Below are 130711 nucleotides of genomic sequence, written 5' to 3' on the forward strand. Positions count from 1 at the left end.
TGATCTTAGGGAAATTAATTTTAAGAAACATAATTTTCAAAGGTGATAATTATTTTTCAAGAATATTGCTGACCATTGACATCTGAAATAGGCTTTTGGGTTTTTTTTTTTCGTGTTTTGTCTTTCACAAAGATTATTTTGACATTTTTGCTCCTGGGAATTTCTTTCTTGGCAACACATATAAAAGTATTAAACTGGATGAAGTTGACATTCTCAGCATTTGAAGTTTGTCTTTGATTCCTTCAAAAAAGAGAGCAAATGACATAAAAGGGAAGAGGAAGGCCATTGAACATCATTAAAACTTCTTTGAAAGTTTAATAGGCTTGTGCTATGGAAAACTAAAATGAAACAAAAGCATTTTTCAAAATGATGGAATTTGGGGATCTCCACTGAACTTTCCCTAATCTCTCCTTTGCAGAGATGTAGGGGCTGAGGACATGCAGGTTGCTCCCCCAGGACATGGGCTGGTTAGTAGCAAAGGGGGTTTTACAGGCAGGCTCCACCAGGTCACCGCATGTCTGGGCAAGTGGCCTCACCCAAGGCCTCACTCTCCCTAGCCCTCTCCCCAGCCTTTACGCAGACTGCTTCTTAATCCTAAATCAGCCACAGAAAACAAAGGAGCACCACCAACAGCCTTTTTTATCTTTCTCTTTTTTTTTTTTTTTTTTTTTTTTGAGATGGAGGCTCACTCTGTCACCCAGGCTGGAGTGCAGTGGTGAGATCTTCGCTCACTGCAACCTCCACCCCCCAGGTTCAAGTGATTCTCCTGCCTCAGCCTCCCCAGTAGCTGGGAAACGCCACCACACCAGGCTAATTTTTGTATTTTTAGTAGAGACAGGATTTCACCATGTTGACCAGGCTGGTCTCAAACTCTGACTTCATGTGATGTGCTGGCCTTGGCCTCCCAAAGTGTTGGGATTACAGGCATGAGCCACCGTGCCCGGCCCACCAACAGCCTTCTTTTTTTTTTTTAGACAGGGTCTCACTCTGCCGCCCAGGCTGGAATGCAGTGGAGCAATCCTGGCTCACTGCAACCTGCGCCTCCCGGGTTCAAGCGATTCTCCTGCCTTAGCCTCCCGAGTAGCTGGGATTATAGGTGCGCACCACCACGCCCAACTAATTTTTGTATTTTTAGCAGAGATGGGTTTCACCATGTTAGCCAGGCTGGTCTCCAATTCCTGGCCTCAAGTGATCCACCCGCCTGGGCCTCCCAAAGTGCTGGGATTACAGGCGTGAGCCACCGCGCCCAGCCGAGCCTTCTAATTGTAAAAGATAGGCAGCTTTCCTTTAAAAAAATCCAAGATGGCTCTGCATCTAGCGATGTGAAATGCTGTAGTCTATTAAGGGAAAAAGCAAGTCACAGAAAAATAACAGGATTCCATTTACAGTTTTTAAAAATTATATATCTGTGTGTATACATGGTTTAAAAAAAATAAATGAAATCATACCATCAACCTAAAGAGGAAACTCAGAGAGACAGACTCGAAAACAAATGAGCTCATTTGGGACTATGCAAGGGATTGCAATCCGTGGAAGCGTGTGCTCTGATGGCTCATAAGGTTTAAAAGACAAAGAGAAGTCCATGCACTCTGCTTTGAAACAAGGCTGGCAGGTCACAGAAGCTCACTGCAGGAGCTGGCGTCTGTTTGCTGGTGGAGGCGGCCGTTGCCAGGTCACTATCCCGTGCTGGTGGCGGATCTGGAATACCACAGCCTCGAGAAGTCCTTGCAACAAGTCCTGATGCGGGTCTACGTGCAGGAACGTCTAGAGATGGGTCCCGTGGCCAGCATGTGGGCGTGAGGGCCTCTTCATAGCCTCCCCCAACTCCATTTTGCTAGAGTTTAGAGTTTGACCTAGCTGACTCCGTTTCGGTACCAGCAACTTTCACAATACACCCCGCCCCATATACATGTAACCCTCCCACCTTTTTTTTTTTTTTTTTTTTTTTTTGACAGAGTCTCACTCCGTCGCCCAGGCTGGAGTCCAGTGGCGCAATCTCGGCTCCCTGCAACCTCCGCCTCTGGGGTTCAAGCGAGCCTCCTGCCTCAGCCTCCCGAGTAGCTGGGATTACAGGTTCCTGACACGACTCCTGGCTAATTTTTGTATTTTTCGTAGAGACGGGGGTTTCACCATGTTGGCCAGGCTGTTCTCGAACTCCTGACCTCAATGATCCGCCTGCCTCAGCCTCCCAAAGTGCTGTGATTACAGGTGTGGGCCACCGCGCCCGGCCTGTAACGCCTTTTTAAGGGCAGCTTCTTCCCATCCCAAAGGCAGGCCCAGGCCCATCTCACTGTGCTCTGCTGGGGAACGCTGCTCTGCGCTGGGCCCTCCCTGTTTCCGGAGAATGGGGCTGCCCCTCCGCCGTGCAGGCCTGGCTGAGGCTGGGCCCGCTTCCTCCTGAGGGCTGCAGCCCCCGGGGCTCCCCAGACAAAGGCAGTTACACAAAGAAACAAAGGAAGGCTTAGAAGAGTACACGTCCTTGCTAACTCAAAACCGCTCCTGAGCTGCAAAAGATGGGTCCTAAAGCTGGAGCTGTTCCCTGGGAGGGAGGCCTCTGTGTGCCCCTGCCTCTGTCTGAGCAACTCACAGCCTCCTCACTGTCCCCAAAGCTGACTGCCTGCAGCCTCTCTGCTTGCCCGCCGGCCGCCTGTCGCTAGGCTGCCCCCAGGCTGCCCCCTCCCCCTCTACAGACTCGTGCTTGGCTTTCCCTCTCTTCCTGAGGTATCTATGGGACCCCTTTAGTTTGTAAAACTGGGCCTCCTTTTCCACTCCAGAAATTCTCCAGCATAAAATCTGCGCTCTTGGGGAGTGAGGAGGAGAGGTCTTCCTAGGAGTGCAGGGGTGGGTTGGAGCCGGGGTGGGGTGGAGCCGAGCTGGGGCGGGAGGTCTTCCATCTGTTGAATCTATAAATAATCTGAGAGACGTCTGGGAGGGGAAGCAGATGGAAAGAAGGTGTGATGAAGGGGCTTTCACTTTTTGCTCCATGTATTTCTGCCTTGCTGCATTTTTTTTACAATCAGCATGAATTCATGCTTCACTTGTGTAATGATAAAAGAGAAAGAGATGCCTGGCTGGCTGAAATGAGTCGTGGGTTTACGTATACATTTTCATTTGCCTTCTGCTTTTCACGTACCAGGGGTAGTCTCTGAAGTGAGGCCACCGGAGGAAGTAATGCAAGACGATGTCAAGGGAGCTGCAGCAGGCCAAGGGCGTTCTCCAGCTTGCTGATGTTTGTGCCCCAGATAGTGAAGTTTAGAGGCAGTTCGTCTTCAGAAGCACTTCAAATAAATACATTGTATTAGTCCGTTCTTGCACTGTTACTGGAGACTGGGTAATTTATAGAGAAAAGAGGTTTAACTGGCTCATGGTTCTGCAGGCTGTACAGGAGGCATGGCTGGGGAGGCCTCAGGAAACTTACAATCATGGTGGAAGGTGAAGGGGAATCAAGCATGCATTACACGGCTGGAGCAAGAGGAAGAGAGAGAAGGGGGAGGTGCTACACACTTTCAACCAACCAGATCTCGAGAGAACTCGCTCTCTAGCAAAGGGGAAGTCCGCTCCCATGATCCAATCACTTCCCACCAGGCCCCTCCTCCAACATCGGGTATTAGAATTAGGCGGCAGTGACTCACGCCTGTAATCCCAGCGCTCTGGAGGGCCGAGGCAGGTGGATAACTTGAGGTCAGGAGTTCAAGACCAGCCTGGCCAACACGGTGAAACCCCGTCTCCAATAAAAATACAGAACTTAGCCAGGCATGGTGGCACGTGCCTGTAATCCCAGCTGCTTGGGAGGCTGAGGCAGGAGAATTGCTTGAACCAGGGAGGCAGAGGTTGCAGTGAGCTGAGATTGCCTCACTGCACTCCAGCTTGGGTGACAGAGCAAGACTCCATCTCAAAAAAAAAAAAAAAAAAAAAAAAGAATTAGACATGAGATTTAGGCGGGGACACAAATCCAAACCATATTGTACATATATAAGGAAAGAACCCAGATCAACTTAGTCTTACTGGCTGTGAAATTCTATAAAGCTCAACAGTGGTAAAAAGTATCTGCTCACAGTTGAAATCTGGCTAACAGAGGCAAAGGACTTTATAACTGATATGAGACCTACTAATATCACAAATGACAACATCTTTGTAGACCAAGTTTACTTTTCAGAATATGGAATTTTTTTTTTTTTTTTTGAGACGGAGTCTCGCACTGTCGCTGGGCTGGAGTGCAATGGCGTGATCTTGGCTCACTGCAACCTCTGCCTCCCGGGTTCAAGCAATTCTCCTGCCTCAGCCTCCCGAGTAGCTGGGATTACAGGTGCCCTCTCACCACACCTGGCTAATTTTTTGTATTTTTAGTAGAGAGGGGGTTTCGCTATGTTGGCCAGGCTGGTCTCAAACTCCTGACTGCCCTTGTGATCCACCCACCTCAGCCTCCCAAAGCGCTGGGATTACAGGTGTGAACCACCGCGCCCGGCTAGAATTTTGTTTTAATTTTTAAAAAAAGGCTCAGTGCAGTGGCTCATGCATGTAATCTCAGCACTTTGGGAGGCTGAGGCAGGATGATTGCTTAAGGCCAGGAATTCGAGATTAGCCTGGGCAACGCAGCAAGACCTAATCTCTTCAAGAAAATTGAGAATTAGCCAGGCATGGTAGCACATGCCTGTAGTCCCAGCTACTCAGGAGGCTGAGGCAGGAGGCTGACTTGAGCCCAGGAGTTTGAAGCTAAAGTGAGCTATGATGGTGCCACTGCACTCCAGCCCAGGTGACAGAATGAGACCCTATCTCAAAAAAAAAAAAAAAAAAAAAAAAAAGCCAGGCGCCATGGCTCACACTTGTAATCCTAGCACTTTGGGAGGCCAAGGCAGGCAGATCACTTGAGGTCAGGAGTTCAAAACCAGCCTGGCCAACATGATGAAACCTGGTCTCTACTAAAAATACAAAAAAATTAGCTGGGTGTGGTGGCCGGCACCTGTAATCCCAGCTACTTGGGAGGCTGAGGCACAAGAATCATTTGAACCCAGGAGGCAGAGGTTGCAGTGAGCTATTTTGCCCTTGCACTCCAGCCTGGGCGACAGAGAGAGACTCCATCTCAGAAAAAAAAAAAAAAAAAAGAAAAGAAAAGGAAAAAGAGCAAACAAAAATACTTTCACTATAAGACTGGAATGTTGAAAGAGAATCAGTTTTCTAAATAAATAATTCACTGGGAGGCCATTAGACTGAGGAGGCTTCAGCACCCTGGCTTCCTAGTAAGCAAACAAAACCCACCTCAGTGTCAACAATCATATTGTAGGCCAATCGGAACTAACTTCTAACTAGGGACTTTTGCTGGATGAATTTCTTTGCCTTGCTTCTGTATTCACGTTGTAAAAACCCCAGTGTCCCTTCAGTGGTGCCCCAAGCTACTTAAGGTCTGGTGCTGCCCAATTCATGAATCTGTCTACTCAAGAAACTCTTTAAAATTTTAATGTGCCTTAGTTTATATTGTAACAGGGTGATACGGGTTAAGGAAAAGAAACCTTATAAAATAGGTGATTAGTGAAATGTTGGATATGAAGCAGAGGTGATCACCCTTGCTGCTAAAACCATTAGCTATGTAAAAGTATTCTGCACAGCACATTTTAAAATTAATTACTGCTTGTTAATACAGGTTGAGTATCACTTATCCAAAATGCTAGAGACCAGAAGTGTATGGAATTTTGGAAATTTTTGGATTTTGAAATGTTTGCACGTACATAATGAGATATCTTGGGGATGGAATATCTAAACACAAACCTTATTTATGCTTCACATACAGCTTATACACATAGACTGAAGATAATTTTACACGATACGTTAAAATGATTTTGTGCATGAAATGAAATTTTATTTTATTATCCTTTGTGGACATGCTTGCCTGGGGGAATCTGGGAATGAGTGGAATATATCTATTGCAGCTAAGGGGCTGGGAAGGTCTTCTTTCCCTTGGGGCCACTGAATAAACCATGTGTTGTGTGCCTGTGTTTTCATTGACACCCTTTGCATGAGGTCAGGTGTGGAGTTTTCCATTTGTGGCGTTAGGTTGGCACTCTAAAAGTTTCAGATTTTGGAGCATTTCCAATTTCAGATTTTCAGATTAGGGAGGCTCAACCTGGAGAGCAGCATTTGAAAAAAATAATAAAAAGTGTTCCTTAAGGAGTATGAATCTAGAAAGTAAATATTGTACCTGCACTTGATAATTTAGTGAAATCAAATGAGAGAAAATAACTGACCTCCTTGTAAATAAAACCAGTTTAGTTTTTTAAAAAGTGCCTACTGGGAAATGGGGAGCGCCTCTGCCTGGCCGCCCCGTCTGGGAGGTGGGGGGCGCCTCTGCCCGGCCGCCCCATCTGGGAGGTGGGGAGCGCCTCTGCCCGGCCGCCCCATCTGGGAGGTGGGGGGCGCCTCTGCCCGGCCGCCCCATCTGGGAGGTGGGGAGCGCCTCTGCCCGTCCGCCCCATCTGGGAAGTGGGGAGCGCCTCTGCCCGTCCGCCCCGTCTGAGAAGTGAGGAGCGTCTCTGCCCACCCGCCCATCATCTGAGAAGTGAGGAGCGCCTCTGCCCGTCCGCCCCGTCTGGGAAGTGAGGAGTGTCTCTGCCCACCCGCCCATCATCTGGGAAGTGAGGAGCGCCTCTGTCCGGCCACCCCGTCTGGGAAGTGAGGAGTGTCTCTGCCCACCCGCCCATCATCTGGGAAGTGAGGAGCGCCTCTGTCCGGCCACCCCGTCTGAGAAGTGAGGAGCGCCTCTGCCCGTCCGCCCCATCTGGGAAGTGAGGAGCGTCTCTGCCCACCTGCCCATCATCTGGGAAGTGAGGAGCGCCTCTGCCTGTCCGCCCCGTCTGGGAAGTGAGGAGCGTCTCTGCCCACCCGCCCATCATCTGGGAAGTGAGGAGCGCCTCTGTCCGGCCACCCCATCTGAGAAGTGAGGAGCGCCTCTGTCCGGCCACCCCGTCTGAGAAGTGAGGAGCGCCTCTGCCCGTCCGCCCCATCTGGGAAGTGAGGAGCGTCTCTGCCCACCTGCCCATCATCTGGGAAGTGAGGAGCGCCTCTGCCCATCCGCCCCGTCTGGGAAGTGAGGAGTGTCTCTGCCCACCCGCCCATCATCTGGGAAGTGAGGAGCGCCTCTGTCCGGCCACCCCATCTGAGAAGTGAGGAGCGCCTCTGTCCGGCCACCCCGTCTGAGAAGTGAGGAGCGCCTCTGCCCGTCCGCCCCATCTGGGAAGTGAGGAGCGTCTCTGCCCACCTGCCCATCATCTGGGAAGTGAGGAGCGCCTCTGCCTGTCCGCCCCGTCTGGGAAGTGAGGAGTGCCTCTGCCCGGCCGCCCATCATCTGGGATGTGAGGAGCGCCTCTGCCTGGCCGCCCTTCATCTGGGAGGTGAGGAGCACCTCTGCCTGACCACCCCATCTGGAAAGTGTACCCAGTAGCTCCAAAGAGACAGAGACCTTCGAGAACGGGCCGTGATGACGATGGCGGTTTTGTCAAAAAGAAAAGGGGGAAATGTGGGAAAAAGAAAGAGAGATCAGATTGTTACTGTGTCTCTGTAGAAAGAAGTAGACATAGGAGACTCCATTTTGTTCTGTACTGAGAAAAATTCTTCTGCCTTGAAAAAAATAAAATAAAATAAAATAAAAAATAAAAAAGTCCCTAAAGTTGTGATTTGCAAATATGGACACTTTCACTATTGTATCAGACTTTGCCCAAGAAAGTGAGTATCTGTTTTATATGGTACTTACATGGACAGAGTTAAGACAACCGAGATCTGACTCAGTTTGCCTTTTTAAAAATGTCCTAGTCATTATAGCTTCATACCTTTATACAAGTGACCTTTCTAATAGTGGTTCATGAGCAACTACAATAGAAACAGTCAAATTCCCAAGGCTAGGAATGTAAAATGAATCCAACTGTTTAGAGGTGGAAGCTTCTAAAAAAGAGCAATCTGCTATCTTTGAGTTGTTTGCCATCATGCCATTTGTCCTCGTTTGCTCTAAGTACCCACATTGTTCTGCATTCCTGAGTTTTTGGATGTCCCAGGGACTGGTCCTTGTTTAGAGCAATGTTCTAGTGTTCGTCATGCAAATGTGGTTTTGCTTTAAACATGAATTCAATGTGTTTGCTGATTTGCAGATGCCTTGATTGTTCATCATACAAACCTAGCTCTGAGGACCTCATGAATTGTGAAATGGGTAATGCTTTAAAACAAAGGAGCTTGTTATTTTGTTCTCCTACTTTGAGCATTATTTTTTGGCATTTGCCAATGTCCAAGTAATTTCCCAGCTGTTGAATAGAGTTCTATTTCTTAACCCATAAATTTGCAACTTGAAAGGATGCTTGACTCAAGGGCTTCTGAAACTAACACAGTTTGAGATTGGCATTGCATAATAATAATTTGCCCTACATACTTGGTACCAGGTTTTGGATATTTTTGGCTACCTCTGACAACCAGAGTAATTGTTCTGTGTATGTTTTTCATTTGGCACATGAAAAGGTACAGATCCTGCCTGGAGACATGTGTGCTCTTTTTGAGAGAATGAAATATTCCCAGAGCACTAACAGTCAGAGGCTTACTGAATTCAAGCCATGGCATTTCAACCCATGCAACTGTGCATGGGCCAAGAGTGTGGCCCCGCACACTGAGCTTTGACTGCCCGCCTAGATGGAAACAGCTCTCCACTGCTCCATTCTCTGGTGCACGTAGTTCATCGCCTCAAACACAATTCTCTGGTGTTCACAACACACTGGTGCTAGTGATGTTAGATTCAAAAATAACTAGCAGACAATTAACGTGTCCAGGCAATCTTGCATCATGGGGAGTGGTAGGACTGGCTGAGATTTGTATCGATGTGATTCATGCTGTCATGGTACGATCGGTATTTTTGCATATTTCTCTTCAAAATAAAAAGTCCGACATACCCCATTCCAAAAAGAGACTCTTACTCCCCTGGCTGAGGATCACTGCTTTAGGAAGCAACAGGGAAAATCTAGAAGTATCTGAAGAGGAGAGAAGAAAGGAGGAGGAGGCCCCAAATGTGAGTTTCCTGCTTTCTCAAGTGAGTCAAATTCTGACGGACATGGTCTTCCAACAGAAAATATTATTAGGTTCAAACCCACTGTTTTACAATAAACATTACTAACTGCTTTGCCATATAAATGCCTGTAAACACATAAATATCTCATTAGAATCCTGCTAAACTTCCTTCAAGGGAAACAGAATCAATATTTAGCAGCTGGGCAAATTGCCAAAAATTCATATTCATTTCCGCTTGAGAGAACATGCCTTTCAGAGCCCTTATCCCACCATCAGAGAAGCCTCTGATACAGGCGGTGCCTAGGACACCACCAGATAGGCCGGTGACGCAGCCCTCTGTGAGGAAACACGTCAGTCAGTCCACCTGGTTTCTCTTTCCATCCCTCTCAAGCCTTCTGTCCTCTGTCTCAGCCACGTGAGCAGGGCGTTCTGGAGTAAACACACAGCAAACCACCACAAGCCGGGGAAGCCGCACACCCGCCCTCGTCTGCCTCTTTGTGATTTTAAGAGGTTGTTGTCTGTCGGGCTTCCGTCTCTCGTCTGTTAAGTGAGGAGTTGATGAGCAGTGCCTCTCAGTCTCATACACTGAGGAACTCCAGTGGCAGAAGTGAGTTTCACCCAACCCAAGGGTCTAGGGATGAGGCCCAAATAACCTTGCCAATAGTGGGAATGTTTCTTTCAAGACTTACATTTTTATTTTTAGAATTTATGAGAATCTAACATTCTATTCTGTAATATACCTGTGTTTATTTAAATATTAAAATAACGTCTTGCCAAGTGGGGTGGCTCACACCTGTAATCCCAACACTTTGGGAGGCTGAAGTGGGAGGATCGCTTGAGTCCAGGAGTTCAAGACCAGCTTGAGGCACATACTGAGATCTCAGCTCTGCAAAAAGTTTTAAAAAATTAGTAGAGTGTGGTGGCACACACAGTCTACTAATTTTTTAGTAGCCTTAGCTACTCGGGAGTCTAAGGTGGGAGGATCACTTGAACCCAGGAGTCTGAGGTTGCAATGAGCTCTGATTACATCACTGTACTCCAGCCTGGATGACAGAGTGAGACCCTGTCTCAAAAATATAAAATAAAATAAAATAGTCTTAAATCACTTCCCATGAAATAAAGGTAATACGCTACATTCTTCTTGTGCCTTTGAGAACTGCCTGGCTTCTCCCCATGAGCCTGGGTACATGTGCCTCAGTTTAAGTGGCATGACTTGGGTGTGGGCCATCAGCAAGGTGCTTCCCGTAGTGTCACGCTGTGACAGGTGTGCTGGGTTGAATGCTGGCCCCACAAAGTTGTCCAGATCCTAATCTCCTATGAATATGACTTTGTGTAGAAAAGGGACTTGGCAGATGTCATTACATTCAGTGTCTTGAGATGGGGAGATCAGCCTGGATTAGCTGCATGGACCCTATGTAATCACCAAGGCCCTTCTAAGAGGGACACAGAGGAGTCACGGTTGGAGGAGAAGGAAGCAGAGACTGGAGTGATGCCCTTTGAAGGCCAAGGAAGGGGCCATGGGCCAAGGAATGTGACAGCTGTTGGAAGCAGGAAAAGGCAGAAAACGGATTCTCCCTTCAGCACCTCCAGGAAGAACCTGCCCTACTGACACCTTGACCTTAGTCCAGTGAAACTGACTTCAGACTTCTGGGCCTCCAGGACTGTTAGATTATAAGCTTGTGTTTTTTTAAGCCATCAGGTTTGTGGTGCTGATTTGCTACAGCAGAAACAGGAAATGAATATAAAATGATATAAAAACCCAGCTTATTTCAGTAGTTTTTCTCAGTGCCAGAAATCCTTGTTCATAGATTCATTTTTTTTTTTACGCATTGCTAAGTAAATCAGAACAGTAGCTGCTTTTGTTCGGGCGTGCAGGTATACAAGACCATTTTCTCCTTCAGAGGACACATTGCTGGGTGCTCGTTTGAAGCCGACTCTCCTGTTAATGGCCTGACAGCTTACACTTTTTCTCTAAAGGAGGAGTCCATGAGACAAAAGAGTACATAAACAATTGTCCCTGCCCAGTCAATACACCCAGGCAGCCCTGGCCCGGAGGGCCTGTCTTAGCTCAGACTTGGTCAAGGAAGAGCAAGAAGATCCCCACGTGACATCTGCCAGAAGTCCCTCTCAGCCTTAACTGGCTTTGTCACTCTGCAGGAGTTAAGGGGCCAACTTCTGACTCCAGTCTCACCTCCAGTTTCTCACACTAATTTCTCTTGCAAAAATTTAACTGATTCATCCTAGGGAACTTTTCATTTTCATTATCGTGACACAATTTTCCCTCCTTCCTTCCTTCCTTCCTTTCTTTTTTCTTTCTTTCTTTCTTTCTTCTTTCTTTCTTTCTTCTTTCTTTCTTTCTTCTTTCTTTCTTTCTTTTTCTTTCTTTCTCTTTCTTTTTTGTTTTAAGATGGAGTCTCGCTCTGTCGCCCAGGCTGGAGTGCAGTGGCATGATCTCGGCTCACTTCAATCTCCATCTCCTGGGTTCAGTGATTCTCCTGCCTCAGCCTCCTGAGTAGCTGGGACTACAGGCGTCCACCACCATGCCCAGCTAATTTTTGTACTTTTAGAAGGGACAGGGCTTCATCGTGTTAGCCAGGATGGTCTCTACCTCCTGACCTTGTGATTCGCCTGCCTCAACCTCCCAAAGTGCTGGGATTACAGGCATGAGCCACTGTGCCTAGCCTATGGTGACACAATTTTCAAGCAAAAGGTGAAATCAAGCAAATGTTTGCAGTTTATGACTAATCATTTTAACTGTACTTTTAAACAAATTAAATGTTTATTATTTAAATTTTTCATTATGAAACATTTCAAACATATTCCATAGTCCTGGACTACAGCCACATCTCATTGCCACCCTTCTCCCCAACCCAAAGCCTCCTTTGCGTCTTCCTCTTGTATCCCCCGACTTTAACCAAAAAGTATGGGACACCTCTCCTCCCTCCCTGGCAACCAATCACACACCCATTACTATCCCATTAAAACCTAATCACCCTTACCCCACTTAATGCCAGTATCCCATCCCACAGCAGGCTTTAAGGGGAGTGAAACCTGTTATCAGTTGCCTGCTACAGCACGGGCTTCTAAAGCCTATAAACTCTCCTTACAATTCCCCCATTTTACCTGTCCCAAAACTGGACAAGTCTTACAGGTTAGTTCAGGATCTGCACCTTATCAACCAAATTGTTTTGCCTATCCACCCTGTGGTGCCCAACCCGTACACTATTTTGTCCTCAATACCTTCCTCCACAACTCACTATTCCATTCTTGATCTTAAAGATGCTTTTTTCACTATTCCCCTGCACCCCTCGTCCCAGCCTCTCTTTGCTTTTACCTGGACTGACCCTGATACCCATCAGTCCCAGCAGCTTACCTGGGTGGTACTGCCGCAAAGCTTCAGGGACAGCCCTCATTACTTCAGCCAAGCCATTTCTTATGATTTACTTTCTTTCCACCCCTCTGCTTCTCACCTTATTCAATATATTGATGGCCTTCTACTTTGTAGCCCCTCCCTTGAATCTTCTCAACAAGATACCCTTCTGCTCCTTCAACATTTATTCTCCAAGGAATATCAGGTATCCCTCTCCAAAGCTTAAATTTCTTCTCCATCCATTACCTACCTTGGCATAACTCTTCATGAAAACACACATACTCCCCCTGCCGATTGTGTCTGGCAGACCTCTCAAACCCCAACCCCTTCTACAAAGAAACAACTCCTTTCCTCCCTGGGCATGGTTGGATACTTTCGCCTTTGGATACCTAGTTTTGCCATCCTAACAAAACCATTATATAAACTCACAAACGAAAACCTATCTGACCCCATAGATCCTAAATCCTTTTTCACTCCTCTTTCCATTCCTTAAAAGCAGCTCTAGAGACTTCTCCCATATTAGCTCTCCATGACTCATCCCAACTTTTTCATTACACACAGCCAAAGTGCAGGGCTGGGCAGTCGGAATTCTTACACAAGGATCAGGACTGCGCCCTGTAGCCTTTTTGTCCAACTTGACCTTACCGTTTTAGGCTGGTCCTCATGTCTGCATGAGGTGGCTGCTGCTGCTCTAATACTTTTAGAGGCCCTCAAAATCACAAACTATGTTCAACTCACTCTCTACTGTTCTCATAACTTTCAGAAGCTATTTTCTTCCTCACGCCTGATGGATATACTTTCTGCTCCCCTCTCCCCACCCTCGGCTCCTTCAGCTATACTCACTCTTTGTTGAGTCTCTCACAATTACCATTGTTCCTGGCCCGGACTTCAATCTGGCCTCACACATTATTCCTGATACCACACCTGACCCCCATGACTGTATCTCTCTGATCCACCTGATATTTACTCCATTTCCCCATATTTCCTTCTTTCCTGTTCCTCACCCTGATCACACTTGGTTTATTGATGGCAGTTCCACCAGGCCTAATCGCCACTCACCAGCAAAGGCAGGCTATGCTATAGTATCTTCCACATCTATCATTGAGGCTACCACTCTGCCCCACTCCATCACCTCTCAGCAAGCCAAACTCATTGCCTTAACTCGAGCCTCACTCTTGCAAAAGGACTACGTGTCAATATTTTTACTGACTCTAAATATGCCTTCCATATCCTGCACCACCATGCTGTTATATGGGCTGAAAGAGGTTTCCTCACTATGCAAATGTCCTCCATCATTAATGCCTCTTTAATAAAAACTCTTCTCAAGGCCGCTTTACTTTCAAATGAAGCTGGAGTCATTCACTGCAAAGGCCATCAAAGGGCCTCAGACCCCACTGCTCAAGGCAACAATTATGCTGATAAGATAGCTAAAGAAGCAGCCATTATTCCTACTTCTGTCCTCACGGCCAGTTTTTCTCCTTCTCATCAGTCACTTCTACTTACTCTCCCGCTGAAGTTTCCACCTATCAATCCATCCCCACTTAAGGCAAATAGTTCTTGGACCAAGGAAAATTCCTCCTTCCAGCCTCACAGGCTCATTCCATTCTATTGTCCTTTCATAACCTGTTCCATGTGGGTTACAAGCCACTAGCCCACCTCTTAGAACCTCTCATTTCCTTTAAGACATTTGTCCTGCATTTCACTCCATCGTTGGCTACCTTCCCCTTGTTCTTCGGACTCTCCTCCCAGCCCCCCTTCTTGTTTACTTATACCCAACCCCTGAAAAACAATGGAAGGTTGCTTGTAGACACTATGTTCTCCTAACTTTCTCTATATACTATAAAAATTGAACCTTCTCCTCTGCCCGGCTGCCCCATCAATCCCCATTACAACCTCTAACTGCTGCTGCCCTCACTGGATCCCTAGGAGTCTGGGTGCAAGACACCTCTTTTGGTGCTCCCTCTCATCTTTTCACTTTACATTTCCAGTTTTGCCTTACACAAGGTCTCTTCCTCTGTGGATCCTCCACCTATGTGTGTCCACCTGCTAGCTGGACAGGCACATGCACATTAGTTTTCCTTACCCCCAAAAATCAATTTGCAAATGGGACTGAACAGCTTCCTGTTCCCCTCATGTCACCAACACTTCACTACTATTTTGTTTTGTTTTGTTTATTGTTAATATAAGAAGACAGGAATAGGCCTTGACTTACTGCTGAAAAAGGAGGACTCTGCATATTTCTAAATGAAGAGTGTTGTTTTTACCTAAATCAATCTGGCCTGGTATATGACAACATAAAAAACTCAAGGATAGAGCCCAAAAGCTCGCCAACCAAGCAAATAATTACACTGAACTCCCTTGGGCACTCTCTAATTGGATGTCCTGGGCCCTCCCAATTCTTAGTCCTTTATACCTGTTTTTCTCCTTCTTGTTAGATATGAGTTCTAAATTTCTTTTCAAAGAATTAATATGTCGGTAAGTTCAATTCTTTGCCTTCTACTTTTAAACTTAAATTCCTTGTAAAGCAACCTTTTTTGATTGCTTACTCCACCCTGACTCATTCCGATTCCCTATGCCACCCTGACTCATTCTGATCACCTGCTCCACCCTGACTCATTCAGATTACCTGCTACCTGCTCTGCCCTGACTCCCGCCAAAGCACTCACCCCATCACTGTCTTTAAATTAGCCAATCGGAATTAGTTTAGCCTGTGCAGTCTAACCCTAGCCAATAGGGGAACGACACAGCAGCAGGGGCCAGGTGCGTCAGGGATAAGAATCCCTTCCCCTCCCTTGTCCAAGTGTGTGCTCACCATTGCTTCATCTGTAAGGGCTCACCCTTCTATAGAAGTAACTTGTCTTGCTGAGAATTAAAAAGAAAATTTTATATTTGAGTGCTATTCCTTTTGCGGCACCAAAACTTTATATACAACATTCTCTTATTTGGACCTTGTGTCTTCCATTTAGTTTCTCAATTCATTCAAAACCACATCCAGGCCATCACCAATCATTCTGCATCACAAATCCTCCTTCTAATAACCCCACAATATCACCCCTTACCACAAAATCTTTCTTCAGTTTAATCTTTCCCACTCTAGGTTCCCACGCCGCCCCAATCCTGCTTGAAGTGGCCCTGAGAAACATCGCCCATTATCTCTCCATACCACCCCCCAAAATTTTCACTGCCCCAACACTTCACCACTATTTTGCTTTGTTTTTCTTATTAATATAAGAAGACAGGAATGTCAGGCCTCTGAACCCAAGATAAGCCATCATAACCCCTATGACCTGCATGTATACATCCAGATGGCCTGGAGCAACTGAGGAACCACAAAAGATGACATTCCACCATTGAGATTTGTTCCTGCCTGACCCCAACTAATCAATCGACCCTGTGACATTTCCCTCCCCACCCCCCACCCGCCCCAATGAGTCTCATGCTCTCCCCACTCTGTACCTTGTGACCTCCGCCCCTGCCAGCAAGAGATAACCACCTTTAACTGTAATTTTCCGTTACCTACCCAAATCCCATAAAACTGCTCCACACTTATCTCCCTTTGCTGACTCTCTTTTCGGACTCAGTCCATTTGCACCCAACTGAAATAAACAGCCTTGTTGCTCATACAAAGCCTCTTGGTGGACTCTCTTCACATGGATGCGTGTGACAGGACTCTGCTCTGAGCTGCTCACTGGGGGCAGGTTGCCTTCTGCTCAGGAGGCATTTGTGCAGCGCTGCAGTTTATAAGGCGCCTTCACATCCAACATTTCACGGTTCCTCCTCCTTTAGGGTGAATATTTATAACCCTCATTTTGCATAAAATAAATGAGATTCAGGCATCCCAAGTGACCAGCCCAAGGATCTGCAGTCATTAAGGAGCAGAGCTAGGACTAAATGATGGTCTGGCCCCAAGCCCAGAGCTCCTCCTCACAGAATAACTGGCCAAGTATAAACCAGGTAAATATCCCTATTTAATGTGAATATTTAAAATTGGACCACTCTTTTGGAAGCTCATAAGCACAGTATGTGTTTGTCCTGATACCAATTTTAATTTAGTAATTTTGGAAAGGGCATTTCAGGCAGAGGGGAAAAGCCGGGTGTGTGTGGAGTTACAAGCAGTTTACGTATCTGGAGCATGAAATGGGAGTCAGGCAGGGGTGGGAGAGGAAGCTCGAGGGTGGGCGGTAGCCAAGGGTTTACATATCCTGAGAAGAGCTTGGATTTTACACACTTGGGAGGAGATGAGAAGTGACTGAGTATTACTTTTAAGCAAGGAATAATATGACATAGCTGCATTTTACAAAGGTCACTGGGGTAGCTGTGAGGACAATGGATGGAAAGTGCCAAGCACAGAGGCAGAAGGACCCGCTAGGTGGCTGTGCATGGGTCAGGGAGCCATGGGGAGAAAGTGGGGTTCGAGGGAAGGGAGGGAAGGAACCCTGGCTCAAGGTCCCTGCCTACCAGAGAGACCACGGGAAAGACAGATTTATGTACATGTACATCTACACCTAATCTTACAGTGCTAATTAGCAGATGAAGCATTGCTTTCTAGTTCAATTTTTTTATTGAAAAAAATGTTGAGATAATGAACATACAACAAAATGCATAGGTATTAAGTGTGCAGCCCAATGGGTTTTGACAATTGTGTAACCTGTGTAGCCACCAGGACGTGATACATTAAAGTGCTTTTGGCTGACAGCTAACTCCAGGTAGGGACACTATGAGAAGGGAACAACTTTTTCTCTCTCTTTTTCTGCCATGTACCTAAGGCCCGTTGCTATGGAACAATGCCAGCATTACACCTTCTGATATCTTCATCTTCTCCAATCTCTGGCATGACCCTGGAGAAATTATGAAAGAAGAAAGGGCAGGAATAAAGATGGACTGAGCACCAGTGTGAACTGTACGCCAGTGATTATGAGTACCAAGGCCATAACCTCCCAGCCTCATAGCCAGACAATGACATGGGAACAAATGGCTTCATTTTGTGGGTGGAGAACTTGAGCCTCAGAGGTCATATGTGTTGTCAGGCAAAGCCAAAAAAGTGACTTACTGACCACCAAGAATGAACAGCTAGAGCTCAAACTACAATGGATGTTTCTTAGAAGCTCCTAATTCCAAATGTGTTCACTCCAGGCAAGGATCTTGGACATAGTGACAAAGTAGCATTGGCCACATCCAATGAGAACAGCCATCAGGACAGAGGCCAGCCTTGTGGCTGGAGCTTGGTGAGGTCAACATAGGTCAGAGGGAGAGGCTGGCACACAGCTCTCTCAGGAACACCACTGGGCTATGGGAGGGTCGAGAGACAGATGGTGCCTCCACAAGAGGCCTGGATCCAGGACTCTGGAGGGCCTGGGGCTCCCCAAGTGAGGGTCCTTGGGTGCAAGACTGGGGTAACACTGATGCACCTCTCGGCTGCAGCCGCCACTGAAACATGCTTTGGGAGCAGATGTTTGAAGCCACGGGAATGTGATCTGTGCCATTGTAGGCATGATGTGTCAAAAATGTGGTTTGAAAGGCCCATATTTCTTGAAAGCCCTGTGAGATGGTTCAGTAGAGATGCAGGGTCATCTTCACTTGAGTTATACCAAAGTACTCAGAGTTTCTGTTTGGTTTTTTTATTTTGATGACAAATTTGCTGTTTTAAAAATGCCACAGAATGGCCGGGCACAGTGGCTCATGCCTGTAATCCCAGCACTTTGGGAGGCCAAGGCAGGCAGATCACAAGGTCAGGAGTTCAAGACCAGCCTGGCCAACATGGCAAAACCCTGTCTCTACTAAAAATACAAAAATTAGGTGGGCATGGTGGCGGACATCTGTAGTCCCAGCTACTGGGGAGGCTGAGGCAGGAGTATTGCTTGAACCCGGGAGGCGGAGGTTGCAGTGAGCTGAGATTGCGCCACTGCATTCCAGCCTGAGCAACAGAGTGAGACTCCATATCAAAAAAAAAAAAAGCCACAGAACAGATAAAACTGTGTTATGCTTCATGCTTTTTGGTGGCTCACTTCATGTTCTTTTGACAGTTCCAGTATGTTTTTATTGAAAAATTGTGTTTGGCTCACTGATGGAACTCACCAAGGGCCTGCTGGACGGGCAAGAAAAACCCAGGGCAGGGGCCAGGTGGGCTCCTGGGAAGGCGGTGGACCTGAAGGTTTCATTTGACTCTGCAGCGGGTTTCTGTGCCGGATGACATTCTTTCAGTAAGGTTGGCAGCAAATTGGACTTCACTATGGTGATGATAGCTGTTCAGAGGTTTGGGTACCTTGCAAGGAAATCCTATAAAGTTCTAATAATATTATGAGAATGCTCACAATATATTGTCAAGTTAAAAAAAAAAGTAAGTTACAATACAGCGTTGCAGTTAGATCCACTATTGGAAGAAAGAGTATATAGTCACCTTTGTATACAGAAAAAAAAGGCTAAGGAAGGCCAGATGTGGTGGCTCACGCCTGTAATCCCAGCACTTTGGAAAGCCGAGGTGGGCAGATCACTTGAGTCCAGGAGCTCAAGACCAGCCTGGGCAACACAGCCAAATCCTGTCTCTACAAAAAATATAAAAAATCACCTGTAGTTGCAGCTGCTCGTGAGGCTGAGGTGGGAGGATCATTTGAGTTCAGGGGGTGGAGGTTACAATGAGTCAAGATTGTGCCACTGCATTTCAGCCTGGGTGACAGCAAGACCCTGTCTCAAAAAAAAAAGGCTAGAGAAACATGATATTACTTAGGTTTTAAGGCTGTCATGAACTAACAGAGACTCACTGAAATTCCTCAAGAGTGGAGAGTCATTGAGGGGAAACACCTGCACAATGACAAGGAAAAGCCACGAATAGTCAGGACTGAGGATTACTCTGGAATCAAGGCAGGTCTAGAGGCCTCAGAAGGAGCCTGTGTGATGGCTTTGCTCTGCTCTGTGGCTGACCAGCTTCCTCACCTTTCTGGATTGTTTCTCTTGCTCACAGCTTCTACTTAGATTTTCTTCCCTTCACAATTTTGGCCTGCACAGGACCTGGCAGGGCCACACTGGCCCTCCTAGTACAACTGGAATCTTTCAGCTGAGGTCCTGCTTCTGGTCTTGTCATTCTCCCAGGGGCTTCTGGTTCCAACACCCACAAGGGAATATCCATGGCCCACCTGTGTTTGTGCCCAGCCTCATGAACAGCCCAGGCTATGGGGCTGTCTTGGGATACCTGTGCTCCCAGCCCAATTAGCCAGGCAGTGTGGGTTACTTGGTGTTAGCCTGGCAGTGCCAGTGGCCTGGACATGGGGGGTGGGGCACCGTAAAAGAAAGAGCTGGCAGTGTCCCCACCATAAGTAATAAAGATAAGAAACACAACGAAAACCTGAATGGTAGAAGAGGATGCAGTTCCACACTGGTGAACAGGGGCGCCCCACCTTGTGCAGCCCGAGGCTGTCTGTGCCTTGCCCAGAGCAGAGCCTGCCCCGCCTACCAGGCCTGCCTGCTCACTGCTCCTGGTTCCCAGCAGAAATATCTGGATTTGCCAAATGATTAAATCATGGGTGGTTGTTTTTCAGTCCATCATACAGACCCTTATCATGGGGAGAATCAAGCATTAAATGAAAATAGTTTTTTCCTTTCCCCACCTTCAGTAGAAGTTTTTCTTTTTATTTGGAAATCAAAGAGAGGGCCGGGTACAGTGGCTCTTGCCTGTAATCCTAGCACTTTGGGAGGCCAAAGCGGGTGGATTGCCTGAGCTCAGGAGTTCAAGACCAGCCTAGGCAATAATGCAAACCCTGTCTCTAATAAAAATATTTAAAAATCAGCCAGGCATGGTGGCAGACGCCGGTAATCCCAGCTATTTGGGAGGTTGAGGCATTTGAATTGCTTGAACCTGGGAGGCGGAGGTTGCAGTGAGTCGAGATCAGGCCAGGGCAGTCCAGCTGCTTGGGCGACAGAGTGAGACTCTGTCTCTTAAAAAAAGAAAAAAAGAAAAAAAAAAAAAGAGCAATCAAAGAGAGGACGAGGAGAGTCTTGATAAAGGCACGGACATCAAGAGCTCCATGGGGTGCGAAGGGCCCTCCTTCACGGACACTCCTCCATCTGCCAGAGAAGGCAGCAGCTCTGCTGTCTGAATTTTGTCTTCAGAATTGCTGAACACCTGCACTGCTTGAATTTCATTCAAGATTCCTAGTCAGTAGGAATGTGTTCTTTCAAGAGGTCAGATTAATTTCTGGAGCCTCAGAGCGTGAACACGCCTGGCACCCTGCCACTGGCCCCAGGGGTGGCTGGCGTGGTGGTGCTCTGGGCGCTGTTGGAATGAGCTCTTTTGTCCTACAGTCTGTGCTTGTGTAGAATGGGTCCTCAGAGGCAATCTGGTATGTCTGTTCAGAATAGTCACAAAACGGAGAGTTGTAAACACTCTGATAGACAAGTTCGCTTTAATAAATTAACAGTCACCTTTAGATGATTACATGGCTAAGGTTCCCTCCTCCTCATCCGGGAGTGCTGGCCCTGCCAAACCTATCGGACTCTGTATAGCTGGCAACTGCAAGGAAATTCCAAGCCGGGAATGTAATGGAGGCCCTGTGATGGGGGCAGGAGGCACGGGGGACAGAGGAAAGCTGTGCAGAGAAGCCGTTTCACACATTAGAAACGTGGCAACAGATGAGAGCCTTTTGTTAGTGTGTTTTATGTGATTAAAATACACTCTTCAAAACTATTCTCATGTAATTTAAAAACCAAGGCTTGGAGTTCCTTGCTGATATTCTTATTGGTTCTGATTAGTTTAAGGGAGCTGGAATGCAGCTGTTTGAATGCTATGAACTGAATTTGCACTCTTGAACTCCTCTATAAGGAAAAAGAAGGAAATTCCATGGTAGGAGAAGGCACAAACTATAGGATTATCTGTCCTGAAATTTTCCTGCTCCAACCTAAGCCCCTCTGTGGAAACTATATGGTAGAGTTTGAGAACAGAATCTGTCGTTGTCCATCCAAAACGTGATAGATCGGCAGCAGTGGGAGTTTCCAGTTAGGGCAACAGCGTTTTGTTCCCACAGCGTGCTAACATTTTCATCAGAAACTGAGTATCTAGACCTTCATATGAACCCATTTTCTGGGCACTGATAACCAAAGTGCTGCAAAATTGTGAGGACCTTTCTTTCAGAAGTCTCCTCCTCTTTTTTTTTTTTTTCTTTTCTATTTTTTTTCTGAGACAGTCTCACTCTTTTGCCCAGGCTGGAGTGCAGTGACGTGATCTTGACTCACTGCAACCTCCACCTCCCAGGTTCAAGTGATTCTCAAGCCTCAGCCTCCCAAGTAGCTGGGACTACAGGTCCCAGAGCCACCACGCCCCGCTAATTTTTGTATTTTTAGTAAAGACGGGGTTTTGCCATGTTGGCCAGGCTGGGCTCAAACTCCTGGCCTCAAGTGATCCATCCGCCTCAGCCTCCCAAAGTGCTGGCATTACAGGTGTGAGCCACTGCGCCCGGCCAAGAAGTCTCTTCCTCTTTGAAGGGCCTCCCCAGCAGCATTAGGGGCCTCTCCTTCCAGCTCCCATGGAACCCCTATCCTGGCCCTTCACACAGCTGTCCAGGTTTTTAATGTCATTCTCTCCCATTTAACCTGATTTTTTTAGGAAAAAAGTTTTAAGATAAAAGTGTCTTTTTAGTTTAAATGTTTACTTTTTGAAAAGGTAGTACATTCTCATGGCTCAAAACTCAAAGCTACAGGCCTGGTGCAGTGGCTCACACCTGTAATCTCAGCACTTTGGGAGGCCGAGGCGGGAGGATCACTTTAGGTCAGGGGTTTGAGAACAGCTTGGCCCACATGGTGAAACCCCATCTCTACTAAAAATACAAAAATTAGCTGGGCGTGGTGGCATGTGCCTGTAATCCCAGCTACCGGGGAGGCTGAGGCAGGAGAATCACATGAATCCAGGAGGCGGAGGCTGCAGTGAGCCAAGATTGCGCCACTGCACTCCAGCCTAGGTGACAAAATGAGACTCCATCTCAAAAAAATAAAAATCAAAGCTACAAAAGGGTGCACTGTGCAAAGTCTCTTCCTACGCATGCCTGTTTCTCAGCTCCCATTTTCCCTCCCTGGAGGCAGCCAATGTTTTTATTTTCTTGTGAATTCTTCCAGGTATCTTATTTGCATACAAGCAAATATGTACACAATTTTTTCTCTTTTTCTTGTTTTAAACAAATGCCAGACTATATGTGTACATACTTCTGTACCTTGTTTTTTTCTGTTAACAATATTTCTTAAGAGATAATTTCTATCCATCCATCATATTCCATTATAAGAACGTATATAATTTTATTAGCTACCATGGTTGGACATTTAGGTCCAAAATTTTGCCATGGCCGGGCATGGTGCCTCATGCCTGTAATCCTAGTTCTTTGGGAGGCCAACGCAGGTGGATCACCTGAGATCAGGCATTTGAGACCAGTATGGCCAACATGGTGAAACCCCATCTCTGCTAAAAACACAAAAAAAATTTAGCCAGGCATGGTGGCACGTGCTTGTAATCCCAGCTACTCAGGAGGCTGAGGCAGGAGAATCGCTTGAACCCAGGAGGTGGAGGTTGCAGTGAGCCAAGATCACGCCACTGCACTCTAGCATGAGTGACAAGAGTGAAACTCTGTCTCAAAAATAAAGGAAGAAAGAAAAAAGAAACAACAACAACGAAATTTTGCCATGACGATGCCGCAATGGATCATTTCTCACAGTGTAAGATGATTCTACAGGATCAGCTCCTAGACTTGAAACCGCTGGGTCAACACGTATGTGCCAAGGCACCCCTCTCCCCACAGAGGCTGTGGAAAGTTACATTCCCATAAACAGTGGGACCGATTCCCACAACCCCCCCTAGGTTAGGCGTTATTTGATGATTGTCAATTTGACAGATGAGAAATGTTGATCACTGTCAATTTGATAGATGAAAAATGGCATCTCCATCTTTTTATTCTGTGTCCCTGTTCTAATTTGCAGTTCTCACATTTTGAGAAAGGTGGAGAATCTTATGTGTTTAATGGCCATTGGCATTTCCTGGTCTGTGACTAGTCTATCTATTTTTATAAATCAGGTTGTTCTTTATCTTATTGACTTATCAAGAATATATTGTACAATTTCTCATTTGTCATTTTCATTGTTTAGGGTGTGTTTTTCATTCCCAAATTGAAATTTTAGTGTTATAGTAAAATGTATCAATCCTCTCTAAAAGCCAATAAATGCTTTTAGATTTTTTAAAATTGTAATTCAAAAGGCCTTTCCCACATAGAGGCTAAAAAAGTTTTCTCTTTTTTGGGTATTTTGTGGTTTAGTTTTTTGCATTGAAATGTTTGATTGATATTGAGATTTATATTGGTACAAGGTGTGAGGTATGATTCCAGCTTTATTCTCTTTCAGATGGTTACCCAGTCATTCCCACACTTATTTAATTACAGTTCCCACTGGTGAGCAGGACCACTTTATCTTATACCTCATGCTTTATGCATTTGGAACTATTTCTATACTTATCTCTACCATAAAAATGTCTGTTCATATTAATTACTATAGCATTTATAACATGTTTTAATATCCCTCACCTGATTTTAAATGCATTTTGTAAGCAATTTATTATTGGTGTTCTTTTGGATGCAACAACAGAAATAGATTCTTAAGCAAGAAAGCACATTTAATTGGAAGATTTTTGTGGGAAGTCTAAGAATCAAATTGGGGAGGACAAAGAGAAGATCAGCTCCAGAGAATCTGTTGGTAGAACTCTTCTCCAGAACGGTGTCATTAAGTGACTGGCCTCCTGGGTAACTGTCTTCAAGTTACACATTCTCGAGACAGAGATGAGCTGTCTTGGCTTAGGTCAAGTGAATGTCTTGATCCCAGCTGTGCTGGGATGCAGGGTTGTTACAGCATAGAAGAGGCCACTGAGAGGTCATAGTGAGAAGGAAGTTGCTCCAGCTAATGTCTGCTACACACTTGGAATCTTGCCACCCTTCTTCTCTGAATTCCTGACATTGCTAATATATAATGTATTTATATTGAAAAGTAAATGTTCAGATGTCCCTAGTATTTCAGCAGACTAGATTGACTGGGAAAGTTCCAGATAAAAAAATAATAAGAAATGCCGACAAAATATAACCAAATATATATATTTTTTGAGATACAGTCTTGCTCTATTGCCCAGGATGGAGTGCAGTGGCATCATCATAGCTCACTACAGCCTCAAATACCTGGAATCAAGCAATCCTCCCACCTTAGCCTCCTGAGTAGCTAGGACTACAAGGCATGTGCAACCACACTTGGCTTATTTTATTTTTTCTAGAGATGATGTCTCACTATGTTGTCCAGACTGGTCTTAAACTCATGGACTCAAGTGATCCTCATGCCTCACTCTCCCAAAGGGCTGGGACTACAGGCATGGCATAAGCCATCTCACCCAGCCCCAAACCTTTTTTTTTTCTTTTAATATGCAGTTGGGCTTGTAAATAATTAAGGAAATTCCCCAGATTAAGAAAAGAAAGAAGTCTGATGCTGAAGCTGAAAGTCAGAATGACACTGTTACGAGGCGTTGGCCTGTGGAAGGTAGAGATAGCTGTTTAGAGGCCTTCTCTCACCTCCCATGGAGCTGAGATTCTTGATAAAAGGGTGGACTGGAAAAAATTCTCTTTCTGACAATAGTAGAACAAATGACAAACAGCTGTGTTGGTATGGCTCTGGATAGGGCAAATGTCTCCCTGAAAGTTCACGATCATGAAAGTTCATGCCTTCATGCTATTCTGGAGTTCAAAAATGTATCCTACCAATTTATACTGACTCCTGTAAACTGAGAAATTAACATCAAGGGTTTCTGGGCTGGTAACCCCCTGAAACAGCTGTAGAAGCAAATAAAAATCCTCCTAAAAACTATATATCCACAGCTCAAGTCTCCTAGAAATTACCCAGACAAAGCCCCACTGAGCACAAGCTTACACTCCAAAAGTATAAAACATGTGAAAAGAGGCCACCATACGTACACTGGAAATTAAAACTTTAGCCATTGGAGTCAAAGACATCAGAATGCTACTCTGCCAAAGTCTTTAGCTACTATAAAATCATCTCTGGGTATCATTACTGCCTTAGTGACTACCGATTTCATTTGACCAGCAACTCATAAACACACATTTATCATGCTGAGAGAGCCTCAGAATAAAATTGTCCCACTGATAAAACATTTAGAAATGCCCACAGTTTCCTGTCAGTAATTGTCTGTACCCCACAACCAGTTTAGGCACAGTCTACCAATTTATGCTTTACCCCTCAAATACCAATAGGCACGGATTTTAAAAGTTTAATTATCAACACCCTAATTGATTCTCTCAAAAACAACAACAACAACAACAACAACAAAAACCCAAACTGGAAGAATCTACTAGCAGTATCCAGAAGAAAATCTCTGCAAAAATCCAGTAGAAAAATCCACTTAAATAAGGGGCAAATTCAAAATAGTTAAGAAAACACAGAACATAATCTTGGACTCTATCCAAAGGCAGTGAATACATGATTAGACTCACATCAAATAGAAGGAATATTAAACACAATTTCTTGTATTCTATGCTGAGAACTTAAAAATCAGTAATCCTTTTTCATAGGTTCCCTGAATCTCAAGTATTGGACCTGATAGAGTTCTCACATTTTTTGGTTGCCCATTTTTAGTACCTAGTATGTATCTGGATAAAGGAAATAAAAAACTGGCCAGGTGCGGTGGCTCACGCCTGTAATTCCAGCACTTTGGGAGGCCAAGGCAGGCAGAGCACCTGAGGTCAGGAGTTCGAGACCAGCCTGGCCAACATGGCAAAACCCCATCTCTACTAAAAATACAAAATTAGCTGGGCATGGTGGCGCATGCCTATAATCCCAGCTACTCAGGAGGCTGAAGCTCGAGAATCACTTGAACCTGGGAGTCGGAGGTTGCGGTGAGCCGGGATCGCGCCTTTGTACTCCAGCCTGGGCAACAAGAGTGAAACTCCATCACAAACAAACAAACAAAACTATAGAAAATTATTATTGCATTACTCATTTATGAATTATGAATAGCTTGGAATAATAGTACAACATGTAGCAATTGAGGAATAAATCATTGTTTATGGATGATATTTATCATGCCCTTTATTAAAACCCAAAATACATTTTTTATCCTAAGAAAATATGTTACATACTTGAGATTCGAACCGGCCTTCATAGATGTTCTTTTCATATTTTAGCTAAAAGAATACTTCTTCTTTTTTTGTCTTTTTTTTTTTTGAGATATGGTCTAACTCTGTCCCCCAGGCTGGTGTGCAGTGACATGGTCACTGCTCACTGCAGCCTCAACTGCCCAGGCTCAAGTGATCCTCCTGCCTCAGCCTCCTAAGTAACTGGGACTACAGATGTGCACCACCACATCCAGTTAATCTTTTTACTTTTTGTAGAGGCGTAGTCCCACTATGTTGCCCAGGCCGGTCATAAACTCTTGGGCTCAAGTGATCCTCCTGCCTCGACCTCCCAAAGTGCTGGGATTATAAGCATGAGCCACTAAACCTGACCAGGACTACATCTTGACTGATTTACCAGATCACATTAGGAAGAATTTTTAACATGGCAGACCAGAAAAAAATTTTGAGGCCTCAAATAAAGAATATTTAAATATTTCTAACACATGGATTTCCAGTTGTTCTAGTTTGTGTAGAAGTGGGTTTCTAAAGAGAACACTTAATAAAGCTGAAACTTTTTCTGAAGCATATCTAGTGAAGACCTTTAGCTTTTACCTGTGCTTTATCCTAAGGCCTTTTTCTGCTAATCTCTGTATCTCTTTTGGGGATCCACTGCTCCCCCACTCTGTCCCCGTGACTTGGGAGGATTGACTTCCAGTCTGGGCCAGCGGGAGTCTTATCTGGGACTCCCAGCTATCTGAATAGTGATGATCTCTTCCTGCTGAGATTGACATGTGAGCCTGGTGTAGTGGAAGGCTCCCTGAGATTGTGGCCGTGCAGAGTACCAAAGAGCTGCAAGCAAGAGACCATTTCCTGCACTTAGACTTGCCTAAAGCCATGGTATCCCGAGGCTTTCAGGTATCTGAGCCTTCTCACCAGTATTTTCTTTTTTTTTTTCACCTGAGCTAGTTTAAATTTGATTTCTGTCATTTGTAACCAAACCTCCCCTATGAGAATACTAAAGGGAGTTCTTTAGGCTGAAATAAAAGGACACTAGATGGTAACCCGAATCCACATGAATAAGTAAAGAGCACTCATAAAGGTAGCTAACGAGATAAACGTAAAAGACAGTATCAATATATTTTTTGTTTGTAACTCTTTTTTCCCCACCTATCTGATTTGAAAGACAACTGCATAAAGCAGTAATTATAAGTCTATGTGATGGGCACACAAAGCATAAAGATGTAACTTGTAAGACAATAACATCCCAAAGGAGGAGAGAGGAAATGGAGATACATAGAAACAAAGTTCTTGCATACAACTGAAATTAAATGGTAGTAATCAAAACTAGATTGTTATAACTTAAGATGTTAATCGTAATCCCCAGGGCAACTGCTCAGAAAATAACTTATAAGAACACATAGTAAAAGAAATGACAAGAGAATTAAAATGGTACATGACAAAATGTCTTTAATGTAAAGAAGAAAGGGGCAGTAAAGGAGAAATAGAAAAAAAGACAAAAGACAAATAGCAAACACAAAGCAAAATAGCAGATATAAATCCTTCCTTATCAATAATTACATTAAAATGTAATTATTACATTACATTTTAATTACATTAATTAAAATGTAATTAATTACATTAATCTCTGTAATTAAAAGGCAGAGATTGGTAGCATGGATTAGAAAACATGTTCCAACCATATGGTGCCCACAAGAGATACACTTTAGAGTCAAAGATATAAATAGGTTAAAAGTAAGAAGATGTAAAAAGACATACCATGCAAAGAGTAAACAAAAGAGAGCTGAAGTGGCTATACTAACATCAAACAAAATAGTTTTTAAGGTACTAATTGCTACTAGAGACAAAGATATTTTATAATTATAAAAGGGTCATTCATCAAGAAGATTTAAGAATTATATACATATATGCACCTAACAAGAGCTCCAGAATATATTAAGCAAAAACTGACATAATTGAAGGGAGAAATAGACAATACAACAATAATAGTTGGAAACTGCAATACCCAATTGTCAATAATGTGTAGAACGACTAGACAGGAGATCAATAAGATAATAAGTGACCAAATGTGTTAACATGGTATAAGTCCTCTTATACCACATTACCAGATCTGTGCTGTCTACTAGCCACACGTGGCTACTGAGCACTTGAAATGTAGCTAGTCCACATTTGGATGTGCTGTTAAACATACACTAGATTTCAAATAATACCAAAACAAGAGAATGCAAAATGTGCCATTGGTAATTTTTATATAAGTTATATGTTAAACTGCTAATCTGGATATATTGGGTTAAAGAAAATATATTATTCAAATTAATTCTATATGTTTATTTTTACTTTTTTAATGTGGCTACCAGAAAATTTTAAATTACATGTATGATTCACATGTTTTGCTGTCCTGCGAGACTACTTCAGAAACCAGAGAGAAGAGTCTGTGGTCTATGATTTTAATATGGAAAAATCTCAAGGCTGAGCCTCTTGTTCAGGGATGAGAGTCACTGCAGACTAATCAACGAAGTTTCAACAAACTGGTCCAGTCATGGGTTGTATATGGTTTTTGGCTTAAAAGAAATAATTTATTCCACCTTCAAATAGCACAGAGAAACTAGAGAATATTGATCTTTTCTAGAGAAATTCAGCCAAAGAGAAAAATGTAACTGCATTAAATGAGAAATTCTATTACACAGATAAAAAGACCACTATTAACATGTGAAGTTATCCAACTCATATATACATCTTCAAAACCAAGAACCTCAGAAATTGCTATTAGCTAACTTCATCTAGATCATTTTAAGTCATGCCCCTTTTGATAATCACGAAACCTCATCCTTCTTTACCTGCCACTCTGTCTAGAATCAGTGCTTTTCTAGCTGTGCCAGGGACTGCCTCTGCACTTTCAAGCTGGATATACAATGTCATTCTGGTGTGGGTATATACAGCCAAGTAAACAGGCAATTACAACACAGAGTGATAAACACTATGAATGGCAAGTGTTTAGGATGCTATAGGCACCCATGCATAGTGGAGATGACTTGGGCCAATCATTCTCCCCTTCTTCATTCTCTCCCTACTTACTAACAATCTTGAATTTTATTCAGTTGCTAATTCCTTGTCACTCTTGCAAACAGTGGTAGCCAATTAGACTTCAACAATTGTTGGATGGGCTTCCTGAAGGCTGACTTGACTTGGAGGTATATAATTTTTACACTAATCTCCTATTTCCTTCTTGGAAAGCAAATATGATGGTTGGGGCTCCAGAAGGCATCTTGAGACTATGAGACAAATTTTAGGACAGCAGAGCAAAAGGAAAGCCTACTTCCTGGTGACAATGTAGAGCCCCCATTCCAGATCTGGTCTATGTATTTTCAGAATTCAAGTTATGTGAGAACAAACAATCTCTAGTTGTTCAAGCTACAATTACTTCAGGTCTCTATTATTAGCCATTAAAAAATGAAGGGACCAAATAGGGGTGGAAGGGGAGACTAGGAAAGCTGGGCCTGTGGTCTGCCATGACAAACTCCTGAGAATAAACGCCCCTGGAAATCCTCAATGGAAACAGCCTTCCATAGAAAGACCTCAAAGTTGTGGCCACTAGTTAGGCAAAGCCGTCTGAGATAACTCAAATTCTGCACGGTATTATTTTAGAACAGTTGTATGATTCTTAGAACATGAAAAAAATACAAGGGTCAATTCAATTAGATTCAAAGTTCTTGAACCTGATATTCAAAACAGACTTATTTCCATATTTGAGAATTTCACCAAAGGGTACTTAGAGAAAAAGACAAAAATATATCTTTTTTTTTTAGACGGAGTCTCACTCTATTGCCCAGGCTGGAGTGCAGTGGCACGTCTCGACTTAGTGCAACCTCTGCCTCCCGGGTTCAAGTGATTCTCTTGCCTCAGCCTCCTGAGTAGCTGGGATTACAGGCAACTGCCATCATGCCTGGCTAATTTTTGTATTTTTGTAGAGATGGGGTTTCACCATGTTGGCCAGGCTGGTCTTGAACTCCTGACCTCAAGTGATCTGCCCGCCTCGGCCTCCCAAAGTGCTGAGATTACAGGCATGAGCCACCGTGCCCGGCTGAAAAAGACAAAAACGTATCTTAAGAATCAAAGATATGCAAAATCCAATCCACTCATTGACCTGGGTGGAAAGGGCAGACTTCTCTGAAAAGTTGGGAAGACGTAGGTAATGTGTATCACTTGGAACGGAGAACAACGTCTCCCTAAACCTGATGCTCCTTCCTGGGTAGGAAATCATTTAGTGTACCATGGGTCTTTCTCTGCCTTTATATTCATTCTGCCTCTGAGAAGAGAAACAACATGACTGGCAAATTTGGGAAGAAAACTGGGCATACTCTTCGTCTTGGTAGTAAATTATCTGTAAAGAGCACGTATTTTGCCCTGCTTGTCCAGGGGCGGGCCCTTCTTGACTTATGTTTTGGGGTGTGTCTGGCTAAATGTTGGCTAAGTCTTGTCCTCTAATCTGGTCTTCCTCCGTTTCCAAGTTCTCTGGCACCTATTTTACTGAGGCCATAGAAACCTCTGTGACCTGTTTTGCTTAACCAGAACCTGTTTTTCAACCATGGAATGATTTGGAGGATCTGGGATAAAAGACTCAAAACTATATCATTAGTACTATTGTGTTAAGAATGGGCATATTTGAGTATTTTAGAGGATTTGGCTTATTAGAACACAACCTCACAACTCCAATTTAAAATTGGTAAGTGTGAAATTGAATGAGAGTTGATTCTGAGTTGAAATCTTCCTGTTTATGTGCAGTATTGGAAATTTCAACAGGCTCACCTCAATAGTGAGTTTATTAGCTGTTGAAGTACTCAGCAAATACTGAATGAGGGCACTGTAAAAACGATTATTAGATATATAGTTAGGCTGCTAGAAGAAATATTTGTAAACTGTTTTTAAAAACTTATGGAAGAACTAAGTTTGATTTTGTAAATTAAATACATTAAACATTAATTTTAAAAATGAACATTAGTTTCTGTGTAGTGTCTTCTGCAAATAAAATTTGCCCTCAAGGACACCAAAAAAATTCATATCATCATGCGCGGTCTTCTTGCTAGGTTGCTAAATAAGTCCCTTAGTCTCCCACAAAGCCTGCATGGGTCAGCAGTCTAAAAATGGCCTCAGCCACATGGCTAAAGGTGTATCTGCAATACTGCAAATAGCCCAGTAGAAACCTCAGGTTGAAGTGTGGGAAACGGAAGTGTAGGGTAATGATGAAGTTAGGATGCTGCTGAGGAATGTCCTGGGGTCAAAGGCTACACCATTGTGAGCTGCTCAGTGAAAGGCATGAGGAACGGACGCAGAGGGACAAGTGTCTCAGATTGATGAAACCATACTTACAGGGGGAGTGACAGAGGCTCCAGGGGATGTCCACCTGGCCTGCTGAGATGGGCCTAGTGGTGAGCAGGGACATGCTGCCTGGATCTGAGAGGTCTGCTGCACAGTTGACACTTACTTGTCTGAGGGCACTGAGGAGCCACTGTTTAAAGCATATGTAGGTTAAGACTCGCCATCACTCATCCACAGAAGAGCTGGTGCCCATTGAGTGTGAGACATTAGGTGCTGAGAAGCTGTGTTTAGGGCAGTGACAAACCAAAGAAACAAGGTCCCTGCCCTCAAGGGCCCCACAGTCTAAGAGGAGAATGCATGATAAACAAGTAACCGATGAATACTTTTGGAGAGGTGTCTGCTGTTAAAGAAAGCAGACAAATGGGATGGGGGAGTGGGGAGGGGCTGCTCCTTTAGAAGTGGTCAGAGGGCCAGGCACAGTGGCTCATGCCTGTAATCCCAGCATTTTGGGAGGTTGAGGCGGGTGGATCACTTGAACTCAGGAGTTTGAGACCAGCCTGGCCAACATGGCAAAACCCCGTCTCTGACAAAAGTAACAAAAAATTTGCCAGGCATTGTGGTGTGCACTTGTGATCCCAGCTACTTGTGAGGCTGAGGTGAGGAGGATCGCTGAGCCAGGGAGGCGAAGGCTGCAGTTAGCCAAAATGGTGCCACTGCACTCCAGCCTGGGTGACACAGGGAGACCCCATCTCAAAAAAAAAAAAAAAAAAAAAAAAAGGAAGGTCAGAGCAAGGAGCCACAATCTGCACAGAAAGCAGGTCCAGCAGGGGAAACGACTCCTGCGACAGCCTGAGGGTGAGAGAGACGGCAGCACGAGCTTGGCCTGCTGAGGCGGGAGTCAGCAGTGATGGGAGTGGGGATAAGACATGAGACAGGAAGAGGAGATGCCGGCCGAGGCTGTGAGACAAGGAGTCTTGGGACACAAATGCAGTCCACAAACCCAGGGCTGCAACGCATCTGTCTCATTGTTTTCTTGGAATCAAGTAAAATCCGACTCTGAGCCTCATCCCATCTAACACTGGCCAGGAGAGAGGCTCTGTCACCCATCTTGGGACTCACAGAACCCTGGTGGCAAGTCTGGGGGGCTTTGAACAATGAGGGCTGGGCTGCTAATATGTCTTAAGTAGAAACCCCTGGAAAGAAGCAACTGCAGGCTCGGGTTCCCCGTGAGCCACGGGCCGAGAGCGCTGGTCTCCACGGTCAAGAGACGTGGGCCTCTGGGATCTACCTTCCTGGCCCCTCTCTCAGGCCCTCAAAGGCCTCATTCTCTCCCTTCCCCTAGCAGAACGCCCCGGAGCCAGGGAGGCTTCAGGAAAACAAGAGATGGGTTCTCTGCCCTTGCTCGACTTCCTAGTGGGTAACTCATACCTTTCCGAGGCAGACGAGCGCAACGGCCTTGCTCTTTGCCTAGAACTGGGGGTGGAAGCAGTAATTACCGGTACACGTGTTTTAGAAAGATTACGCTGGCTGCAGAGGGAAGTACGTAAGTTAGACGGGCAGGAAACACATTTCGGCCATAAAGATATTTCGCCGGTGACTGTGCCTAACTTCAGGGGCTATCTTCAGCCCAGTGAGGGAAGTCCTGTCTCCCTGACTGGCGGGGCGCCTGCACTCTCCAGGCATCATTCGGTGAGTCACAGCGCGGACTCCAGGTTTCCCAGCACTACTGGGAGGGGGCAGAATTCTTTTCCTCTTTGCATCTGCACGGAGAATTCTCATCTCAAAAGCCAAACCTTGGAGTTGTTGCTGACCCCACACTTCAAGCAGACTTTAAAATAAAAGGAGGTAGAACATACTTACTTTTTTTTTTTTTAATTGATACGGAGTTTCACTCTTGTCGCCCAGGCTGGAGGGCAGTGGCGCATTCTCCGCTCACTGCAACCTCCGCTTCCCGGCTTCAAGCGAGTCTCCTGCCTCAGCCTCCTGAGTAGCTGGGATTACAGGCACGTGCCACCACACCTGGCTAATTTTTGTATTTTTTAGTAGAGACGGGGTTTCACCACGTTGGCCGGGCTGGTCTCGAACTTCTAACCTCAGGTGATCTGCCCGCCTCCGCCTCCCAAAGTGTTGGGATTACAGGCGTGAGCCACTGCGCCTAGCCCACATTTACTTTTTACTGGTTAGTTAAAGCTCAAAGGTCAAAGAGCTGTAATAGCTAACACCCACCCGCTAATGGCGCTAATGGCATGTCTGCCTGGCTTACTGAGCTCAGTGCCTGCCAGGTCTGGAGCAGCCCCATGGGGCCGGATGCGCCATGTTGTCTGCAATGTCTCCTGGAGCCTCGGGCTTGGATGCCTCCCCTTCCAGCTCAGCTTCACTCTCTCTGACTGTCCACATGACTAGCTGCTGTGTGGACACCTTCAGCAAAAGTACAGCTTTCCTGGTCAAACGTTGTATCTGTCCTTGAAACTCATCCTACCTTCCGAATGCCCCAGCTCCTTTCTTAAGTCACTCAGGCTGTCCTCTTGAGTTCTTCCCCTCTCTAGATCCCCCAGGCACGAGGCTGCCAAAACATGGACTTTGAAATAAGGTGGATTTGCCATGGCAGCACAGTTTATGGCTCTCAATTCTAACAGTATCCTGTGGGAGAGCTGAGAAAGGTTTTTCCCTACCTTGATCCTTCTGCAACTCCTTGCAACCTTTAGATCATTCTTGTAAAGCTGGTTGGCATCTGAAGGCCCACAGAGCAAGCAGAATAGTAAAGTATTCATTTAAAAGGTTCCCCCATATTGGAATAAAGCATATGAAAAAGCAGACAGCAAAATGTTCTAAGATCTGTTCTGAGAGAATCTGTAGAGACATCCTGAGAAAAGAACATTCTTTGCTGATTTTTTGTTTGTTTTTTAAGACAGGGTCTTACTCTGTCACCCAGGCAGAAGTGCAGTGGCACAATCAGGGCTCACTGCAGCTTCCGCCTCCCTGGGCTCAAGCGATCCTCCCACCTCAGCCTCTAGAGTAGGTGGGACTACAGGCACATAATCACTGTGTCTGGAGTTGGCTCCTGCTGGTGGGTTCGCGGTCTTGCTGACTTCAAGAATGGAGCCGCAGACCTTCTCGGTGAGTGTTACAGCTCTTAAAGATGGCACGGACCCAAAGAGTGAGCGGTAGCAGGGTTTATTGTGAAGAGCAAAAGGACAAAGCTTCCACAGCGTGGAAGGGGACCCGAGCTGGTTGCCGCTGTTGGCTGGGGTGGCCAGCTTTTATTCCCTTATTGGCCGCTCCCCACCATGTTCTGTTTCTGTCCTATCAGAGTGCCCTTTTTTCAATCCTCCCTGCTATTGGCTACTTTTAGGATCCTGCTGATTGGTGTGTTTTACAGAGCACTGATTGGTGCATTTTACAACTGTCTTGCTAGCTACAGAGCGCTGATTGGTGTGTTTTACAGAGCACTGATTGGTGCATTTTACAATCATCTTGCTAGCTTCAGAGCACTGATTGGTGCATTTTACAATCCTCTTGTAAGACAGAAAAGTTCTCCAAGTCCCCACTCGCACCAAGAAGTCCAGGTGGCTTCACCTCTCATCAACACGCCCGGATAATTTTTTTATTTTTGTAAAGACGAGGTTTCACCATGTTGCCCAGGCTGGTCTTGAACTCCTGAGATCAAGTGATTCGCCCACCTCAGCCTCCCAAAGTGCCACTGCACCCAGCCCGCTGATCACTTAAACACTATCTTCTTTAGACAGAAATGTCAAATTTATGTCTATGCTGAAGTTAACAAAAAATATGACTCACTCATTTCAATTTTTTATTAAAATACTTTTTTGTTAATAGGGACAACCAAAGAAAAATACACAATTTTATATGTTGTAGATCATATAAAATACAATAAACATAAACTCTTGGGAATGCAGAATAGATTTCAAAAATCTTAAAAGAAGCTTTCATAAAAATAAATTTTAGAAATGTGGCTTATATTTACTGCATTTTTTCAGAAAACTTTCTTTTCTCCATTTTAATGCTACCCTGATTATAAATAATGGTTCAAATTTCTAACATCAATTTTGCTTTCTGGAATTTTAGGAATCACATGTCTAAATGAAGACCTCTTTTTTATACCACCCTACATAAACACAGAATAGATTTTATTTAAATTACCATTTGATTTGGCACCACGATTGTAAATACAGTTTTAGTAATAATTAAATGTTATGGGGGAAAAACTAACAGAAAAACCTGCTAACAAGCACAAGTCTTACTATAAGAAAGGATCTTTTATATATGGCTTTTATGATACCCACTGATTTAAAACCTAGTGCTTTTAAAATCTGGTTATAAAAAAAAGTAATAACCTAATTTTTTATTAAAAAAAAGAATTTTTACCAAAACTTCAATATAGAAGTGAATGTGCTTAGAATGGTAATAGAGGATCTAACTTTTAACCAGGCTATCAAATTCTTGAATATTTACTTTCAATTTGGAAAAATATTGTTATTCAGAACCTGAAATACATTATAAAACTGGAAATGGAATCTTTTAGGTGAATTCTTTCTTTCAAACCCTCATAAATCAGCCAAATTTGAAGGCAAAAGATCTTTACATTTAGGGATAGTTTCTAATGAAAGAAATCAAGATAAGAAAAATCAATTAAAACAATGTGGTTTAAGAAATTATCCTCCTAATGTAGGGGGTGGGAAACAGATATTACATTTTAAAATTTAATGAAGACCTAAAAAAATGATAAATGCAGTTTTAAAATATTTGTTGTCATCATTAAGAAAACATTAGGCATGTTGCCAACACACACACAAACATCACTCCACTCACAGTAGGAAATGACTGAAAAACAGCAGAGTTGAACTGCAGCAGGAGACTGCAGATTCCTTTCAGCTTTCTGTCTAAAGCTCCAGAATACTTTCAGCTCTACAGGTGCTCATGAAGAAGGGGAGCTAAATGTTTTCAAGGCACTTTTAAATGAGGCATTCTAGGTAAAAGGAAGAAAAGGAGACCCTAATGTTTTCCTACCAAAAAATATATCCATGAGCTAAATCTCAACTTTTTAAAAGGCTAAAATATCTTGAATATTCATTAGAGTTATTTGAAAGAGCAGAAAAGGTATTAAGACCTTAATTTATAACAGTTGATAATAATATTACAAATGATCTTTTAACTAACTACTATTCAGATCATGAATGATACAAAATGTGTCCAAGAGCATTATCTATTTTTATATACTAAAATATGTAGACGTAAAAAGAGGTATTCCTAAAAAGTTGCTTGGAGTTCAAATATGCACTAGAGCAATTACTAATTTTGTAAAATTGAGTCTGTAATATAAATATTTATGTTTTAGATTCATGCTTAAAGATTGAGATTTTATTACTATGAAGGGCACATAGTATCTTTATTGAAAGAAACATTTATTGAAACATTATATAAAATGTTGACTAAATTCTGTAGTGTATTTGGAGCGAACATCATCTTGAATAGAGATTTTAAAATTTCATAATCTTAACCTCCGACGATATGATTATACTTGTTTAAAAAGAACATTATATCCAGATATAAACTTAACAAATGAAATATTACAAAATATGAACGTAGATAGTTTTAAGTTTGTTTCCCATTATGATTCCCAGCATTTTCACCCTGTCCTGTTCATACGAGTCAATTCTCTTCTTCAATTCCTGTCCTATCAGCCGTCTGCTGAAAAACACTGCTTTGTCTTGGCTAAGGCTGCACGAGTTCAGTCTCGCACTGGCTCAGCCTCCCCTTTCCGCGACACCATTTCCCTACCAGGGTACAAGCTGTTTCCTGGTGCTCTAGGTGGAGTCTGATTTGGCATTCGTTCCCCATCCCTAGTGCTCTTTAAGCTGGTACCTGAAGTCACAGAAACGCTTTTGCTTGCTAATTATTTACCCCAGCAGTGCGTTTAAAGCAATTTCATAGGTACACCCTGAAAATCTTGGTAAAGATTCTTCATCACTGCCTATGTCAGCACTTTGTGCAGGGGAAATGGAAGAGAATAGGAAACTTTCTCTAAAGCTTTGTCAACACATGTATTATAGAATGGATTGTACTATGTAAGAGTTCTCAATTATAAAATATGGTAAGCATTTACCTTTTAAAACCAACATAAAAGGGATGAAATTAAGCTTTTTATGATGATATTTTTATATGAGTTATCAGAGTGGTACATCAAATATCTACTCTATTTATAAAATGGACAAAACAAGGCACAATGAGGAATGATGTGCAACTATAAAAACTCAGTGTGCTAACAGTAGCACATGAAGAAATCATAATTCACATCAACATGCTTCTGCTAACACTTTCAAAGCAAAAACCTTTTGGAATGCTAGAGGAAAACTACATCAGACTTCATGTTAAAAACCTCAGATCTTTCAAGGAATTCTCTGCGCACCTGCTTCTCATATGACCAAAGTTGTACATGTATTCAAAGGAAAGGGCTTATTGCTAGGGGGCAACAAAATCAGTAAGAACAGTTATATAATTAAACACATCACTGGCTATGTCATATTTTTAAAAGAAACTTATTCCAAAGTCTTTACAACTTAACTTACTGGGATTCTGATACAAGATACAACCAACAGATTTACAGAATAACTTTTTATACCTATTATTTTACTAAGTTGCTTTGGTTTGCATTTGTCTTCTTTAAAACATGCAGTTCATACATTTGACAGTTTTACTACCATAGTCAATACATTCTGGACCAATGCACTCGCAGCAGGCATTATGAAACCAGCGATATTTGGATGCTCCCATGGACTCACAGGATATTTTACACTGATGTATGGACATGCAGTCATCAAAATAAACCACAGTACACATGTGTTCTGAAAAACAAAAATTTAAGATTTCAGGGCAAGAAAGAAAAACAAAAAAATGCTTTATTACCTAGTTGAATATTAACAGTTATTTATCTTAGTTCTCTTATTACTGGTCTGTACATGACAAAGATGAGGTACAGGAAAAAAGATCTTCATTTATTAATTATGTTGAGAAGGAAGTCAGATTCTCCCACTCCATCTGAAGAAGGCAAAGGGCTTCCTTAGCTTCTTTTATTAGATTTCAGGCTTTCATCGAAAAGTTGGATTATTGGGCTTAAGAACATTTGCTATGTTATACAGCTGTGCTTTTAAACTGGGCATTTCCTTTTTTTTGAGATGGAGTCTCACTCTGTCACCCAGACTGGAGTGCAGTGGTGCGATCTTGGCTCACTGCAGCCTCCGCCTCCCAGGTTCAAGTGATTCTCTGCCTCAGCCTCCCGAGTAGCTGGGATTACAAGCATGCACCACCACAGCCGGCTAATTTTTATATTTTTAGTACAGGAATCAGAGAATCCACAGAACTAAGTAGAAAATGATAGATCCATAAGTTAAAAACAGACAACAAATAGTACTGCAAATGCAGGCCAGGCATGGTAGCTCAAGCCTGTAATCCCAACACTTTGGGAGGCCGAGGCAGGTGGATCACCTGAGGCCAGGAGTTTGCAACCAGCCTGGCTAACATGGCGAAACTCTGTCTCTACTAAAAATTCAAAAAATTAACTGGGCATGGTGGCGGGTGCCTGTAACCCCAGCTACTCGGGAGGCTGAGGCAGGAGAATCACTTGAACCTGGGAGGCAGAGGTTGCAGTGAGCCGAGATTGCGCCATTGCACTCCAGCCTGGGCAACAAGAGTGAAACTCCATTTCAAAAAACAAACAAACAAACAAACAAACAAACAAAACCTGCAAATGCAGGAGGAGCAGTAGAAAAAGACTAACTCTATCTGGGGGAATAGGTGCCCAGGAAAGATGTCACAGAGAAAAAACTTTAGTTGTGTCCTGAAGACAGCTGGAGTTTCCAGGAATTAGCTTCTTGCTAATTGCTTCATAAATTTAAATAATCTTTGAGCAAAATTTATGAATTATTATTTAATATGTGTTACGTTGATTACTTACATTTTAATAATGGAGAAAATGATAGCAAAACATATTATTATTGCATTCCATATGTTTCTAATGTTTTCCAAAATCTAGCATTTGTTTTACAAAGTACTTTAACCTAAAAGGGAATAAGAAATCTTACACTGTCTTTTAACAGAAGCTGTTTTGCCTTTTACTATTAATGTTCGAAGCTCACACTGTTTTTTGTTTTCTTGGTTTTTTTTTTTTTTTTTTGAGATGGAGTTTTGCTCTAGTTGCCCAGGCTGGAGTGCAATGGCGCGATCTCGGCTCACCACAACCTCCACCTCCCAGGCTCAAGCGATTCTCCTGCTTCGGCCTCCCAAGTAGCTGGGATTACAGGCATGTGCTACCACGCCCAGCTAATTTTGTATTTCTAGTAGAGACGAGGTTTCTCATGTTGGTCAGGCTGGTCTCAAACTCCCGACCTCAGGTGATGTGCCCGCCTCAGTCTCTCAAAGTGCTGGGATTACAGGCGTGAGCCACCGCACCCAGCCCACACTGTTTTATATAGGTAGGAATGTAATGGAGGGCACAACTAATAGTCAAGTAAGAGTACAAATTATACTATTTATACATAATTCACCTCATGTTTTAAGAAATAATTGCAATTTTCATAAGTGCTTTATGCTTCCACAGTAAAATTATATGGTGCCTTTTGTCAAAAAATATCAAAGATTTTATAAAAGTCACATGCTCTTTACATTCCAAAATTATGATATGACCTATCTTCACTAATAAATGCTCTTAAATATGCTTCTGTAATTTGTATAAGTTATTTTCTCACTTAATTCCTTTTCTGACCAACAGCACCCATTTGCAGAGAACTGGCTGGGGTTAGTTTATGCCTGGAAATGATATGTCTGGAATACCAACTTGCTTATAAAGAAATTTAGCTAATGACTTTGGCATCATTTTGGTATGGGTGCTATTATAAAAATCTGACTTCATGGGATACTCTGAATGTTACCTGACAATGAGCAATATTTTATTAGAGAAGCAGCATTGTTGCTATCTTATGAACAGAATAAAGCCTAGCACAAATAAATACCAGAATTAGGAACAATTATCTATTTTCCAATACAGTACAGCCTCTGCTGCCAGGAGTATGGAGGAATTCTGACAATATGCTGACATGCCTCTTTATCTTTTTTTTTTTGGTGAGACGGAGTCTTGCTCTGCCACCCAGGCTGGAGTGCAGTGGTGCGATCTTGGTTCACAGCAACCTCCGACTCTCAGGTTCAAGCAATTCTCCTGCCTCGGCCTCCCTCGTAGCTAGACTACAGGTGCCTGCCACCACACCCGGCTAATTTTTGTATTCTTAGTAGAGACGGGGTTTCACCATGTTGGTCAGGCTGGTCTCGAACTCTTGACCTCGTGATCCACCTGCCTCGGCCTCCCAAAGTGCTGGGATTACAGGCATGAGCCACCACGCCCAGCCGACATGCCTCTTTATCTACTAAAGGATCGGAGATTTTTTTTTTCTCTTATCCTTCTGGCATGTGCCTCTAGATATGATGGGATCAGGGTTACTGAGTCTAGAATTTATGTGAGATGATACAAATTCAAAACCAAAAAGCTGCTCCAAAAGATGGTCTTATATAGGTTTTATAGATTACATGGACAGACCACATGAGGGGGCAGAATGGAAAAAGTCAACTGTTGGCAGTTACCTTTGTCACTGGAATAGGGCGCGTGAACATTATTGCTGGGGACAGACACATTCTGGTGGTGTGGCTGGTTCACAGTTTCTAAAAATGAAACCAGATTCTCATGATGTGAAAGTTCTTCTGCAACAGGGAAAGAAACGATGTTCCAATTCAACTGAGTATCTCCTTCTGTGAGTGCCCGGAAGAGAGAAGGGATCGGTTCATGCAGCTCCTCCACTGTGCTCTTTGAAGTTGGAGGTGTGTCACTATAATTTCGAGGATTACACATACCTGGGTTGGGGGTAATATCATAAGATTTTGTTAGTTACTGCCTTGCAATCAGAGCTATAACACATTAAAATTATGTAACTTCTAGGATTACACATGGATATTTTCCTAGCTTTTTTTTTTTTTTTTTGGCTGGGTGAGCCTAAATGATGATATTCTACCCCAGTAGCTTCAAGCATACTGAACGCTCAGATCTTGTTTTTTAAATACATAATAGGAACCAGAGCTCCTTGGAGGAAAGACTGATTTGAAGGCTGGGTCAGGAAAGTACAAAATGAGCCAGGAACACATTTGTGCCAGAAAGTAAGGAAGTGCACCATGAATGATGGGACATGCTGAAGAGACACAGGAGGACAACTGAAGGAGCTCCTACTGGCTAATAGACAATTTGAGCATTAAAATAATAATAAGCTGAGCGCAGTGGCTCACGCCTATAATCCCAGCACTTTGGGAGGCCAAGGTGGGAGGATCACTTCAGCCCAGGAGTTTGATACCAGCTTAGGCAACATAGCAAAACATCATCTCTACAAAAAATAAAAAATATTAGCTGGGTGTGGTGGTGCATGCCTGTAGCCCCAGCTACTTGGGAGGCTGAGGCGGGAGGATTTCTTGAGCCCAGGAGATAAGGCAGCAGTAAGCTATCACTGTACCACTGGACTCTAGCCTGGGCAACCCCATGTCAATCAATCAATCAATCAATCAATCAATCAATAAAAATGGATTACCATCTTGTAAACAAAACAAGAATCAATGAGTTCTTATATATAAATAAATACAAGAAAAGGGAATGATATTCCTTACCAACTGATAAATGTAGAAGAAAGGAAACAGAAAATCACCATTTGGCACTATCACAGGGGTTTGATTCGGATGGGAATGGTCAATGGATATTAAGTCTGATGGGTGACTGTTAGATAAGAACATACTGATGTATTCTTGGAAAGTTCTCCACAAAATACTAATCACTTACAAAAGGTCATTAATAATGACTTTAATGTGGAGAAGTCTGGCGGGCACCAATATGATCAGAAGATCAAAGTTAACATCACCAGTGATGGGAGGTGGTGATGTTGCCAAGAATGTGTGACATAAGTCTGGTCACAAGTAAACATCAGGTACATCAAGGCTGAGGGAAATCCTGTAAAATCAAGGTCTGTACTCTTTAACACTGTCAAGAGAAAGACTAAAGGACTGCTTCAGATTGAATGAGTCTGAAGAAACATAACTACTAAACGCATCACATGTTCGTGGATAGGACACTGGGCCAGAAAGAAAGAAGAGGTACCATTGGGACAGCTGGTGACACTGAATGGGGTTTGTGGATTGGGTAGCAATGTTATATTGATATTGGCTTCCTGATTTGGAGGGCTGTATGCCAGTTTTTAGGAGAATATCTTTGTTGTTTGAAAATATAGACTGGAGTGTTCAGTGGTAATGGGACATTGTAAAGCTTGCTTTGCAAAGATTCAAAAAAACATGAATGATCATGTGTGTGCATGCGTGTGTGTGCATGCATGCGTGTGTGTGTGTCTGTAGGGAGAGGAAGGGTATTGAGCAATGAAGCAAATGCAATGATAAAATGTTTTTGTAAATTGACATAATAATTATACTTATGAGTTACAGTGATGATTCAATGCAATCATGAATAATGATCAGATCTGGGTAATTAACACATCCATCATCTCAAACATTTTTGTGTTGGAACATTCAATATCCTTCTTCTAGCTATTTGAAATGTATAATACATTATTGTTAACTATAGTCATCCTATAGAACTACAGAACACTAGAGAACTCATTCCTCCTATCTAGCTGTAATCTTATATCCTTTAACAAATATCTCTCTATCCTCCTGTTCCCCCTACCCTCCTATCCTTCTCAACCTCTACCATCCTCCGTTCTACTTTTTACTTGCATGGAATGAACTCTTTTCTAACTTCCACATATGAGTGAGAACGAGAGCATGTGGTGTTTAACTTTCTGTTCCTGGCTTATTTCACTTAACATAATGTCCTCCAGTTCCATCTATGTTGGCATAAATGACAGAATTTCATGCTTTTTTGTGGATGAATAGCATTCCATTGAGTATAAATACCACATTTTCTTTATGCATTCATCTGTTGTTGGACACCTAGGTTGACTCCACATTTTGGCAATTGTGAATACTGCTGCAATAAACACAGAGGTGCAGATGTCTCTTCGATATACTGATTTCCTTTCCTTAGGATAAATGTATAGTAATGGGATTGCTGGATATGGTAGTTCTATTTGTGGTTTTTTGAGGATGCTCCATACTGTTTTCCATAGTGGCTGTATTAATAACTGGGGAATCTGGGTGAGGGAAAATATAAATCTTTTTATCCTTCTGGCAAATTTCTCTATATTTGAGATTATTTCAAAATGAATTATTAAAAAATAATTTTAGGTCAGACATCATGGCTCATGCCTTTAATCCAAGCACTTTGAGACGCAGAGGTGAGAGGACTGCTTCAAGCTAGGAGTTCAAGACCAGCCAGGACAATATAGTGAGACTCTGTCTTTATCAAAACAAACAAAAAAATTAGCTGAGCATGATGATGCGTGCTTGTAGTCCCAGCTACTCAGGAGGCTGAAGTGGGAGGATCACTTGAGCCCTGGAATTCAAGGTTGCAGTGAACAATGACTGTGCCACTGCACTCCAGCCTGGGTGACAGAGTGAGACCCAGTCTCTAAAAAAAATAAATAGATGGAAATAAAAATAATTTTAAAAGGAGAAAAATGGCAGGAGAGAATCAGAGACAGAGTATAGAAAACTTTTTCAGTGAGTTTTGCTATAAAGGGGCAAGTTGACACAGTGTTTAATCAGCCCCAGCCTTCAAGCTGTCCCAGCTGACACCAAGCGGATCAGAGAGGAGGTATCCCCATAAAACTCAGCCCCAAATGCAGATTTGGGAGCTAAGGAAATGATTCTTGTTCTTTTAAGCCACTATGTTTTGGTGTAGCTTGTTTAGTAGCAATAGTTACTGGAACAGAACCCTCTGTGTTTCTTTTTGTGAGCATTATATAAGCATACCTTATTTTATTGCGCTATATTTTACTGGACTTCATAGATGCTATGTGTTTTATAAATTGAAGGTTTGTGGCAACCCTGCTCTGAGCAAGTCTATCAGTGCCATTTTCCCAATAGCATGTGCTCACTTTGTGTCTCTGTGTCACATTTTGGTAATTCTTGCAATATTTCAAACATTTCATTATTATTATAACTGTTATGGCGATCTGTGATTACTAATCTTTGATGTTACTATTGTAATTGTCTTGCAGCAGCAGGAAGTGCCTCCATATGCAAGCTCAACTGATAACTGTTGTGGTTGTATTCTGACTGCTCCACCAACTGGTCATTCTCCTGTATCTCTCCCTCTCTTTTGGCCTCCTTTTCCCTGAGATACAGCAATATTGAAATAAGACCAATTAGTAACCGTACTATGGTCTCCAAGTGTTCACGTCTCTCACTTAAAATTAAAAAAGTTAGAAATGTCTGTCTGCTCTCTTTCACAGTAAACAAACAAACAAACAAATAACCCAGTATTTTTTAAGCCAAAAAAAAGAAAAAGAAGAAGAAAGCTTAGTGAAGATGGCATGTTGAAAGCTAACACAGGCCAAAAGCTAGGCCACTTGTGCCAAACAGCCTAGTTGGGAATGCAAGGGAAAAGTTCTTGAAGGAAATGAAAAGTGTTACTCTGAACACATGGATGCTAAAAAAGTGAAACAGCCTTATTGCTGATATGGAGAAAGTTTGAGTGGTCTGGATAGATCAAACCAGCCAAAATATTCCCTTAAAGTTCAATCCAGAGCAAGGCCCTCTCTTCAATTATGTGAAGGCTGAGAGAGGTAAGGAAGCTACAGAATAAAAGTCTGAAGCTGGCAGAGATTGGTTCATGAGGTTTAAGGAAAGAAGCCATCTCTATAACATAAAAGTGCAACGAGAAGCAGCAAGTGCTGATGTATAAACTGCAGCAGGTTATTCAGAAGATCCAGCTAAGTCACTGGTGAAGGTGGCTACACCAAACAACAGATTTTCAATGTAGATGAAACAACCTTCTATTGTAAGATGATGCTATCTAGGACTTTCCTAGCTAGAAATAAGTCAATGCCTGGTTTCAAAAGCTTCAAAGAACAGGCTATGTTGTTGGGGGCTAATGCAGCTGGTAACTTTGGGTTGAAGCCAATGCTAATTTACCATTCCAAAAACCCTAGGGCATCCATAAGATTTATGCTAAATCTACCCTGCCTGTACCCTAGAAATGGAACAACAAAGCCTGGATGACAGCACATTTGTTTATAGCATGGTTTACTACATATTTTAAGTCTACTGTTGAGACCTACTTTTCAGAAAAAATGATTCCTTTCAAATATTACTGCTCACTGACAATGTACCTGGTTACTCAAGAGCTCTGATGAAGACGTACAAGGGGATTAATGTTGCTTTCATTCCTGCTAACACAGCAGCTGTTCTGAAACCCAAGGTTGAGGGAGTCATTTCAACTTGCAAGTCTTATTATCTCAGAAATATATCTATCAGTGCCATTTTCCCAATAGCATGTGCTCACTTTGTGTCTCTGTGTCACATTTTGGTAATTCTTGCAATATTTCAAACATTTCATTATTATTATAACTGTTATGGTGATCTGTGATTACTAATCTTTGATGTTACTATTGTAATTGTCTTGCGGCAGCAGGAAGTGCCTCCATATGCAAGCTCAATTGATAACTGTTGTGGTTGTATTCTGACAAGAAATATATCTTGTAAGGTTATAGCTGCCATAGATATGATTCCTCTGATGGATCTGGGCAAACTAAATTGAAAGCCTTCTGGAAAGGATTCACCATTCTAGATGCCATTAGGAACATTCATGATTCATGGGAGGATGTTAAACTATCAACATTATCAGGAGTTTAGAAGAGAAGTTGAGTACAACATTCATGGATGACTTTGAGGGGTTCAAGACTTCAGTGGAGAAAATTACTGAAAATGTAGTGGAAATAGCAAAACAACTAGAATTAGAAGCGGAGTCTGAGGATGTGACTGAATTATTGCAATCTCATTATAAAACTTGAACAAATGAGGAGTTGCTTCTTATGGATGAACAAAGGAAGTGTTTCTTGAGATGGAATCTACTCCTAGTGAAAATGCTATAAACATTGTTGAAATGACCACAAAGGATTTAGAATATTACATAAACCTAGTTGTTAAAGCAGTGCAGGTTTCAGGATTGACTCCAATTTTTTATTTTTATTTATTGAGAGAGAGTCGTACTCTATCACCCGAGCTGGAGTGTAGTGGCACAATCATAACTCACCGCAGCATTGAACTCTTGGATTCAAGTGGATCCTCCCACCTAAGCCTCCCAAGTAGCTAGGTCTAGAGGTGTGCACCACCACGCCCAGCTAATTTTTTCCATTTTTTATAGAGATGGGGTCTCACTATGATGTCCAGGCTTGTCTCAAACTCCTGGCCTGAAGCTATTCTCCTGTCTCAGATTTCCAAAGCTCTGGGTTTATAGACACGAACCACTGCACCCGGCCTAATTTTGAAAGAAGTTCTACTGTGGGTAAAATACTATCAAATAGCATGACATGTAACAGAGAGCTATTTCATGAAAGGAAGAGTCAACTGATGCAGCAAACTTCAGTGTTACCATATTTTAAGAAACTGCCAGCCAGTGTGATGGCTCATGCCTGTAATCTCAGCACTTTGGGGGACTAAGGCTGGAGGATTGCTTGAGGCCAGGAAATTGAGACCAGTCTAGTCAACATAGTGAGACTCCATCTCTATTTAAAAAAAGAAGAAAGAAGGCTGGGCGCAGTGGCTCACGCCTGTAATCCCAGCACTTTGGGAGGCCGAGGGGGGCGGATCATGAGATCAGGAGATCGAGACCATCCTGGCTAATGTGGTGAAACCCCGTCTCTACTAAAAATACAAAAAATTAGCCGGGCATGATGGTGGGCACCTGTAGTCCCAGCTACTTGGGAGGCTGAGGCAGGAGAATGGCGTGAACCTGGGGGGCGGAGGTTGCAGCGAACCGAGATCGCGCCACTGCACTCCAGCCTGGGCGACAGAGCGAGACTCCATCTCAAAAAAAAAAAAAAAAAAGAAGAAGAAGAAAGAAACTGTCACAGACACTCCAGCCTTCAGCAACCACCAGCCTGATCAATTAGCAGCCATCAAGATCTAGGCAAGAGCCTCCACCAGCAAAAAGATTACAATTGCCTGAAGGCTTAGATGATTTTTTGCATTTTTTAACAATAAAGTATTTTGTATTTAAGGTATGTATTTTTTAAGACATAATAAAATTGCACACTTAATAAACTACACTGTAGTGTAAAATAACTTTTATATGCACTGGGAAACCAAAGTATTTGCGTGACTCACTTTATTGGGACCTTCGCTTTACTGCAGTGATCTGGAACCAAATCAGCAATATTTCTGTGGGGTATGGCTATACTTTTGAAAGCTAAATTATGTTTCATTTTTGTTTCGCATCTATTAGGTATAAGATGGAGTTTCACTTCTTCCTCAGATTAAAAGTTTAAAAAGTTAAACCAAATTTATAAATTCCTGTTTTTATAAATTCAGGGAGGAGAAAAAAAGCCATCTATTTCCTCATTTTGTTAGTTTAAGGATCATGGCAAGAGCTGAGGAGAACAAAGTTGTGTGTGCTCTTCATCACATTTTTCAATACAGCTGAACTTGAATAACTTAGGCTGTATGACAGGATCATGGATTAAATGATCAAATCTGATCCCTTTATTCATAAAAAGAAGAAATAGGTGCAGATAAGTCAAATGACTTGTCCAATATTATGTCATCTAGGATCAGAGCCAAGATCATGATGTAGCCTCCTGATTTCATGTCTACTACTCTTTCTAATAACTACATCTATACGTAATCTTTAAGTGGTATCAAAAGGCAAATAATACTTAGAATGCTCATATTATACAACTATACATAATATAGTCTTCTGCCAAATTTATAAATAAAAATTAGTGGCCGGGTACAGTGGTTCACACCTGTAATCTCAGCACTTTGGGAGGCTGAGGCGGGCACATCACCTGAGGTCAGGAGTTCGAGACCAGCCTGACCAACATGAAGAAACCCTGTCTCTACTAAAAACACAAAATTAGCCTGGCATGGTGGTGCATACCTGTAATCCCAGCTACTCGGGAGGCTGAGGCAGGAGAATCGCTTGAACCCGGGAGGTGGAGGTTGCGGTGAGCCAAGATTGCGCCACTGCACTCCAGCCTGGGCAACAAGAGCGAAATTCCATCTCAAAAACAAACAAACAAACAAACAAAAAGCCAAAAAACAAACACACAAAAAAATTAGTAAATAGAGTTGAAGGTAAACAACTGAGTTCAAATGTTATAAAAGCTAAATTTAACATCTACTGAAGACTTTAAAGAAATTTCAGCCAGGCATGGTGACACACGTCTGTAGTCCCAGTCACTTGGGAGGCTGAGGCAGGAAGACTGACAGAGCCCAAAAGTTCCAGGCCAGCCTGGGTAACTCGTGAGACCCTGTCTCTAAAAAACAAACAAATAAATAAATGAAAGCTCATTATCAGATATTTCATTATATCAAAACAATTTGGGGGCAGTTTTGTGCATTTAACAAATTTAGGACAAAAACATTCATAATTTAAATCTCAATATACTGCACTAAAACTAGTAAACCTGATGTCCCTGATTTGCTGATAAAGATACTAAGGTCTTTACCACTTTCCCTAGCCAACTTCTCCAAATTCTATATGACAAACTTGATAACCATATTCTGTAGCAAATTCACAATGCAGCCTTGTCTCATACATTGATTCTAAAAGTTGAAAACCAGTAAAAGTAGTTACCTTAACATAATCCTATGAAAACTGTTTATGACAGAAGAGGCAGTATGGTAGGACTTCCTTGTTCAATGTCATATTGTCAAAGGACAATACTTCTGATTTTGAGATAAAGTGAACTTTTCTTTGAACTTCATAAAACAGTGAAAACCATGCTACATTTCACATGGCGTGACCTGAGAGATGTTCTTGCCAACAAATATTAAACCTAAATCTAATCATTTTCTTATAGTTAACTTCAAATAACTAGAAATACAGAGGGGCAGAGGAACAAGTTAAAGCATACCACAGGAAGCAGTCAAATCCGGAATGTGGGCTATTCTATAGGTCAACTGATACAGTTCCTTCATTGTCAAGTGGCATGACAGAAATGAAAGGAGGGTCAATCTGGATGAAAAACACAACAAGCAGATTCAATACAAGAATTTTGAATTAATTTGAACAAGTGAACTGTAAAAACACTGAGACATCTGGAGAAACCTGATCATGAACTGAATTTTAGATTTCACCAAGAAATTATTGTTAATTTTGTTAGGTGTTACAACAGCATTATGATTAGAAAAGTCAATGTCCACGTTTTTTTAGAGACTGACACTGAAAGAAAGTAGGGGTAAAAAGTATTTGCTGTCTGCAATTTGCTTTTTTTTTTTTTTTGAGACAGAGTTTCACTCTTGTTGCCCAGACTAGAGTACAATCTCGATCTCGGCTCACTGCAGGCTCCGCCTCCTGGGTTCAAGTGATTCTCCTGCTTCAGCCTCCCTAGTAGCTGGGACTACAGGCACCCGCCACCACATCCAGCTAATTTTTTTTTTTTTTTGTATTTTTAGTAGAGATGAAGTTTTGCCATTTTAACTAGGCTGGTCTCAAACTCCTGGCCTCAGGTGATCTGCCCACCTCGGACTCCCAAAGTGCTGGGATTATGCATGAGCCATCGCACCCGGCCTGCAATTTGCTTTTAAATACTTTAGCAAAGAAATAAAAAAGGATAAAGTGAATGTGGCATATTCTGGACCACTGCTGAACCTGCGTGAGGGATATATAGTTCATTATGCTATTCTCTCCACTTCTGTGTATATTTCAATATTTTTATAATAAAAAATTAACGCCGCCGGGCGCGGTGGCTCACGCCTGTAATCCCAGCACTTTGGGAGGCGGAGGCGGGCGGATCACGAGGTCAGGAGATCGAGACCATCCTGGCTAACATGGTGAAACCCCGTCTCTACTAAAAATACAAAAAAAAATTAGCCGGGCGTGGTGGCGGGCGCCTGTAGTCCCAGCTACTCGGGAGGCTGAGGCAGGAGAATGGCGTGAACCCGGGAGGCGGAGCTTGCAGTGAGCGGAGATCGCGCCACTGCACTCCAGGCTGGGTGACAGAGCGAGACTCCTTCTCAAAATAAATAAATAAATAAATAAAAATAAAAAATTAACGCCAAATTTAATTCCTTTATGGAGAATTATTTTCTTGTTCAGTTTTGTTTTTTCTTGGCATTTCTATGCTTGGAATTTTCTTTCTCTGTAGCACACAAAAATGTTTCAGCATATCTTGAAAACTTATTCTGCTTCTCAATGATATGCTTGAACCCAGTTTCTTTCTTCTCTTCGCTTACTGCTTCAGTCAGGATGCTTCATCCCATGCCTCCTGTGTGCTTATCATTCTGCAGCTATCCTTAACTGAACTCCTGGTTAAAGCTATTGCTTCCTTCAACCCATGTTGTTATCTTTCTTGGTTTTCTATCCTGTTTTGTTTGATTGATCCTCTACTAATTCTTTTAGAAACGGTAGGTGAGAAGTAAACTTTGAGTTCTTATTTGTCTAAAAATGTTTCTATTTTACATTCACATTCCTGATAATTTGACAGGTCAAAATAGTTTTCCCACCAACCACTTAAGTCATTGGCCCAGTGATACTGATGAGAAGTCTGATGGCAGTGTGATTTTTAACTTCTTGTATACAAACTCTATTATTCTTTCTGAAATATTTTAGAATATTTTTTAACCTAGAAGTTGTAAAATTTTGTGAAGATGTGCCACATGTAGGTCTTTTTTCACTCATCTTGCTCAGCATTCTGAAGGCTCTTTCAACCTAAGGACTCACTGTTTTTTTTCTCAGCTTTGGTAATTTTTCTTCTGCTATTCGATAATTTCTTCCCTCCTTCCTTTTTTCTTTTTTTTTTTTAATTCTTCTGGAGTGCCTATTCTTTCCCTGTTATATTATCTGCCTGTTTTCACTATATTCTGTGACACTCCAATAATATTTTCAGACTCTCTTATTATTTTTCCAATTGATTTTTTTTTTTTTTTTGAAATGGAGTCTTGCTCTGTCACCCAGGCTGGAATGCAGTGGTGTGATCTTGGCTCACTGCAAGCTCCGCCTCCTGGGTTCAAGCAATTCTCCTGCCTCCTGAATAGCTGGGATTACAGATGCCCACTACCACGCCCGGCTAATTTTTGTATTTTTAGTAGAGACGCGGTTTCACCATGTTGGCCAGGCTGGTCTCGAACTCCTGACCTCAGGTGATCTGCCCGCCTCGATCTCCCAAAACGTTGGGATTACAGGTGTGAGCCACCACACTCGGCTTTTTTTTTTTTTTTTTTTTTTTGGAGACAGATTCTCGCTGTGTTGCTCAGGCTTCAGTGGCACGATCTCGGCTCACTGCAACCTCCGCCTCCCAGGATCAAGCGATTCTCCTGTCTTAGCCTCCTGAGTAGCTGGGACTACAGGCATGCGCCACCACGCCTAGCTAATTTTTGTATTTTTAGTAGAGTTGGGGTTTCGCCATATTGGCCAGGCTGGTCTCCAACTCCTGACCTCAGGTGATCCACCCGCCTTGGCCTCCCAAAGTGCTGGGATTACAGGTGTGAGCCACCATGCCCGGCCCCATTTGAATTTTAAATTTGCAAAAGCTTTCTTATTCTGATTGTTTTTCATAATACAGACATGATATTTTGTTAACTTTTTCTAAAAGATAACAATCAGTTTTTAAAAGATTTCTTTTATGTCCTAAATATTTCCTCCTTGGTCTGCTTTTTACTTCGTTCTTTCTTTTAAGCTACACTTATTCTATTTTTCTTTCGCATCTAGTCATTAGGCTGGAGACACCTTCCCTCCCTACAATGCCTGAATGAGGAGGCCTTGCCTGGGTACCAACAACACATCAGTGGCCCTACTTCTTTTCAGCTAGTTCCCTTCAATTTCTCTAGAAAGAAATTCTCCAATTTCTTTTTCCTAGAGAAACTTCTTAATTACTTGGAACTTTTTCTGACGAATGGAGGAGGGAATTGGTTATCAAATCATACAGCTGTTCTACAGACAGATCTTCAAATAATCTTGCTATTTTCAAATTCATTTCTCACACCCACACTCCATAAAGCTGCAACTGGAGCCTCTTTGGGGTTTAGCCAGGAAGGTCACTCATACTCTCACCATAACCCCCTTTTATGCAATTTGTTTTGGTGTTCCTTCCAATCTGTTTACTAAAGAGCAAGCACATCTGGGCCGGGTGTGGTGGCTCATGCCTGTAAATCCCAGCACTTTGGGAGGCTGAGGCAGGTGGATCACCTGAGATCAGGAGTTCAAGACCAGCCTGGCCAACAGGGTGAAACCCCATCTCTACTAAAAATACAAAAATTAGCCAGGCATGGTGGCATGTGCCTGTAGTCCCAGCTACTCGGGAGGCTGAGGCAAGAGAATAGCTTGAACCCAGGAGGCGGAGGTTGCAGTGAGCCAAGGTTGAGCCACTGCACTCCAGCCCGGGCGACAGAGCAAGACTTTGTCTCAAAAAAAAAAAAAAAAAAAAAAGGGAAAGCACATTTGTCTTTCCTTTTAGATATCTGATGCAGACTCAAATTACAATTGTTCCTTTTATTTATCTTTGTTTTTAGAGTTATTTCCAATCTTATCCCTTTATTTCATTTTACTGGCATCCTAAGTGGAAGGGAAGAAAATATGTGAATTTAGACCATGATATTGAGCCAGAAGTCACATTAACTTGAAGGAGTTGGAAAATGTGATCAACCATTACCTGCATATCAATCTACTCATCCATTGATCCATTTCTTCCAGATATTTGTATCCAACTTCCTACAGAACATCGCCACTTGAGAACCTTATAGGCCCCTCAAATTCAACTGTCTCAGTCATCTTCCCTAACATACCTGGGTCTTAGATAAGCTTATCTTGGCTCCCTGTCACAATTTATCCAGTCACATAAACAGAAGCCTAGAGGTTATTCCTGGCTCCCATCACCCCTCAGTTCCCATTTCCAAACTGTCACCAAATCTAATCGAGTTTAACCTTGTAATTATTTTTCTAATGAGGCCACCTCTCTTCATTTCCTCTGCTATCATCCTAGACCAAGCCCCCATTACATTTTGACTGAATTTGAAAACACAATTGTTTAATGGATTTTAAACTGTCGTCCATTCTCTTTAGAAAACTCCAGCTCCTTTAAAACACACATTATTTAATGTTACCATTCCTTTTCCCTCCTTTTGGCTATTATCTTTGTATACTCAGCCATTTCTCCCCTACTTACTAGTAACTTCAATACCTGGATCACTATCTCATTTCCACCACTGGACCCACTGTCATTCTTGACAATTTCAATATTCACATCAAAGATTCACTCAACACTCTGGCTGAAATTTCAATTCCTTAATGATATTGATTTGTAAATCCACCCCACTTTAGCTACCTCATAGGTCAACTTTAATTCCTCCCTTTTCTCAGATCTTATATCCAATTCAAACCAAACTCTGACAGTTTCCCTCCAAAATATTTTCAGAATCTGAGCTCCACCTTTTCCACTGCTATCAGTAATCCTAATCAAATCCACCATAATCTGTTACTTGAACTACTGCAACAGTCTCCTAATTTGTTTCTTCTCTTTACATCCTTAAATCTACCTCCATATAAAAGTCAGAATGATCATTTAAAAATGTAATTCAAGGCCGGGTGCAGTGGCTCATGCCTGTAATCCCAGCACTTTGGGAGGCCGAGGTGGGTGGATCATGAGGTCAGGAGTTCGAGACCAGCCTGGCCAACATGGTGAAAACCTGTCTCTACTAAAAATACAAAAATTAGCTGGGTGTGGTGGTGCACACCTGTAATTTCAGCCACTCAGGAGGCTGAGGCAGGAGAATCGTTTGAACCTGGGAGGCGGAGTTTGCAGTGGCCAAGATCACACCTCTGCACTCCAGCCTGGGTGACAGAGCAAGACTCCATCTCAAAAAACAAACAAACAAACAAACAAAAAACGTGTAATTCGGATATCACCACCATACACTCTCCAATGAGTTTCCATTATACTTAGGATATAATCCAAACTCCTTTCCATGGTATCCAAGACCTGGTCCTGACCTACCTCTCTCACTCATCTTTCTCTACCCTTCCCCTTATTTACAAACATCTAGCCATACTGGTCTTTCTGTTCTTCAAACTTGTATATTTAGTCATTGCATGTAAGACATATTTTGATATTAAGTGGTTCACCTCAACCTTTTTGTTATTGGTTATCTAAAGTTGCTGAGAGTTTGTTGGGGAGAGCCTCTTGTTATTTCTTTTTCTTTTCCCAGCCTCTCTTAATTTATTATTTTTCCAACAGACTTTTTTTTTGTTTTTGTTTTTGTTTTTGTTTTTGAGACGGAGTCTTACTCTGTCACCCAGGCTGGAGTGCGGTCACATGATCTCAGCTCACTGCAATCTCTGCCTCCTGGGTTCAAGCAATTCTCCTGCCTTGGACTCCTAGGAGTAACTGGGATTACAGGCACCCACCACCACGCCCAGCTAATTTTTTTATTTTTAGTAGAGACAAGTTTTCACCATGTTGGCCAGGCGAACTCCTGACCTCAGGTGATCTGCCCGCCTCAGCCTCCCAAAGTGCTGGGATTATAGGTGTGAGCCACCGCACCCAGCCTTTTTTTTTGGAGAGAGTCTCACTCTGTCACCTAGGCTGGAGTGCAGTGGTCCGATATCGGTTCACTGCAACCTCCGCTTCCTGGGATCAAGTGATTCTCCTGTCTCAGCCTCTCGAGTAGCTGGGACTACAGACATGCGCCACCACACCTAGCTAATTTTTGAATTTTTAATAGAGACAGGGTTTCACCACGTTGGCCAAGCTGGTCTTGAACTCCTGGCTTCAAGTGATCTGCCTGCCTTGGCCTCCCAAAGTGCTGGGATTACAGGTGTGAGCCACCACTCCCAGCCACCATGCCCAGCCTCCTCTTGTTTTTTCTAAATATGGTTAACTTTCCCAAAAGTTAGAACTTTCCAGTGATGAGGACAAGAAGAAACCAAAGCTGAGATGTATGGTTCATGTAAGTGCTTTCTGTAAATGGAAAAAAAAAAAAAAGACTAAAAATATTATTGAAAGATACCTTTTGATGTAAATAAATATAGTTATTCTAAAGGTATCTTAGAGTTTTAAAAGATAAAGATATCTTAGAGTTATTCTAAAGGTATCATAGAGTTTTAAGTACAACTATGTACTTAAAACGTGCGGATAAGCACAGTGAAGCTTTTGGTGGTGCTAGCAATGTTCTGGTTTTCCGTATGGATGCTAGTAACAGGGGTGTGTAAAGCTCAGGTAAATTTATTTTGCTGTACACTTGTGGGGTATACTTTCTAGATGTATATTTCAAAAATAGGTTGAAAAATATATACCTCTTTACTAGTTGTATGATAAACAACTTGAGGGAGAGTGACTAGGGGTATAAAGAAGGGAGGCATTTCATTATAAGCACCTTCTTGGCATTGCTTGAATTTACTATGTTCAAGGATATGTTCAAGCAGTAATTTTAGTTTTTAAATTATATTTTGAAGAGAAATACATATATGTTAATTAGATGCTAAATGCTTTCTTTTCTATATTTTTGCAAAACTTAACATAATACTTGAACCTTAAGTAATCTGCCTAGATATGCAAAATTATTACTTCATGAGTTTTAAAATGCTGAATATATTAATACAATACTCCAGATACATAATTATTGGACAAGGCTATTAAAAATGCTCTTTTCTTTTCCAATTACATAGCTGTGTGAGGCTGTATTTTCTTTATATACTTCAACCATTACAACACAGCACAAAAGACTGAATTTTTCAGAGTATAGAGGGGTCCTGAGATTCAAAAAAAATGTTTGAGAACAGTTGCATTAGAAGAACAGATGGCAGGGGACTAGCCATAGTAGCTATATCGCTACGGCAAAATGTGCTGGCAGTTACCCAGAAAAGCTGATGGGATTCACAGCATCTGATCAAATAGACCTCATTGTGAGAGGGGTTTGAGAGTAGACACAAGTTTTCATTGCTGGCACTTAGTTTCCTCAGCATGAATACAGGGAGTAAATCAGAATCTCCAGAGGGTGTGTATAGTTTTTTAAAAGAACCAAATCAACATTATAATTGTCTTTTTCTGAAAGCAAAACAACTCCTATTATTTTGAAACTACAGATTACAAAAGAAAGAAACAATTTGGCTGATGATATTAGAAGACACATTGAAGCCAAAAGGACACTGCTGAGAAAAATAATGACAAACTGAAAAATGAGGGCATGGCATTGTCTAGGGCAGCTTTCCTTAATCTTTTAAAACCTGGGCTCTGTTTTGATAAACATAAAAATCTCACTACCATCTGTCCTCTCTCAAATTGTCATATTTATACGATGCCTCTAAATGAAGACTCAATGTGTAAAGCCAAGTGTAGTTCAGCTGAGGCAATTTCATAAAGAGCCACAAAAATGCAGTCTAAGTATGCAGTTCTCAGGCAATCTGGCTGAATCCAAAGAGAAAATCTAAGTTCATAGACTACAGCTTTGTCCTCAGTCCCAGTTACCTTTTTGGATATCATGAAAAATCAGTAGTTGTAAACAATTACTTATTAAAGCCAACATCATTACTAGCTCAAGAGTAAGTTATCATGGCTACAGATGAAAGCTACTGTGTATATGATGTGATTTTAGAATGATAACCACCTTCACCTTCATCTTCACAAGAAGCTGAATAATGTATAACATCTAGAAGCCATGTAACATAATGGATCACGGAGCATGGACCCTTGAAGCAAGACTGCGTGGCTGGAACCCCGGCTTTCCTCCATACTAGTTATTTGACCTTAGGAGGTCACTGAGTTCTGGCCATAGTTTCCTCATGTGTGGAACAGATGAGGGAAAATAACACTCTCACACTCTTTAGGTTTGTTGTTAGGACTGAATGAAGTAATACATGGAGAGTGCTTGCCACATACAAGATGCTATAAAAGCATTAGCTATTATTAAGTTTCACAAAATATTCCATGACTGACTAGATCAAATCCAATTTAGACATTGCTACCCTGACATTTTTTTTTTTTTTTTGAGACGGAGTCTCGCTCTGTCGCCCAGGCTGGAGTGCAGTGGCGCGATCTCGGCTCACCGCAAGCTCCGCCTCCCAGGTTCACGCCATTCTCCTGCCTCAGCCTCCCGCGTAGCTGGGACTACAGGCGCCCGCCACCACGCCCGGCTAATTTTTTGTATTTTTTAGTAGAGACGGGGTTTCACTGTGTTAGCCAGGATGGTCTCGATCTCCTGACCTCGTGATCCGCCCGCCTCGGCCTCCCAAAGTGCTGGGATTACAGGCGTGAGCCACCGCGCCCGGCCTACCCTGACATTTTAAAGAATTAAAAATTGTTTTCCTAGACAAAATTCTCTAATGAGCCACACAGTATATAGGGAATGCCTGATGTTAAGAAATCAGGATCTTTTTTTCTCTTCAAGATATCTTTAATCAAAGAAGCATCAAGTTTTAAAAGTTTACAACTAATTCACTCCATAGTACAGTCTCATCTGAGTTTCTCATTAAAAACAAAGTGATACCATGTTTATGGGTAGGAAGAATCAATATTAAAACTTCAATTCTCTACAAATTGATCTATAGATTCAACGCACTTCTAATAAAAATACTAAGAAGTTTTTTTCAAACAAGTCTCTTTATTCTACAAAAGGATACATGGATAGATATATTTCTTTTATATGGAATTGTATTGTCCATTATAGTTTTTTCCCCTGGGATCTATTTTTTAAAAACACTTTAACTTTTATTTTAAGTTCAGGGGTACTTGTGCAGGTTTGTTATATAGATAAACTTGTGATTCAGGGGTTTGGTGTACAGATTATTTCATCACCTGAATACCAAGCATAGTACCCAGTAGTTTTTTTTTTCTGAACCTCTCCCTCCTCCCACCCTCCACCCTCAAGTAGGCCTCAGTGTCTGTTGTTCCCCTCTTTCTGTCCATGTGTTCTCATTATTTAGCTCAATGAGAACATAACGGTCTTTGGTTTTCTGTTTCTGCGATAGTTTGCTAAGGGTAATGATAATGGCTTCCAGTTCCATCCATGTTCCCGCAAAGGACATGATCGCATTCTTTTTTCTGGCTGCATAGTATTCCATGGTGTGTATGTACCACTCTTTCTTCATCCAGTCTACCATCGATGGGCATTTAGGTTGATTCCATGTCTTTGCTATTGTGAACAGTGCTGAAATGAACATATGTGTCTTTAAGGTAGAATGATTTATATTCCTTTGGGTATATACTGAGTAGTGGGACTGCTGGGTCAAATGGTAGTTCTATTTTTAGTTCTTTGAGGAATCGTTACACTGCATTCCACGATGGTTGAACTAATTTACACTCCCACCAGCAGTATGTAAGCGTTCCCTTTTCTCCGCAACTTCGCCAGCATCTGTTATTTTTTGACTTTTTAATATCATAGCCACTCTGACTGGTGTGAGATAGTATCTCATTGTGGTTTTGATTTGCATTTACGTAATGATTAGTGATATTGAGCATTTTTTCATTTCCCAGGCTCTAGTGATCCTCCAGCCTCAGCCTCCGTAGTAGGTAGGACTACAGGTGTGAGCCACAATGCCCAGTTAATTTTTTTTTTTTTGGTACTTTTTGTAGAGATGGTATTTTGTTAAGTTGCCCAGGCTGGTCTCAAACTCCTAAACTCAGTGATCCACCCATCTTGGTCTCCCAAGGTGCTGGGATTACAGGCATGAGCCACCGCACCTGGCTAGTATGACCATTTAAGTGATATTGATTCTTCCTATCCAAGAGCATAGAATGTTCTTCCATTTGTTTTTGTCATCTCTGATTTCTTTGAAAAGTGTTTTGTAATTCTCATTGTAGAGATCTTTTATCTCACTGGTTAGGTATATTCCTAGGTATTTTATTCTTTTTGTGACAACTGTGAATGGGATTGAGTTCCTAATTTGGCTCTCAGCATGGGTGCTGGTTAGTGTATAAAAACGCTACTGATTTTTGTACATTGATTTTGTACCCCAAAACTTTGCTGAAGTTGTTTACCAGTTCAAGGAGCTTTTGGGCAGAGACTATGGGGTTTTCTAGATATAGAAGCGTGTTGTCTGCAAACAGGGATAGTTTGACTTCCTCTCTTCCTGTTTGGATGCCTTTTATTCCTTTCTCTTGCCTCATTGCTCTGGCCAGGACTTCCAATACTATATTAAATAGGAGTGGTGAGAGAGGGCATCCTTGTTTTGTTTTTGTATATTCTGGGTAACAGTCCTTTATTAGATACAACTTTTGTAAATATTTTCTCCTAGTCTGTGGCTGATCTTTTCATTTTCTTTACAGTGTCTTTTGCAGAGTAGAAATTTTTAATTTTAATGAAATTCGGCTTATCAGTTCTTTCTTTCATGTATTGTGCCTTTGGTGTTGTATCTAAAAAGTCACTGCCAGGCTCATGCCTGTAATCCCAGCACTTTGGGAGGCCGAGGTGGGTGGATCACTTGAGCTTAAGAGTTCAAGACCAGCCTGGGCAACATGGCAAAACCCCATCTCTACAAAAAATACAAGAATTAGCCAGGCGTGGTGGCACATGCCTGTAGTCCTAGCTACTTGGGAGGCTGAGGTGGAAGATGGCTTGAGCCTGGGAGGTCAAGGCTACAGTGAGCTGACATCATGTCACTGCACTCCAGCCTGGGCAACAGAGTGGAGACCCTGTCTCAAACAAAACCCCAAAAATTAAAGTCACTGCCAAATCCAAGGTCATTTAGATTTTCTCTTATGTTATCTTCTAGGAGTTTCACAGTATTGTGTTTACATTTATTTAGGTCTGTGATCTACTTTGAGTTAATTTTTGTGAAACAGGTTTGTGTATAGATTCATATTTTGCAGGTGGATGGCCAGTTGTTCCAGCACTGTTTGTTAAAAAGACTATCTTTAGGCCAGGCGTGGTGGCTCATGCCCGTAATCCCAGCACTTTGGGAGGCCGAGGCAGGCGGATCACTTGAGGTCAGGAGTTCGAGACCAACCTGGCCAACATGGTGAAACCCCGTCTCTACTAAAAATACAAAAATTAGCTGGGCGTGGTGGTGCATGCCTGTAATCCCAGCTACTCCGGAGGCTGAGACAGGAGAATCACTTGAACCCGGGAGGCGGAGGTTGCAGTGAGCCGAGGTCGCACCACTGCACGCCAGCCTGGGCAACAGAGCAAGACTCTGTCTCAAAAAAAAAAAAAAAAGAAAAAAAAGAAAAACAAAACAGACTATCTTTGCTCCACTGTATTACCTTTGCTCCTTTGTCAAGATCATTTGACTACAGTCATCCCTTGATAGATCTGTGGGGGATTGGTTCCAGGACCCCCCAGGAAACACCAAAATCCATAGATGCTCAAGTCTCTTATATAAAGTGGTATAGTTTTTGCGTATAACCTACCTACACACAGCCTCGTGAATACTTGAAATAATCTCTAGATTACTTATGATACATAATACAGTGTAAACATACTGTTAAGTAACATGTAAACAGCTGTTATACTTTATTGTTAAAGGAATGATGACAAGAAAAAAATTCTGTACATGTTCAGTACAGACATAACCATCATAGGCCTAAGACATTTTTTTTTTTTTTTTGGAGACAGGGTCTTGCTCTGTCACCCAGACTGGAATGCAGTGGCACAATCTCAGCTCACTGCAACCTCCACCTCCTAGCCTCAAGCAATCCTCCCACCTTAGCCTCCCAAGTAGCTGGGACTACAGATGTGTGCCACCATGCCTGGCTAATTTTTTTATTTTTTGAAGAGATCACGTTACCTAGGCTGGTCACAAACTCCTGGGCTCAAGCAATCCACCCTCCTCAGCCTCTCAAAGGGGTGAGATTACAGGCGTGAGCCACCATGTCCAGCCCTAACTACATTTTTGATCTGCAGTTGGCTAAATCCAAGAATACAAAACCCAAAGATACAAAGGGCTAGCCGTATATTTATGTGGGTCAGTTTCTAGGCTCTCTATTATGTTCCTTTCATCTATTTGTCTGTTTTTTTGCCATTACCACACTGTCTTGATTACTGTAGCTTTATAGTAAGTCTTGAAGTCCAGTAGTATCAGTCCTCCAACCTTCTTCTCTCCTTCAATATTGTGTTGGCTATTCTGTGTCTTTTGCCTTTCCATATAAACTTTAGAATCAGTTTGTCAATATCCATAAGATAAATTGCTAGGATTTTTATTGCAATTGCATTAAATCTATAGATGAAGGCCGGGTGTGGTGGCTTACTCCTGTAATCCCAGCACTTTGGGAGGCTGAGGCAGGGGGATCACTTGAGGTCAGGAGTTCGAAGCCAGCATAGCAAACATGGTGAAACCCTGTCTCTAATAAAAATACAAAAAAATTAGCTGGGCATGGTGGCAGGCACCTGTAATCCCAGATACTTGGGAGGCTGTGGCAGCAGAATTGCTTGAACCTGGGAGGCAGAGGTTGCAGTGAACCAAGATTGGCCACTGTACTCCAGCTTGGGTGAAAGAGCGAGACTCCATTGAAGAAAAAAAAAAGTCTATAGATGAAGGTGGGAAGAACTGACATCTTGACAGTATGGAATCTTCCTATCCATGAACATAGAATATCCCCCATTTATTTAATTCTTTGATTTCATTCATGAGATTATTGTAGTTTTCCTCATAAAGACCTTGCGCATATTTTGTTAGATTTATACCTAAGTATTTGGGGGTGCTAATATAAATAGTATTGTGTTTCCAATTTCAAATTCTACTGTTCATTGCTGGTATGTAGAACAGCAATTGCTTTTTATATATTAACCTTATATCCTGCAACTTTACTGTAATTGCTTATTCATTTCAGGAGTATCTTTGGTCAATTCTTTCAGGTTTTCTACATAGACAATCATGTCATCTTCAAACAAAGATAGTTTTATTTCTTCCTTCCTACTCTGTACACCTTTTATTTCCTTTCCTTGTATTATTGCGTTAGCTAGAACTTCCAGTATGATGTTGAAAAGCAGTGATAAGAGGGGACATCCTTGCCTTGTTCCTGACTATAGTGGGAAAGCTTCCAGTTTCTTACCATTAAGTTTGATGTTAGCTCTAAGTTTCTTGAAGATATTCTTTACCAAGTTTAGAAAGTTTCCCTCTAGTCCTAGTTTGCTGAGAGTTTTTATCATGAACGGGTGTTGGATTTTATTAAATGCTTTTTCTGCATCTATTGATATAATCATGTGATTTTTTTTTTCTCTTTTAACTTGTTGATGTGATAGATTACATTGCTTGATTTTTTTTTTTTTTTTTTTTTTTTGAGACAGAGTCTCGCTCTGTCACCCAGGCTGGAGTGCAGTGGCACAATCTTGGCTCACCGCAAGCTCTGCCTCCTGGGTTCACACCACTCTCCTGCCTCAGCCTCCTGAGTAACTGAGACTATAGGCGCCCGCCACCACGCCCAGCTAATTTTTTGTATTTTTAGTGGAGATGGGGTTTCACTGTGTTAGCCAGGATGTTCTCAATCTCCTGACCTCGTGATCTGCCCGCCTTGGCCTCCCAAAGTGCTAGGATTACCGGCGTGAGCCACCACACCACACCCAGCCCACATTGCTTGATTTTTGAATGTTGAACCAGTATGGCATACTTGGGATATATCCCACTTGGTCATAGTGTAATTTTTATACATTGTTGGATTTGATTTGCTAATATTTTGTTGATAATTTGCCTCTACATTCATGAGAGGTATTGGTCTGTAGTTTTCTTGTAATACCTTTGTCTAATTTGGGTATTAGGACAATGCTAACCTCATAGAATGAGTTGGGAAGAATTCTCTCTGCTTCTGTCTTCTGAAAGAGACTGTAGAGTCTTAGTATTTTTTCCTTAAATGTTTGGTAGAATTTACCAGTAAACCTATTGGGTCTGGTACTTTCTCTTTTAGAAGGTTATGAGCAATTGATTCAATTTATTTAAAAAATATAGGCTTGAAGTCTCGTGTGAGTTTCTTCTTGTGTGAGTTTTGGCAGATTGTGTCCTTCAAGGAATTGGTCCATTTCACCTAGGTTATCAAATCCTTGGGCAAAGAGTTTTCATAGCATTCTTTTATTGTCCTTTTAATATCCATAGGATCTATAGTGATGTTCTCTTTTTCATTTCTGCTGTTAGTAATTTGTGTCCTCTCTTTTTCTTAACCTAGTTAGAAGATCATCAATTTTATTGAACTGTTTGAAAAAACCAGCTTTTGATTTCGTTGATTATTGATTTCTTATTTTCAATTTCATTGATTTCTACTCTAATTTGTATCAGTTCTTTTCTTCTGCTTACTTTGGATTGAGTTTGCTCTTCTTTTTCTAGTTTTCTAAAGTTGAAGTTTGGATTATTGATTTTTAGATCTTTTGTCTTTTTGAATATATACATTCCAATGTTATAAATTCCCCTTAAACACTGCTTTCATGGCATCCCTCAAATTTTGATGTTATGTTTTCATTTTTTATTTAGTACAAAAGGTTTAAATTCCTCTTGAGATTTCTTCTTTCATCCATGTGTTTAGAAGTGTGTTGCTTAATCTTCACATATTTTGGGATTTTCCAATTATCTTTCTGTTATTGATTTTTTATTTAATTCCATTGTAGTCTGAGAGCAGACATTGTAGGATTTCTATTCTTTTAAATTTGCTAAGGTGTGTTTTATGGTTCAGAATGTGATCTATCTTGGTGAATGTTTCACATAAGCTTGAGAAAAAGCTTACATGCTTGGGTATTCTGCTGTTGTGGAATGAAATAGTCAATAGATATCCATTATATTCAGCTGATTAATGGTGTTTTTGAGTTCAAACATGTCCCTATTGATTCTCTGCCTCCTGGGTTGAGGGGGGTTGAAGTCTTCAACTATAAGAGTGGATTTCTACTGCAGTTCTGTTAGTTTTTGCCTCACAGAGTTTTGTTTTTGTTTTGTTTCATTTTGAGACAGAGTCTCATTCTGTCACTCAGGTTGGACAGTGCAGTTGCACAATCTCAGCTCACTGCAACCTCTGCCTCTCAGGCTCAAGTAATTCTGATGACTCAGCCTCCCAAGTAGCTGGGATTATAGGCATGCACCACTATGCCCAGCTAATTTTTGTATTTTTTTTTTTGTAGAGACAGGGTTTCGCCATGTTGACCAGGCTGGTCTTGAACTCCTGCCCTCATGTGATCCACCTGCCTCAGCCTCCCAAAGTGGCATGAGCCACTGCACCTGGCCCTGCCTTACATAGTTTAATGCTGTTGTTAGGTGCATACACATTAAAGATTGTTATTTCTTTTTGGAGAATTGACCCCTTTATCACTATGTAACATCCCTCTTTATCTCTGATAACTTTCCTTGCTGTGAAGTCTTCTCTGTCAGAAATTAATATAGCTGTTCTCACTTACATTCGATTAGTGTTACCATGGTATATCGTTCTCCATCCATTCACTTTTAATCTCTATGTCTGTATATTTAAAGTGGGTTTCTTGTAGGTAACATACAGTAGGGTCTTGTTTTTTGATCCACTCTAACAATCTCTTTTAATTGGTGCATTTAGACCACTGATGTTCAAAATGATTACTAATATAACTGGATTAATATCTATCATATTTGTTACTATCTTCTATTTGTTGCTCTTGTCTTTTGTTCCTATTTTTGTCTTCTACTCTTTTTCTGCCTTTTTGGTTTTAATTGAGCATTTTATTTGATTCCATTTTCTCTTCTTTTTTAAGCTTCTACTTTTTTTAGTGGTTGTCCTGGAGTGTGCAGTATACATTTACAATGAATCAAGTTCACATTTGAATAAACCATATCACTTCATGGGTAATGTGAGTACCTTATAATGACAAAATAATCCTAATTCCTCCCTCCTGTCCATGTATCATTGTTTTCATTCATTTCACTTATATATAAGCAAACATAAGCATATATTATAATGTATATATTATATATAATATATAAAAATATATATACATACAGTAGTTGTCCCTTATCTGCAGTTTTGCTTTCCAGTTTCAATTACCTGTGGTTGACTATCATCTGAAAATATTAAGATATTTTGAGAGAAAGAGACAGAGATCACATTCACATAACTTTTATTACCGTATTATTTTATTTTATTTTTATTTTATTACCATATTATTGCTATAAATTGTTATTATTATTGTTAATCTCTTACTATGCCTAATTTATAAATTAAACTGTATCATAGGAATGTATGTATAGGAAAAAGTATAGTATTTATAAGGTTTGGTACTATCTGTGGTTTCAGGAATTCACTGTGGGCCCTGGAATGTATCTCCCACCGATAAGGGGGAACTACTGTATACACAAATATATAATATATATACATACATAGGCACACATAATTAAATACATTGTTGCTATTATTTTGAAACAGCTGTCATCTGTTAGATCAATTAAGAATAAAAATGTTGGCCAGGCGCGATGGCTTACGGCTGTAATCCCAGCACTTTGGGAGGCCAAGGAGGGCAGATCATGAGGTCAGGAGTTCGAGACCAGCCTGGCCAACACAGTGAATCCCTGTCTCTACTAAAAATACAAAACATTAGCCGAGAGTGGTGATGTGCGCCTGTAGTCCCAGCTACTCAGGAGGCTGAGGCAGGAGAATCACGTGAACCGGGGAGGCGGAGGTTGCAGTGAGCTGAGACTGAGCCACTGCACTCCAGCCCGGGCGACAGTGCGAGACTCTGTCTCAAAAAAAAAAAAAGAATAAAAATGTTTCACTTTATCTTCACTTATTCTTTGTGTGTTCATTGCTATTGGAGAAGGACTTCTTTTTAAAATGTCTTCTAAGAAGGCAGAGAATATATAGGAAATATACTACAAGCAACTTCAAAGTTCTTTTTAGGATAAGGAAGGCAAACTATGTATACAAGTGATTTATAGGCTGGGCGCAGTGGCTCACGCCTGTAATCCCAGCATTTGGGAGGCCAAGGCAGGCTGATCACGAGGCTAGGAGTTTGAGACCAGCCTGGCCAACATGGTGAAACCCTGTCTCTACTAAAAATACAAAAATTAGCCAGGCATGGTGGCACGTGCCTGTAGTCCTAGCTACTCGGGAGGATGAGGCAGGAGAATAGTTTGAACCCAGGAGGCAGAGGTTGCAGTGAGCCAAGATCACGCCATTGCACTCCAGCCTGGGCGACAGGGCGAGACTCCATCTCAAAAAAAAAAAAAAGTGATTTCTAAAATCCTTTAAATCAATGCAGTTTCTTTGCTTTGGCTGAGACTCACATTTAAGGTCATATATAAATACTAAAAACAAAAAGTAACTTCTAAATATTCATAATGCAATCTCAAACCTGCTTTTGTGGCAACTTAAGGGACTTTTATAAGCAATTTTAAAGTATAGGGTCAATCTGTCATTTCTAAAAGTGAGGGAAGTTACATAAATCTAATAGGCCCAATAGGTATCACACAAAAGGGTTTTTTTTTTTTTAAGTTTAATCTGGAGTAAAGGTACTGCTATTCAGTTTCTCAGAGAAACACCTTAGAGTTAAGTGATCATTATTCCATTTTAGCTACTTAGAGAAAAATCTCCTTAACTTAAAAAATGAACAGTTACCTAACATAGCTTTTTTTGGAAGAAAAAGTTTATTGAAATTGTTCCTGAATATTATGCTATGGCTCATATTTTATACAACTCACAAGTTTTGATGGGCTCAAAGCAGAAAAGGATACTTAAATGAATATTCTTGAAGAAAATTCACTCTAAGGAAGAAGCTACTATTACTAGTAGAAAACATCTGTGGCTGGAGTTAATTTTGGAATTAGGTCCTGTGCTATTTGACCCAATGGATAAATTACATTCAGTTTTCTTTTTTAGTCAGTTTTCTGAATCAATGCATCAGCTTTAAAAGTAAACTCTGAATAGGCCTAAATGACTCTAGTCTTTGGTGTCTTTAAGTACTTATTGGGTAACAATTGCAAACATCTAGACCAAACAAACATCTTTGGCAAAATAAAACCCAACAAAAAAGTACATAAGGCATTATCCTTTGGCATACCAATTCTGGTATATGTGTTCAGTGAAATTCAACACTGACGATGGTTGAATTTGGGAAGAGATTGGAAAGTGATCATTATGTATCTAAAACTAGGTAGAGGAAAATACAGAAAGTGCCACAACATTGGTCTGGACAATAATTTTTTTTTTTTTTTAGACGAAGTCTCACTCTGTCACCAGGCTGGAGTGCAGTGGCATGATCTTGGCTCACTGCAACCTCCACCTCCTGGGTTCAAGCAATTCTGCTGCCTCAGCCTCCCAAGTAGCTGGGACTACAGGTACACACCACCACACCCAGCTAATTTTTGTATTTTTAGTAGAGACGGGGTTTCACCATGTTGGCCAGGATGGTCTTGATCTCTTGACCTCACGATCCGCCCACCTCAGCCTCCCAAAATGCTGGTATTACAGGTGTGAGCCACTGCGCCTGGCTGGACAATGATTCTTTGGGACATGAATCCAAAAGCACAGGGAACAAAAGCAAAAACGGACAAATGGAATTAACTCAAAGTAAAAAGCTTCTGCACAGTCAAGGAAACAATCAATATAGTGAAGAGACAATCTACAGAATGGGAAAAAATATTTGCAAACCATACATTTGATAAGCGGTTAATATAAAAAATATGTAACGAACTCAGGGGGCTGGGCATGGTGGTTCACGCCTGTAATCCCAGTGCTTTGGGAGGCTGAGGTGGGAAGATCACTTGAGGTCAGGAGCTTGAGATGAGCCTGGGCAGCACAGAGAGATCCCATTGCTACAAAAATTAAAAAGTAAGCTGGGTATGGTGGTGTGCACACTCCAGCCTGAGCAACGGAAGAAGACCTTGTCTCAAAGCAAAAAAAAGGAACTCAAACTACCTAACAGTGAGAAAACAAATAATCCAATATTAAAAAATGGGCAAAGGGCCCAGGTGCAGTGGCTCATGCCTGTAATCCCAGTATTTGGGAAGGCGAGGTGGGTGTATCATGAGGTCAGGAGTTTGAGACCAGCCTGGCCAACATGGTGAAACCCCATCTCTGCTAAAAATACAAAAATTAGCCAGGCGTGGTGGCGGGCACCTCTAATCCCAACTACTTGGGAGGCTGAGGCATGAGAATTGCTTGAACCTGGGAGGTGGAGGCTGCAGTGAGCCAAGATCGTGCCATTGTACTCTAGCCTGGGTGACAGAGCAAGACTCTAACTCAAAAAAAAAAACGGGCAAAGGATCAGAATAGACATTAATCAAAAGAAGACATACAAATGGCTAACAGATATATGCTGTATATGTAAAAATTCTCAAAATCACTAATCATCAAAGCAATACAAATTATTTATTTTATTTTATTTATTTGTTTGTTTGTTTGTTTGTTTTGAGACAGAGTCTACTCTGTTGCCCAGGCTGGAGTGCAATGGCACTATCTTGGCTCACTGCAAACTCCGCTGCCTGGGTTCAGGCAATTCTCGTGCCTCAGCGTCCTGAGTAGCTGGAATTACAAGTGTGTGCCACCACACTCAGCTAATTTTTTTTTTTTGAGACAGAGTCTCGCTCTGTTGCCCAGGCTGGAGTGCAGTTGCATGATCTCAGCTCACTGCAAACTTCACCTCCCAGGCTCAAGCGATTCTCCTGCCTCAGCCTCCCGAATAGCTGGGATTACAGGTGTGTGCCACCATGCCCAGCTAATTTTTGTATTCTTAGTAGAGACGGAGTTTCACCATGTTCACCAGGCTGGTCTCAAACTCCTGACCTCAAGTGATCTGCCCTCCTTGGCCTCCCAAAGTGCTGGGATTACAGGCGTGAGCCGCCGTGCCCAGCCAATTTTTGTATTTTTAATAGAGATGGTGTTTTACTATGTTGGCCAGCCTGATCTTGAACTCCTGACCTCAAATGATCTACCTGCCTCAGCCTCCCAAAGTGCTGGAATTACAGACGTGAGCCACTGCACCCAGCCCAAAGCAATACAAATTAAAACCACAATAATGGCCAGGTGTGATGGCTCATGCCTGTAATCCCAGCACTCTGGGAGGCTGAGGCAAGTGGATCCTGAGGTCAAGAGTTCAAGACCAACCTGGCCAAGATGGCGAAACCCTATCTCTCCTAAAAATACAAAAAAATTATCCAGGCATGGTGGCAGGCACCTGTAATCTCAGCTACTTGGGAGGCTGAGGCAGACAATTGCTTGAATCCAGGAGGCGGAGGTTACAGTGAGCCAAGATCATGCCACTGCACTCCAGCTTGGGTGACAGAGTGAGGTTCCATCTCAAAAAAACAAAACAAAACAAAACAAAACAAAAAAAAACACCACAATAAGATATTACCTCATACCTTTTAGAAGGGCCATTATAAAAAAGATGAAAGGCAACAAGTGTTGGAGAGGGAGGGCATGGAGACAAGGGAATCCTTGCATGCTGTTGGTGGGAATGTAAATTAGTACAACCATTATGGAGAACAGTATGGAGGTTCCTAAAAAAATTAAAAATAGAACTAGCTCAGTATGTCAAAGAGATGTTTGCACTCTCATGTTCCCTGCAGCATTATTCACAATAGTCAAGACAGAGAATCAACCTAATTGTCCAAAAATGGATAAGGAAAATGTGGTATATATGTACAATGTGGTATATTTATACAATATAAAATACAATTCCACTTTATATACAATGGAATACTATTCAGCCTTAAAAAAAGAAGGAAATCCTATCAGTAGCCCCCAACCTTTTTGGCACCAGGACTGGTTTTGGGATGAAACTGTTCCACCTCAGATCATCAGGCATTAGATTCTCATAAGGAGCATGCAACTGAGACCCCTCGTATGTGCAGTTCACAATAGGGTTCGAGCTCCTGTAAGAATCCAGTACTGCCGCTGACCTGACAGGAGACGGAGCTCAGGCGGTGATGCTCGCTTGCCTGGTGTTCACCTCCTTCTATGTGGCCCGGTTCCTAAGAGGCGGCGGACTGCTACTGGTCCCTGGCTCAGGGGTTGGGGACCCTGATTTACAACATGGATGAACCTGGAGGACATCATGTTAAGTCAAATAAGCCAGACACAGAAAGGCAAATACCGCATGATTTCACTTATATGTGGAATCTAAAAAAGTTGAACTCATAGAAGCGGTGAGCAGAATGGTTACCAGGAGCTGAGGAAAGGGGAGGTGTCCATCAAATAATGCAAAATTTCAGTTAGATGGAAATAATAAATTCAAGAGCTCTATTGTACAACATGGTGACTATAGCTAATAACAATGTATTATATTCTTGAAAATTGCTGGCTGGGCACAGTGGCTCACACTTGTAATCCCAGCACTTTGGGAAGCCAAGGCGGGAGGATCACTTGTGTCCAGGAATTCAAGACCAGTCTGGATAACACATTGAGACCCCATCTCTACAAAAAATTTAAAAATTAGCGAGGTGTGGTAGCATAGTGCCAGCTACTCGGGAGGCTGAGGTGTGAAGATCACTTGAGCTCAGGAGGTTGCGGCTGCAGTGAGGTGTGATAGCATCACTGCACTCCAGCCTGGGTGACAGAGACCCTATCTCAAGAAAAAATAAAAAAGAAAATTGCTAAGAGAGCAGATTTTAAGTGTTCTCACCATACACAGAAAAGGTGAGGTAATGTATGTTAATTAGCTCTATGTAGCCATTCCACAATGTATACATATTTCAAAATAACCTGTTGCACTGGGTAAATATATACAATTATTATTTGTCAATTAAAATTAATAATAATAAATGATGTATCTAAATAATTTGCATAGTTTTTCTTAAAACAAAAAACAGAAAATTTGAACTCCTAGCACCTATTTATTCCTTAATATTAGAAAAGTAACATGTTAGAGTGAAGCAAGACAGAAATCCATTCTATGCAGGAACCAATGGATCTATCTGGATCTGACCTGAGATACAAGAGAGAGTCATAACGAAAAACCTGGATGTTCCAAAAGGAAGATGCCAAGACCCGTCAAGGTTAGTACTGGACTGTAGCCCTGAGTTCAAAGTCAGAGTTCAAGGAATTTGCCTAACAAAGAGCAGGATTAAGGAAGAAACATTTGATCCACTAGGTGGTAGAGCCTGTCTCAGGGTTGTGTTCCCAGCACAGAGCTGTCTGATCCTGTTTTCCTGGGTTTTGCAGGCACTGTGCCCGTTGCCTGACACCACCCACCTTTTCTGGCTCTTTCCCTGTGCCCCTTTCTTCCATTCACCACAGCGACATCTAGGATCTATGAGTTGGTGTGGCAAAATGAGCCAAGCTGTGGTTGCTAAGCAGGTTTTCAGCAGGCTTCCCAGCCTGGTCTTGGAGCTTATGATGCTTCCAATTTATTAAGTACAGCAAATGATCTTGGTACTATAAAGAATCTGCTATTTCTAGATTAACATTATACAAACAGTGCACCACTGAATTATAGTGTTCCATGACATGCTAAACAGGTGGCTCAAGATGAAAAAGTTCATGCTTGCCATGTTTTATTTATTGGCACAAGTTATTAATTTTTTCTTTTATTTTTTTGAAACAGGGTCTTGATCTGTCACCCAGGCTGGAGTGCAGGGGTGCAATTATAGCTCACTACAGCCGCAAGCTCCTGGGCTCAAGTGATCCTCCTGTCTCAGCCCTCCAAGTAGCTAGGACTACAGGCATGCATCATTATGCCCAGTCAATTTTTTGTTTTTTTTATTTTGTAGAGACAGAGTCTCCCTGTGTCGCCCAGGCTGATCTTGAACTCCTGTGCTCATGCGATCCTCCCACTTAGGCCTCCCAAAGTGCTGGGATTACAGGTGTGAGCCTCTGCGCCTGGCCTAGTTTTTTTCTTTTCCTTTCTTTTTCTTTTTCTTTTTTTTTGAGTTAAAGTCTCACTGCCGCCTAGGCTGGACTGCAGTGACTCAGACATGGCTCAGTACAGCCTGAACCTCCTGGGCTCAAGTGATTCTCCTGCCACAGCCCCCGCTCCCACCCAAGTAGCTGGGACTACAGGCACATGCCACCCATGCACAGCTAAATTTTTTATTTTTTGTAGAGACGGGGTTTTGCCATGTTGCCCAGGTTGGTCTCAAACTTAAGTGATCCGCCTGCCTTGGCCTCCCAGAGTGCTGGGATTACAGGCACGCGCAACTGCACTCAGGCAATTTTTTCTTCTAATTTAACATTTCCCATAGAATTCAACATTTATTTATTTATTTAAAAAATTTTTTTTAGAGACAGGGTCTTACTCTGTTGCCCAGGCTGGAGTGCTGTAGTGCAATCAGAGCTCACTGCAGCCTTGACCTCCTGGGCTTAGTAATCCTCCTGCCTTAACCTCCCAAGTAGCTGGGACCATATGTGCTTGCCATCACACCCAACTAATTAATTTTTATTTTTGGTAGAGATGGGGTCTCCTTATGTTGCCTAGGCTGGTCTTGAACTCCTGGGCTCAAGTGATCCTCCTTCTGTGGCCTCTCAACGTGCTGGAATTACAGGAATGAGCCATCATGCTTAGGCAGAATCCAACTTTTAATGCGCATTAAACATGAATCAAAAGTTACAATGTCTTAATGCCATTAAAGAGTCTATTATTAAATCATTCATCATTTCATGTTGTTCTAAAATGTATTTTAAGCTACTATGTAGTAGTGTAGGATTCCATTTACATTATACAGAAAAATTCCAGCTAATAACTGCAGAAGTAATGATAAAAATAGAAAATCATTGTTCTACAACTTTTTTTCTTCTTCTTTTTTTTTTCTGACACAGAGTCTCGCTCTGTCACCCAGACTGGAGTGCAGTGGCACTAGCTCGGCTCACTGCAACTTCTGCCTTCTGGGTTCAAGCGACTCTCCTGCCTCAGCCTCCCTTGTAGCTGGGATTACAAGTGCCTACCACCACACCTGGCTAATTTTTGTATTTTTAGTAGTGACGGGGTTTCGTCATGTTGGCTAGGCTGGTCTTGAATTCCTGACTTAAGGTGATTCGCCCCCTCTTGGCCTCCCAAAGTGCTGGGATTATACGCGTGAGCCACCACACCTGGCTGTTTTACAACTTCTAATGAAGTAGCTGACTCAGGCAATGGTCATCAAGAAGGGGTGAAATCACCGGGTGAAAGGCTGATGGGGACCTTTATCACAAAGGGATCAGACTTTCACCGTCGGAACTCATGGGATCAATTTTAGCATTACTAAAAGCAGGACATCTGGATATTGTTTGCCTTTGTGTACACTGTACCACTGTTCCCTCCTCCCAAAAACTGAGCCTCAATCTAATCAAGCCTTCATATCTAACTTCCAGCCTATAGGAAATAGAAAAGACCAACTAACAAGTTAAATAACCAAAAGAAGCAATCAGCCAAATCCAGAATGTGGTTTATTTTGAAGAAACCAATCATGACTGACTAGTTTCTTCAAAAAGCCAATGGAATATTAAAGGATGGGAGAGAGGGGGAGGAGAAACTGTTTTAGAATAAAAGAAACTTAAGAAATCTAACAACCAAATACAGTGAGTAATCTTTGTTGGATCTTGATTTGAGTAAAACAACTGTAAAAAACATTTAGTCAATCAGTTAAATCTAAGTATGATCTGAGTGGTATTAGACGACATTAAAGAAGTACTGTTAAATGGCCGGGTGCAGTGGCTCACACGTGTAATCCCAGCACTTTGGGAGGCTGAGGAGGGCAGATCACTTGAGGTCAGGAGTTCGAGACCAGCCTGGCCAACATGGTGAAACCCCATCTGTACAAAAAAATACAAAAAATTATCTAGATATGGTGGCGTGTGTCTGTAGTCCCAGCTACCTGGGAGACTGAGGCAGGAGAATCACTTGAACCCAGGAGGTGGAGGTTGCAGTGAGCCAAGACCACACCAGTGCACTCCAGCCTGGGCGAGAGAGCAAAACTCTGCCTCAAAAATAAAAATAAAAATAAAATAAAGATGTGCCGTTAATTACATTAGGCATAGTAATGACATTGTGTTATGTAAAAATACTCTTTTTTTGAGATGTATAACTAAAGGACTTCACGGATAATAGTGAAATGATTTACTTTGTAATACCTAAGCAAAACAAAAAGGTTGTGGGGGAAGATAGAGACACATACCAACAAACAGATGAATGGATGAAACAAGTCTGGCAATGTATTAATGACTATTGGAACAGGTAGTACGTATCACTGTACTCTCTATTTTTGTGCACATTTGGAAAAGTAAAAACAGTAAAAAAAAGAAAAAAGAGCTTGTGGGTGGAGATCTAGGATCCAAAACCCACAGGATTTCAGGAATATGTTGGACAGCAAAGATTAAAATCAACTATGGTGGTTACTCTTACCTTAAGAAAAAATCAGAAAAGAGAAGCTCTTATACAAGGGAGCCACAGGGGAAAGTTTCCTAGAGAAAGTATGTGCTGAAGTCCACAGAATGAGAGAGGAAAGGAAGGCTGCACTCTAATTTGGGTTCTCTCAGAGGTCTGTGCCCCACCCATGAAAAGTATGGGGACTATTTCAACTTAGGAAGGAGGAGCAGCCGCAGGTTTGCAAAGGATGTTAAGAGAGCCTAATTTGGAAGACAGCTGCCTACAAGGAGGAGGATTGCTGTATAAATAGAACTGGAATATCTCAGTTTTATCCTAGAAAGTAGAAAGATTAACTTAACTTAAAATGAAAGATAAAGTTACATTATGAACTTACTCAAAGTTTAAAACTGGACATCCAACCCTTAAAGGTAAATAAGCTTTTTTTTAAAAAATGAGAACTAGCCTGGAAGCATACCAGTTGCTTCTAAAAGTGTAGATATAAGTATGTATAATTATTCTTTCTCAGTGGAAAAAAATGCAGAACTCTCTTCCTAAAAGAAGACGCTGAACAGCACTGTCATCATGGTGTGATGGTTAAGACACACACATATATAACACACATACACTCACATTCATACACTCGCACAAACACTCTCACACACATACATACACATTATTTTAGGCAATGCTATTAATAAAAGTTCATTTGTGTATTTTGGCATCCATGTTTAAATTAAATTCTTATGTGTGAGGCTGGGCACATTGGCTCACGCCTGTAATCCCAGCACTTTGGGAGGCTGAGGCGGGAGGATCACTTGAGCCCAGCAGTTCAAGACCAGCCTGGGCAACATGGCGAAACCCTGTCTCCATCAAAACTATAAAAATCAGCTGGGTGTTGTGGCTCATGCCTGCAGTCCCACCTACTTGGGAGGCTGAGGCAGGAGGACTGCTTGAGCCCAGGATGTTGAGCCTGCAGTGAGCCATGATCACACCACTGCACTCCAGCCTAGGCAACATAGCAAGACCCTGTCTCAAAAAAAATCTTCTGTGTGTATATCAGAGATTAAGACGACTATTTCCTCTTTTTTAGTTTCATTGTACATATTAAATTAATATACAGTTAATGACCTAAAATAATTCAAAGCTAGCTGTTAGAGATACCAAGATGAATATAAGAGGACAGAGGAAAAGATACTTCTGCCCCCATTCTCTCGGAATTCACTACAAAACACTAAAGAAAAACAAGAAATGGAAACACTAACTCTATCTGTGGAGAACCTAAGAGCTAAAGGTACCTGACTGAGCAGTCTTCACACAGGCCATGCACCCCACAGAACCCTGAGGAGACTCAGGAGCTGGAGGCGCCAGTGTGGCAGAGGCAAGCCTATTCTGTGGGGGTAGTTACACCTTCAGGTCCCTGTCTCTTCTTCCACAACTGTAGGAGATGAGAGAGTTAGTCTTTAGAGAAATTAAACCAAAGAGGCCCTGGACTGGGAATGCCAAAAATGGCAAAGGGTAGAGATAAGTATGGGAAAAAAACAAGGAACGTAAATAAAAGTATGCTTACTGTTTACTGTGACCTCACCCCTCAGGTTCCCAGAACATTTGCAGCCTGGCATACTGCCCCATACCCCAGCCTCAACCCCAGCAGGAAACCAGGAGATCTTTCTCTAGAAAAAGTGTGCAACCCTAAAGGGAAAGATCTATAGACATGAAATAGAGGGCTCATCAGTGAAAAAGGCAGTTCATCCTCCAACCACCTTTTCGTGAGGCAAACTACATTCCATGCCCTGTCCATGGATTAAGTACTCCCAGTCCGCTTTGGAGTACCTAAATTCTACAAAGGAATAGACAGCCAAGGGTCACCAGACACCTGAGAAAATGGAAACCATGCAAGGAGTAGAAGGAAAAAACTCAACAGCAACCACAAAACAGTACAATTAAGAATCCCAGAAAGATAAGAAAAATATGTTACATATAAAACAAGAACAGTATGTTCCTTAAAAAAGGACAATCAGAGAAGGGCTCTTGGAAATTAAAAAAGGAAGTAAAAATTTAAAAAATTAATACAAGGGTGAAAAGATTAGGAAATCTCTCAAGAAGTACACCATACACCCAAAATACAGAAAGACAGATAATGGGATAACTCATTTAATTAATTAGTGCTTACATTATTATGCATCAAATGAGTATATATTATTAATTCATTAGAGTGATTATTAAGGTAAATACTGATTTCACTAGAAGGAGTGATAAAATCACACTGGGAAGATTAAGAGATAAGAGAACTAAATGCTTGTCTACCATAAGAGGAAGTCAACTGATAGTTTCTAAAATCAAAGAATCAAGAGAGTAGTATAGAGTTATTATTCAGAATTATGGAAGCAGTGCAACACTGAAAAGTTGAAAGTGGTAGTCTCTGGGCATAGAATCAAAGGCTTGGAAAGAAGTGAGATGGGATTGTTTTAGTACTATGTGACTTAAAAAGTATATGCATATAGCCTATTTCGATAAAGGATAATGTAAAAAAGATCAATATGATGATATTCCTGTTCTTAAGGAGTTGATACTCTGTTGAAAAAACATGCAAAACAACAATTATAGGAGCATGCAATAAATGATCTCTCAGAAGCATAGAGGATCCTCTATCTCAGTCAAATAAGGAAGGTTTCCAAGGAAAGGGGATACTTGAACTGGGGTTTTAAAAGTTAAAAATGAGTTAACTGGTCAGAGAAGGGCTGACAGGTGTTTCTTCCAACACACGTAAGTTTTCTTTCTAACACACAAATGATAGCATTCTATAAACATAATTTTGAACCTGACTTTTTTCACTTAACACATCTTGGAGAATGTTTCTTCTTATAAAACCTACTTCTTATTAAAAACAAAACAAAATGCTGCGCTTATAAAAAATTCAACAGTATAAAAACTTTCAAAATAAAAAGTTAAACATTCTGCCTTGGCCCCCCACTCTTACTTCCCAAGGATAAGCACTTTTAAATACATGTATAGGTAAATACTACTGAATACAATTGAATGTAAAAATACAATGTTCTGTATGTTTACTATATCTCACACACATACTTGTTTATGTGCATAAACTACATTTATATTCCTTAAAGTCTCTTAAAGCCAAGGATTCTGTGATAAGAAATATTAAGAAGTCTCCCTTGGTATCAACTTACCAACACAGTCACAGCACTCGTCCCAAAGGGCCCCAAGACACAGCATGCACTCCTTACAGCAGGAGCAATTGCCTTCTCCCGGCCGGCACTGGCAGAGCTCCTAGAAAAAAGACAGATGTTAAACTTCAAATTCCAAATAATTATATATAAAACTGCTACTTTTTAAGCAAAAAACCCTGCCATATTTGCATTTACAGTAATGTATTCTTCACATAATTTTTTATTCAACATTATTAACTATTCATCAGAACATAAATATCTACAATGTCACGTAGATTTTTTTTGGATATACTCAGTGAACATACTTTGAATGCTTTTACCTTATTTTGAAATAAGGAAAATATTTTATTTTATAATCCATAACTTGACTACCCACACCACCTCAACGAATAATTCAGTACAAGAACAAAACCTGCTTCTCAGCTATTATATTCATTGTCCAAATTTAAACAAATAGCCAACTTGTAGGGTTCCTCAATATGTAAAATGTGAGTAAAAGAACTTTGGAAATTCTATTTTTATTGTTCCATGATACAGCAAAAAGTGTGCTCGGTATGGTAGATTATTTACAAAGAAGGTGGCAATTATTCCCCTCTCTAGGTCTCCCCTCTTTGCAATGTAGCTTCGCAGCTCCTCTGATCAAAGGACAGGGTCAATTTCTAGACCTCTTGAATTTAGGTGATCCTGAGATTCACTTTGGTCAACAGAGTTTGGTGGATATGAGATTATGTCACTTCTGAGTTTAGACCTCAAGAAGCCTTGAGTGCATCCACTCTTTCTCTTAGAACTTTGCCCAGCTGCCATGTGAAGCCAGGATATGGCCATGTGGACAAGTCAGTCCACCTGGGGCCATCCTAGATCAGCCAGCTTCCAACCAACCAGCAGCTGCCAACAGACACGGGAATAAGGCCAGAAAACCACCCAGCTGATCCAGGCTCAAACTGTCAACCCACAGAAACAAGAGTTAAATAAATGGCTATTGTTTTAACCCACTAAACTTTAGGGTGGTTTGTTATTCCACAAGAGCTAAGATAGCTTGCTCTGTACGTGAAGTTCTAAAGCAATTCCTTTAGCACTTGCCCCTGCCCTCCCCTTGCCACCAGACTGCCAGTCCTGAACAAACCCAACTGAAATGGAAATTCCATAGCCACCACTGATTACTTGCTTTCCCTGGTTTAAGATACCATATATATTTATAAGAAAAACATTAATATTTTATTATTTTGGTGGAAATAACTTATGACAAAACTGATTTTACTCTCAGGCTTAGAAGGAACTTCACAGGTCAACAAAACCATCCTTCCATGTAACACCTGAATCGCTTCTATAGTGTTCCATCAACATATGGCCATTGCAGCCCACAGCTGACAAGGAACTTAATAATCCAAAGTAGCCGGTCCTAATCTTATAAAGTTTTAAGTGTTTTCTTTTGTTGAACTGAAGCCTGATTCCCAGAAGCCTGCTCCTTAAGACTCCCCTCCTCCAAATATAATTTCTCTTCAACAAAGCCATTCTAATTTTTCATGGCACCTGCACTGGACAGTTTGCAATGTCTGCCCTGATTGGCTGCCACCTGCCTTTGATTCCCACCCTGTCTGTCTGCAGCTCTGTTTTGAACTATATGACCTTTCTTCTCTCTGGCTACAAATAATTGGAACACAGGTGAAAAACAGACTGTAGCTGGTCAATAAGATTGTCTTCCAAGATTCTGGAAGTAAGACACAGATAACTGTCAATCTCTGTTAGGAATTTGAACTAGGGGATCATACAAAGCTGGTGCTGGGGAGGCTGTTTCAAAATAAGAGGTAAAAAATGATCCTGTGGCCCCCCCCCATTCCTATTTTCCAAAGATAAGCACCATGACATTCATGGTCACAAGGAGAAGAGAAGGGAGGGAAGACGCCATTCTAATTCCTAATAATGCTCTAGTTCTTGGTTCTAGTCCTTTGCAACCAGCTGCACTTCCTGTTCTTAGAGATACTGTTATCAGTTGGAGATATTCTTCATTGAGATATTCATATCAATTTGAGTAGGCTTTATTTATTTCCAACCAAAAAAGCCCTGTTTAAAACAAAATGATTTCTATTTTTATTCCCCCATGTCCTCATTTTAGATCAAATACTCCCATGGTTTCTTCACTTGTTCCCCATGACATGATGTTAACCCTGCCATTAGCTTTGTCATTAGGTGAAAGTGGGTAATCTTAAATCATCATCATCCCCATCACCCCCCTTCCCTGCTCCTCCTCCTTATGGCATAATGTAACTAGCCAAGAAGGAGAGAATCCCACTTACCTCCTTGATTGTGAACACTAGTTTTTAAAATTAAAGAAGCCTAAAATTTGTTTGTTTGGGGTAGCAATATGCTGTCAGCAACTGTGCTACTTTCAAATCATTCCAACAAATCATTTCAGTAAGATTTTAAAAATCTGAGACCTAATGGAATGCTATTGATATGCATGTTTTTAAAAATTAACTAGTGCAATGTAACTATTATTTCTCATTTCTGTACCTCAATACTGTGCTTTTAAAATGTAAACACAGATCATAATATTTATCCCTATTAAATTCATCTTATTATATTTCTACACTATTAGAGTCAGCCCAGTATTCTAATATGACATTTTTTGCAGCACCGATTTTAATTCCTTGGGTTTTGTTATTGTTTTTTGTCTCCAAAAGTCCCCTTGCTAATTATACAGCACTTTCAAGAATCAACACTTGTGCTATTTTCTAACTAATTCATTAGTTTGATATAAGTGTATATGTGTGACCTAATATATGCACATTGTAATATTTTGGTACTGCAGAATTTTGTACACTCAGGCTGCATTCATGTGACATAGACATTAGGTAACTTTGCTGGGCCTATTAGAAAGAGAGGGACTGAAAGGGCAGAGACTTAATGAGAAGTATAGCTGCTTCATCACGAAACTGGTGATGCGTGATTCAGACAAGCTCAAACTTAGTTGGAAATGTAGAAAAACAGAGTTGCCAAAGCTATACTTTGTCTTTGGAGTAAAAGAACATTTTCTGAGTACGCACTTTTTAGAAACACCATCAGATAAGAATACTAACAGTCTTTTTTTTTTTTTTTTTAGATTTATAAAGGTTAGCACTTAGTCACAAGAAATAAAGCTTTTTAAAAAATTTTTAATTTACTTTATATGTAGAAAATATCCTTTCACTATCTTAGTTGCTTATACAGGTTGAGTATTCCTTATCTGAAATGCTGGGTACCAAAAGTGTTTTGGATTTTTGAGTTTATTTGGATTTTGTAATATTTGCATTATACCAGTTGAGCATCCCGTATCCAAAAATCTAAACTCTTTCAATGAGCATTTCCTTTGATGTCATGTCAATGCTCAGAAAGTTTCCGATTTTGGAGCATTCTGGATTTCAGATTTTTGGATTTGAAATGCTCAACCTGTGTTTATATTATTAACTAAACTAAGGAGAAACAAATTAGAAAAGTAACAAATCTATTCAAAGAATATAGTCTCTCCTTTTTCCGCAGCTTCCAAACGGTAGCTTGCTAAATGAATTACTGTATATTATGCCAAATAATTTTTTTAAATGAATGTCAATTTAATAGTTCCCATTAGAGAAATCTGAGTCTGTGAAGCATTCATTATGCCTTTTACTGTCAGGTATTTGTGAAGTGTTTTAAACTAGAATGAAAAGGTGGGTGAGAATGAGATTACTGCGAACAAACAGAAAGTTAAAACTAACGGCCTATTTAAAAGTTGCTTGAACTTGCCCAGGTTATCTAGCTCTGAAGATTAAATGTATTTCACACCCTCTTGAAAGATGCCTGTCCTGCACTTTTACATACCGGTGTAAGAGAGTAATATGCTGTAGTCATATGCTTACTGCTTTATAAGTTAGTGATAGAATACAACGTGAAAAGCTATGGTAAGGAGAAACAAGAGGGAAACGACAGAGATAAGCTTTCATTACTGTACAATTAAAGAGACAAAAATCCAGTTTAAGACTTTAATGGTAAAAACTACTATTAAAACTTGTTGGACACCAAACAACAATATCCTGGCTAATATTTTTCTTTCTTTCTACGTTACTACAGAAAAGACTAAAAAACCATTGTCTTAATAAAGCAGAAATTTAATCACCATAAATTAAGAAATGTTCATAATTTGGGTAAATGAGCCTCCACATACATCAAATACACTCTATTCTTCATAACTCACATCAGCATTCTTTTTAGGAGATGGGCAAATAAGAAAAACAAGCTCCTCAAACCGACCTTTTGAAAACAGAGTTTGTGCCTGAAAACAGCATCTGTGCCTTTCCCATTTTCAAAAACACACCTCTTACTTTTCAGGAGAAATATAATAGGCAAATTTAATAGATGGCGTTTAAAATCTTACTGCAAATCAAGAGAGCAAAAATATGTCTACCCTATGACTACTGTTTTTAAGTCAAGAAACAAATTGAAACAATGAATTTCCACATGCAAATAATTATAAATAGCAGTTTTATGAAGCTCATCAAGTAATTCATTCTTTTCTATTCATTCTACATGCCCTTAAAAATCACATTATTGAATAATGTTTGGTTGTGAACATATTTAGAAATGTATAATATTTTTAACAGCAAGCAAGCTGCGGTTAGGATGAATGTTTCTAAATATAATAAACATTTGTAAAGTGCTTTGAACTCAAGTATTGAAAATAGAAAAGAAAAAACAACTCAGAACAACTCTCTGTGATGAAACAAGGATTACAGAAAAACACAAAAACTGCCCCATTTAAATCAAGCAGAATCTGTTCTTCAGAATACTTAAAAAGAAAACATTAGGCCGGGTGTGGTGGCTCACGCCTGTAATCCCAGCACTTTGGGAGGCCGAGGCAGGCAGATCACAAGGTCAGGAGATCGAGACCATCCCAGCTAACACGGTGAAACCCCGTCTCTACCAAAAAATACAAAAAATTAGCTGGGCATGGTGGTGGGTGCCTGTAGTCCCAGCTACTCAGGAGGCTGAGGCAGGAGAATGGTGTGAACCTGGGAGGCGGAGTATGCAGTGAGCCGAGATGGGGCCACTGCACTCCAGCCTGGACAATAGAGTGAGACTCTGTCTCAAAAAAAAAAAAAAAAAAAAGAAAACTTTACCCCTAGCTGTTTCACTTATAAGAACACATGTCTTCTATAACCAGAAAGGCTAAAGTCAAGATAAAAAGAAAGGTTTTACCAAAATTTTAAAAGTATTTCTTTAATTATATAAGACTTTGGAAAATATCTACTAGAGTAGAAAGAAAGAACCCTAAATTCCTCCCCCTTTGGTAAATTCCTATGCATGTCTAACAAAATAATGATTATATACTACCTTGATCTAAAAAAATAGCATTTCTCTATCATAAAAATCTGTCAACATAATTTAATCAGTGCATAATAGTACATCAATGTGCCAAAATTCAGAAACAGTGATTAAATTCTTAATCCTTTCCACACCTTGTCCACTTTCTCATTTTTTATCACCTTCATAAACTTCATCAGTTTCTATTTTACTATTATTTCAAAGTCTCCACTCCTTAAACAGAAAATATGGTAGAGTTGAAATTTAGAATTTTCTCTTTGGACTGGGTTATTTATATATTTTACTAACCTTACTATGACTAAATTTGGGTTCTGCTCAGTTGAATGGAACATGTGATCAAAACTAAACACCAAGTTCCCTGAAGTCCAAAATAAAGACTGACTCAATGCTTCCAATTATTTACTGCCACCACCTCCCCCAAAGTCCTTAAATGGGTTCTATTTAACCCTTACAGGCACTGTGCTAAGTATTTTATATGCATTGTTTTGAATCTCATAAAGATTCATGTCGTTATTATCCTCATTTTTTAAGTGAAGTCATGAAATTTATACAACTTCATTCAATTAGTGGCTAGAATTTGACCCCAGTTATGGTTAGGTATTCCTGTTTTGTAAACATTAAAATGAGAAATATAAAAGTTATTTTTCATTAAATTAACATTTTAATAATTACAGTTATTACTCTCTTAGAAAGAATAAGCCTATAATTAAACTTAGATAATTCTCTAGGTTGTTTAATCAAAGGCATTATTATATCTTTCACTCTCAGTACCTGAATACAACTAGAAATGCTATTGCCCAAGTTCAGTCATTGTTTGTAAAGGTAAAATTGGACTCATTGGCTAAGAGTTGCAAAACCAGTGACTTGGAATGCAATACTTAATTTTTTTTGTTGTCGCTTCAGCTGGTTAATGACTATATCTTCTGCTTCCCTAGTCTGCAAGTCACAGAGAAAGTGTGGTTGTTCCTCATGTGCAGAAGAGAAGGCTGAAAATGAGTGGTTTCATGATTTCTGTGAGTTCACACAACTGCGGCTTTGAAACAAGGTCTTCTGACTCAAGGCTTTTTCTACCACCACTGCTCTTGCATGTTAGAGGCAAGGTAATATGGAATAAGACATCTTCTATGTGTAAATAACTATGCTAGATGTTCTTAAAGTTTGGTAGACACGTTGTTCAATAATTTTATGATGGAAAAAAATTAAAACTTTACACTAAATGGAAAACTGAAATTTATACATTTGAGCTACTCTCTATTGACCAGCATGAGTATTTAGAGAGAATTTGGCAAACTGTTTTTAAAGCTTATATGAAACGAAAGTCTGGCAGGATGAAAAGTTTGAGGGAAAAATCTAATCATTCAAAATGTATTTTACTACATTTATATTAAGGAAAACCTTTAATATGACAGAGAATTTCAAATTTTTAGATGCCAGAAGACAGATTCGATCATCTTTAGAGAAGAATCTTATTCCATATACAGTCATGCTTTATCGCTTAAGGATAGGGATACATTCTGAAAAATGCATCCTTAGGCAATTCTGTTGTTATATGAATATCAGTATATACTTATACAAACCTACATGGTAGAGCCTGCTATAACCCTAGGCTATATGGTATGGCCTATTGTTCCTAGGCTACAAACCTGTACAGCATGTTACTGTTCTGAATACTGTAAGCAATTATAACACAATGGTAAATATTTGCATGTCTACACATATCTAAACATAGAAAAGATACAATAAAAACACAGTATTATAATCTTATGTGACCACCATCATATATGTTGTCTGCCATTGACCAAAATGTTGTTACACAGTGCCATGACTATACAACTGATGCTCTAGTGAGATATTAATTATTTATGCAAAATAAATTGAGGGGGAGGATATTTATCCAAGATTAAGATTAGACTTTAAGAGTTAACATTTATTGTATGAACTCCCAAATTTCTAGGCCAGAAATGGAAACTAACAACTTGAGGAAGAATCTTATTAATATTGACTCTCAGTTACTGATAAATATTTCCATTCTTGTTGCAAAGATCTGAGAGATTTGTTAACCCTGTTGCTATAATAAAACAAGGAAACGTCATTGAAAACAACATTATATTCTAGTAAAGATAGCAAATGACTTGGACTTACAAGATCTGGTTTTAAGCCCATAAGCTGTTTGCAACCCTGAGTCTCGGTTTCCCAGTCATAAAAAAGGAATGGTGTTCCTGGATTTTCCCTTACAAACTTCGGCATCCCAATGAGATAACGAATATCAAAATGCTGAGATAACGAATATCAAAATGCTCCGGTGACCCAGCAATCCCATTCCTAGGTATTTACTCAAGAAAAATTAAAACATAGGTCCATAAAAAGACCCATATGGGAAAGTATCAACATCATTCATAATTACTGAAAACTGGAAACCATGCAAGGTCCAACAACCAGTGAATGGATAAACAAATTGTAGTACATCCACACAACGGAATCCTACTCATCAATAAAAAGGAAAGAACTACCCAACACACACAATAATATGGATGAATCTCAAAGCATTAGACTGAATGAAAGAAGCTAGACAGAACAAAAGGCTATATACTGTATGATTCCTTTTATATAACATTCTGGAAAAGGCAAAACTATAGAGAAAAAAAATCAAATCAGTGGTTACCAGGGGCTGAGGCTAGGGAAAAAGCTAGGTCCAACTACGAAGGGGGCACAAGGGAATGTTTTAGGGTGATGAAAAATATTCTCTATCTTGATTGTAGTAGCAGTTACATGAGTACATGTTTGTCAAAAATCATAAAACTGTACATCTAAAAACAGTGAACAGGCTGGGAGCAGTGGCTCATGCCTGTAATCCCAGGATTCTGGGAGGCCAAGGTGGATGCATTGCTTGAGCTCAGGAGTTTGAGACCAGCCTGGCCAATATAGCGAAACCCTGTCTCTACTAAAAAAATACAAAATTAGCTGGGGGTGGTGATGCGTGCCTGTAATCCCAGCTACTCAGGAGGCTGAGGCAGGAGAATCACTTGAACCCAGGAGGCAGAGGTTGCAGTGAGCTGAGATGGAGCCACTGTACTCCAGCCTGGGTGACAAAGCGAGACTCTGTCTCAAAAAACAAAAAAACAAAAAGACAAAAAAAAAAAAAAAAAACCCCAGCATGGTACATTGGGGTTTCTTCATAAATTTTAAAGAAATAAACCTAAATTGAAAAACATAAAGCATTAAGTTGGTATTAAAGCAATGCAGAAGACAGTTCTAACTCTGAAAATATATTGCTTTAATTTACTTTTAACCTAAAACTGAAATTTTCTAACTGAACATAATTTTTTTCAAAGAAACATAAAATAATGTTAGTGAAAATGTAAAACACAAAAGTTGTATATACCATAAAATTGTTAAAAATAATCTAAACAGAGAATAAAAACCAGAAGGAGCTACATCAAAATAGTAAGAGTAGTATGTGTTTGGATAATAGGACTAAGAATGTTTTACTCTTTTTTTCTACTTCTCTGTATTTTCTGAATTTGGGGGTAGAAAATATATTTTTATAATAGCAAATAAACATTTAATTTATTTGGATATTATGACTTCTTAAGATCCAGTTTAATTAACGTTTGAACAATTACAAAAGATATTTAAAAACACAAACTGAAGTTCTTAAATTAAGGAAACTAAGTATTTATAATATCTTGAGCTAAAAAACAGAAATGTAGGAATAAATCTAATTAAGTGTTTACTTGCATATTGTGTAAGCATAAGTAATCAATGAAGCATTATATTATACCTATGCTGACACTACTTTTACTTAGGTCAAATGAGTATTTTAAAATAAATAAATTTTAAAAATCTTCAATTAGCCCCTATTCAAAAGAATAAACAATTATAATTAGATTGGGTTATAACAAATCTGTTTTGCCATATTGCCATATTAATACTCTTTAAGGAGGGCATCACATGAATCTTCAAACCCAGGAGAGAAATATCAACCCAACCTCATTAGCATGTTGTTCTTTATAAATTCTAACTGATTGGTAAACTTTTGTCCTGAAAATAACATACACTTGAATGAATCAGTATTGAAAAGAGTACTTATTTTTGGCTAAATAAGTCAGCATACAAGTTCATGTATATATATGAATTACCAAAATATATCAAATAGTGCCTCTTTCTCACACAAACCTAGTAACAAACATTTAGATGCTAATCCTACTTACTGTACAAGTCCCCCAGTGAATTTCTTTAAAAGAATCCAGCTGGAGTGAGTTGGGAGTAGGTACAGATGAGACTGACCACATGTTGATCACTGTTGAGGTTGAGTAATGGGTAAATGGGGGGGTTATTTTACAATTTTTCCTACTTTATGTATGTTTGAAAATGTCCGTGTGTCCCAGTGAAATCCTCATTTTGTTTTAACAATGCAACAGGTGAAACAACTAGTGAAAATAAATTTTAATCTCCATTTATATATTAGCAGCTACTATAACTGCATTAAACATTTGGAGGGAAACAATGATTTATTCTTTCTTTAAATTATATCAGGCCTAACTCATTACATTTGAACATTAATTTCAGAGATTTTCATGGGGTGTTAACTGAAGCAAAACAGGACAAAAATAGGTTAGCGCCACAACTTTTTTTTTTTTTTGAGATGGAGTCTCGCTCTGTTGCCCAGGCTGGAGTGCAGTGGCACGATCTCGGCTCACTGCAACCTCCACCTCCTGGGTTCAAGCGATTCTCCTGCCTCAGCCTCCTGAGTAGCTGGGATTACAGGTGCACGCCACCATGCTCGGCTAATTTTTGTATTTTTAATAGAGACGGGGTTTCACCATGTTGGTCAGGCTGTTCTCAAACTCCTGACCTTGTGACCTGCCCGCCTCAGCCTCCCAAAGTGCTGGGATTACAGGCATGAGCCACTGCACCCAGCCACGGCACCACAACTTTTAAGAGCAGGAAAATGGGATGAAGAGGAAAGAAACAATTTAGGAAAATAATGTTCACGAGAGAAAAGAGAAAACATTTTACACTGTAAACCAAAATATTACTAGTGTACTAACAAATCAAGATAACTATAGCAAGAGACTAAAGTTGAATCTAATTTGCACTGATTAAGAAAAAAAGAAGAAAAAGTTAATTCTTTAGTTTACTGTAATTAAGGAAGCCCTAAACTTACCTGAACTATTTATATTTTTAACTTAAGACAAAATATACTTTTAAAAGCTAGAATTATTAATGAGAAGTAAACTATTTTAAAATTCCAACTTATTTCAGAAAACTTAAGATTTATAATAACTAAATCAATTTTTAGAATAAAAAAGCAGACTGTCAATTTAGCACACAAAAGCGCTAAATAAATGTTCAGACAACAAAGTACTAAAATGATGCATTATCTCTGAACCCAATTTTGAATATTTTCATGAAATACAATGTTTATGTCATCCTAAAAACTATCATAAATATTAGCCAAAGTACTCACAAGTTAATATAGGAGTTTTTCCACTCTTAATACAAAATGGGACTTGAGATTTCTGGGGTATAGCATAATATTGATCCAAATTTTAAAAATTATTTTCACAAAAGCAGCAGGGGAAAGTAGTAAAGATCTTCTTAAAGGAAAATCCCATATTACCAAATTTTTTTCTCCTGAAACAGGATAGCTAAACCCCTCATTATATGAGCAAGGAAGTACACCAAGATGAGTTTTACTTTCTTGATGTTTAAAGTTAGATTTCTTTCCTGTTAGAAGCACAAAATAAATATTTATATAGGGACCACCTTTAGGCACAGCAACTTGTAGGAGTGGCAGGAATGACTGTACTGCTTTGCAACCATGCTGGTAAAAAATATTTACATAAGAGCTTCCAGGGAAAATCTTTCATACTTAGTTATAAGTGTAGAGGATGCAATATAAACAAATGTTCTAATTTATCCTCATAGTACATCAGTTCAACATCACAAATGTTGTTCAAACTAAACCAATTTAACAAAAAGAAACCTAAATTCCCTCTACAAGGGAACTAATATCTTTTTATAAACTTTTATAGCATTGCATCTTTGTCTTTCTTAAAGTACTTATCTTCCACCTTATTGTATTCATTTCTGTACATCTTCTGCAAGTTTAAGGAGAAAAGCAGCTCTTGTTATCTAAAATGTCAATGTGCCCTGTACTTCGCCATACATGAAAGTGGAATTTTAATAACTCAGTATGTTGGAATGGAAAGCAAAGCCACAACAATGTTTAACCTTTTCAGGTTCACCAACTGCTGTGAGAACCTCCTGACAGCTGTGGACCTTTTCCCCAGAAAACTGTGCACAGGCAATTTTGAATATAACCCTGGGGATCTCCTGAATATAATCCGGGGGATACCCCTTAAGAGGTCCAGGGCCCCAGTTAACAATCACTGGCACATGAAATACCAAGAGCCAAACCATTCTTCAACTAAAGAGAACAGGGATAAAAAGAGGATGTTCAAGTTCAGGTTTCTATCAGATCAGTTAGGCTACTCCCACAATAGACCAAAAAGACAAGAACTAGGCATCTACTGACCATCTACTCATGTCCAATCACAACAAGAAAATCAGCCAATCAAAATAAACAAATAACCAACAATTCTCTTCAGGAAGATGATTAGCCTCAGAGCAGAGAACACATTCCAGCATCAAGGCCTTCCTTATCCCCAAGTGTTCTCTGCTCTAAGTCCAGTCTGTAAGTCCTATCTAAATACATGGATCTCCCAACCAGGTTTTATTGCCTCATTCTTAATTATATACGGACAACCAAAGAATGTATACATTTGAAGAAATCCTGACACATAAAAAAGACATAAAAGAAAAAAAGATCTCGAAAGAGATAATCCAGGTAACAGAGTCGGGGGAAGGGGACACACACCTCCTCCACCAGCAAAAAAAATTCCAATAAGTATCCTGGAAGACACTGAGGAAAATAATGCATCCAAAAACAAGTAAGTAATGTTAATAGGAAAAATTAACAAGCAATAAATAAGAGCTCTTGAAATGTAAAAGTTATTGCTAAAATTAAAAAATTCAATAGAAAGAGTCCAAAGGTAAGGTCAGGAAATTTCCCAGAATATAGAGTAAGAAGGTATGATGGGATAGAAAAGAGCTAATATGCTATACAGAAGCAATGAACAATCCAAAAATGAAATTAAGAGAACAATTCCACTAACAATAGCATCAAAAAGAATAAAATACTTATAAATAAATTTAACAAAAGAAATGTAATACACAGAAAACTACAAAATATTGTTGAAGGAAATGAAAGAAAATCCAAATAAAAGGAAAGGCACACATGTTCATGAAGCAAAGACATAATACTGCTAAGATGGCAACACAGTACTCCCCAAATTGATCTACAGATTCAATGCAATCCCTATTAAATCTTAGCTGGCAATACCAAAGCCACAATTCATGAAAGAAATAAATGATAAGCTGGACTTTATTGAAATTTTAAACTTCTGCTCTGCAAAAAATACTCTCCAAAGAATCAGATGACAAGCCATAGACTAGGAGAAAATATCTGCAAAAGACTTTTCTGATAAAGGACTGCTATACAAAACATACATACAGAGACCTCAACAATAAAAAAAGTAAACAACCCAATTAAAAAATGGGCCAGAGATTCTTAACAGACACTTCACCAAAAAAGGTATACAAATGGCAAATAAGTATAAGACGCTCTCCATCATATGTCATTAGAGAATTGCAAATTAAAACAATGTGATACCACTATATACCTATTTAGATGGTGAAAATCCAAAACACTTAAAACACCAAATGCTGGTGAGGATGTGGAGCAATAGCAACTCTCATTCATTGCTGGTAGGAATGCAAAATGGTACAGCCACTTTGAAAGACAGTTTGGCAATTTCTTACAAAACTAAACATAGTCCTACCCTACAATGCAGCAATTACACTCCTTAGTATTTAGCCAAATGAAGTGAAAACTTATGCCCACACAAAACCTGCACATGGATGGTTATAGCAACTTTATGTTATTTTATAGGGACAGGGTCTCGCTTGGTTATCCAGGCTGGAGTGCAGTTGTGTGATTATAACCTACTGTAGCCTTGAACTCATGGGCTCAAGCCATCCTCCTACTGTGGCCTCCCAGCTAGCTAGGACTACAGGTGCACACCACCACTCCAGACTTTTTTTTTCTTTTGGTAGAGATGGGGGTCTCACTACGATCTTGAATTCTCAGCCTCAAGGGACCCTCCTGCCATGGCCTCCTAAAGCACTGGGATTATAGGCCTGAGCCACCATGCCTGGCTAAGCTTTATTCATAGCTACTAAATCTTAGAAGGAATCAAGATGTCCTTCAATAAGTGAATGGATAAACAAACTCTAGTACATCCATACTAATCAGTGAGTGCAATATTAATCAGTAAGTACATTCATACAATGGGATATTATTAGGTAATAATAAGTGATAAAAATAAATGCATTATCAAGCCATGAAAAGACATAAAGGAAACTTAAATGTATACTGCTAAGTCAAAGAGGCCCCTTTTAAAAGGCTACATTCTGTATGATTCCAACTATATGACATTGTGGAAAAGGCAAAACTATAGAGACAGTAAAAAAACATCAGTGGTTACTAGGGGACTGGGGGGAGGTAGGGAGGGATGAATAGGTTGGCTATGGGGATTTTTAGAGCAATGAAACTATTCTGAATGATACTGTAATGGTAGATACAAGATATTATGCATTTGTCAAAACCCATAAAAATGTAAAACACAAAGAGTTAATGCTAATGCAAAGCATAGATTTTAGTTAATAATAGCATATCAATATTGGTTCATCAATAGTAACAAGTATACCACACTGATGCAAGATGTTAATGATAGAAGAAACTGTGGATATGTGGGGGGAATGGGTATATGGGAACCCTTTATACTCTCTGCTCAATTTTTCTGTAAACCTAAAACTTTTCCAAAAAATAAAGTCTATTATATATTTTTTTAAGATCCCAGCTGGCTTTATTACAGAAATTGACAAGTTGATTCTAAAATTCATATGAAAATGCAAGGGACCCAGAACAGCCTACGCAATCTTGAAAAAGTACAAAGTTGGAGAACTCAGACTTCCTGATTTCAAAACATACTACAAAACTACATAATCAAGACAATGTGGTACTAGCATAAAAATAGAGATATAAACCAATAGAATAGAACTGACAGTCCATAAATAAACCATTTATGGTGAAATGGTTTTGAACAAGGGTGGCAATATAATTCAGTGGGGGAGAAATGTTGCTGGGACAAGTGGATATCCATATACAAAATAATAAAGTTGGATCCCTACTTCACTGCAGGCTTGAACTCCTGGGCTAAAGCGATCTTCCCACCTCCATCTCCCAAAGTGCTGGGATTACAGGTACATGCCACCACACCTGGCCTAAAACTCTAAAATTCTTAGAGGAAAACATACAAGTAAATCTTTATGACTTTGGCTTAGGTAATGGTTTCTTAGATACAACACCAAAAGCACAAGTAACAAAAGAAAAAAATAGAAACATTGGATGTCATTAAAATGTAAAACTTTTGTGATACAAATGATACATAGTAGTTGAAAAGACAACCCACAGAATGAGAGAAAATATTTGCAAATAATGTATCTGACAAGGGTCTTGAGCCCAGAATATATAAAGAATTCTTACAACTCAACAATAAAAAGACAAGACAATTTTAAAATGAGCGTAGGTTCTGGGTTGGGCATGGTGGCTCCCACCTGTAATTCCAACGCTTTGAGAGGCCAAGGCAGGACGATCACTTGAGACCAGGAGTTCAAGACCAGCCTGGGCAATACAGTGAGACCCCCCATCCCTATAAAGAATTTAAAAATTTTAAAAATTAGCTGAGTGTGGTGGCACATACCTGTAGTCCCAGCTACTCAGGAGGCTGAGGCAGGAGGATCGTGTTGGCCCAGGAGTTCAAGGCTGCAGTGAGCTATGATAGAGCAACTGCACTCCAGTCTGGGCAACAGAGCGAGACTCTCGTCTAAAACAAACACACACACACAAAAAAGAGCACTGGTTTTCAATAGGTATTTCCCCCAAAGATATACAATAAGCTAACCAGACATGGTGGTGCATGCCTGTAGTCCCAGCTACTTGGGAGACTGAGGTGGGAGGACTGCTTGAGTCCAGGAGGTTGAGGTTGCTGTTAGCCGTGATTGCACCACTGCACTCCAGCCTGGGTGACAGAGCAAGATCCTGTCTCAAAAAAAAAAAAAAAATACATACATATACACACACACACACACACACACGCATTCACTAAGCACATAAAAAGATGCTCAACATCATTAGCTATTAGGGAAATGCAAATCATAACCATTCCACAAAGGTGCTACAATAAAAAGGAAAGATAAGTGTTGGTGAGGCTATAGGGAAATTAGAACTCTCATACACAACTGGTAGGAATGTAAAATAGTGCAGCCACTTTAGAATAAACACTTCAGCAGTTCCTCAAAATGTTAAACACAGAGTTGCCATATGGCCCAGCAATTCTACTCCTAGGTATATACAAAAGAAAAATTAAGAGATACATCCAGGGTTGTCTGTAGCAGCTCACACCTGTAACCCCAGAACTTTGTGGGGCCAAGGCAGGAGGATTGCTTGAGGACAAGAGTTCAAGACCAACCTGGGCAACATAATAAGATCCTGTCTCCACATAAAAAAAATTTTTTTAATTAGCCAGGTATGGTGGCACACACCTGTAGTCCTAGCTACTTGGGAGGCCAAGGTGAGAGGATCGTTTGAGCCCAGGAGTTCAAGGTTACAGTGAACAATGATTGCACCACTGTCTGTGTGCACAGGCAGTAAACAAACCTGTGTAACACAGTTTATCTCTTAAAAAACAAAGAAAGATACATCCACACACTAAAACTTGAATATTCATAGCAGTATTATCTACCATAGCCAAAAATATAAGTAACTCAAATATCCACCAACCAATAAATGGATAAATAAAATGTGGTATGCCCATTCAGCAGAATATTATTTGACCAAGGAATGAAATACTGAATATGTTATAACACACAGGAACCATGAAAACATTATGCTCAATGAAAGAAGTCAGACACAAAAGACAAGGTATGATTCCATTCATATTAAACGTCCAGAACAAGCATGTAGAGAGAAAGTAAACTGCCTAGGGTTTGTGGGGAGAGAGAATAGGAAATGACTTCTAAAGGGTATGGAGTTTCCTTCTAAAGTAATGAAAATGTTCTGAAATTAGATTGTGATGATGGTTGCACAAGTCTGTCGATATGCCAAAACCACTCAATTGTACCCTTAAATGGGTAAATTTTATAATATATGAATCATATATCTCAATAAAACTGTTTTTTAAAAAAAGATCTAACAGAGAATCCATCTTAGATTTATACTAATAAGAGTTCCAGAAAGAAAAGAGGACACTATACATAATTATATATTATACAAAAATATAGTTATATAAAATGTATATATTATATATGTATGTATGTTAGGACAAGATATATATATATAACAAAAAACAAAACAGGGCATTTCCTAGTCTTTGGCTCAAAACTGATCCCCAAAAGACTCACAAGATACCAAACAGAATGAATGAAAAGACCAACACTAGACTCAACAGTTTAAATTCCATAATATGAAGGCTAATGAGATGATACTAAAAGTTTATAACAAAGTTACCTATAGAGAATAAGAAACAGACTGGCATCAGACTTCTTATTGGCAATATGGAATGCTATTAGATAATAGAGAAATGTCTCCAAAGTTCTGAGGGAAAAGAATTTAACATAGAATTCTGTATTCAGGCAAACCATCAGTCAGGTGAAAGGTGAGAATAAATACATCTTCAAGACATGCAGGACCCAGAAAGCTTACTTTCCACACAGGCTTTCTTAGGAAGTTACTTGAGGGCATGTTGGGACAAAATAAGGGTTACTGTTAAAAACAACAAGATATGAAATCCAAGAAACAGTGGAACCAACTTGGGAAAGTAATGATGGAAAGTCACGATAAGACAGCTTGCATCAGACCTAGATTGCAATCAGTTAAGACTGGAAACATCAAGACTGAAGGCTCCATTTGGGAGGAAAAATACATTAAGTACTTAAAACAATATAAGGTGCTAATGATTGATGATACAAGGTAAAGAAAGATAATTAGAAACTCAAGAAAAACAAAATCATTCAAGAAGGGAAATGTAATCATAGTACCTATGTGACTATACAGTCAACAGTCAACAATATTTATATAATCATTACAATATAAACATAGTTTATTGCCAGTTTTAGAATATACCTGTAAATAAAGCATTAGAAGATTCAAATAGAGTTACAAAACAGAGAAATAAGGTTAGTAATTACCTACAGTGCACTCACGTGCCAGGCATTGCTCTAAATACTTTGCACCTAATCCTCACAATACTCGCACAGTATGGTTATTATCCCTACTTTACAGATGAGGAAACTGAGGCATTGAGAGATTAACTAACTTGCCCAAGGTCATACAACCAGTAAGTGGCAGAACTGGATCCAAATTCAGATAGCCTGGTTCCAGAGTTCATACTCTTAACCATTATACTATGCAGCCTCTCAGAATATAGATGTTATCAACCTTGACAATATAAAAGTAAAAGTACAGGTAACACTCCGTTCCCCACAGATTTTGATGCAGCCCACCAGAATTCCAAAAGTAGCCCATCAGAATGCCAAAAGTGAAAATTTCGAGGGCAGTACTCATAAATGCAAGGGAAAAAACTGATTTCTTTGCTTTCTATGATGTTAAACATGGTAGCTTCACATGATCTCCCAAGACTGGAACCCAAACAAACCCTCTCTTCAATTCCCTCAAGAAATGCACTGTTCTTAAAACTCAATTATAGTCTGTCTCATTGCTAAAAAAAAAATAATAAAATAAAATAAACTTTAAAAGGAAAGGACTATTAATATTCTCCACTTACATCAGGAATAAAGAGATCGTGTCTCCAGTTGATAGAACAGAATAGAAAACCTTAAATATATTGAAGAAATTGAAAAAATAACCAAGAGATAAACTCAAAACTGTGATACAAGCGTGGCAGGGCAGGAGTGGGAAGAATGACATGATGAGCTATGACCTTATCTGTTATAGCAGAAAGGCAATTTTAGATATATAACATCTAAAACTGATAAATCAAGAAATAGTAGTACAAGCATATTATTTAGGCACATGGCTAACAATTACTAACAGAAGTAAAAATATAAGAGTTAGATTAAAAGTGGTTTTCCCAGGGTAATAGAATGAGTAGGGAGAATTAGATCAAGAGATTCATTTTTTCACTATGTAGCCTTCTAATAATTTAATAATTTATTACTCTGATGAAAAAAAGAGAACATTTGACACATACTAGTTGGTTTCTTTCTTTAAAACTGCCTAGAACTAGAAGAAAATTTTGAGCTCACCTAGCCAGCCAATTCACTCTACAGTTTATATGTGGCAGAGTGTATTTTCCACAGACGGCCACACCATTATATCCCATCCACATGTTCAGCTTACAACATGACACTGTCACTCCTCCAACAGAGGTAGGGCCTATGTTCCCTCCACTTAAATCCAGGTGGACCCGCAGGAGAGATCATATAGCAGGACCACAGAGACACACACATATATACACAAAGAGAGTGAAAGGGAGAGAGGGAGGGAGATGGGGATACAGAAGGGAGGAAGGGGAGGAGAAGTCAGGAAGAGACGTATACCTGAAGAATCTTCCCAGCCCAGGTATTAGACTTTATCAGTGAGCCTTCAGATTTTCAATGTCCAATAGAGTGGCCACTAGTCATATGCAGCTATGCAGCTAATGAAATTGAAATTGAATTAAATTTAAAATCAGATTTTCAGCCATACTAGTCACATTTCAAGTACTTGGTAGCCACGTATGGCTAGATTCTACTGTATTGCACAGGGTAGATGTAGATCTTTTCTATCATCGCAGTAAGCTCTATCTATAGTGCTGTTTCAGATAATTCCACCCCCACCACCTTCAAGCCGCCTTGCTAATGCCACGTGGAACAGAGATGAACTCTTCTGCAGAGCCCTGCTCAGAATGCAAATTCGTGAGCAAAATAAATGCTGTTTCCAGCCACTGGTTTTTGGGGTGGTTTGCCACACAGCCATAGTAAGAGGAACACATGGAAACTAAAGATCAGAATGTGAAATAATCTGCTAGAGTTTGGGAGTCCACAAAACTAGGTGAAGAGTGGAACTAATCACATTTCATTTCAACACTCAATAAATGTTTGTGAATAAACAAACAAGAAAATCCTCAATATTTGAGCCCTAGATCTTTTCTTTTCTATTTATTTATTTATTTTTTTTTTGAAATAGAGTCTTGCTCTGTCGCCCAGGCTGGAGTGCAGTGGCATGATCTTGGCTCACTGCAAACTCCGCCTCCTGGGTTCACGCCATTCTCCTGCCTCAGCCTCCCGAGTAGCTGGGACTACAGGCGCCCATCACCGCGCCCGGCTAATTTTTCGTATTTTTAGTAGAGACGGGGTTTCACCGTGTTAGCCAGGATGGTCTTGATCTCCTGACCTTGTGATCCGCCGGCCTCGGCCTTCCGAAGTGCTAGGATTACAGGCTTGAGCCACCGTGCCCGGCCGAGCCCTAGATCTTTCCTAAATCCAAGTAGTCTACCATCCACCAGGATAGTTGTGTCCACTACTCCAGAAAAAAGTTTGATGTTTCCTGGCTCTGAAGCAACAACGGAATATCAGAAATGTCAGCATTCATGAATTTGTGACTGAAAATACATCCTAGCTGATTTTGTTTACTAGAATCACCATTTGAGTTAGGTGAAGCTCCATTTGCTTTTCCAGTTTTTTTACACTGATATAGTACTCTTTACATTTTGAAGTATTTTTTTTTTTACAATTTTTTTTTTGAGACAGAGTCTTGCTCTGTCGCCCAGGTGGGAGTGCAGTGGCACGATCTCAGCTCACTGCAACCTCCGCCTCCTGGGTTCAAGTGATTCTCCTGCCTCAGCCTCCCAAGTAGCTGGAATTACAAGCATGCACCGCCATGCTCAGCTAATTTTTGTAATTGTAATTTTTTAAATTTTTTTAATGGCCAGGCACGGTGACTCACACCTGTAATCCCAGCACTTGGGAGGCCGAGGTGGCAGATCGCTTGAGCTCAGAAGGTTGAGACCAGCCTTGGCAGATCGCTTGAGCTCAGAAGTTTGAGACCAGCCTTGGCAACATGGCAAAACCCCGTCTCTACCAAAAATACAAAGTAAATTAGCCAGGCATGGTGCCACGTGCCCGTAGTCCCAGCTACACCAGAGGCTGAGATGGGAGGATCGCTGGAGCCTGGGAAGTCAAGGCTGTAGTAAGCTGTAATAGAGCCAAAAAATTTTTAAAGAGTCAAACAAACAAAAAAACCTTTACAAGTATCTACCCATATTAACCAAAAGCTTTCTCTTTTAAATACTGCCTTTAAAAGCAAGGTATTTTAAATAAAGTACAATTTTTTTTTTTTTGAGACAGGGTCTTGCTCTGTCACCCAGGCTTCAGTGCAGTGGCACAATCATAGCTCACTGCAGCCTCAACCTCCTGGGCTCAAATGATCCTCCTGCCTCAGCCTCCCAAGTAGCTGAGACTACAGGTGTACATGATCATGCCCAGCTAATTTAAAAAAACTATTTGTTGTAGAGACAGGGTCTCACTGTGATTCCCAGGGTGGTCTGAAACTCCTGGGCTCAAGTGATCCTCCTGCCTCAATCTCTCAAAGTGCTGGGATTACGAGGCATGAGCCACTGTGCGTGGCCAAAGTACAATTTTTAATTACTTGAACTAATGCAAGTTATAGAGTTGAAGAGTCAAGAATATAATTTGGAATTTAAGAGAATTTCCATCTAAACATGAATACAGCAAATGTTATGAGACTTTATTTTGAACAATGAATAATGAAGCTACATTGAAACAATCTGGGAGGTACCACAGACTCCTCATCTGACCATAGCACAAAACTGGGCTTCATTTGCAGACACAAAGTTTCCAGCCAACACAAGCCTAAGCAGGCATGCCTTATTAAGATTTCCACATACAAAATTAGGTGATTAAAGAATTAGTGTTAATTTTTAAACTGTAAAATTGGTCTAATAGCTATGTTGGTAAAGAGTTCTCTTTTAGAGATACATATTAGAATTATCAACAAAACAGTATCAAGGGATTTGCTTGAAATTAAAACAGAGCTGGGAGTGAATAATGTAGGAGGGTATAGATAAAATAAGAGTAGCCATGAGGTAGTGACTGCAGTAACTACTCATGGATGGTTCATTATATTCTTCTCTTTTTATACCTGAAAATGTCCACAGCGAAAAAGTTAAAAACTGAACAACAAAAACACTTCTCTAGTTAAATGTTTTGGTTTGAAATGCAAAGTTAGGGTTATCAGAGTACGAAATGGGGGCAAGTAGAATTCCAACTATTAGCGAGAAGGACCAAAATGTCAGAAATAAGCACAAAATGCTTCTGATGTATGAAAACAATTGTCACTCTAGCACATATACACAATTACTCTCAAGTGAGGGTTACAGTCATGTTAGCTGACTCATACTTTACATAGAATGCTAATGTGTGTGGTTACTGAATTTCTGAGTGCACAGCCTGCAACTAGAAAGGAAGCTAATCAGGAGTTCAATACCAGCCTGTTAACTTAGCCACATTACTTCCTCTTACTTTTCTCCCCAGAAAAATGAGAGTGGTGGCTACATTAAGAGGCCTGCCTTGATGATTGGAAGAGATATAACTTCGAAGTATCTTGAAAGCAGATTGTCCAATCCCAGCCAACAACTTGCCTGCAACATTGTGGGAGACCCTAAGCCACAGCCACCTGGCTAAACTGCTCCCAGATTCCAGGCCCTCAGAAACTGCATGAAATAATACATGTTTATTGCACTAAGTTGCTATGTTTTGGGGTAATTTGTTACATAGCAATGGACAACTAATACATCATACTTAGGGTAACAATTTATCTATTATTTGACCAGCTAATTTTTTTTCTAAATACATTCATTGAACCTCTTTGCTATGTTAATTAGATTACACAGATTAAATCATCTGAATAGAGTGCTTATCACCTTGTAATGACATGTTTATAAAACAGGATATTATACTCAGTATTGAACTTCTTGAATCTAACCTTGCCTATATATATTGATTGCTATGAGGGTAAAAATCCAGACCTGTGTGTCATGATTCAGTACCTCAGGCCCTGACCCAATACTCAGGTCTTACTCTATATGATATATGCACTCTATATCTGCATATAAACATAATGTTTCTGCTCTACAATATATTTTGATATTAATAAAAGTACTCTTAGTCCTACCTGAATGAGGCATTTGCTCACATCACTAGCACAGAGTGCTTTGTTACAGCTCAGTGATGCTGGAAGCCATGTCAGGAACATCAGGATGGCTAGAGTAAGCACAGCAACATAGTGTAACTTCATGTTTCTTCAAAGAAGATGATCAGTAACTCCCAGGAAGCTAAACAAACAAACACAACTTTAATTCAAAGGCAAGTGCTAGGGTAAAAACAAATATAAAAATGAGAAACAAAACATAAACTAAGACTCATTGTTTGTGTCAATATACTTTTTCTTTCTTTTTTAGAGTCTTGCTCTGTTGCCCAGGCTGAAGTACAGTGGTGTGATCATAGCTCACTGCAGCCTTCAATTCCTGGGTTCAAGTGATCCTCCCACCTCAGCCTCCCAGTTATCTGGGACTACAGACAATACCACCATGCCTGGCCTTCAAAAAACTTTTGAGTGATCATTTAAAGATCATTCTCAACGAAAGATTATATAAACATTCAAAAGTAAACAATAATTTTGTATAATAATGGCTTCATAGCCATCTTCAAGGACCTAGAACACTACAGTTCCTCAGACTATCCAGAAATGGTGACTGTGAAAGTAGAGTGAGTATATCTAAACCCTCAGTAACTTGAGAGTATATCAGGCAAATAACTAGTTTCAATACTGCACTGCTACTATTCAACTTTAATTTTAGGTCCATTATTCAACTTTAAGCCCATATAAAACTATTAATATTGTATTATAATTTTAAGATATTTAATTTTAATTCTTAGAATCAAAACAAAATTTTAAATGGAAATTATTCAGGCTTATTTAGACAGAATAAAGCAGCTCAAAGCAAGAAGTAGAGTCCACAGAGTCACTTCTTAAATAATTGAGCAAATAACAAAAGGCTGTGTAAATTACTAATTGCATTAAAAACTCTAGGTAATTATTAGAATGTGAAGATATTCTTTTTTTTTTTTTCTTTTAGACGTTGTCTCGCTCTGTCGCCCAGGTTGGAGTGCAGTGGAGCAATCTCGGCTCACTGCAACCTCCGCCTCCCGGGTTCATGCGATTCTCCTGTCTCAGCCTCCCGAGTAGCTGGTATCACAGGCGCCTATCACCACGCCCCGCTAATTTTTGTATTTTTAGTAGAGACGGGGTTTCACCATATTGGCCGGGCTGGTCTCGATCTCCTGACCTCAGGTGATCCACCCGCCTCGGCCTCCCAAAGTGTGGGATTACAGGGGTGAGCTACCGCGCCCGGCCAAGATATTCTTTTAATTCTATTAGTACCACACATTCTTCAAAGTTATTAAGAAGATACTACAGTTCAAAAAGAAGAAGGAAAAAAGACTAGCACAAACACAGTCTGACAGGGGCCAAACAGTATACATAGTTACTAAACTTTAAATACGGGAAGATATCATTTCTTCAGGTTAAAACACCTCCCTATCAAACATAATAAATTAAAATAAATGACTACTGACGTAAGAGAGAGAAATAGTGAGTTTATGGGGGCATTTATGATTATTCTAAACTTTTATTCTAAGTGTTACAAAGTACATTAAAGGAAAAATAATAAAAGGGTGAAAAGAATAAAGGGCTTTGGACCTGGTATGAGTCAATTTTGAAAGAGAAAACCCTGGTGATCGTTACTGAGGCTCACAAAGCATTCCCTAAAGACCGTTAGTAACTAATTTTCTAATGTATCTAACGCCGCATACCAAGTAGGATGATTTCTGGAGCAACCAGTACATATTTGCGGAGGCCAAATAAGGTTATTTGGAAACTAATTGTCGTGGAACTAGTTTTCATCCTACAACCATGAAAACTGGGATTTCCCCCCTTTCCCATCTTTTACGGTTGTCTTATGAAATGTTCCACAAATTCATCTTACTCCCCAAATTTCACTGGAAAAAGTATTCAAGTAGTTTAACTACGACCATGTCGAAATCAGGTAACAGAATTAAAGGACTTATCTTTTCCTAAGGCGTTAGAAACCATCATGTATCAAAATTGTTTCGCATACATCACGCCCAGTTTCTCGTTAAGGGAGATGGCACTGACAGCGACCAGGGCAGAGCCGAGCCTCTGTAGAGCGGTGCCAGGGCCCCGAAGGCACCGGACGCCCCGCGAGGCAGAGGCCGGTAGCGGCGCGGGGGACCGGGCACCCGGAACCACCCTCACCCCGGCTCGGCCGACGCGGGCTGCGGAGGACGTGGGCCGGCCCAGAGATGGTCTGGACCAAAGGGGCGCAGAGATGCTGCTGGCTGCCGGCGTCCGGCCTGTGCGCCCGCGCCCAGCACCCCCACTTTGTCCTCCGCGCAGCCGGGCCCAGGCTTCTCCCGGCCCCCGCGAAGCTCGCCGCGGCCCCGGGCCTCCAGAGGGCCGAGTTCGGCGCCCGGCCCCTTCCCGGCCAAGAGGCTGCACAACCCCGCAGCCGCTCCCACTCACCGTGCGCCACGGTCCCGCGAAGTCGCCCACCCCTAGATCCCCGCCGGGTCGGCCGAGCCCGGGGCGCGCTGCGGCGGCTTTGAGTGCGAGGCCAGGCCGCGCCTCCCGCCGTCCCCTCAGCGCAGCGCCCGCGAGCCTCGGGCACCTTAAAGAGACAGGCCCGCCCGCCGCCCTCCTCCCGGCTCCTTGCTCCCCGCCCCTGCTCCCCTCTTCCCCTCCGCCCCCGCTGGGGTCCACAGCCGCCAGCTCCCGCCAGGAGGCGTCTCTCACTCCCCCGGCGCTCCTGTCAGCGCGCACGCCCCCCACCTCGGTCCCGCCCACTCCCCGCCCCTCCCAACGCCACGCCCCCTTCGCGCCACCCGGTTTCGCCCCTCCTTCGTGCCACGCCTCCACCGCAGGCTCCCGCCCGCCCGCCGGCCCGCAGGCCACGCCCCCAGGCGCACCCACCCCAGCTGCTCAGCGCGATTTCCCTTCGCGCTTCTCCGCACCGGCATCCCCAGTACTTCAGGTTCCGACAGACCCTCCTGTCAGGCCCATTCTCCGGGCCCCCTCAGTTGCAGTGTTAAGATCAACAGTGTTAAGATTAAAGCCTTGTGATGTGCTAGCCACTACGCTGAGGATATGCCGTGTACTAAAATTCCTCAGGACTCCTCACAGCTGCCCTGTAAGGAAGCGGCCATGGCCGGGTTCTAGCGATGCGAGGCCGAGGCTCGGGGCGCTGAGTAGCCTAGCGCGTCGCCGAGGAGAGCTGGCACGTGAACCCCTTGTCGTTTGCCGTCAGAGGTAGGATTTATATAAAATGCGCGTTTCCTAGGTCTACCTCAGACCTACTGAATAAGGATCTCCGAGGGTAGAGCTTTCGAACTTCGTTCACCAATTCGATAAAACTTGCCAGGCTCCTTGTGAGTGGCTGGCGCTGAGCTCTGCATCGGAGCTCTGCATCGGGAGTCGAGAAGAGGGGGCGCCGTGGATCCGGGCGCGGAGGTCGCGCAGCCTAGGTAGAAGGTGCGCGGTTAGCACGTAGGTTAAAAACATTGAGAATGACACTCAGTTCTTTCCCACAACTCTGGGTTGCTTTTTTTTTTTTTTTCTTTTGAGACAAGGTCTCACCCTGTCCCCAGGCTGGAGGACAGTGACAACATCAGGCTCGCTGCAGCCTCCACCTCCTAGGCTCAAGCAATCCTCCCGCCTCAGCCTGGGGCTGCGGGCGCGCACCACCACGCCCGGCTAATATTTTATTTTTTTGTAGATATGGAGGTCTTGCTATGTTGCCCAAGCTGGTTTCAAATTTCGGGGCTCAAGCGATCCTCCCACCGCGGTCTCCTAAATCGTTGGGATGACAGGTGTGAACCATAGTGCCCGGCCAGAATTTGCTTTTTAAAGAAGATTCCAGGGTGATTAAGTTAGAGCCCGCTAGACCAGACCGTCCGCGGGGCACCTTCCCTTGGAAATGATGACCTAGTGTCAAACCTTTATGCTGGTAAATCGTAAATGCCTACCACCCACCTTTGTTGATTGGAAGGAAACAGAATGAAAACAGCTGATTGGCTGGGGGTGGATTGCATTACTGATGTTAGCCCACTTTTGTACAATAAATACAGGTTTTAAAAATCATCCTTGAAAATTATCCTAGAGAAATAATTAAGGGTATACCCAAATTTAAGTATAAGAATCTTATTCTTGGCATTATATACTAGTTAAGTGAATTAGGAAACTTCGGATCAATGCACTAATTCAGCCATTAAAAAGTGATACCGCAGATCAGAGGTTCTCAAACTTTTTGGTCTCGGAATCCCTTTACACTCCTGAAAATTAAGGAGCATGCCAAAGAGGTTTTGTGTATGTGTGCTACATCTGTTAATACTTTCAAAATTAAAACAATTTTTTACAATTCATTATTTCATTTAAGAATAACAAACCCATTATATGATAACAAATATTTAATGAAAAATAAGTATATATTTTAAAACAGTAGGAAGAACAGCGTGGTTTTAGATTTTTGCTATTGCCTTTAATATCAAACTTAATAGAAAGCCACTGTTTTTATATCTGCTTCTGTATTCAAACTGTTGCAGTATCATGTATTATGTAGTTTCTGCTTGTGAGAGAATGAGGGTGAAAAGTCAAATAATGCCTTAGAATTAAAATTAAAATAATTTTGAGCTCACAACCTCCTGAAAATGTCTTGGGATCCCTCCCTAGCAGCCCCAGATCACACTATGACAATTAGTGTTGCAGATGAATATTGCGACTAGAGATATTCATGATACATAAAAAATTTTAAAGTACTGCATAGTTTTTGAATAATTAATTTTGTTGTTGTTTGTTTGTTTTTGAGACAGAGTCTTGTACTGTCACCTGGGCGGGAGTGCAACGCTGCCATCTCGGCTCACTACAACCTCCGCCTCCCAAGTTCATGAGATTCTCCTGCCTCAGCCTCCCGAGTAGCTGAGATTACAGGTGCACACCACCACGCCCCGCTAATTTTTTGTATTTTTAGTAGAGATGGGGTTTCACTATGTCGGCCAGGCTGGTCTTGAACTTCTGACCTGGTGATCTGCCCACCTCGGCCTCCCAAAGTGCTGGGATTACAGGTGCAAGCCACGGTGGCCGGACTAGAGTTATTTTTAAAGTGCTGGAAAGATAATGATGGTATTAGTGGTTATCTCAGTGAGATGGAGTGTTGTCTGTTGTTAATGATGTTTTTTTCTTTTTGCTTGTCTGCATTTTCTGATGTCTTTGCTTGTATTAATTTGATAATAAGAAAAGTAACACAGTTATTTTTCATTTAAATTAAAGATCCTCTTTGACAGGACCTGCAAGGTCAAATGGTAGTTGAGCCCTCAGGTGAATATCTAGTGGTTCCAAATCTCAAATGGTTGGCCATTTGGGAATCTGGGAGCCACCGGGGTCACTGCAGTGGCTATTTTATTTCACCAGAAGACTTTCTGATCATTGCAAGTGAGAGAGTCTGACAACAATGTGATAGAGCTTCTTAGTAGGGTTCAATGAAAAGGTCAAAGGATTCACTCCCAATCCTCAGTCGGATACAGATATGTCAGTGGGTGGAGTCTCTCAGCCAGCCACAGCTGCTCTACCAAATTACCTCATGTTTAGTGGCTTAAAGCAACACAAATTTGACAGGGCGAAGTGGCTCACACCTGTAATCCCAGCACTTTGGGAAGCCAAGTTGGGAGGATGCCTTGAGCCCAGGAGTTCAAAACTAGCCAGGGCAACATGGCACAACTCCAACTCTACTAAAAAAAAAATTAAAAGTTAGCCAGGTGTGGTGGCATACACCAGTGGTCCCAGCTACTTGGGAGGCTGAGGTGGGAGGATCACTTGATCCTGGGAGGTTGAGGCTGCAGTGGGCTGTGATCACACCATTGCACTCCAACTTGAGCATGGGAGTGAGACCCTGTCTCAAAAAATAAATAAATAAATAAATAAATAAATAAATAAATAAATAAATAAATTTATTACTTTACAGTTCTGGAGGTGAGGAATTCTAAAATCAGGGTGTCAGCAGGGCTATGTTCCTTCTGTAAGCTCTAGGAGAGAACCCATTGTCTTGCCTTTCTAGCTTCTAGAGGCCACCTGGAGTCCTTGGTTTGTGGTCCTCCCTCCATTTCAAGTCCAGCAGCTTTAGCATCTTCAAATCAATACCTCCCTCCTCTTTTTCTCACTGTTTGTCTCAACTCTTTGAACACAGTCACACTCCCTCTACGACTCTGACCTTCCCACCCCTCTTTACAATGCCTTGGGATTACGTCCAGCCCACCTGGATAATCCAGGATAATCTCCCTATCTCAAGATGCTTGGCTTAAACACATTTCCAAAGGCCGTTTTGCCATATAAGACAACATATTCACAGGTTAGGATACAGAAGTCTTTAGAGGTTGGTGGGACGCATTATTCTGCCTGCCATGGGGTTATAACAAGGACAATTGTAGTTTGTGAACTTCTGATCTAGAACTCACTTCTCAGGGCTGGTGGATTATACCCTTTCAATTCTAGGCCTTCCTTTGCCCCAGCTAATCCACCCCAGAGAACAAGGAATGAAAAGAGGTTGAAGGACAGGTTAAGTGCTGCCATTGGTCTGTATTCCCCACTTCTAAGCTCCACATTGCTGGTTCTATATGGCGGGAGGGCAGGCCCCAGCCCTAACCTGCATGAGTCAGGGTTAGGAGTCTAGGAAGGGACGCTTTCCAGCATGAGGCTCTGCAGCCCAGCAGAGGCAGGAAAATCACTGTCTCCCCTGAGTGATCAGCTGACTGTGGCAGGCTGGGATTCTGGTTTAGAATCCATATGCCCATTCTTATCTCTTTCCACTTGAGTGAGTCAACTGAGTTAGTTGATTTGGATTTACAGATTTGGAATAAAGTGAGCTACACTTTCTCAGCCGGTGAGCCTGCTCTTGCGGGAGGGAAGATGTGCTGGGGGTGGAAGGCTATATGAGGAGAAGCCTCCTCCTCTCCTCTGCTCTCCTCCCTCCTCCCTCCCTGCCTTGTTAGGGGAATTACTGCAAAGGGGTCAAAAGAATGAGGAAAGAAAAGGAATTACTTCCAAAGACCTCTCACTCTTCCTGTTTTAAACAAGAAGAAATACAGGAATTATCACAGAGGTTTTGGTTTGTTTTGTTTTGAATTGTGAAATCCCTGTACTTCTCTCTACAATTAAGGAGTTGTTAATCCACCAGGCAAAGGTAAGGTGCAGGGGCTTGGGGGCTGTAGGATTCTCAGGTAGATCCTGGGAAAAGAAGCATGCAGGCCCCTCCATACTGCTCTTTCAGCAAAAGATATTTGCAAACGGTTATCAAGAGCTATTGAGATATTTATAAATGTTCTTAAAAACCTCTAAGGCTTTACAAAATCCAATATTTATATCTGGCTCATTGTTGCCTACCAAATTTGGTCCAAACTCTATAGCTTATATATTTAAAATATTTAGTAATTTTCATTTTAGCTCCCCTCCACCCCCCACCCCCCTCCCCCCGCCATTACAGAAGCAATATATGCTTGGCTGGGGAAAATCCAAAAACCATGGAACTTCATAATGAGAACCCCATGCCATCACATCCCCTAGATATTACTCCTAGCAAGAGTTTCAGGTATATCCCTGCTTTCTTTTTTTAGTTACATATCTTAAGATGTATTTGCAAAAAGAAATTATCTTAAGCACACTGCACTGAAATTTGTTTTTTCCACTCCATACCTTGGAGATATTGTGGGTTCAGTTCCAGACCACTGCAATAAAGCAAATATTGCAATAAAGTGAGTCACATGAATTTTTCTGTGTCCCGGTGCATATAAAAGTTATGTTTACACAAGAATGTATTAAGTGTACAATAGCATTATGTTAAAAATGTACATACCTTAGTTAAAATATACTTTATTGCTAAAAAAAATGCTAAAGATCATCTGAGCCTTCAGAGGATTGTAATTTTTTTGCTGGTGAAGGGTCTTGCTTGGATCTTGAAGGCTGCTGACTGATCCAGGTGGTGGTTGCTGAAGGTTGGGGTGGCCGTGGCAATTTCTTAAAATAAAACAACAATGGAGTTTACTATATTGAACAATTCTTCCTTTCGTGAAAGATTTCTCTGTAGCATGCAATGCTATCCTATAGCATTTTACTCAAAAATAACTTCTTCCAAAACGTTGAGAGCCAATCCTCTCAAACCCTGCTGCTGTTTTATTAACTAAGTTTATCTGGTATTCTAAATCATTTGTTGTCATTTCAATAATGTTCTAAGTATCTTCACCAGGAGTAGATTCCATTTCAAGAAACTGCTTTCTTTGCTCATCCATAAGAAGCAACTTGTTATCCATTTAAGTTTGGTCATGAGATTGCAGGCTCCATTTTTTCAGGTTTCACTTATCATTCTTGTCCTTTTGCTATTTCTACCACATCTGTACTGAAGTCTTGAGCCTCTCACAGTCATCCATGAGTGTTGTACTCAACTTCTTCCAAACTCCTGTAAATGTTGATATTTTAATCTCCTCCCATGAGTCACGAATGTTTTTAATGGCATCTGGATTGTTGAATCCTTTCTAGGTTTTCATTTTACTTTGTCCAGACCCATCAGAGGAATCACTATGCATGGCAGTGATAACCTTACTAAATGTGTTTCTGAAATAATGACTTGAAAGTTAAAATGACTCCTTGATCCATGGGCTTCAGAATAAATAGCATATTAGCAAGCATGAAAACATTAATTTCCTTGTACATCTCCACCAGAACTCTTGTATGACTGGGTGCATTGTCAATACTCAGTAATATTTTGAAAGTACTCTTTTTTTTAGCAGTAGGCCTCAACAATGGGCTTAAAATATTCAGTAAACTATGCTATAAGCAAATGTGTGCTGTCATCCAGGCTTTGTTGTTGTTCCATTGTTAGCGCACAGCAGACTAGATTTAGTCTAATTATTTTATTATTATTATTTTAATTTTTTTAGAGATAGGTTCTCTCTCTGTCACCCAGGCTAGAGTGCAGTGGTACACAATCTTGGTTCACTGCAGCCTCCAATTCCTGGTCTCAGGCAATCCTCCCTCCTCTACATCCTGAGTAGCTTGGACTACAGGAACATGCCACCATGCCTGGTTAATTTTTAAATTTTTTTCAGAGATATGGTCCTGCTATATTGCTCAGACTGGTCTTGAACTCCTGGCCTCAGGTGATCCTCCTACTTTGGCCTCCCAAAGTGTTAGGATTACAGGTGTGAGCCACTATGCCTAGCCTAAATTTAGCATAATTCTTAAGGACCCTAGAATTTCTGGAATGGTCAGTGAGCATTGGCTTCAACTTAAAGTCACCAGCTGCAATTCCCTAGTAAGAGAGTCAGCCTGTCCTTTGACATTCGAAGCCAGGCATTGACTTCTATTCCTAGCTACTCCTAGATGGCATCTTTTTCCAATAGAAGACTGTTTTGTCTACATTGAAAATCTGTTGTTTAGAGTAGCAGCCTTCATCAATGATCTTAGCTAGGTCTTCTGAATAACTTGCTGCAGCTTCTGCATCAGCACTTGCTGTTTCACCTTGCACTTTTATGTTATGGAGACAGCTTCTTTCCTTAAACCTAATGAAGCAACCTCTGCCAGCATCAAACTTTTCTTCTGTAGCTTCCTCACCTCTCTCAGCCTTCATAGAATTAAAGAGAGTTAGGGCTTTGCTCTGGATTAGGCTTTGACTTAAGGGAATGCTGTGGCTGGTTTAATCTTCTATCCAGACCACTCAAACTTTTTTGATATTATCAATAAGGCTACTTTGCTTTCTTATTGTTTGTGTCTTTATGGGAGTAGCACTTTTAATGTTCTTCAAGAACTTTTCCTTTGCACTCACAGCTGGGCTGTTTGTTGCAAGAGGCCAAGTTTTCAGACTATCTCAGCTTACAATATTTCTCACTAAGCTTAATCATTTCTAGCTTTTGATTTAAAGTGAGATACTTGCAATTCTTCCTTTTACTTTAACACTTATAGGCCTTTGTAGGGTTATTAACAGATGTAATTTCAATATTGTTGTGTCTCAGGAAATAGCAAGCCCTGAGGAGAGGGAGAGAGATGGGGAATGCCAGTCAGTGAAGCAATCAAACACACAATATTCATTAATCAAGTTCACCATCTTATATGAGTGTGTTCATGGCACCCCAAAACAATTACAGCATCAAAGATCACTGATCATAGGTCATCTTTACAGATAAATAATACTGAAAAATTTGAAATATTGTAGGAATTACCAAAATATGACCTAGAGACACAAAGTGAGCACATGCTGTTGGAAAAATGGCACTGATGGACTTCTTGACACAGGGTTACCACAAACCTTCAATTTATAACAAACATAATATCTGCAAAGTACAATAAAGCAAAGCTCAGTAAAACAAGGTATGCCTGTAGATATGTAAGACATCTTTCCATACCAGTCTAGGTAGTTCTGCATCATTCTTTTGGATGTTACACAATTCCACTCCATTGGCCAAGCTGGTCTATTTTCACACTTCACACTTTTCCACTCTTATATTTCTTCACATTTTTCTTTTTGCTTGGGACAAGATTCTTACTTTTTTCTGGCAACACAAATTCTACTCACTCTTTAAACCCAATTCAAAGATCAAATATCATCTTCCATGAGCCGACACAGTGCCTGGCACATAGCAAGTGCTCAATCCATGGTTATTGAATGAATCAATTAAATGAGGGCCCTCCCAGCTGAAGTCTCCAACAGCCTCTGAGCTCCTAAGCATGTATTTGCACTGGCCTTTCACTACTATTGTATATATGTTTTGTTTTTTCAGCTAATTTGAGATGCTTCCTCAGAGCAGGAATTGTGTCATTCACGTGTCATGTCACTGTGCACAGGGGTTGCTGAGGTACTTAGAGGATCCACAGAGACTAGGACTTGTGGTCTTCCCTGTATTAGCCAAGATGACAGCAGTAGTCAAGAGGTGGAGGTAAAAGAATTCATGAAAAGAGAAGACTACATAGGCAGAGTCAAGAGCTTAATAGGTACTTTAAAAGATCAGGAAAAACAGAAATCAGTGAAGCTGGAATAATTAGGAAGGCTTCCTCGAGACTTGTGCTTGATCTGAAGGGAAGGTTGAACTGGAAGGGGCAGAGGGGAAGGAGACAGTGGAGTGGAAGTGAAGGAGGGGTAATGATGGAAGGATGTTTGGCTAGGAGGAGACCTGAGTTCCCTGCAGCAGGCCACCAGGGCAACCACAGTCCATGATGGCAGAGCCACATTACTGTGCACAAGTGGGATCATCCAAGTGCCCAATAGACTTAATGCTCATTGTGTGTGCATGATAAAGTTTACATATCATAAAATTTACCATTCTAACCATTTAAAAGTATACAACTCAGTAGCAATTTGGTGGTTCAATTTAATACAGCCACAGTGTTAAGCAACCATCATCACTATCATATTCCAGGACATGTTTATCACCCCAAAAGGAAACTCAGTACCCGTTGAACAGCACTCCCCATTCATTCCTCCTCCCCCATCCCTTGGCAACCACTAATCTGCTCTCTGTCTCTAGGGATTTGCCTATTCTGGACATTTCATGTAAATGGAATCATATAATATGTGGCTTTTTGTGTCTGGCTTCTTCACTTAGCACAATGTTTTCAAGATTCCTCCGTGTTGTAGCATTTATCAAAATTTCATGCCTTTTAATAGCTGAATAATATTCCAATATTTATATATACTACATTTTGTTTATCCACTCATCAGTTCATGGAGATTTGAGTTGTTTCTGCCTTTTGGCAGTTGTGAATAGTAGTGTGCTGTGAATGCTCATTTACACAAGTTTTTGTTTGAACACGTATTTGGTTTTTTTTTTTTTTTAACAGATCAAAGTGTATGTATTTATCATGTACAACAAGATGTTTTGAAGTATATATACATTGTGGAGTAGTTAAATATAGCTAATTAGTGAATGCATTAACTACCTCACACAGCTATCATTTTTGTGGTGAGAATACTTAACATCCACCATCTTTGCATTTTTCAAGAATACAATGTATTATCATTAACTATAGTCACACTGGATTTCTTGCCCTTATTCCTCCTACCTAACTGTAATTATATATCCTTTGACCAACATCTTTGACCATGATTCTAGTTCTCTACTTTTTACTATTATTATTTTTTTTTTGAGACAGAGCCTTGGTCTGTCACCCAGGCTGGAGTGCAATGGCATGATCTGGGCTCACTGCAATCTCTGCCTCCCAGGTTCAAGTGATTCTCCTGCCTCAGCCTTCCGAGTAGCTGGGACTACAGGCACATGCCACCAGGCCTGGCTAATTTTTGTATTTTTAGTAGAGATGGGGTTTCACCGTGTTGGCCAGGCTGGTCTGGAATTCCTGACCTCAGGTAATCTGCCTGCCTCAGCCTCCCAAAGTGCTGGGATTTACAGGCATGAGCCACTGCCCCCGACAACTTTAGTCTCTACTTTATGAAACAAACTTTTTAGATTCCACATATGAAAAGATCATATGGGATTTGTCTTCTGGACCTGGTTTATTTCACTTAACATAATGTCGTCCAGGTTCCTCCAAGTTGTTGCAAATGACAGGATTTAATTCTTTTTTATGTCTGAATAGTATTCCATGGTGTATATATGTCACATTTTCTTTCTTTCTTTTCTTTTCTTTCTTTCTTTTTTTTTTTAATTGAGACAGGGTCTCACTCTGTCATCCAGACTGGAGTGCAGTGACACAGTCATAGCTCACAGTGGCCTTGAATTCCTAGGTTCAAGTGATTCGCCTGCCTCAACCTCCTGAGTAGCTGGGACTACAGGTGCATGCCACCATGCGCAGCTAATTTTTGAAAATTTTTTGTAAAGACAGGGTCTCTAAATGTTTCCTGGGCTGGTCTAAAACTCCTGGGCTCATGCAATCCTCCCATCTAGGCCTTCCAAAGTACTGGGATTGCAGCATGAACCACTGCACCAAGCCTCATTTTTATTTTTATTTTTATTTTTTTAGAGAGAGGGTCCCGCCCAGGCTGGAGTGTAGTGGCTATTCACAGGCATGATCATGGCTCACTGTAACCTCAAATTCCACACTAACAGGAGTGAGGCAATATCTCATTGTGGTTTTGTTTTGCATTTCTTGAACACCTATTTTTAGTTTCTTTGGGTATATACCTAGGAGTAGGATTCCTGAGTCACATGGTAATTCTACGTTCAGCTTTTTGAGGAACTGCCAAACTGCTTTCCACAGCAGCTGCACCATTTTCCCATTCCCACTGGCATCGTATGTAGGCTCCTCTCTGCATCCTTGCCAACAATTCTTATTTTTCTGTTTTTTTGTATTGTAGCCATCCTTGTGGGTGGATGTTTGTATCCTGCCTTATTCCATGAATGATTGGAGAGGCTTACAAAAACACATACAATATAGAAAAGGCCAAGCAAGAAGGGAGCATAAGGTTAAGATTCTCTTAATAAGATCTTAATAAGATTGAGGCACAGAGTGACTCATCCAGATGAGTGTAACATATTGGTTCTAAGTATCCTAGCAGTAAAGGCAAAGATAGAAAGCACAACATATTATAATATGCACAGTATTTGTAGGATAAAACTAGAAGTATTACTTTTCTTAATACTGATGTTTGAGAGAAATTTATCCCATGGGTTCCCATGAAAAAGTGCATTGAATGATTCAACAAAAGTATATATTTGATCAATAAGTTGAAGATCTATTATATGCCAAGCACTATGTGTCAGGCACTATCTATTGCTAGCGTGTAATTCTGGACAAGTAACCTAAGCATCTCCATGCCTCAGTGTCCTCATTTGTAAAATGGAGATAATAATAGTATCTACTTGTTATGATTGTTTTGAGGATTAAATAACATAATGTCAAGTGTCTGGCACAGAGTAGGCTCTCAAGAAATGTCAGCTGCTGCCATGGTAATGATGATATTGGTCATGATGATAAAGAAGATGCTACCCGAACTTTGGAGCTTACATTTCAGTGTGTATTGGGGGAGGAGGGAGACAGGTAATAAACAGATAGACAACTAAGCCTATAATTACAAAATAGGATGAGCTCTTTGAAGGAAGTCAACAGCATGCCAAGAGAGAGAATAACAGGGAGAGCCTCACTTAGATAGAGTGATAGGGAAGCTATCTGTGTGGAGACGACATGGAAGCAAGAGCCAGGGAGAGTTCCAGGCAGAGGGAACAGCACAGATTAAGTCTCTAAGATGAGAAAGAAGAAATGAGGTTAAAAAGGTAGACAGGAGGCACCAGATCGTGCAGACTCTGGAAGCCCTGGGAAGGATTCTAAGTGCAACGTGAAGCTGCCGAAGGTTTTAAAGCAGGAAGTGGCATGTGTACATTTATGTTCTTAAAAGATTGACCCTGCCTATGATGTGGAAACTAGATTTGAAGTAGGTGAGGGTGGAGCAAGGAGACCAGTGAGGCTGTTGAGACAAGGCTGGTTTCAGCTGGAGTTATGGCTGTGAAGATGGACAGATATGATGTATATTTTGGAATGGAAGTGAGACTAGGTAACAGACCAGAACCAGGAGGGTGTAAAGGAGAGAAAGAGGAAGGATTGAGCATGACTCCTAGGTTTCTGGGTTGATTGTTGGTGGTGCCATTGAGTGAATTGGGGAAGAAGGGGAAAAAAGCAGGTTTCAGAGAGGAAATCAAGAGACTGGGTCATGGCAAGTTTGAGATGTTCATTAGGCGTCCACATGGAAGTGTCAATTAGGTTGCCACTTATGGGGTTTGACACTCGGAGAGATTTGGGCTGGTGACTTAAATTTAGGGATGCCTACAATATCAGTGACACTGAAAGCCCTGGAAATGGGTGAGCTCCCCAAGTGAAAGAGTTATATAAAGAAAGAAGACAAGACAACTAAGCCTTGAGGAAGTCTCATGTGTAAAGATTTGGAAGTGGTCAGAGAAGTAGGAGGAAAACCAACTCTTGGTCCCCTACATGGTGTACGATATACTATCCTTAGCACCATGCTTAAAATAGGAAAGCATTCCTGAATAGAGATAGGGTACAATACAGAGACATTTAGCTTTTCTATGAGGCACCAAAACAATGTGGCTCAATTTACTTAATTCTGTGCACTTGAGTTGTCCCCTTTCTAAAGGTCAGTTTCTCAGCTCATTGCAAGTTAATTATTTTTTTTGAAGCCCAGTTCTACATGGGGGAAAAAATGAAAAAGGCAATGGAATGAATATAAGCTGGTGCAAAGCAATGGAGACAGCTGCTTGGATTCACCTTTTGCTTTTGTCACAGGTGTTATGTGGTGGCCCTCATTCTCCATGCATGGAGCAGACTCTAGGATCTGCAGTTACTGTATAATGAGCCCTTCTGAGTATTTTGCTTGGTAAGTGCACACATGTCATGTCCCTGATTACAGCAATGTGATGTTGGACATTTTATCACCAAGAAAAGTGGGCGCGATTGTCTGGCTCCAATCCAAATGCTGGCGTTTGCCAACTAACAATAGTTTCAACTGAAATTCATTTAACAGGGAAGAGAAGGAATGGCTTTGATGAGATTCCAAGTACAGCACAAACATCAGGCTGACCTGCAGGTTGGGCAAGGCAGGGTCAGAAGCAGCAGCGGAGCCTTGCTGGGACTCCCACTATCATCTAAACAACAACATAGCAGCAGGACCTTTCACAGAGAGTTCCCAACCATGTGAGAACCGTAAGAGCCTGTAGGGTCACACAGTCCTACCTCCTCATGGGGCAGCTGAGGAAAGGGAAGCCAGGGAAGCTGGGGGTTGCCCAGGGATGTGGGGGTATTTTGTAGTCAAAACTCTAAGACAGCAGTGGGGGTCAGGCCCCGAGTGTTGACACATTCATGGAGCAACAGCCACGTGTCCAGCACAAGGCTAGGCACTAAAGATATGTCAAACTTAAATAATGAGATTTAGAAAACATTAGTAAGTATATAGTTTATTTGAGTACAAAGCTTGAGAACAGCCATCCAGGGAAACAGACTCCAAATGAATGGGATCAGCATTCCAAAGTGGAGAAGTTAAAGTTTCACTTATGTAGGCAGAGACAAAGAAGTTTCAGCTGGATTATGACATTTTCCATATGAGGCTAGTGCATACATCATAGCTATTTGATTGATTACAGATTGCTACACTGCAAGGAAGATTACTTTATTATTTCATGAGGAGGGATTATGGTCTGAGGGGGGTCTTATCTCTGGCGACATTTGGTCTTCATAATTATTTACAGGAAAAAAGGGCGGAAGTTGCAGCTGCATGCCACATGACTCAGGCCACATGGCCACATTCCTCTCAAGGCTCAGAATAATCTAAAGTTCCAACGGCTTTAAGTTTGAATTATTAATTGCACAGATACAAAGAGGAGCAAGACCAAGAAGAGAGAGAGCTGTAAAGAAATAGCCATAAACAAATAACAAATGAAAGAATGTGACCAAGTTTTCCAACAAAGGTGTGAACACAGTGCTATGGGAACCAAGAGGCCAGCTGGCTCTAACTTTGTTTTTAAATCTAAATCAGAGGCAGACTGATAATTGCCATTTTTTACTACAAATTGAGGATACCGTGTTATAATCAGTGCTTCGGGCTGAGACGGAATGATAGTTAATGCTCCCAAACCTGTAGTGGCCTTGTTTTCTTTATATCTCTAAGCCTGAGTCACTGTATAGACCAGAATAAAAACGTGGTGATATTATACCCCATACTGGGAACCTGACAATTCGTGGATAATAGAGCCTGGTGCCTGGCACAAAATAGGTGCTCAAGTATTTTAATTAATATCTCTACAAATAGATTCATTAACACTGCTCAGGCTTGGAAAATAATTTAAGCTCATAAAAAGAAAACATTGGTAATAGAACTGGTGATAAAGAAATTCGTAGCATTTCAACTTAAGTTTGATATAAATACTGTCTGCCCAAGTGGCATGCAGTCCTCTTTCTTTACCTTTCAAAATCATCTCAGAAAATTTCCTTGTGCATATGTCTCATATTCCAGTTACTATTGCTACATAACAAATTACCCCAAAACTCAGTGGGCTACAACAACAACAACAATCATTTTCATTCTCTCATGGGTTTTGTGGGTCAGGAATTCAGGAAGGGCTTGACTGGGTGGGTTTCTTCTCAGCATCTCTCATGCAGGTGCTGGTGGACAGAGGCTGGAGCTGGAAGGGGGAGGGCAGGTGTGCAGTTGCAGCAGCTGGGGATAGGCTGGGCATTGTTCTTGCTTCATGTAGTCTTGGGTCCTCTCAGGTGGTGGCTTGAATCATCTCCTTGGGCTTCCTCCCAATATGGTGGCTTCAGGGCGGTTTTTCTGCTTATATGGCAGCTCAGGACTCATGGATGTCCCAGAAGAACCAGTTAGGAGCTTTTTTTTTTTTTTTTTTTTTTTTAAGATGGAGTCTCACTCTATCGCCCAGGCTGGAGTGCAGTGGCACGATCTTGGCTCACTGCAACCTCTGCTTCCTGGGTTCAAGCCATTCTCCTGTCTCAGCCCCCCAAGTACCTGGGATTACAGGAATGCATCACCACGACCGGCTAATTTTTGTATTTTTAGCAGAGATGAGGTTTCACCATGTTGCCCAGCTGGTCTTGAACCCCTGACCTCAGGCGATCTGCCCCCTTCGGCCTCCCAAAGTGCTGGGATTACAGGTGTGAACCACTGTGCCCAGCCTGAGCTGTATTACCTTTTATGACCTAACATTGGAAGTCATATAGTACCATTTCTGTTGTCCCAACCTCACCCAGATGAAAGGAGTGTCATTGTGAGAAGAGTATGTGGAATGGAATTTATTGTCATGGCCAACTTTGGAAAATAAAATCTATCACATCCCACAAAACCCGAAATTCTTGTAATGGTTCCTTTTTATTTGTTTTTGTTTTCATTAGCTCAGCTCAGAGATAACTTAAAACTTGCCTTTGCAGTTGCCTGCTCTGGGTCTGGTCTGCCAGATAAGATGGCAATAATGAATCAGTGTGTCTCAAAAACTATTTTGTAGAACAGTTTCAAGAGACCTGATTAGATGTGGCTTGAAAAAAGTTAGAAAAAAGAGGGATTGAATAGGTTTCTTTTTAATAGAACTTTTTAGAGCTCTTAATTTACTAATGAACCTTTTATTATAGATCATCTGTGGAGCACTTCCAGGACTAGAGTTCCAGCAACACTGGCCACTAATTATTTTTGGATGCTTTGCTGGATACAACTATAATCTAACAATAAGTTTCTTTATGTTTCAGGGTGGACAGTTTATGTGTCAGGTATGTGTATTTATAATTAAAATCAAATATTATTACATAGGCTTTGCACCTGGTGAGGTAACATTGAGAGTAGTTAATCTCTACACTGGAATCCATCTGGAAGACCACTCAATAACTCATGATTAGCCGGACCTGGTGGTGCAAGCCTGGAGTCCCAGTTACCCGGAGGCTGAGGTGGGAATATCGCTTGAGACCAGGAGTTTGAGGCTACAGTGAGCTGTGATTGTACCACTGCACTCCAGCCTGGGTGACAGTACAAGACCTCATCTCTTAAAAAAAACAAACAACTCAAAAAACCTCATCATTGAGCACCTATGATGTGCCAGCAACTGTACTCAGTGGTGGGGACTCGACGACAAACAAACCAGGGATGGGATCCTTGAGCAGTCACCATCTGACAAGTGACTGGGAAAGATGAATAATGCCCTTCACCAAGATTCTTCTCTGATCCACAAATTCAATTACCAATTTATTTGTTCACTGCTCTTAAACTTAAATATTTTTTAGTAGGTAATAAAGACATATTTAAACACTCTTGACTTTTAACAACTTCTTTGTAAGTACTGTAATAGTCTTCTTTTCCTTTAAAAAGAAAAAATACAAAAAGAAGGAAAAGGAAAATCTATTCAAAATAAAGTATTCCAGATATCTGACATTGCTGCATTGCTGTATCATTCATTAACATTCACAAAAAATAAAATGAGTACCTTTCATGTGTGTGCAGGCATTGTTCTAGGCAAAGAAGATTTAGCATTAAACTAAAACTTCTGTTCTCATGGAACCTACCTACTAGCAGATCCAAGTCATGGTAGTTTGTTCAAGAACCTTCAGCTCTTTTCTGCTTTGTTGTCAAAGGCTTCTAAAATTGGATCCCGTCCTCCTTAGTTCTTCCTGACCCCTGACAGGGATCCTGTGCTTCAGTCAGCCTCCAATCCCAACCACCACCACCAACAAAATCACAAGAAGACACCTAGGCTATTATTCTTAACCTGTTTCCCAGTTTCGATTTGTTAACCCCCTCTGGATTAGGCATTGTTGTCTTTGATCTTGACATGTGCCTCTATGTGGAGAGTGTATTTTTGCTCACCAAATTTTTACTCATTAAACTTTACTGGTGCTATGCTTGCTAACTTATTTCAGATAATTAGAGCTTTTGGATGCTTTCTCTAGGACAAACTGTTCCTTTCCCCGTCCTCAGCCTTCCATGCTGTTAATGTACAAAATCAGATGATTTAAACATAAATCATCTTGAACTCTAGAATGACGTGGTCCCCTTAGCGAAAAACTGGGATTCAACACTACTCCTCAGTGATGATGGTAAGGCTATGTGGGCAGTTGTTTAACCATTATCCCCAGGTGCCCTCACCCACAGCCAGCCTGCTCAAAGGACTATTTCCCATTGCAATAATAATGACAGAGCTAGGAGGGAGGCCATGACTAATAAAGACGTATAAGATGTTACTGCAAATTCTTTTTTCTATCCATATGAATTATAAACTAAAAAATATTGACAAATATCAGCAATTACATCGAAAGAAGAAGGTGGTTGTCAAAAATAAAAACCATTGTTATGTTTTATAAATGTTATTGAAGTCCACAGGAAATACATTAATTTGGTGGGTGTAAAATTGGAAGAATTTTGAAAAATGTATGCAGTGGTGTAACCACAAACACAATCATGATATTTCCATCCCTCCAGAGTTTCCTTATGTTCCTCCTCCCAATCTGTTTCCTGTCAACTAATTATCTGCTCTCTGTCACTGTAATATTGCCTGTTCTAGGAAATTAGATGAGTGGAATTTTCTATTATGTGGTCTTTTGAGTCTGACTTCTTTCACTAATTATACTGACTTTGAGATTTATCCATGTTGTTGCATGTATCAGTAATTCATTCATTTTCATTGCTAAGTGGTATTGTATGAATACAGTTTATTTATCCGTTCATCAGTTGATGGACGTTTGGGTTCATTCCAATTTTTAACTATTATAAATAAAGTTGCTATAAACAGTATGCAAGTCCTTATGTTAACATAAGTTTTCCTTTCTTCTGGGTAAATTTCCTGGAGTAGAAATGCTGGGTCATATGGTAAGTATATGTTTAATATTGTAAGAAACTGTCAATGAATTTCCAAAGTGACTGTACCATTTTACATTTTATCAGCAATATATGAACGTTCCAGTTGCTCCACACTCTCACTGATGGTTGGTATTTTCAGTCTTCTTAATTTTAACCATTCTAGTGGGTGTATAGTGGTATGTCATTATGATTTTAATTTGCATTTCCCTAATGACCAATGATGTTGAGCATCTTTTTATGTGCTTCTTTGCCATGTGTACATCTTTTTAGGTAAAGTATGTTCAAATTTTGGCCCATTTATTGGTTTTTGTAGTTACAATAATTTATGTATTCTGGAATCAAGTATTTTATCAGATACGTTTTATAAATATTTTCTCCCAGTATGTGGCTTATATTTTTTATTTTCTTAACAGTGTCTTTGAAGAACATAAGTTTTTAATTTTAACGAAGCCCAATCTGTTAATTTTTCTTTTACAGTTTGTGCTTTTTCTATCCTACTTAAGGAAACTTTGTCCAATTTAATGTCACTAAGATTTTCTCCTGTTTTCAGCAGGCGCAGTGGCTCATGCCTGCAATCCCAGCACTTTGGGAGGCTGAAGTGGGTGGATCACCTGAGGTCGGGAGTTCGAGACCAGCCTGACCAACATAGAGAAACCTCGTCTCTACTAAAAACACAAAATTAGCCAGGCTTGGTGGTGCAAGCCTATAATCCCAGCTACTCGGGAGGCTGAGGCAGGAGAATCACTTGAACCTGGGGGGCAGAGGTTGCAGCGAGCCGAGATTGCGCCATTGCACTCCAGTCTGGGCAACAAGAGTGAAACTCCATCTCAAGAAAAACCAAAACAAAACAAGATTTTCTCCTCTTTTCTTTTCTTTTCCCTCACCTCCCTCCCTCCCTCCCCCCTCCCTCCCTCTCTCTCTCTCTCTCTTTCTTTCTTTTATCTCATTCTGTGTTTCAGGCTGGAGTGTTGTGGCCACAATCTCATCTCACTGCAACCTCCACCTCCCAGGTTCAAGCGATTCTTGTGCCTCAGCCTCCCAAATAGCTGAGATTATAGGTGTATGCCACCGTGCCTGGCTAATTTTTATATTTTTAGTAGGGACAGGATTTCACAACATTGGCCTGGCTGGTCTCGAACTCCTGAGCTCAAGCGATCCACCCACCTTGGCCTCCCAAAATGCTGGGATTACAGGCATGAGCCACCATTCCCAGCTGTTTCCTGTTTTCTTTTAGAAGCATTATTCTTTCAACCCTTACAACTGATATCTTGATCCATTTTAGGTTATGTCTTATATGTGGTGTAAAGTAAGGGTAAAGGTTTATATTTTTGCATATGGCTGTTCACTTGTTCCAGGACCATTTACTGAAAGCACTATCCCTCCCCCCATTGAATTTCATTGGCACTTTTGTTGAAAATCAATTGCCTCTACATATGTGGGTCCATTTCTGCATTTCTAGTCAGTTCCCCTAATATATGTGTCTATATTTATGCCACTACCATACTCTTGATTACTGTTGCTTTTATAGGAAGTCTCAAAATTAGGTAATGTAAATACTCCAACTTTACCCTTTTGCAAAAATTTTAGGGTATTCTAGATTATTTGCATTTCATATAAAGTTTAGAATCACCTTGTCAAATTCTACAAAAAAAGAAAACCCTGCTGGGATATTGATTTGATTTGTGTACAGACAACTTTCTATATTGATTGGAATTGTACAGTCAGACAACTTATGATTGACATATTAACAATATTGAGTCTTTCAATCCATGAGTACGGTACATCTTTTTTTTTTTTTTGAGACAGAGTCTCGCTGTGTCACCCAGGCTGTAGTGCAGTGGCGTGATCTCAGCTCACTGCAACCTCCACCTACCAGGTTCAAGTGATTCTCCTGCCTTGGCTTCCCAGGTAGCTAGGACTACAGGCATGCACTGCCACACCTGGCTAATGTTTTGCATTTTTAGCAGAGATGGGGTTTCACCATATTGGCCAGGCTGGTCTTGAACTCCTGACCTTGTGATCTGCCCCCCTCAGCCTCCCAAAGTGCTGGAATTACAGGCGAGTATAGTATATCTTTCCATTTATTTCCAAATTTCTCTCAGCACTATTTTTTATGTTTCAGGATATAGAACTTGCACAGTTTTCTTGAGTTCATCTTTATTTCATATTCTTTTTTATTATTTTATTTTAAGTTCCAGGGTACATGTGCAGGATGTGCAGGTTTGTTACATAGGTAAACATGTGCCATGGTGGTTTGCTGCACTGATAAACCCATCACCTACGTATTTTACCCAGTATGCATTAGCTGTTTTTCCTGATGCTCTCCACATCTCCGCCCTCCCCCAACAAGCCCCAGTGTGTTTTGTTTCCCTCACTGTGTCCATGTGTTCTCATTGTTCAGCTCCCACTTATAAGTGAGAACATGCAGTGTTTGGTTTTCTGTTCCTGCATAGTTTGCTGAGGATAATGGCTTCCAGCTTCATCCACGTCCCTGCAAAGGACATTATCTCGTTCCTTTTTATGGCTGCATAGTATTCCATGATGTATATGTACCACATTTTCTTTATCCAGTCTATCATCAATGGGCATTTGGGTTGATTCCATGTCTTTGCTATTGTGAATAGTGCTGCAATGAACATACATGTGCTTGTATCTTTATAATAGAATGATTTATATTCCTTTGGGTATACATACCCAGTAATGGGATTGCTGGGCCAAATGGTACTTCCAGTTATAAATCTCTGAGGAATCACCACACTGTATCCCACAATGGTTGAACTAATTTACAGTCCCACCAACAGTGTAAAAGCATTCCTATTTCTCCACAACCTCGCCAGCATCAGTTGTTTCTTGACTTTTTAATAATCACTGTTCTGACTGGCATAAGATGGTATCTCATTGTGGCTTTGATTTGCATTTCTCTGATGATCAGTGATGAGTTTTTTTCATGTTTCTTGGCCGATGGAACAGAAGAGAGAACTCAGAAATAAAACCACCATCTACAATTATCTGATCTTCGACAAACCTGACAAAAACAAGCAATGGGGAAAGGATTCCCTATTTAATAAATGGTGCTGGGAGAACTGGCTAGCCATACGCAAAAAACTGAAACTGGACTCCTTCCTTACACCTTATACAAAAATTAACTCAAGATGGATTAAAGACTCAAATATAAAACCCAAAACTATAAAATCCCTAGAAGAAAATCTAGACAATACCATTCAGCACATAGGCATGGGCAAAGATTTTATGATGAAATTGCCAAAAAAATTGTAACAAAAGCAAAAATTCACAAATGGGATCTAATTAAACTAAAGAGCTTCTGCACAGCAGAAGAAACTATCATCAGAGTGAACAGACAACCTACAGAATGGGAGAAAATTTTTGCAATCTATCCATCTGACAAAGGTCTAATATCCAGCATCTACAAACAACTTAAGCAAATTTACAAGAAAAAAAAAACATTGAAAAGTGGGCAAAGGACATGAATAGACACTTCCTATTTCATATTGTTGATGCTGTTTTCTTTTGTAATTTCCAAGAGTTCCTATCATATAGAAATACAATTGATTTTTGTATATTGACATTTTTGTATATTGGTTTTTGTATCCTGTAACTCTGCTAAACTCAGTTATTAGTTCTGGTAGCTTTTTTGGTGGATTTCTTAGGATTTTTTTTTTTGAGATGGAGTCTCACTCTGTTACCCAGGCTTGAGTGCAGTGGCATGATCTTGGCTCACTGCAACTTCCACCTCCCAGGTTCAAGCAATTCTCCTGCATCAGCCTCCCAAGTAGCCAGGACTACAGGTGCATGCCACCACCCCCAGCTAATTTTTGTATTTTTTTTTAGTAGAAATGAGGTTTCGCCATGTTGGCCAGGCTGACCTCAGCTGAACCACTTTGGCCTCCCAACGTGCTCAGATTACAGGTGTGAGCCACTGCGCCCAGCCAATTTCTTAGGATTTTCTATATAAGAGACCTGTCATCTTTGAATAAAGATAATTTTATTCTTCTTTTAGGCCTGATGCTTGCTTTTTCTTCTTATTGCCTTATGGAACAAATTAGGACCTCCAGTTCAATGTTGAATACAACTTGTGAGAGCAGACATGCTTGCCTTGTTTCTGATATTAGAGAGAAAGAATACTCTTTCTTTCATTAGTGTTTTATCTGTTTCATTAGTGTTAATATCTGTTTCATCAGATATTAGTGTTTCATTAATAAGTACAATGTAAGCTCTAGGTCATTTTTAGATGCCCTTTAGCAAGTTGAGGAAGTTACCTTGTATTTCTAGTTTGCTGAGTGATTTTTATCATGAGTGATTTTTTAATTTTGTCAGGCACCTTCCTTCACCTCTTGTGGCATTTGCATTTTTTACTTCTTGAGTCTTTTAATATGGTGAATTACATTGATTTTCGAATGTTAAACCAATCTTGCATTCCTGGGACAAACCCCACCTTGCATTGATGTATTATAATTCTAATATGTTACTGGATTTGGTTTGCAAAATTTTTGTTAAGAATTTTTGTGACTATGTTCATAATAAATGTTTTCTTTTCTTTTCTTTTCTTTTCTTTTTTTTTTTTTTGAGACGGAGTCTTTCTCTGTTGCCCAGGCTGGAGTGCAGTGGTGTGATCTCGGCTCACCGCAACCTCCGCCTCCAGGTTCAAGCAATTCTCCTGCCTCAGCCTCCCAAGTAGCCGGGACTACAATCATGTACCACCATACCAAGCTAATTTTTGTATTTTTAGTAGAGACGGGGTTTCACCATATTGCCCAGGATGGTCTCGATCTCCTGAGCTTGTGATCCACCCATCTCGGCCTCCCAAAGTGCTGGGATTACAGGCATGAGCCACGGCGCCCAGCCAAGAAATGTTTTCTAGTTTTTTTTTTCTGGTTTTTGGTATAGGGTTTCTAGCTTGTTAACATGAGCTGGAAAGCATTTCTTTTCTTTTTTTCCTCTGAATTTTTCTTCTATTTTCTAATTAGCATAGAATTGATATTGTTTATTCCTAAAATGTTTGGTAGAATTCACTACTTGGGACTGGAGATTCCTTTGTGCAAAGGATTTTAAATGCAAATTCACTTTTTAAAATAGATACAGGACTATTCAGGTTATCTATTTCTTCTTAAGATTTGGTAGATTGTGTCTTTCAAAGAATTTCTCCATTTCACTCAAATTACAGAATTTATTACAGAATTTATAAAATTCTTCATAATATTATGAGCCTTTCAATGACCATAGGATTTGCAGTGATGTCTACTCTTCTGCATATAATATTGATCATTTTTATCTTCTTTTTTTCCACCTGATCACTGGCTGGAGGCTTATTAATTTTATTAATCATTTTGAAAGACCCAGGTTTTGGTTTCATGGATTTTCTGTATTGTTTTCCAGTTTTCTACCTTATTGATTTCAGCTCTTACCTTTATTACCTTTGTTTTGCTTACTTGTGTCTAATTAGCTCTTATTTTTCTAGTTTCTTAACATGGGAACCTAGATAATTGGTTTGAGTACTTTCTTTTCTAATATTTTCCTTGAAGAAACTATCTTAGCTGCCTCATAAGTTTTAATATGTCATGTTTTCATTTTTAGCCTGTTCAAAATACTTTATAATTTCCCTGTGTAATGTCTTCATTGATACAGTGATTATTTAGAAGTGTGATGTTTAATTTCTAAGTATTAGGAATTTTGTGGATTTCTTTCTGTTATTAATTTCTAATTTAATTATATTGTGGTTAGAGAATAAACATTGTATAATCCTTTCATTAACACATCCTGGTCGGGCGCGGTGGCTCACGCCTGTAATCCCAGCACTTTGGGAGGCCGAGGCTGTCAGATCACGAGGTCAGGAGATCGAAACCATCCTGGCTAACACAGTGAAACCCCGTCTCTACTAAAAATACAAAAAATTAGCCAGGCGTGGTGGCAGGCGCCTGTAGTCCCAGCTACTCGGGAGGTTGAGGCAGGAGAATGGCGTGAACCTGGGAGGTGGAGCTTAAAGTGAGCCGAGATCGCACCACTGCACTCCAGCCTGGGCGACAGAGCAAGACTCTGTCTCAAAAAAAAAAAAAAAGAACACATCCTATGGCCTCAAATATAGTCCATTTTGATAGATATTCTATGTGCACTTGAAAAGCATGTATATTTTGCTATTATTGGGCATGTTCTATAAATGTTAATTTGGGAAAATTGGGTTGACTTTGTCCATATGTTCTATATCCTTACTGATTTTCTTTCTATTTAGTCCATACAATTTTGAGGCCAGGCACGGTAGCTCACACCTGTAATCCCAGCACTTTGGGATGCCAAGGCGGGCAGATAACTTGAGGCCAGGAGATCAAGACCAGCCTGGCCAATATAGTGAAACCCTATCTCTACTAAAAATACAATTAGCTGGGCATGGTGGCACGTGTTTGTAATCCCAGCTACTTGGGAGGCTGAGGCATGAGAATCTCTTGAACCTGGGAGGTGGAGGTTGCAGTGAACTGAGATCACACCACTGCACTCCAGCCTGGGCAACAGAGTGAGCCTCTGTCTCAAAAAAAAAAAAAAAAAAATTGAGATAGAATTGTTGAAATCTTGAACTACAATTGTGAATGATTCATTTCTCCTTTCAGTTTGCTCAATTTTGCTTCATATAATTTGAAACTTCGTTATTAGGTACATAAAAATTTACTATTGTTATATCCTCTTAATGAATTGACTCTTTTGTCATTATGAAGTTACCCTTTTAGTGACTGGCAATATTTCTTGCTGTGAAATCTAGATTCGTGATATTAATAAAGCCATTTGCATCTTTCAGTTAATTAATATTAGCATGTTATGCATTTTTCCATCCTTTTACTTTTTAAAATGTAGACTTTTTGGGCGCAGTGGCTCATGCCTGTAATCCCAGCACTTTGGGAGGCTGAGACGGGCAGTCACGAGGTCAGGAGATCGAGACCATCCTGGCTAACCCAGTGAAATCTTGTCTCCACTAAAAAAAAAAAATTAGCCAGGTGTGGTGGCGGGCACCTGTAGTCCCAGCTACTCAGAAGGCTGAGGCAGGAGAATGGCATGAACCCGGGAGGCGGAGCTTGGAGTGAGCCAAGATCACAACACTGCACTCCAGCCTGGGAGACAGAGCAAGACTCTGTCTCAAAAAAAAAGGAAAAAAAAAAAGACTCTTTGGAGCAGTTCTACATTACAGCAAAATTGAGTAGAAAGTACAGAGACTTACTATATACTCTTCCCAACACACCCCCACAGCCTTCCCAACTATCAGCATTCTGAACCAGTATATTTGTTATTGTCAATGAACCAACATCCACACACTATCACCCAAATTCCACAGTTTATGTTAGGGTTTACTCTTCATATTGTACATTCTATGGGTTTTGACAAATAAGTAATGACATGTGTCCACCATCATAGTATCATACACAAGAATTTTACACCCTAAAAATCCCTTGTGCTCTGCCTATGCCTGCTCATCCCTCTCCTTCCTCTAACCACTGGCAACCACTGATCCTTTTACTATAGTAGTTTTGCCTTTTCCAGAATATCAGAGATGAAATCACAGAGTATGAAGCCTTTTCAGTTTGGCTTCTTTCATGTAGTAATAGGCATTTAAGGTATCTCCAAGTTTTTTCATGACTTGATAACTAATTTAATTTTTTTTTTTGAGACAGAGTCTTGCTCTGTTGCCCAGGCTGGAGTGCAGTGGCGTGATCTCAGCTCACTGCAATTTCTGCCTCCCAGTTTCAAGCACTTCTCCTGCCTCAGACTCCCTAGTAGCTGGGATTACAGGCGTGCACCACCATGCCTGGCTAATTTTTTTTGTATTTTTAGTAGAGATGAGGTTTCACCATATTGGCCAGGTTGGTCTCGAACTCCTGACCTTGTGATCTGCCCACCTTGGCCTGCCAAAGTGCTGGGATTACAGGTGTGAGCTTCCATGTCTGGCTGATAACTAATTTCTTTTTTGTGCTGAATAATATTCCATTGTTTAGGTATACCACAGTTTATCCATGTACTTACTGAAAAGCATCTCGGTTGCTTCCAAGTTTTGTCAACCATGAGTAAAGCTGTTATAAATATCCACGTGCAGCTTTTTGTGTGGACATAAGTTTTAATTCATTTGGGCGAATACCAAGGAGTATGGTGGCTGGATCATATTATAAGAGTATGTTTAGTTTTGTAAGAAACTGCCAAAGTATCTTTCAAAGTGGCTGTTCCATATTGCATTCACATCAGCAATGAATGAGAATTTCTGTTGCTCCACGTCATCACCAGCATTTGATACTGTCAGCATTTCGGGTTTTGGCCATTCTAATAGGCATGCAAGGTATCTCCTTGTTTTTATCCTTTTAACTTCTCTTTGCATTTTCATTTAAAGTGGGCTTCTTATAAATACCCTATAGTTAGGGCTTGCTTTTTAATACACTCAATCTTTGCCTTTAAATATAAATTTACATTTAATGTGATCATCAATAAGGTTACGTTTAAATTCACAATCTTGTTATTTCTTTTCTATGTGCTCCCTCTGTTCTTTATTCCTTTTTCCTCATTTACTGCCTTGTTTTTAATAATTCCATTAATCTTCATTATTGTATTATTAGCCATATAATTTTTTATTTTTTATTTTTCCATAAGTTATTGGGGTACATGTGGTGTTTGGTTACATTAGTAAGTTCTTTAGTGGCGATTAGTGAGATTTTGGTTCACCCATCACCCAAGCAGTATACACTGCACCCTATTTGTAGTCTTTTATCTCTCGCCCCTCCCACACTTCCCTCCAAGTCCCCAAAGTCCATTGTATCATTCTTAATGTTTTTGTGTCCTCACAGCTTAGCTCCCACATATCAGTGAGAACATACGATATTTGGTTTTCTGTTCCTGAGTTACTTCACTTAGAATAATAGTCTCCAATCTGGCTGGGCGCGGTGGCTCACACCTGTAATTCCAGCACTTAGGGAGGCTGAGGTGGGTAGGTCACCTGAGGTCAGGAGTTCGAGACCAGCCAGGCCAACATGGTGAAACCCCCTCTCTACTAAAAATACAAAAATTAGGTGGATCTGGTGGCGCACGCCTGTAGTCCCAACTACTTGAGAAGCTGAGGCAGGAGAACTGCTTGAATCGGGAGGCGGAGGTTGCAGTGAGCCGAGATTGCACCACTGTGCTCCAGCCAGTATTACCGATTTGGATGCCCTTTATTTCTTTCTTTTGTTTGATTGCTCTGGCTAGACTTCCAGTACTGTGTTGAAGACGAGTGGTGAGAGTGGGCATCCCTGTCTTGTTCCAGCTCTTGGAGGGAATGCTTTCAACTTTTCCCCATTCAGTATTATGATGGCTGTGGGTTTGTCGTAAATGGCTTAAATTACATTGAGGTATGTCCCTTGTATGCCAATTTTGCTGAGA

General features: G+C 40.9%; 1 protein-coding gene and 1 long non-coding RNA gene across 2 annotated transcripts; one reads left to right on the plus strand and one right to left on the minus strand.

Annotated features, from left to right (window-relative positions):
• Positions 1-35661: 35661 nt before the first annotated feature.
• On the minus strand, positions 35662-103657 carry TWSG1 (twisted gastrulation BMP signaling modulator 1). The gene is made up of 5 exons (XM_031003585.3): positions 103492-103657; positions 101062-101221; positions 78348-78447; positions 41512-41778; positions 35662-38726 (listed from the first exon to the last, which is right to left on the minus strand). The coding sequence occupies exons 2-5, from the start codon at positions 101182-101184 to the stop codon at positions 38545-38547; spliced, it is 672 nt and encodes a 223-aa protein (XP_030859445.1). The 5' UTR covers positions 101185-101221; positions 103492-103657; the 3' UTR covers positions 35662-38544.
• Positions 103658-103896: 239 nt separating this feature from the next.
• Positions 103897-121244, plus strand: LOC129528370 (uncharacterized). Its single transcript, XR_008673638.2, has 3 exons — positions 103897-104274; positions 116251-116341; positions 119215-121244. It is a non-coding gene; the product is annotated as an uncharacterized lncRNA (long non-coding RNA).
• The last annotated feature ends 9467 nt before the right edge of the window (positions 121245-130711 follow it).

The sequence above is a fragment of the Gorilla gorilla genome, chromosome 17 (assembly GCF_029281585.2).
Source record: "Gorilla gorilla gorilla isolate KB3781 chromosome 17, NHGRI_mGorGor1-v2.1_pri, whole genome shotgun sequence".
NCBI classification, from domain to species: domain Eukaryota; kingdom Metazoa; phylum Chordata; class Mammalia; order Primates; family Hominidae; genus Gorilla; species Gorilla gorilla.

Bases quoted from the DNA above. Each gene is read 5' to 3' on its own strand.
- TWSG1 (XM_031003585.3), bottom strand. From the start codon at position 101,184: ATGAAGTTACACTATGTTGCTGTGCTTACTCTAGCCATCCTGATGTTC. The intron at 41,779-78,347 runs GTAAGTTGATAC...CCCCCAACCCAG, and splicing joins CGAGTGCTGTGACTGTGTTG to GTATGTGTAATCCTCGAAAT. The intron at 38,727-41,511 runs GTAACTGCCAAC...TTTGTTTTTCAG, and splicing joins GCCCTATTCCAGTGACAAAG to AACACATGTGTACTGTGGTT.